Below are 142259 nucleotides of genomic sequence, written 5' to 3'. Positions count from 1 at the left end.
TATTGAAGGAAATAAGACTATTGTACATTGAGGAGCCATGGCGGTGAGGGGCGGGGGGGAGAGGCGGGGGCGGACCAGTAAAACAATGAAAGGACTATGGTTTGAGGATATTGTCGAAGGGTAGATCAGTAGGTGGGTGCAGCTGCATGGTGCTAAAAATCTAGCTGTCTTAGAGAGAGAGAGGTTACCTATGTGTGATGACTCTTACTTTCTGAGTGTACATTGTCTCCAAAGGCACACTATGGGTATATGGCTACTACATACTTTACTTCAGTGTAAATTGCTGTCATCTGTCTGGTTATGGGTCTGAGTAGTAACTGGTGTATAGGGGGTGCATGCAAGTCTCTTGCCATTACATTCAGACCCCCATCTATATCACAAATCCATGTCTGGGAATTGCTGCAAAATCCATCTTTCACACACAATTGTGCCTAGAATACCAACTTCCATTCAATTAAAAAAAAAATTTAAAAGCCTTTATGGCCGTGAGTCTGTAGAACATTGGCTCTGTTCTGCATCAAAATGGGTGAATTGTCTTTAGGTTTCAAACTTAACAAAAATGAATGACCACTTCACCGCTGATCATTTTAGCAGAAACTTCCAGCAGATGGGCTTACTCCACGATATCAAGCTGTTTTCCATTCCTCTGCAGGTATCCGACGCCCCAGTGGCCTCTTCTTAACAGCCAAGATTCCAGCTGTGCCCCAGAGAGCTGGCATTAGGAAATACACAAATCACTAGTATATCAAAACCTAAAAATAGTGATGCTAGCACAAAATCGAACTTGATATAACAATAAATATGCCTCCTGTACTGACTTGTTCAGAGCTCCGTCTGCTGGAGCAAGGTGCTGTAAAATTCACTTATTTAAAGTTAGGCTTCCAAATAAAGAGACCCTGCTTTGCAGGGGCACTGCAAATTTTGGACTAGATTTTTTTTTTTCAACACCCAAGTCTACAAATTTTGGCCATAGTCCTTCTGCCTAGAAAATAATGAATCTGTTTCTCATTGAGAAACAAACATGCTATGAGATTTAATAAATTCAGGGTGATCGTTTTCCTTTTTTATTCAGTACCAAAGGAACATGTTTAGCCCAGTGATGCCCAAACTTTTCCTGTTGTGCCCACCCCTTACCAGTAATGGAATCTGTCTGTGTGCCCCCCTCCCACCCCCAGTTGGCTCAGCAGAGGAGCTTGCGCTGAGGGCTGAGCTGAGGGCAGAACTGGGGATGGTGGAGAGTAGAGGCAGAGCTGGCCTGGGGGCAGAGAGGGAGTGAGGGCAGTGCTGGGCTGGGGGTGGAGTGGAGCTGTGGTTGGGACCAGAGCAGAGCTGGGGGCAGAGTGGGACTGGGTGGTGCTTCTGCCCTGCTGCGTGGCCCCTAGATGTTCCTCTGGGCCCTCACAGTTTGGGGACCACTGATTTAGCCTGATGGAAATGCAAATCACACTGGGGCAAAGGGCCGGCGAATTGCTAGCAGCCCTGCTGACTACAGAAAAATTGGAAAATTTTGCTAGCAGAACTACGGACTAGGACACTTCCCCACGTGGTCCTGAGGGAACAACCAGTGAATTTTGTCAATAGTCAAGTCTTGCACACCTCAGAATATGGGAGTGATCCTAACTGTATGAAAAGTTCTGTGGAGGGGATTAATTTACCCACAGTAACTTAATGGATCTTGAAGATGACGCAGACCTATCTTTGATGTGAAGAGATTAAAGCAACTATTAAAATGCTAAATATAGGTTAAATCCTCTGGGAGGATAGCCTGCGTGCTGTTTCACAAAGCTGCTTCTGATAAGATAGCTTATTCTGCAGTCATTTATGCAGAGAAAGTGCCCATTGACTTCAGTAGAAGTTTGCCTGCATTGTGTACTGCAGGTTGCGCCAGGTAGTATTAGAGGCTGAGGAAAAGAAAACATTAGTTCACTGTTTTGTAGAAAGCAGTTGGCCCTTCCATGGCAGTTTTCATCCAAGGATCTCAAAATATTTTTATTGCCATTTTATTATTTGCCTTTTTTAAAAGGGATTTTGATGTTTAGCTGTTGACAAGGAGTTAACTAGTCAGTTGGTTAGGAATTGCCATACGGGATCAGACTCATGATCCACCTAGTCCAGGGGTTTCCAAACTTGGTTCACAGCTTCTTCAGGGTAAACCCCGGGCGGGCTGTGAGACGCTTTGTTTACCTGAGCATCCACAGATACGGCCACTCGCAGCTCCCAGTGGCCGTGGTTCGCCTTCCCAGCCACTGGGAACTGCGAGCAGACATACCTGTGGACATTCAGGTAAACAAAGTGTCTCGCGGCCCACCCAGGGTTTACCCTGAACAAGCCACAAACCAAGTTTGGGAACCCCTGACCTAGTCCGATAGCCTGTCTCCCACAATGACCAGGATCACCCATCTCAGAGAGAGGCTCAAAGAATCCAGCTGTAGGCAGATGTGGGATAATCTGCTCCCCATGAAGGCCTCATCCTAATTGTTTTAAGGCCTGAAGCATGAGTCTTTATCTCTAGCAAAAGTTTAACAAGACTATCCAGAGTATGTGGCTAACTTATGAAACATCCAATCCCTTTTTGAATCTTGCTAAGTCTTGGCCTAAGTGACATCCTGGGATAGTGAGCTCCAGAGTCTGATTCCATGTTGTGTGAAAAAGTGCTTCCTTTTATAAGTCTCTAGAATTTGCCATCTTTCAACTTCATGGACTGTCTTTGTTCTTGTGTTATGAGACGGGGAGAACAAAAGTTCTCCTACTTTCTCAGTACTATTCAAATTTTTTTAATATATTTTTACCATGTCCCCTCTCATCTCCTCTCTAAGGTAAACAGTCCAAACTTTTGCAGTCTCTCACTACATGATTTTTTTCCATATGCCTAATCATTTTTGTCATCCTTTTCTGAACACCGCTTTAATTCTACAATATCCTTTTTGAGATGGGATGGCCAGTATTCTATATGAGGCTGTGTTATGAACTGAGCGTAATGGTATGTTTTCAATATTAATCCCAACCCTGTGGGTATGTTTGTGGTCTCCAAAAGCTGACCTAGTATTAAATAATCTTTTTTAATAGCGTGTGTCATCAGAAACTGTAAAACACTTTACATACTTAAGCCCCTTAAATTAATAAATTATGACAGATCATTATAAGAAATTATTCCATGTTAGTGTTGAGTGGTTTGTTTGGAAGGCTGATCTAATAAGTTTCATTTATCTTTCCCCATATGCTTACAGGTCAAATAGAATGCAAGTGCGGGCTTGTCGACACCCTAAATTGGTTTGAAATCAGTTACGTTAGTACAATGCCCTCTAATGTGGACACAGTTATATCGGTGTAAAGGTGCCTTGTACTTGTGTAGCTTATTCCTATAAATTTAGGGGAATTCTGTTCCCTTAGCTGTGTGCATTAATACAGTCATTACTTATGTGACCATATATTTTTTTCCCCACATGACCTCTGTCTTGACTAGTGCGTAGGCTGGATGATGATCACTTAAGTAGCTGTTCCATATTTTAGTTTTAAACTCATTGCTCAATGAATGGCCTATGATTTAGTGCACACTGCTCAGTCTACATGTTTCCTCTTCCTGGCCTGCCTCATATCTCCTTTTCATCGCAGTCCGGTGGATTCCTCTTCTGTGCTGCGTGGGTGCAAGCAGGGGGTCATTGAAAGCACATGGGGTGGGGAGGAGAGACTCAGTGCTCTCTGTTCTATTGCCCAATCCCACACTAGCCTGCAACAGCCACTAGTGGGGAAGTCCATGCTCCAGTCCTGGGCTGTAGGGAGCATGCTCATTTGCTCTGGGGGGATGGCACATATATAGTCTGGCCAACACTAGCATCTATCAGAGGCTTGAGTATGCACAGTGACGACAGAATCTTCAGAGATATTAATGGCTAAGCTAAGCGTCTACTGAGCATGTGCCAACTCTGATTTATTTATTTTTTAAGGCTTATATCTTGGCTACATTTGTGCACATTTTCACAAAAATAGCAAAATGCACATCCTTGACCTAAAGTTCATCTCTGCCAAGTTTCAAGTCCCTACTCGGAAACGGGGGGATGCTAGTTTCTCAAAGAAAGGGTTGCTAGCATTTTTTTTTTAAATGGGAAACATATTTTCCCCTGGCCTTAGTCTCAGAAACAGCTGAATCATTTTGGCTAAAAGTTTCCAAAACAAATTTAGCCTGAGCAAGAAAACCAACATAGAAAACATCACCTCAAATGGTTCAAGTTGGTAAAATTATAAGCAACATAAAACAGGGTCTTACAATGGAAAGTGTCAGACAACCTTAATTAGGCCGTGCACCTGTCCAGCCTATAATAAATTAATCATCTAGTTCTATTCACAGTGGCGGTAGGGAGATAGGATAGTAAGATATGGTCCTCAAGCAGTTGGACACTTGAATTGGCAGTGAGTTGTGTGACAGTTACAGTTTTTGAGTGTGTGGGTGTAATCCTTTGCTGTTTAATGGACATTACAGCCCATATCAGTAAAGGGAATTGTGTGTATATATAGTAGATATGAATAAAAGAGGCTGTGTTTATGGTCACTTACTTCTTTCCTAACAACAAGATAACCTCCACTTCGTAGCCAGACCTCTTGCTGGTTTCCAGTCCATTCCTGTTACTACAGGATTATCTCTCTTTCTTCCAGCCCCATTGGTTACACGCAATCCGCTTTCTGCATTTCTACCAGGTGGGAATATTAACTCGAGAAGTAGGATTCATTACAGCTTTATTTCAACTCCTGTGTTTAAACAGAAACCCTGTTGCAGACTATACAAGTGAAACTTCAGGAATATGCCAGCTGAGCAGTGTAAGAGGCTCACAGCTGTGCCAGTGCACTTTCGCAATGTCCTGTTGGAAAGAAAAGGAATTCTGATAGAGTACTAGTGTTCCTCGCAAGGCACTCTAAAATTACATCTCACCAAGCACAACACCGGCTTCCCTAGGCCTACAGCATCCCAAACCATTCTCCTATATCTCATCCTCAATTACTCACAAAATCCCTCCCCAAACCCAGGATGAGTTTCAATGTGAGATCCTCTAAGAACCTTAGAAGCACATTAGTACTAAATTAGCCAAAGCAAGGGACTCAGGTAGGTTAGTCATGCCCCTACAGACTAGGAAACTAAGGCACAGAGTTCGTGGCCCAAGCTTGCTCAGCCTCACATAATTTCCCAGGCTCAGTGCTGTCAGGGCATGGTTCTGAGTCTGCCTAGCTGAGCTGAAGTGCTGGGTACCTGTCTCTTAGAGTTAGGGTGACCAGATGACCCGATTTTATAGGGACAGTCCCGATATTTGGGGCTTTTTCTTATATAGGCTCCTATTACCTCCCACTCTCTATCCCAATTTTTCACACTTGCTGTCTGGTCACCCTACTTAGGGTCTGCCCATTCTTGGCCCTCATGGCCCACTCATATCTCTTTGAGCCAATGTTATGCCATCCTCAGTTCCCCATGGTGGTTACAATACTGTGTGCTTGTGGTGCGGGCCAAGCATGCCTGCTCTTGGTTCCCAGCCTGCACCCTGCCTGCTCTTACTATCCTAAGCGTTTCTGCCATTCACCAAGCCTTCCTGTTCTTAGCTCCTGGCCCCTGTTGTTGCCTGTGTCTACACTGCAAAGAAACGCTTGTGGCAGCCACTCTGAGTCTGGAACTACAGACCTGGTTGCTCTATAGCCATAACAATGCTCCTGCTTGTGCTCTAAAATCCAGCGAGGGGGTTGGGTTTCAGAGCCTGTGCTTCAGCCCAAGTAGGAACGTCTACCCAGCTATTTTCGGTGCCATAGTATGAGACCTGCAGACCTGGGCTCTGAGATTGCTGCTATAGACTATTGCAGTGTAGACATACCTGGTGATGTGTCGATGGCATATTCTGAGCTTGCCTCATCTCGGCCCTTACAATTTGCCTGTATCATGCATGGAGCTGTCCTCAGTCCCTACTGTGTATCAGCCCTGGCATGCCTGGGGCTTGCACTAAGCCTGTCCATTTGCAGCTCCACCCCCCACTAATAGATTTGTGTGAATATGCCTTGCATCAAACCAGTTCATAAGCAGCTGCACACCCAAGTCTAGCACAGTCAGTAGTATAGGCCACACTGTTCTCCATGCCCAGTCTCACTCTGTGGCATGTAGCAAGCATGCCTATTCTTGGGTGCCTGCTCTGGTCCCAGCTCCCTGGTCCTGTGATATGCCCCACACCTGCCTGTTTTCCACTCCCCATCTTATAGCTCTGGGTGACCAGGTCGTGCACCTACCCAGCCCATTCTCAGCTACATGTCTCAGTCTCAGCATGGACCAAACCAAGCTTCTCTTAGCTGACAGCCCCAGTTGAAACTGTGCACCTCTGGCATGCAGCAAATATGCCCATTCCTAGATGCCACATCCAAACCTCATCACTGTGTTTAGGCCATGCATTGAGCCTGCCTGTTCTCACCTCCCTGCCCCAGTCTTAGAGCTCTGTGCCTGCACGTTGTGTCTGCACCTTGTCTGTTCTCTGCTTCCATGCTCGGTACAGTGCTGTGTGCCTGTGACATTCACTGCGCCTGTCCAGTGTCAGTTTCCCTGCCCAGTCTCAACAATGTGGGTCTGTGGCCTACACTGAGCCTGCCTCATCTCAGCCAGGACTGGTTATCAGCACCAGGCACTGAGCTTTCACCTCAGCTTCCCAGTGTATATCAGCATTGAGTGTCTGGGGTGTGCACTGAACCTGCCCATTCTCAGCTACACGGGCCAGTCCCAGCAGGATGTGTCTACAGCGAGGACCAAGTCCATCCATTCTCATTGTGGATGGTTCCCTGAAAACATCTGCTCAGTGTGCAGTGGCAGTCAAAAAAGCTAACAATGTTAGGAACCATTAGGAAAGGGACAGACAAGATCATGCCACCATATAAATCCATGGTAGGCCCACACCTTGAATACTGGGTTCAGTTTTGGTTGCACGCTCTCAGAAACGATATATTAGAGTTGGAAAATGTACAGAGTCACCCAACAAAAATGATTACGGATATGGAACAGTTTCTATTTGAGGAGAGATTAAAAAGATGGGACTTTCATTTTAGAAAAGAGATGACTCAAGGGGGATATGATAGAGGTCTTGAAAATCATGACTGGTGTAGGGGAAGTGTTATTTATCCCTTTATGTAACACAGGAACCAGGGGAGTCACCCGATGAAATTACTAGCAGGTTTAAAACAAACCTAAGGAATCATTTATTCACACAGCACACAGTCAACCTGTGGAACTCATTGCTAGGGGATCTTGTGAAGGCCAAAAGTATAACTGGATTAAAAAAAGAATGAGACAAGTCTGTGGAGAAGAGATCCATCAATGGCTATAAATCAAGATGGTCAGGGACACAGCTGCATGCTCTGAGTGTCCCTAAACTGCTGACTGCCAGAAGCAGGGCCTGGAAGATGGTATGGATCACTCAATCATTGCCTTGTTCTATTCTTTCCCTCTGAAACACCTGACATTGGCCACTGTCGGAAGACAGGTTACTGGGCTAGATGGACCACTGGACTGACTCATTATGGCCATTCTTATGCATCTCACTCATAATTTTGTGCATCTGTAGCATGCAGGAAACCTGCCCAAACCCATGAGCTACCGCTGTATGGCTGTGATACATACCGAGCCTACGCATTCCCATTACTGAGTGTTCGTGCCATGCACTAAGCCAGCCAATTGTCTACTCAGGACTGTATGTCTATAACATATAATGACCACACCAGTTCTCTGCTCCCCATTTTGCTCTCAGCACTTGCTTTCTATGGTATGACCTGAGCCTGTTCTGCCCACCTGTGCTCAGTGCTCTATGCCCATGCACAGAGTATGTCAGTGGCACAGGACAAGCCCATCTGTCCTCAGCAGCCATTCCCAGTTGTAATGTGGTGTGCCCGTGGCATGCCGCACATCTGCACAGTCTCAGTTCCCCAGCCCGTGACTGAGCCAGCCCATTCTCGACTCTGTCCCATCACTACACTGTATCCTGACCACCCCATCTCCCACAACCTTGGTGACTGCCTGAACCACTGGGCTATGGGGACAAGGTTGACGCTACTAGCCTGTTGCAAGAAAGGGCTGACCAGGCTTACGTGCCTAACTTCAGGCATGGGCTTCAAGTGGAGTTAGGGGTTTAACTCCCTGTGCCAGGCAAGGCTGGGGCAGAGGGAGTTAAAAAAAAAAACCATGGCAGCAAGTCTCAGAGGCCAGGGCAATTGACTAGTGCTCTGGGGGGGCTAAAGAGAGCAGTCCAGACTTTTGGGCCTGGGGGGGTCTATGACCACCACCCCCTTGCAGGGATTCAGAGCCCAGGCTCTAGCTCAAACTTGTTGCTGCAGGTCTTTTGTAAACCTCTCCTTTGTGCCGCCAGTCCTGAGCATGCCCATTCTCAGCTCCCCATCACTGCATGTCTGTGCCATGCTCCAAGCCAGGCCATTACCACCAGCCCAGCTCAGAGTTGTGTCTATAGGCATGGTCCCCAAACTGTTCAGGGGTGCACGCCTCCCCCGCCCCCCCCCCCACACACAATCTCTGAACACAACCCTCCCCCAGCTGAGAGAACGGTCACGCGGACGGGGTAAAGGTGCCTAGGCTGGGGCCACAGCTGGGACCAGGAGTGGAGCTGGGTGACCCTCCCTGCTCCCTGTGGGGTTTGTCTGGGCCCCAGCCAGGCGCCCCCCACCCTACCCCAATGGTCCACCACACCTCCCCACCCAGGGTGACCAGACAGCAAGTGTGAAAAATCAGGACGGGGTGGGGGGTAATAGGAGCCTATATAAGAAAAAGACCCAAAAATCAGGACTGTCCCTATAAAATCGGGACATCTGGTCACCCTATCCCCACCCCCGGTCTACAGCACATAGTGACCATACCAGGTCTCTGTGCCCCATTTCAGTCTCAGCACTTGCTGGCTGTATTATGAACTGAGCCTGTCTGTTCTCAGCTACATGACCAAGCCTAAACTGTGTGTGTGTGTGTGTCATGGAGCAAACAAACCTGGGCTCAGCACCCTATTCTGGCCTCACTACAAGGTGCCTGTGATGTACATCACTTCTGCCTTGCTGTGCCAGGCACCAAGTCAGCCCATTCTCAGCTACACAGCCTAGTCGCAGCATGGGCTGTCTGCGGCACAGACCAAACCAACCTGTTTTCAGCTCCCGCCCATTATAGACTCCAGTTGTAAGGTGGGGGGGGGGCGGGGGTTAGTGCTGTGTGCTTATAGCAGGGGGCAGCAACCTTTCAGAAGTGGGGTGCCGAGTCTTCATTTATTCCCTCTAATTTAAGGTTTCGCGTACCTGTAATACATTTTAACGTTTTTAGAAGGTCTCTTTCTATAAGTCTATGATATATAACTAAACTATTGTTGTATGTAAAGTAAATAAGGTTTTTTTAAATGTTTAAGAAGCTTCATTTAAAATTAAATTAAAATGCAGAGTCCCCCGGACTGGTGGCCAGGACTCAGGCAGTGTGAGTGCCACTGAAAATCAGCTCACGTGCCGCCTTTGGCACCCATGCCATAGGTTGCCTACCCCTGGCTTATAGCATACACTGACCACACCTGTTCTCTCAACCCCTTTTTTTTTCAGTCTGAGCACTTGCTTTCTGTGCCAGGCATTGAGATTTTCTGTTCTAATCTCCCCACCCCAAGCTGTTTACGTGCTATGGTATTTGGTGACTAGTATGCGCTGAGCTTGCTGGTTTTCAGGGTCCCGCCATAGGCTCCGGGTTATGTTCCTGTGCCATTCTCTCCCTCAGCGCCTTGCCCCAACCTTAGCGCTTTGTGGCTGTTTGCTGTGTGTTTGCGCAGCGCTCACTCTGCACACAGTGCTGTGTACCTGTGACATGCACATGCTCATCTCCCCACCTCAACAGCCAAACTCTGTGTGCGTGCGTGTGTGCGCGCGCGCGTCATACGCTGAGCCTGCCTTATCTGAGCACTGATCTGCTGCAGTCTCAGCTGGCACTTTAGCCCGTACCAAGCATGCACTGAATTGTCCATTTCATGGCAGAGTAGGACTGGAAGGATCCTCAAGTCATCTAATCCAGGCTCCTGCACTCAAGGCATGACTAACTAGACCATTCTTGACATGTGTTTGTCTAACCTGCACTGGAAAAAAACCTTCAATGACAGAGAGGCCACAACCTCCCTAGGCAATTTCTTGACTCCCTTATGTGTAGCAATAGTATGGCCCTGTGGCATGCACCAAGCCTGGTCTTTATCAGGTCTTCTGCTCCAGATAGTAGTTCTGAATGAGCATGTCGTGCACCTAGCCAGCCTGTTCTCAGTGCCTGCCCCAGCTGTAGCATGGACCAAATAACCCCTGTCTTCGTTCCCAGCCTCAGTCATAGTGCTGTGTGTCTATAACATACAGAGCTATGATTGAAGCTGGGAACAACATCTAACAACACATGCCCATTCTCAGCGCCCCTCTACCCAGGCAGCAGTTCCTGGGTGCTGTGATATGCACCAAGCCTGTCAGTTCTCAGGTCCCCAACCCGATCCCATTACTGAGTACCTGAATCAGTCTGTGCTCAACTCCTCATCCTTTTTCCATACAACTAGGCACTGTGCTGTGTGTGCCCATACCATGCACCAACCATGCCTGTTATCAGCTCCCCATTTCAGTCTCAGCACTTGCTTTCCATGGTATGAACAGAGTCTGTCTGTGCTCAGCTCCTCTGGCCACACTCAGTTTAGTTTACCTGTATCATGCACTCAGATGGCCTGGTTTTAGCGCCTCCTGTGCATCTATCGGCACTAAGTGATTGTGGCATGCACTGAATGTGTCCATTCTGAGCATCCCACCCAGCTAATAGCTCTGTGTGCCAAGGCCAGGCACCAAGCCAGCTCAGTCAGCACTGTGCATCTGTGGTATGGAGCAAAGAAACCTCAGCTCCCAACCCTAGCTGTAACTCTGCATGCTTCTGGAATACAGCAAGACTGCGCATTCTTATCTTCTGTTCACAGCCCTCCTGCTGTGTGCCTGTGATATACCACAAGTCTGCCTGCGCTCAGCTCCTCCGAACCTCTGATCCCATTACTGAGAGCACTGCACAGGGAATGGGACAGGCAGTGTACATATGGCATATGCCTGTTTTTTAAATCTTAATAGTTGCTTTTTGTGCCGTGCATCAAGCTTGCCTGTGCGCATTTCCCCACCCCAGTCTGTTTACTGTGTGTCTGTGCCGTGCACTGAGCCAGCCTGGTCAGAACTCCCTGCCCAAGTCTCACAGCTCTGCCTGCCTGGCCGGCTCTCCTCTCCCAGGCTGTGGGTACTGTTCTGTGTGCCTGTGTTATGTGCCAATCCAGCCTGTTCTGCACTCACAACTCTCGCCTTGCAATGTGTGATTATACCAGGGACTAGCCTGCCCCTTCTCAGCTCCGCACACTGGGCTTAATGCTGTGTGTCTGTGGCATGCATTTCCTGTTTTTAACACTCCACCCTGGATTTAGCTTTGTGTGCCTGCACCATGCCAGTCTCAGTTAATCCACAATCCTGGCACTGTGTGCCTTTGGCACGTAGCATGTTTGCCTGGTCTCAATCCGTCACCCTAGTCTCACAGCTGCATGCCCTTGCCATCCACCAAGCTTGCCAGTTATCTTCCTGCAATGCTACTTGTCCGTGGCAGTCACTGAGCAAGTCTGCTTACAGCTCCATACCCTAGTCTCTATATCTGGGGTCTTTAACATGCACTTGGCTCCTCGTTCTTAACTTTCTCCCTTGTCCCAGCATTGTGTGCCTTAGACGTGCACTGCCTGTGTCAGCTCCCCATTTCTGAGGGGTGTGTTAGTGGCATTCACCAGCCCTGCCCAGTTTCACTTCCCTCCACTGCTCTCTATGCTGTGTGCATGTGGCAAGCACCAAGCATGTTTGTTCTCAGCTCCCCAACCCAGTCATAGTTCTGGGTGCCTGAACTATGTGCTGAATCTGCTGTTCTCAGCTTCTCACCCTATGGCATGCACTAAGTATATCTCCCAACAACCGTCTCAGTGCAGTGAGCGTGTAGCTTACACTGCCCATGCTAGTTCTCAGCTACCAGCTCTCCAGGCCCATCCCAGTGCGGCGTGTCTAAGGCCTGGACCATGCCTGCCCATTATCAGAGCATGTTTAATGGTACTGCAGTCAGGCCCGACCCGCTAACGCCTCTAAATATAAACGGAGCCAACAAAATCATCATTTTAATATAATCCCTTTTTGATGGGGATAAATATTTAAAACATAACAGAAAATTAAATTACTTTAACTTAGTCACTTAAAAAACCCCAACAAGTTTACAGGGTCCCTCTAAAAACTGTTTGAATGATTAGTTGGGTGCATTGATTGATAAGATTCGATGCGCTCTCTTGCTTCCTTTTTGAGTCATCAATCTCTATTTCCCTTTCCTAAACAAAGTTCATCACAGCCTGTTCACTGGAACCACACATGGTTGAAGGTTTTTCCGAAGAACAGTGCAACAAAACAGATTTGTCTCCACTATCATTTCTCTATCCAAGCAGATGTTAAGGAAATGCAGTTCTGGTTGTAAAAACAAAACTCTTATTTGATCAGCTGGGTAGCTAGATACTGCCGGCCCAATTCATGGGGCTTGCTTTATTTGAGTAAACAGTGCTTTGTACTAAGAAGCCATTGGCACAAATGTGATATTTATGTTAGTTTTTAACAAACCCAACTTTGCTTTGCCACTGGATGACGTCTTTCACCATTTACTAATACAGCCTGAATTAGCATTAAGAAAATGTCACAAGCAAATTGTAAATGATCGCGTAGTTTATAGGGCAGTCGCAGTACGAAATGCTCCTAGGTGGCTATGCAAGTTCTGCTTTTAATCTGGGGCTTTGATTGATTAAGTATAAAAAGCATAAATTATATTTTCTGAAAAAAGAGCAGAGAATTGTTTTCGTTTTCTTAATCACCTTTTTTTTTTGGCCTTAGCTCAAAAATTACCAGCTGTTTTTAATTAAAAACAAGACACTTGTTGACTTCACTCATTTTTCATGGAAGCTACATTCACTTATAATTAAAGGTGCTCAACTCAGCACTGTAACGTGAAGGCCTGTGTGTAGCCACATAACAAATCATGCATGGATAGCAGGCTGCCTAAGTTTCACAATGTCTTCCCTCATGTTCCACATAAACAGGGAAGGCAGTTCACTCCCTGCCACCTCTTTTGAAATTACAAAGAGTAGTGTAGCCACCTATCCACTAGGAACTGAGGCTATGTCTACACTACCTGCCGTATCGGCGGTAGCGATCGATTTTTCAGGGATCGATATATCGCGTCTCATCTAGACGCGATATATCGATCCCCGAACGCGCTTATATCGATTCCGGAACTCCACCACCGCGAACGGCGGTGGCGGCGTCGATATGGAGAGCCCCGGAGATCGATCCCGCGCCGTGAGGACGGGTAAGTTATCGATATAAGATACTTCGACTTCAGCTACGTTATTCACGTAGCTGAAGTTGCGTATCTTATATCGATTTTTCCCCTTAGTGTAGACCAGCCCTGAAAGAGCCCCCGTAACTCACTGCCTGCAGGCCAGCACCATTAAAGGGAAGTTGCCTTTATCCACCAGAGCCAGATTTGACTCAGTAATCCAGTAACTGGAAGTTCTGGATTCCACTGACAGTCAAGAAGCTGTCCAGGCTCCTGTTTGTTTGCAAGTCTTCAGGATCCTGAATGTGCACACCTATGTCAAGTTCAGGCTCTCTTTGCAGAGCTAATGGGAGTTTTGGTGACTCAAGGAAAGCAGGCTTAACTTTTAATGAACACATGGGGTTTTTTAGGGTGAATCACCCTTTGCAACAGTCCAGCACCAAGCTTATACGGTATTGCCATGACTGAGAATTCAAAAAAACATGAGTCATGTCCCTCCAAAAACTGAGATTGGCTTAAAAATCATGATTTTTAAAAATAACAATCAACAATGGATTCTTTCTATTACTTGCCTTCTGGTTTTTGAGCTTTTAGGGGTTCATATTTTCAAGCTTTTGTCTGCAACTGCATGAGCTATAAAGATATTAAAAAAAAAAAAAGAACTACTCATATAATCACATAACTCCAGGAGCTTGAGTTTTAAGAAAAACAACAAATATTGCAAGACTCATGATAAAATCTCAAGAGTCAGCAACACTGGCTATGCACCAATTAAATCATACCTATGGCCTCAAAACAAGGCTTAAGTGGGACATAAGCAATGCACGGTCCTTGTGTTGGACCTTTGTACAAGGGCAAATGTCACCTTTAATTATTCTGAAATATTTATTATTTTAGGTCACCTCTGAAAGGGATCCCACTCAGGGTTGGGGGAATAAGGGAAGGCAGGGTTTTATGACATATGCCAATGGAGTGTGTCTACATATGAGTGATACTTATGTGGCCCCCCCATCACCTTAGTATTTGAACACCTCACAATTAACGTATTTATCCTCACAACATCCCTGTGAGGTAGAGAAGTGCTATTACCCCCATTTTACAGATAAAAAACTGAGGCACAGAGAGGCTAAAGCCCAGATCCACAGAGGTATTTAGGCTCCTAACTTCCATGGAAGTTAGATGCCTTTGAGGATCTAGGCCTTAATGACTTGCTCAAGGTCACAGAGGAAAAGAGTAGCGATTTGAACACAGGTCTTCCAACTCCTCGGCTAGAGTGTACAGCAGGATACTACGTTTAGCAGACTGACCAGTTGTCGGGTTGTAGTCATTGCCTTGAAAAAGCACGATGCTCAGGAACAAGTCCTGCTCAGCCATTTGTGGCACATCATCCTTCCCTAGGTGTCACTTAAAACGCGTGAAAGCTCATGACAAAAATAAATAAAAACAATTAAAAAATCTAGAGTACTGTGATTGCATCTATTTATCAAGTTTACCAAGTAATTGTGTAAAGCAACTCAGTTTAAAGCACTGCACAAGTTTTAATTAAAATTCACATCTATATAAAACAAGGAATTCATAAAGTCTTATAATTATACCTTGACAGAAGGATTTTAATGGAAAATGCCAATGTTTAACTTGCATTAATTATGTAATGCAACTCAGTATGATTTTCCCTATGGCTTTACTGATGGAGCGGGAGTGAGAAAAACCTGAGGGAAAAAAATGGCCACAGCAGAAATGTCTCTGCATAGGAGAGGGCATTATTCACAGGGGCTGCAAAAGCTCACTTGGACTGCGGAGAGCAAAGGTGCATAGTGAAACTTAAACATATAAAGCACCATACTAAGCACTGGGAGAGGGAGACAAGTGAGAAGTCACAGTGAAGTCAGAAGAAGCCACAGTGGGTGCTCTGTATAGGGAGTGGGGGCAGTCATGGGCTGGGGGAGAGGGGAGGTTGGAGTGTCACTATCAGGGATAGGAGTTGGGTGGGAAAGGAGGGAAGCTATTGAAATTTGGCAGGGAGGGGCAGCTGGCTCCAGGTTGGGAAGCCAGTGGTGACAGTTCATATCTTTCTCCTGGGCTTGCTATACCCAGCCCTGTTCTGATCACCCTGGTTCCTACCTGGTCTCTGGCCCAATCTCAGGTGCTGTGACAGCCCTCTGAGCCCTGCTCTGGCCTCTACTCCCAGCAGTCACGGAGCCCCAACCGGCCTAACCATGTGAAAAACCTCATTTAAGAATGACTGACAGGGGTGGAATTAATGGAGATCCAGGGCCGGTGCAACCATTTAGGCAACCTAGGCGGTCACCAAGGGCGCTGGGATTTGGGGGGGCGCCATTTTCTTCAGCCGCCCCTGTCACCGCTGGCATTTAGGTGGAGGGAGCTGGGGCAGGGGAGCGCGGGGAGGGCCGCCTGCAGCAAGTAAGGGGGGGCGGCACGCAGGGGAACTCCCCGCCCCAGCTCACCCCGGCCCCTCCTCCTCCCCGAGCACGCCGTAGCTGCTTCACGTCTCCCGCCTCCCAGGCTTGCGGCGCCAATCAGCTTAGGAGGCGGGAGACGTGAAGCAGCCCCGGCGTGCTCGGGGTGCTCGTGCTCATAGCAGGGGTGAGCTGGGGCGGGGGGGTGCTTCAGGGCGGAGGGTGGGGAGATGCCGCAAGGGGGGTGCCTCAGGGCACGGGCATAGGAGAGGTGCAAGGTGGAAGTTTCGCCTTGGGCGCGAAACATCCTTGCACCGGCCCTGTGTAGATCAGCCCCCACAGTATTTCCGGGCGGGAGGGTGCTAGCTCCTACAGTCCCCTGGTTCTGCTGCTCAGTCACTTCAAAACATTTCATTGATTAATAAAATATATTCACTTAATTTTCTGCAGGTGAAAGGTAATATGTTCTCAATGGTAAGAAGCACCTAGGTAATATTAGGGGCTTGCTGTCAGCCCAAAGCTTTCTCCACTTCCACGTTCCAAACATCTAAGACAGTGGTTCTTAACCTGGGGAGCATGCACCCCGCCCCCCGGGGGTGCAAGATGCCCTTTCTGGGGGTGCAAGACATACCAGATTTTTTTAGAAGGTAAATCATTGAAAACACAAATTAAGCACATTAAGCAAATTAAGTTGTTAAACAAACAACTTCTTTGTTTCATCAAACCTGTGTATTTATTACCGTTATACATTTTTTAACGATTACTATAATATATATCTAGGTTTAAGGGGTGAGAGAACATATTTTGAGAACCAAAAGGCTGCAGTAAAGGTTAAGAACCACTGACCTAAGAAGACCTCCCTCCCCTTTGCAACTTTGTCACAGCAAGTTTCTTACCCCATTTCCCACATTTTAACCTTGCCAGCTCCACATGATAGCTGTCCATTTGGATCAGACAGGATGTCCTTTGAAGCTTGGCAGTACCATTCCTTACTCTGCCAAAGGAGTCACTGTTGGATAACGTTAGGCATTTCTTCTCTTCAGCACTCCCTGGTGGTATTACCACCATTCCCTCTGTGACGTTACACTCCATATGCTTTATGGAAATATATTTATGAATATGACATAACTGGAATATGCTTTATGCTAAGTGCCCCTTGTATGGAGCCATTAGAAAGCTTGTAATCTACGAAGTGTGTTCATCCTATTTGTTTGCATTTATTATTTCTATATCTGGAGTTAGGAGAATAAGATATAAACTTGTATTACTGATGTAAACATATTAAGTAAATGGCCTCAGTTACTTGAAAGCCTTCCTGTGTATGTGTGGGCCAGCCCATGGGGAATGGCGACTGGGGGGGGGGGGGAAATCTTACAGTGACATGTGACCATGTCACCTGATAATGAAATCCATCTTAAATCTGGTACTTTTCCATTTAGAAGGAGGGGTGGGGCCCAAGGGAGACAAAAGATTCCCCCCTTGTGCCAAAGCTGTAAAAGGGGGTGGAGCAGGAGAGGGGGGCAGCCAGTCATGAGAAAACTAAAAGTGTATTTTGTTCTACCTTACTTTGAAAAGGGAGCGGATCAAAGTGCATGACAGCAGGCGCCACATGGACACCTAGCCTGCCGCAGCCTGGTAGCAACTGGAGACGCCCCAAACTGAAGTTCAGAAACTGCCGAGCACTCACCCGCGGGGAGGGGGAGACGCCCCCTTTGAAGCAGTTTAAATTGGGCACCCAAAAAAGGGAAGCACCCAACATATTACTAATCGCTTTTGAAAATCGTGGCCTGCACCCAGGGGAGGTCGAGCTCAGCTCTAGTGTAGCCACATTCGTACCCCCACCCCATGGTATCACTAGCACTCCAGGAGTGCGTGGTTTAAAAAAACCCTTACAAGCGTGTCTGAAATAACCCCAACAAAACAACCCAGCCACACCCGGAAATCGGCCAGCTCCGGGCAGGGGGCTCCCCTTGCTTAAAACACCCTCCCCCTCCCCTTCAGCGCAACGGCGGGGCAGCCTGGCAGCCGCAGTCCTGGCCGTGCCCGTGGCCTGCTGCTGCAGCCACGGCCGCCGGCCCGAGGCAAGTCCCAGCCTGCTCCGTCCTTTAGCACCAGCGGCGGCTCCCTGCCTGCGGCGGCTGGCAACGCCGGGCAACGCCTTGGGGGCGCAGCCGGGGCACGGGGCGCGCCCAGCGGCTGCTGCCGGCGTCCCACGGCGGGTTCGCGGAGCCGCCGCGGGCGCCAGGCACCAGCGCGTCTTCTCGCTCCAGGTAGGTGCGGGGATGCGCCGCCGCCTCGGCCTGGCCTGTGTGTGGGGCTGGCGAAGGCGCCACCCCGCGCCCGGCTGCGCGGCAGCCCCCTGGGGCCGGGGCTGCTCGCTCCGGGGCTGGCTGGAGGCGGGGGGGCAGCGCCGGGCTTTGCACAGACTCCCCGGGTCACAGTCACAGACTAGCCGCAAGGTGGCGCCTGGGGCCGCGCGTCGCTCCTTGTTGGGAAAGCGGCCCGGCCGCGGGGGAGGCGCTGGGAGGGGCGGGTGTAATTGTAAAATCTGGTTTGTCTGGACTTCCCCCCCCCCTCTGAGAGTGCGCTGGGGGGGGGAGGGGACGGGACTGGCCTTTATCGCGAAGAGCCGGCCGGCTCCTGCTGCCAGGCCAGGAGTCCCCCACAGGAACAGGGGGCCGGCCCGGCTGGGTCAGAGCAAAGGGCCAGCTAGCCCAGGCTCCTGCGGGCCAACAGTGGCCAGTGCCGGGCGCCCCAGAGGGAATGAACGGAACAGACGAGCAGAGGCTCAGGGACACCCTGACCATCTTGGCTAAACTTAAGATCTTGTCATGGTTACTTTGTTTAATAAACGTCGCAGCCAGGGCCCAGGAACAAACACAAATGGACAGAAGCCCTGACTTGTTACTAACTTTTACTAAAAATAATGGTGACAAAATGGGGTTCAGCCATTGGTTGGTGGGGGGGGGTCCAATACTCGCCACCACTATGGCTGGTAGCTCCAGGGTTGCCCAGCTGCCCATGATGGCTCAGAGCAGCGGGGCCCCGGCTTGGCACTACAGGGCTGGCAGCTGACCCCTACTCTTCCTGGCAGCTCGGAGCTGCAAGTTCCCCCTGTAATGGCTGGGAGCTGCTGGGCCCCGCTGGCTGACAGCTCCTGCCCTGCCACCCTGGGGCTGAAGTGGAAAATGTCACAGAGGCCATGGAAAGGCCAGCCACCTGTGCCATAGTTTTCCCCTTTCCCTTGGACACACCACAGGGCACTCCACAGACTGGGGACCTGTGTGTGTGGGAAGGGAAAAGATTGCCCCCACCTCCCACTCACTATCTCTGTAGAGCTCAGCATTCTAAATTGCAGCATACAGGAGCTGGAGATATTTGCAAAGTGCCAACTAATTTGGGGTGCCTCCATTTTTGTGTGGCCAATTTAAGAAACCAAGAAACCTAGCCCAAAACAGAGGCACCCAGAATGAGTGCATGCTTTTTCAAATAGCGGCCCACAACTTTGTGTGTTCCCATTTCGCCCACCTTGGCCCAAGCTGCTCTGCCACTCCTGGGCCCACATGGTATTTTTCTTTGTGGCCTTATGCAGCAGGTCTACTTTCTTCCAAATCAACCAACCTGTTGCAGAAGTCAGAACAGAGGCTAAGCAATTTATTTTTAAAGGTGACTTGTCCAAGGTTAACCTTACACAGAGAGTTGAGGAAGGTTCCGTCCAGCTAAGGCTCATTTTTCTTATACCACCGGCAGGCCTCTTCTTCTGGCAGTTACTGGAGAGGATGGTGGAAGGAGGCTTCTATCCCCCATTATTACCAGCTGCTTAGTACATACAAAATATGAGCAATCCATGTCCTGAAGATCTTACAATCTAAGGCTCTGGTTCTGCAAATAAAGTTACACACGTGCCTACATGTTTGCAAAATTGGGACATGAGGGAGAAACACAGTGAAGATGGTACACTCTGGGGAAATGCAAAGGGGAAGAGGGTGTTTTGTGCGCTTCATCAGTGATTCCAAATGGTGGACATCTCTCCACTTTCCTAATCACTCTTATCTGGAAGAATTAATCTTCAATTATACGGGCCCACTGTCAGGGTTGCCAATTCTTGTGATTTTAACACAAGTGTCACAATATTTCATGTTCTTAAAGCCCAGCTCCTGGCATCAAATGACTATATGAGAATGTGATTATGTGCTTGCCCTTTTTTTCAAGTGAGTTTGTAGTTCTCATGATTGTGGAGAAAAGCTTGAAAATGTTAATCCGAAAGCCTCAATAACCAGAAGGCAAATAACAAGAATGTCAAGTCTATAATTTTTTCAAATCTCATTATTTGAAAACTAATCTTATGATTTTGGAGGGACTGAAGCATGGTTTTTGAACACTTAGGGTTGGTAATGCTGCATCCTTCTTCTCCCTCACTAGACTTTGGAAAAACTTTTTGCCAGGGAAGTCTGCTGTGTTCTACTGATGTCATCTTTTCTGGAGTAAATGCATATTTTTTTCCCCCTTGATACAAAGTAGCATGAGGACTAAAAATTTGTACTTTAACTTATTTACATTTTCATTACATTCCCTTGTGAAGTGGTACAGGAGCAACTTCTCCCTTCAATTGTAATGTGTTAAACAGATGATCTTTCAGCCTGTTCTCTTCTTCACCCACTTCCTCTCCATATCTATCTTTATTTAAAAGATATTTGCAGCTTTCTGGAATTTGCTTTTTGTCATGATTGATTATATTCTCTCAATTTTGGTCCTTTAATATATTTTGGGCGGGGGGGGGAGGAGGGAGAAGGAGAAAGGATTGTGTGTGTGTTTTTTGAGCATGCAAGAGGTTTGCAAACTCATCTAAAAGCAAAATTTTACTGTGTGGATAAATATATTAATTACTGTAGTCTCCAGACCTGCAGGATTTACTATTTATGGAAAATGAGTGGTAGTTTGTGCATTAACCAGTATGTCCCAACAGCTTCAGACAGATTCTAGCTAGACTTTTTGTTTAATTGCACAGTGATTTAAATTTAAAATCACGTTAGCAGCTCCTGTTGGCCATGGGGTAGCTAATGAGCACTGTTTATGTAAAGTACCCAAAGGCAGCACAAAACACATAAGTAACTGCTGGCAAGGGACAATTTTGATGAGATTATTGCTATTCTAAGCCACGATTAGACATTTAAAATAATCCAGTGGCATTTACTAAGCTCTTCCAGTAAAATGTTCACAAGAGGCTTGATCCAAAGCCACTGAAGTCAATGGGAGTTTTCTTTTTAACTTCTGTGGGCTTTGGATCAGGACCTATTAGCACATTTAACAGGAAATCTACTGTTCCTGGAAAGTAAGGTCTTTGGGAGAGGGAATCACATGCAGGAGCAGGAGATACAGGAGAATGTGGTGTGTCTCAGCATTGTTTAGTTGGAATTGGACTGAATTTAAAGAGATGATTTGCAAAATGTTTGCCAAGAACATGGACTAGGATTAGGGGAAAAGGGATATGAACTGCCCTTGAGTAGAAGGAGCATTTTGCCAGTGACCTACCCCTGGAAGAGAGCTAAAACAATGTAGGTAGAAGATAGGGTGACCAGATGTCCCAGTTTTATAGGGACAGTCCTGAGGCTGTGGCTACACTTAGCACTTCAAAGCTCTCCCAGCGCTGTCCGTACTCCACCTCCCTGTGGGGAATAACGTACAGCGCTGGGAGCCGCGCTCCCAGCGCTGGGGCTTTGACCACACTGGCGCTTTGCAGCGCCGCAATTTGCAGCGCTGGAGAGGGTGTGTTTTCACACCCTGCTGCAGCGCTGCAAATTTGTAAGTGTAGCCAAGCCCTAGGCTCCTATTACCCTCCACCCCCTGTCCCAGTTTTTCACGTTTGCTGTCTGGTCACCCTAGTAGAAGGGGAGAAAATGGTTGAACAGCTTATTTAATGCAGAAAAAGAAAAGACAGTGTAAAGCCCTTGCCCTGGGGACAGCCCCTCTGTTGATCCAGCCCTGGTCAGAAATTCAAAATGGAGAATGTTCTCAGAGAGGTGAACACAGTTCATGCTGGGAGAAGACTTTGGGAGTGCTGCATGAATGCTCAGTTCATTAAGTATGGCTGGTTTATAGCACTTAATTCTGTGCCTCACACTCAGATCTCGGGGCCTTAGTGTGACGAGCTCACAAGTGACCGGGAACAAAGCTGTCAGCATCGAAGATGCTGCGATCCAGAGGAGCTGCTAACTAACTGCTGGGACTGCCTCACTTGCCGCATTTTCTAACATATGTATTGAGACTTCACAACTTCCCTGCAGGCTGTCATAAGGGAAAGGGGAGTGAGCTTTGTTTCCCTACCAAAGAGAAAGGCCTCTACAGGGAATTTCATCAAGGGCTTTTCGCTGGTGAGGAATGAGGTTGAGGATTTGGCAGCTGGCAAGTGGGCTGCTATGAATTTGGTGAATACAAAATTAAGAGTTTTCTCCAAGGTGTTGTTTGGTCAGTCACTCCTCTGCTGGGTTATGAGTTGCTCTTTTTGAGTAAGGTCTACAAACACTGTAATAAGCTCCTCCTGGTTTTCAAAGGTGAATGGCTAATTCACCATATTTCTACTAGGTACAAGCTTAAAATTGCCAGCTCCATATTGGGCAATGGTTCGGGCCATTCAACTGCCCTAGTTAAAGAAAAAAATACACCTTTTTCAATTTAAAATCACGTACATAGCCTGCAGAGGTGTTTATTTCATTGCCTGCTGTTGTACTTGGCTAATGAGATGAGGGAGAATTTAGACACACAAACAGTATTGCTAATGCCTAATTTTACTGTGATAAAAATGGAAAATTATCTTACATTTACTTAGTTAATTAGCCATAGCATCTTTGATTCTGAAAGATACTGAAATGCTTGACAGACAACTTACTTCCTCCTGCATGGAAATGCAGCCACCCTCTAGTGTGGAATAAGACAGCAGTATAACAAAATACAATAACCTTATATGATAGTTTAGAACAGCGGTCGGCAACCTTTGAGAAGTGGTGTGCCAAGTCTTCATTAATTTAAGGTTTCGCATGCCAGTAATACATTTTACATTTACAGGGGCCGGCAGACAGAACCACAGACCGACAGCACGGGTGGCAGATGAAACCTCAGACCAGCAGTGGGGTGAGCTGCTAGGCCCGCTGCCGGTCTGGGGTCCCAGCCACCGGCCCAACTTGGCCCACTGCCAGCCTGGGGGTCCGTTCATCCAGGCAGGCAGCGGGCTGGGCGGGCCGGTGGCCAGGATCCCAGCTGGCAGCAGAGTTCCACTAAAAATCAGCTCACGTGCCACCTTTGGCACGTGTGCCGCAGGTTGCCAACCCCTGGTTTAGAATAAGATGTAAAGTTGAAATTGCATGGGGTATTTAGGATATAATTAAACAAACTGGAACATAACTAGGACACAGTAGTTAATGCTCTTACAAAAAGATCTTTATTATTATAAACCAGGGATTGGCAACCTTAAACAAACTGGCGGGCCACATGCCAACCTGCCATGTCCGCAGGTTCAGCTGATCACGGCTCCCACTGGCTGCAGTTCACTGTCCCAGGCCAATGGGGGCTGCGGGAAGCAGTGCGGGCCGAGGGCTGTGCTGGCTGCCGCTTCCCGCAGCCCCCATTGGCCTGGCGTGGCAAACCACGGCCAATGGGAGCCGCAATCGGCCGAACCTGCGGCAGGTAAACAAACTGGCCTGGCCTGCCAGGGTGCTTACCCTGGGGGGCTGAGTGCCAAAGGTTGCCGATCCATGTTATAAACGTACATAGCCCCACAGATGGACTTATGTACACAAAGATATAGTCCCTGCACCGAGGATTTTACAGTCATTGTTGGAATGATGTTGTACAAATATTTAAAGGATGCAGCACAAGGAATTGGAGCAGACAGTCATAGGAAATCTTTACTAACTGTGAATGGACAGCACCTTGATTTTACATCTTATTTAGAAGAAACTATACAGAGGAGGATAGTTTACTAGCTTACCAGCCTTCTCAGCTTCCATAGAACAGCAACAAAAGGAATAACTACTAAATACTTTTCTTATACTTTAAACATAAATGAATTTATTATCTTGTAATTCACAGATATTTTATCAATCTCTGATGACATCCATTGATCTGGCTACAATGCACCCTACCACTGCTGGTGTTTTTCCTACATGTTAATGCTGACTGTTGATTTTTGTAAGGGACAGACTGTCTTTAGATTCTGGCCAAGTATACATTTCTTCTTTTAGGAACAGAAACACATTTTCATTTTTCTCATGAACTTCTGCAGAGAACAAACAATTTTGGTAATCTGCCAAAAGAACAAGCTGTGAAATGATTTCCCTTAAATGATGTACCTGTTCTGTCAAAGCAACTGGAATTCTTCTGAATTATGCCCATCTTTTCAACACAGATGAATTCAGAAAACTAAGGCTCAGTCCTTTAAGGAACTAGATACTGGCCATGATCCAGGAAATCATCTCTATTCAGGAAAAGCATTTAATCATATGTTTTAACTTTATTGACTTCTGTGGGAGATAAACACATGCTTAAGTACTTTCCTGAATAGAGCCCTATTGGGACTGTTCACTGCTTAAAGTTAATCACATGCTGAAATGTTCTGCAGGATTGGGCCCCAGAATGTCTTGCACTTTGTAGAATGAAGACACCAAATATGCTGATCTAGTTTGGCAATTTATTTTATATTTTAATAGGTCTGTATGTGAATACACTTTGTACTTGAAGACAATTCATGTATCTCTTAAGAATGATCATAATACAATGGCTGAGAGGAATAGTTCAGAATTAACTAAGAAAAATGTTGGTATGTACACCACAGCACAGAAATAACTTATGTCTTGGAATAATAACTTACCTCTATATTAATAAATGTAAAGACTGGAGAAGCATACTATAGAAACAAGTTTGAAAAGTAATAAATATTTCAGAGGTTTAAATGCTAAAAGGAGTCTAATCAATAATGGGAAAGGTACCAGAACAATTCTGTAACACTGTATTGATTTTTAAGTCTTCTGTGAAAGGGAACTGCATGTCATTACTAGGTTAGATGGGAAAGCCCTGAAAAAGATAAAGGCCTTATGTTCTTCCAAATATTCAGTATTAAAGATCAAACTCACCTACTATATTTATTCTTAGGAAACCACAGTGCCACTCGGTATATAAGGAAGAGCTCTTTCAATTGCTAAGCAACAAGTCTCTAATTTCTCTGTTTCGGTCTAACCATTAGACAGGTTACATCTGCAGTGTGTTTCATGGTTTCTGAAAAATATAGGTCCTCTCTGACTTCCAATATACAGACAGATCCAGAATTAAATAAATTCTATTTTAAACTTTTATTCAGCTAATTACTAACCCACTCCCATTCATGTCTTCTAATATAAAACTATAGAAGGGATATGAATATGCCTGGTTACAAGCCTTAACGACTAAAACTGAGACACCATTATCACTTCCATTCAAGATTCTGGTATAAATGTATTGCAGATCCAGCAAAGAACACTCAAGGATTCTGTCCAAATCCAGGTTTCTCTATTCCTTATCAACTAAAAATCTTCTGCAGTTTGTGACTTTTTTTTTCTGAGAATGTTTTAAAATCTGTATAGTAATTGCAGACTGAATAATTTACCCAAACAGCCTGAGGAACTAAGGTAAAATATACCCAGAGTCGCCAGAGTAGTAAATTGCCCTTATGTCAAAGAGATTGATGGATGAGTTAAGGATGATGTCGTCACTGGAAGTCCTGCTTCACCTTGATGTCATAGGAAGTTATATTGTCACAGGACATGATGATATGACTTAAATTATCCTTCCAGAGTCTGGCTTAACCCTTGTCTCACACCCGGTCCTCAACCAGAAGTCCCATCTTACCTAAAGAGGAAAAAGAATAGAATTTAAGATATGGTCCAGAACCCCTATGGCCCCACCTCTCGAAGTGGTAAAGAAATACAGCTAAATGTACAAAAAAAGCTAAAATGTAAATCAAGAGAGATGTTTATGACTATGTGCAAAGAGACCTATAAAGGAAAAGGTGTATCTCTGTAAATAACTAAAATGCTCCAGAATGTTTTCATTGGAGAGGGTTGTGACCCAACCTTCTGTGAGATCCCCAAGGCCCTCTTCACTTCAGGAAGGAAACCAACAGCATTAGGTGTATAGCCCAGAACCAATGGTTGATAAGTAGAAATGATAAAGAAACAGCTAAAAGAATGAAAAGGCTAAAATGTAAAGGGGCAGGGGAGTTAAAAATATGTGCAGAGAGATTGGCTAAAGGAAAAAATGGATATTTGTTTAAAAAAAAAAAGTCTGTTAGAATCTAAGTATTAACCAAAAACATCCCTGTGAGAGAGGGCCCTAGTCCAGACCCTTATGACCTCTCCGAGGCCCTCCTTACCTACAGAGGGAAACCAAAAAGATTTGACATATGGCCCAGAACCCCTAAACCAGTGACTGATAAGTACTACCACCCCTAGAAATGAAAACAAACTGCAACTAAAAGTATGAGAAAAGCGACAATATAAAAAGATAAGTGTTTGAAAAGACTTACAAAGGGACCCGATACAAAAAAAGGGATGTTTGTAAATCCAAATATTTACTACAAATACAGTAACAAGTTTTGCCGCATGCATAATAATAAAAAGTTAAAACAGGACTGTCAATACCTCTTATAAGCATTAAAAGAGAGTGAGCAAATACAAAAGGCGAGGGGATATAGAAGAGCTGCAGCCCAGTAGGTATGCAGATTGGTTTTAGTGTAAAATCGGTTAATGATGTTTAAAACCCAGTTCACCCCATTTGCCCATCTTTGCTCAATTGTTAATCTAATACAGGCAGTAAGTCACTCCATTTATCTTAATTATTTTATTTGGCTCTGTAGGGGGTGTATGTGTTTGTAACCAGAACAAATAGATGATGTTGGTATATAGATGATGATGATATTGGTATATTCACAAAGATCCTAAAAGATTTTATTTAACTTCAGACTCATCAGAATCTGTTCTTGTCGTTGTGGCCACAGGAACTTGGTCCCCTGACTTAAGTGCCGCATCAGTTTTCTTCTTATGCATGACTTTAAAGTAAGAGAGAAAATGCTTGTACTGTCTGTATGTGTGTTGTCACACATATCATATAAATTATATATTCATAATACCCCTTTGTAATAATGACTTGAGAAAACACTTGTGATGTATGTACCATGCTGTCTGGAGTGGTTCACGATGGTGAATGTGAACCTCAGGACAGACTGTCAAGAAGCAGGGCAGAGACCCCAAACTGGTTGTATATTCTATAATTAGATTTCACCAACCCGGTATCAAATGTGACCTCCTAGAACACTATGGAAGTCTTACCATGGAGTCACAGACAGTCCCCTTGAGCATTCCAGTCTATCTTGCCACCCAAGCAAGCTGGACTTAGTGATAGTTGGTTGCTGTACACATAAAATCACAAAATATTCAGGTTGCTCACAGTCCCAAGAGACCAGTCACTTACCACTTACCAATCGGTACCTTAGATTTCACACTAAAGACAATGCTTGCTATAGGATTGGCTACAAACTAACTAAGAATGTATTAACTAGGAAAAAGAAATGAGAGAGTTATTTACAGGTTAAAGCAGGCAAACGTATAAACAAAAATGAGTTACGGTCTATGGTTCCACAAGGTGACAGAGTTGTAGTTAACTGTCTGGATGTCTTTTAGGGCTAACCCAGGTTGACCCTGGGGATCTCTGCTTCTATTTCATAGATCCAGCCCTGTGAGAGTCTAAACAGCAAAGAGATCAAAAATGTTCTTTTCCTCTATCTTTCATAGAATCATAGGGTTGGAAGGGACCTAAGGAGGCCATCTAGTCCAACCCCCTGCTCAAATCAGGACTAATCCCCAGATTTTTACCCCAGTTCCCTAAATGGCCGCCTCAAGGATTGAACTCACAATCCCTGGGTTTAGCAGGCCAATGCTCAAACCACTGAGCTATCCCTCCTTCTTCCAGAATGCAAGCTGATGGGACAAGCCTTTTTGCACATAGCCCTTTCATGGCTGTGCAGGGACAATTAGCAAATTCTTTGTATTGTGATGTCCCACAATGGCCCATTTAGTGTTGATAGCCTTCCCAATGGGCAGGGTAATGTCTTTCATAGGGATTTAGCATTTTGCACTAGTATGTCCCTTGGTCCGTGCCACTTTCCGCAGCTCCCATTGGCCTGGAGCAGCAAACCGCAGCCAGTGGGAGCCGTGATCGGCTGGACCTATGGACGTGGCAGGTAAACGGCCAGGGGCTTTCCCTACACAAGTGGCGTCCCAAGTTTGGGAAACACTGCCTTATAGCATGGGATACAGACATAAGTAGGATTAATTCATGAAGCAGCTTTCAAGCATTTCATAAAGTCTAAACACATGGTTAGAAGTCCAATATCCATCTTAACCATACTAACACACAGATGAGCGGGACTGGTTTCCAGCAATGAATTTGTCAGTGCTTGGCCGGGGCTGAAAGTCTTCTCAAGAGCTGGCACTGGTTTACCAGCATCACAGTGTCTACAACTTAAATTATTAAAACTAAAACCATGCAAGCAGAATAATTTTGTAAAAATATGGATAGAGAAAATATAACTAAGTATATACGAGCTCTCACCCTGTTCTAAAGGCAGGGGATTTTGACACAGTGTTACCATAGTGGTATATCTAACTTATTTTTAAACCCATAAACACACTCACAGGCAACCACCCAGACATATGTTTACATTTGTTTTTAATTTATTTTAGCAAAACATACAAACACACGCACCCAGAACCATTCCTTTTTTTTAAATGGTTTGGGCTAGTTTAAACTGGCACCTTCAATTCTTTTTCCTTTGTTAGTTTGCAGCCACAAGTGATAATTTAATCTTTGTATTTTTAATGTGCGTTAGTGTGCAACTTATTAATAAAATAATACACAGACTGATTTAAAAAATAAATGGATGGTTATCTATACAAAAAGATGCAAATTGACAAGGTCATAGTGTATCTTGTACTGTGCTGATTTCAGTGTCAGTTTCTTTTCTCTCTTCTTCTGCCTCCTTGTATTGCTCACGCTTTCTTTCCCTATAGTGTGTTCTCCATTCTTTTCCATTATATCTTGTATTGTTATCATCAACAGGTGTTTACCTAAATGCTCAATATTTAGAAAGACATGAAGAAGCAAAAACTCCAATAATTAAGCTTTCCCTATGGTATTGCTTTACAACAGCTTTTAGTCAATTCTCTTCAGTATTTTACTTCAATAGGCAGTAGCATTGTTAAACTGTTTGTGATAAATAGCTCCAGATGCTTTTATTTAAAAGAACATTTTAGTTAATGCTCTGTTGGGAGCAATAAAAGGAAGTAGACTTTACTTATTTGTCCAATCAGTTCTGCTTCCAGATGGCCTCGTCAACATCTGTTGAAATTGGGACATTTCTTCTGAGTAAAGATTAAATAGCTTTGTTGAATAAATGGTCAGTTTTGAGTATAAGCCTCCAGCATTTCTGGTAAATCTCATATGAAATGTGACACAACGATAGAGATTATTCAGAACGTGCTAAGAAAGCTCTATGTTGTACTAAGCTAAAACCATAAGAGTGCATGAATGTACCTTACTAGGTATTACAAAACCCTCCCACTCAAGTTGAAGTAAGGCAATTGCTATTCGGGATTTCTGAATTAATTCCTTTTTATCTTGGGAGGTATGAGACTTGACCAAAAGCAAGTCCCTCACAGGCAGTTTCCCACCACTGTTCCCCTATTACTATTAAAAGTACTTTTAAAATATCAGATAACTGAATAACATACCACAAAGACAGTTATAGAAAAGTATATGGGAAAATACAGATGCAAATTTACAGTGAAACACAGGGTGCTCTGGCACGTCCCACCCCCTCAACCCCCCAATGACGGGGCCCTAGGGCTGGGCAGTTGTGGGGGCAGAAGCTTGGTCCTGACGTCTCCTGGGGCTCCTGCTGCAGGCTCTGCCCCCACCGGCAGCCAAGCTCCCCTATCCCCTGCCTCTGCCTCACCTCCTTCCTAGAACACGCCATGTTCCCACCCACCCCCTCCCAGCACTTCCCCTGCTGCCGAACAGCTGTTTGCCGGTGCTCAGGTTGCTCCAGGGCCACAGCGCACTCTGGGGATGAGGAGAAGAGGCAGGGGCGGGGCCTTGGAGAAGGGGGTGGAATTGGGGGAGGGTGGAGAAGAAGTGGGGCTCCCGCACTCCCCCTACACATACCACCCCCCAGCCCCTGCCATGAGTGGCTCATGGCAGGAGGTTGGGAGCACCCCCATGACCTCAGCCCTGACTCCTGCACTCCCCTTACACACACCCAGCCCCCTGGCCTCCCTGACTCCTGGACCCCCCACCCCATGCCCTTATTCCTGCACCACCCCCCACATCCCTACCCCCACCCTGAGCACCAAACGGGAGCTCCTGCACCCTCCCCATTCCCACCTGCACCCCTCGCACCTAATGGGAGCTGCCCCAGGTAAGTGCTCCACACCCCAACCCCCTGACCCAACCCTGAGACCCCTCCCTCATCCTAGCTCCTGGCCCGACCCTGCACCCCCAGCCCTAACTCTGCACCCCCTCGCGCACTCCTAGCCATGACTCCTGCACCCCCTTACACACACCAGCCACCTGCCCTCTCTGACTCCTGCACCCCTCTCTCACACTCCCAGCCCTGACTCCTGCACCCTTCTCACATGCCCCCAGCCTCCTGCCCACCCTGACTCCCGCACACCCCCCCACATCCCCACCTGCACCCCTTGCACCAAATGGGAGCTGCCCCAGGTAAGCACTCCATACCCCTGCCCCAGCCCTGAGCCCCCTCCTGCACCCTAAGTCCTGGATAGACCCTGTGCCCCAACATTTTTTTAATAAAGCGCTCTTATCCAAAGTGCTTTACAATAGTTAGCTAATAGTACAAACAATATTTGGAAAGATCATTAAGTGGTCCACTGAGACCCACAGCAATTTTCAAGTGGCCTGTTAGACTACCAAAAACAGTCCAGGTACCTCACTTTATTTTCATTTACTTCCTATTACTTATAGGAGGAGGATGAAGAAAAAAAAAGAATGAAAAATAAGGGCGGGAGGGGAGATAAGAGAGAATGTTCTTTTTCTTGGCTGGATCCCAAGGAGGGCCCCCAAAAATGAAGCTGAGCACTGGGCCCCACTAACTCTAAATCTGCCACTGGGAAAATGTTTTATTTTGTTGGTTTGTTTTTATAAAGGTCACAGAAGGGTGGTATAGCTACATCATTTTCAGTCATTCAGCAAACACAAGAAGTTAGCTTGAAATAAACACACAGCCATCATAGACAAATAATATAAGAGATCAATACAATGGCAATCATTAAATGTTTCTGAACACAGTAAACATTGACCAATATTTTCAAAAGTGACCAGTGATTTTCAGAAAGTAAAATCCTAGTACTTTCTGAAAATCAGAGCCTGTCAAGGTACCTCAGAAGTTGGGTACCCAAAAATTGACAACCAAAGACACTTGTCATTCTTGAAAATCTTGGCCATATTGCCAACAAATTAACTTTAATAAGGAGAAAACTTCTGCAAAGATAGCTACTTAGCTCAATAGTATTTACAGCATCCAAAATGAAAATGATCTACATATTCAAAAATGTGTTGTATGAATCTCTGATTTAGGCTAGTCATTATTTCCAGGCTCTGCACTATCTGCAAGGAGAGAAATAGGACCACTACAAACCACAGTTTTCTCTCTCCTTAGGGTATGGCTACACTTGCAGCTGTACAGCGCTGCCGCGGGAGCTCTCTGAAGTGCGAGTGTGGTCGCGGTGCCAGCGCTGGGAGAGAGCTCTCCCAGCGCTGCAGGTACTCCACCTCCCCAAGGGGATTAGCTTGCAGCGCTGGGAGCCGCGCTCTCAGCGCTGGGGCACTGTTTACACTGGCGCTTTACAGCGCTGTAACTTGCTGCACTCAGGGGGGTGTTTTTTCACCCCCTTGAGTGAGAAAGTTGCAGCGCTGTAAAGCGCCAGTGTAGCCAAGGCCTTAGAATTTTTCCTATATTAGCAATAGGGTAGAATATCCTGAAGTGTTGGGGAGCCAACCTCAATGTAAACCATCATTAAACGTTCAGATGAAAACAGGTACCAAAAAATTACTACTATTAAAAAACCCCACAAGTCAATAGAAAAACCACCTGATCTAGGCGCTTCATTATAAGAACGTAAATGAATTATACTTGGAAGGTCCTCTCTAGAATAGGATTATCTGATTGTCTTGGTACTTGAGCGCCTTGTCTAAGAATTCTTTACTGTTTTTTAACTAACTGCTTATAGGAATAAAGTAAATTTCAAATTCAGCTACAATATCCTTTAGTCTTCCTGTACTTTAATTTCTCTTATGGAATCAGTTTTTGGGTTATTATTTATCCACTTTTTGTTCTGAAAAGCAAGTCATTTGCCTTTCCCTTTTTTGTTCCAATCAGAGAACTGTTTACTACATTGCATGAGCTTATCATTTTCTCCCACAGAGAGAAGAATGTAATTGTACAATTAATCTCTTATGAATCTTTGAGGATCCACTCTTTATCTACTTTAAAAAAATAATAAAGAGATTCGTTACTGGAAGACCTAACTAGGTAATTATTTTCTGATTTCAAGAAGGGGAGAATAAAGGCACTTTAACTACTGCCTTGACAGCATCCTATTTTGTTCTATATAAAGTGTTATGCTTATTAAATAAAATAATATCCAACTTTCCTTGGCATAAAGTTTTGCTATTAAGATGGGGTTACTGTTATTATTGTTAGGAACTGTTTACACAGCCCCTTTACCAAAGAGTTTACAATCTGAATACACAAGACACAAAAAATGGCGAGGAAGGAGATGCAGGAAGTCTGTAGAAGAGCTGGGAATGAAAACCAGATCTCCTGAGACCTAGCTCAAAGGCTTAATTAACCACTGGTTATAAAATCAGAGTAGGGTGACCATATTTCCCAAAGTGGGGCTAGCGTGAGGGCTTCTCCCCCCAGCACAGAGCTGGCCCAAGCCACCTGCCCAAGGCCTGACACCCTCCCCACCCCAGGCTGGAGCCAGCATCACTGCTCACTCAAGCCTTGTCTGCCCCTCACTTGAGCCCTGGCTCTTGCCCCCTCTCTCCCCCCCGCCGGGCTGGCATGGCCACTAGCTCGCCCTCCTCTGCACTCCACTTTGATTTGATCCGTTGTCAAGAACAAATGGGACAAATCCACTTTTGCCAGTAAAGTCGGCATGGCCAGGACAGGGCTTAAAAAAGGGACTGTCCTGGCCAAAACGAGATGTGGGGTCACCCTAAATCAGAGTCACACAAACCTGGGGCTGAAGGTTGGTTGTTTTATGCTTTTGCACTGCTTACTGAAGGTGTTTTAGCACAATGTGAATGTGCTGGCACTAAGAAGCTGCACTAATGCTGGAGTTACTTTATCCCACAGACTATTGCCATATTAAAATTTAGGTTTTTTGCAAAAAAAACCCCGGTGTTCCAGTCTAATATGTCTTTGTTCTCCATTATATAAGACTCATTAATTGCTTTAATTTACAGTAGGATTCCCAAATCACATTCAAGCCAGGCTGAACAGTTATTGCATGCACATAAAATACGCTCAAAGTTTATGAAGAAGTAATTGCCATAGACTCAGATCAGTAACAGTTAATTCTCAATAAATGTTGTAATAATCATATGGTATGTTAATTTGCACTAATTTATCAAATTTAAATAGACATTTAATCTGACAGCTAATAGGTGTTCAGATATCACCAGATTATGGAGAAGATAAAAAATAAAGAACAAGCTGAACAGCAATTGAACTTCCCTGTTAAAGAGTGCAGTGGCTGCACAGTTTTGCTTCCTTCAATGGACTCTCTTACTTCAGGGGTTCTCAAACTGGGGGTCAGGACGCCTCGGGGGTCACAAGGTTATTACATGGGGGGTCGTGAGCTGTCAGCCTCCACCCCAAACCCCACTTTGCATCCAGCATTTATAATGGTGTTAAATATATAAATGTAACCCTTCTGCCCCTCTGAGTTGGCAGCAACAAGGGCCGGGTTCAGAATCCAGGGGTTCCGTTTCAATAACACAATGCAAAACCGGCTCGAGCCCCCACCCAGTGACCTGGGACAATTACATACCACCTTTAGGAGGCAATACTTCCCCTCTCGCAAGCACAGAGTCCGAGTGTAGCAAAATCCTTTTAATAAAGGAGGGAAACAATGCGGCATCACGTGGGAGAGACACCACAAACAGGACTATACACAAACCATAAAAAAACCCCACCTCCAAGTACATTTGGCAATGTCCTTTCCCTCTTAGGGTCTTAAGTCCATCACCCCAAAGTCCAACAACCCAAAAGTGTCTGTCTCTGGTCAGTGCCACCCCAGAGTTCAAAAGTTTATCTGCAGAGTTTTACCCCCCAAGCCTGGGTGGAAATGGGAGGGGGGGCACACACAGGGTGTTAAGGGCACCTTACGTGGGCCAGGGCCAACTGCTCCGCCTCTCCGTGGAGTTCTGCTGCAGCCTTCACCACGACTGGCTTCACTCCACCAGCTGTGCCGACCCGTGAACCACATCAGCCATCCCCGCAAACCGCTCCACACTGTTCACTGTTCCATGGGCTGCTCCAACGTGCTGCAGACTGCTCTGCTCTGCCAGCTGCTTGGCAATAGATCTTCAGGCTCCCCCACTAGTTAACACAGCACTCCGTGATCTCAGCTCAATAAGCTTAGCTCTTTTAGTGATTTCAGCTCTTAGTGGTTTCAGCTTGTAGTAGGGGAGCCCAGGTGCTGGTGCACCATTGGCCCAATGTGAATTCAGGTCAGCAGCCTCTAGATAGACTCCTAAAGAATTTAAAATTAGCTCTGCTCTTCAACAGTGGAAAGAGGAGGATGTGCAATGGGTGTTCCAGGCCCTCAGAAGGCGCCCATACCATCAGGTACACACACCAGTCCCCAACTTCTTTCAATTCACTGGGTTTTGGAACCCATGTCCCTTGTCTAGCAAGTACTATTTAATGTAGGTTGAGTCATTTCTGTCATAAAGCAGTCTCATAGTTCCTCATTCACATAATTAGGGTGACAGCACTTTTTTCCTTCCTGCCCCAATAACAAAGAAATTGGGGATCCCAGCTGCCAAAATAACCATCCCAGGCTGCCGTGGGCTATTGCAATGCAAATCCTTGCCACTCCTTGTAATTCTTTCCACACTCCCCATAATTCACCACCAGATGTCAGGGTAGAGCTCATCCTGACTCTGCTTACATCAAAAAGGGTTTTTAATGTATAAGGGGAGAGAGGTCACACTCAGAGACTATGTGAAAGGGGTCACCAGTACAAAAGTCTAAGAACTACTGTCTTACTATCAAGGGCCCAATCTTACTAAGTGCTAATGCCCCTCAACACCCATAGAAATTGAAGTTGAGGGGTCTCAGCACCTTCCAGGCTTGGACTCAGAGATAAACAGGAATAGAAAACATTTTTCTTTGAGACATACAATAAAACAGTTGTACTCCATGAGAATCACAAAGGCTTAATTTAAATTCTATTGTTGCTAGGTGATAGGTTTCCAAGGTCCTGATTCAGGAAGGCACGTGAGCAAGAGGTTATCTTTAAACATCCAACTAGTCCCATTGAATTACACACACACACACACACACACACACACACACACACCCTCCTTGTTGAACTGGGGCACAAACATCAGCACTTAATGAGCTTGTGCAGTGGCTGTGCTCTCCTTGCTCTGTGGGCAGCACCATGCCTGCCTATCACATGTCTTTTCTGGAGCCTCCTCATTCTTGGATTGCAAGACTGTGGTATACCCCACAGTATCTCAGGAGCTGATGGTGTTTTGTTTGTTTTTTAGTACAGAACTTATTAAAACCAAATTTTAAAAGTTCAACTATTTGTATGCAAACTATTTTACTGAAGGATTTTGATGATTGTTTTCTGTATAAAGCCATTAGACAGCACTATTTCATAAATATATCAGATCTACTTACATCAGAAGTTTTCAGCTTGTTCATCCTCAGTAGCAATTTTCCAGAAGTCGTTCTGGCTATGTTAATAATGTTTGTGGTCTGTGATTATTTCCTTCTGGAGAGTCGTGTATCGGGGTCATATCACAAAGAGTGTGTCTGTTACAAGCTGTAGTTATTTAGGGCCAGATTCTGACACCCTTGCTACTGATGAATAGTACTTACTCTGTGTATTCTCTTTGAAATCAGTGGGACTATACTGATGAAGTAAGCTGTTCTCTGAGTGAACACTGCTATCAGAATCTGGTCCTTAATATTTATGATGAACCACCTGGATTCGGTTCTCAAGCTTGCCACATACATCCTTGTCAAGCCACTTAATCTTTCCATGCCTCAGTTCTCCCTCTGTAAAATAATAATCCTCCCCTCCCTCTCAAGAATATTGTGTGGATATATTTGTTGTGAGATGCTCAGATACTATTGTGATGAAGGCCATAAAAATACCTATAACAATAACACATTATCTATGAGGGAAGTAAATATCTTCATATCCTGGCTCATGGTTGCTGAAAAGAGTTTTGTGATAAGACTATGAGGACCTGATTCTGAGAGAGAATGATCACCCTCATCCCCCATCTCAGCATCTCCAAGAAGCTCAACACTTTACAGAATGCAGCCCTACATCTGTGTTGATTTCAAAGGCAAATATTTCAAAGGCACATAATGTGCATTTATTCTTTTAGATACATCTCAAGATTTGTCGTCCCTCAAAGTAAACACCAATTTATACTTCACTTTGGATTGGTGAATCTTGATTTTCACCTCAAGACAAGTCAAGGGCTAAATTCACCAATGGCAACTGAGTTGTCTCCTCTCATACAATAGTGGGGATTTCCCATATCTACAGACTACATCCATTTACCACATAAGTGAACTGGAGCACAGAAGTCTTATGAGACTTTCTGAAGGTCAAATAAGAGGTCAGTGGGAAGAGCAGGAACCAAATCTAAGAATTCTGACTCCGTCTCTTTCGCTAGCGGCTCCATCCATTGCCTTTCCCCACATTTGTATTATACTTGTATATTGAAAATATGACATGGCTGAGCTGCACCATGGCACATTCCAGGACTTTAACACACTCATATTTGTTTTTGTCAGCATTCTGAGCAGAAAGCTTTTGCTGATTGGCTACCTTGATATCGCAAGTTCATAATTAACCTCATGGAATTAAACAAGTATGATTAGCATAATGCCCAACACAGCATCGGATGTGACCTCAAGGAATGCTGAAGGAGCTCAGCTTCAGGATGACAACATGGTGGCTTCTCCAGACTGGAACAGAGATGCCCAGAAAGATGATACTGCTCTGAAAGAAAAAGAGCAATCTAGCCTGGCTGCTGGAGCCAGGGAGCTAAGACTGAGGGAGCCACTGGGTCAGATAACTAGCTGGAGTTCGCAGACTTTGCGCAGTAAGGAGGATGAGGATGAATCCTTAAAATATTCCAAATATAGACTAGGGGGGTCAGTTGACAGTGTATTGTCTCTTGCTTCTTCTGAGCCTTTCGACCCACTTGAAAGGAAGACATTGAGATCTAAGCAATCACAGTGTGCTTTGGCACGTTCCTCAAGCATAGCTCAAGAAGGCACATATGGAAGACATAAACCAACAGCAGATATTACTCAGGACATTGTGGATGATATAATAGGTGATGAAGTTGCTTTCAAAATACCTGTTCAGCTGATTAGTAATAATAATAGTCCAGGTGCTACTCACAGCATGACTTCCAGAGACATTTACTCCCAGATACACACTGGACCAGCAAGTCATAGTGAAGCTGCCTACTTAGAACATTCTCCAGATACTGCACCTTGTTTGCTTGCACCCTGCCCAAGGTCAGAGGGGCTTTCAGAAGCTGGGATGCCAGATGGACAAGCAGTCATCTTGGCTAATCCGCAGAATTTGCTTGATTCAGATGAAACGCTGATGTTGTCAGAGACAGAAACAACAGCATCACAATGCTCCTCTATTGGATCCTTTGCAGTAATGAATCAGGAAAGTCCTGGTTTAAACCATGGGATTAAGATGATTGCAGCATTGTCAAAGAGCGCATATGGCAGTGGCACATCATCATCTGCAGACAGGGTTTCTAACATTCATAAGGTAAAAAGCATACGTATGTGAGAGTGCTGAGAAGCAGTGCATTTTCTAGTGAATACAGAAACATATTAAACTCAGGCTTTCATGGTCTGGGGGACTAGAAATGGAATAGAATGCTTCCACCCTAGGTTACTGTTAAAATACAGATCACGTTGCTAGTGGATGGAATTTCCAAAATCATCTGAAGGAGTTAAGTGAAGAGCTCCTACTGGGTTTCGGTGGGAGTTGAGCCCCTAACTCTTTTGGTGACACTTGAAAATCCCACCCAATGACTGAATGTTTTATCACTTGGCTATTCGGTGGCCTCTGTGGTCCCCACTCCTCGTACACAGGGAAGCTCAAGAAGCCACTAACAACTGGCTTTGGTTGGCTGTCACAGCTAAGAGGCCAAGAATTGAACTAACCTCTTGTACCTAGTGGTACGGTGAAAGATGATTTCACCTAAACTGCCTGGAGCAAATAAATTCATGGGGACAGTTGCATATAAAAATAAATGCATATTTATTTTTGCATGGGGACTGTGCTGTTCCCTGTCATGGGAATAGACAAAGAACCTGAGACTCCAGCACTGCCATTTGTCAGCCCTAAATTCACAAACATTTTAAAGTAATGAAACCATATATAAATCTTGTCAGCTCTCCCTGCTGCCTCTGCCTAACTAGCTAAAATGTTTTTTTTTAATCCATACATGTATCCTCTTAAGTTGAGAAAAATCCACTCATTAAAAACAAAAGGGAAGGGGAAAAACAGCTTCTGTTCATCTCCATTTCTAAAGCACACAGCAGGAGGGCTTGAAAGAAAGAATGAGCCTTTACAGAGAGGCTTGCTGTCTCTCACACCAGAAGCAAAGGAGGATGGAAGTAGGGAGTGTGCAGGAAAAGCCAAGGATAGATGTGGGAGCAATATGACACACTTAGAACAAGGGGGAACGGGGAGGGGGAAGCATCTTTACAGTAGCCGCTCATCCGTACTGCAGGGGTCAGGTAAGGCTGCGGAATCTTCTTTGCAGTTAATAGCTGCTACACGGGGTAAAAAGTGCAGATACTCTTGTTAAGGGCTATGTGTGGAGCGGGTTTATTGTGTGTGTGTTGATGGGCATAAGGAAGGAGAAGCTGCTTTACAGAAGCAGTTCAGGGCTGCACTTGGGGTTAAGGAGCACTGCAGCATGTCTTCTTGTTCAGAGATTGAAGTAGGAATCAGGGCTTCTAATTTGCCAAGTCCTACTGCCTGCCTCATCATCCACTGTCTGTGCAAAGCTGGGCTCAGGGAGAAAATTAAACCGACGCTGATTGTACCAAAGCAATGTAAATCTATTTATTACTTGACTATTTTTAGTGATGCTCATGTTAGCAGGTGGTGATTGGTAGATTTTAAAACAATACTGTGGTCAAGGGGTAGAATACCGTTAACAACCAGCTTCATTATAGTTATTAGTACATGAACAAAGAGCGTTACCTTCAGCTTCACTCTAAGAAAGATAGTTTACTAAACAAAAAGAGTCAACACAGGAAAAGAAATGCAGGGCCTGGTTTTCTCATTTACACTAAGATTCCTTTACATTAGTCTGGCAGTGGAAAGGGATCTTCAGATGTGCTTTATTTACATTCAAAGCTACTTCAAGCCTCAGTGTAAGTGAGAATCAGGCCCCTACATTTCAAGTTACTAATAAAGATTTATTGAGAGTAGGGCTGTCAAGTGATTAAAAAAATTAATCATGATTAATTGCACTGTTAATAAATAAATTTAAATATTGTGGATGTTTTATATCTTTTCAAATAAATTGATTTTAATTACAACAAAGTGTACAGTTCTCACTACATTTATTTTTATTACAAATATTTGCACTGTAAAGAAACAAAAGAAATAGTATTTTTCAATTCACCTAATACAAGTACTGTAGTGCAATCTCTTTATCGTGAAAGTTGAACTTACAAATGTAGAAATATATACAAAAAATAACTGCATTAAAAAATAAAACAATGTAAATCTTTAGAGCCTACAAATCCACTCAGTCCTATTTTTGTTCCGACAATTGCTCAGACAAACAAGTTTGTTTACATTTGCAGGAGACAATGCTGCCCCCTTCTTGTTCACAATGTCACCTGAAAATGAGAACAGTTAGATCTGGCAAGTTATTTACATGCCAGCTGTACTAAAGATTCATATGTCCCTTCATGCTTCAACCACCATTCCAGACGACATACGTCCATGCTGATGACGGGTTCTGCTCGATAACAATCCAAAGCAGTGCAGATCAACGCATGTTCATTTTCATCATGAGTCAGATGCCAACAGCAGAAGGTTCATTTTCATTTTTGATGGTTCAGATTCTGTAGTTTCCACATCAGAGTGTTGCTTTTTAAGACTTCTGAAAAAGCATGCTCCACATCTCATCCCTCTCAGATTTTGGACGGCACTTTAGATTCTTAAACCTTGGGTTGAGTGCTGTAGCTATATTTAGAAATCTCACGTTGGTACCTTCTTTGTATTTTGTCAAATCTGCAACATGTGCTGAGTCATCATCCAAGACTAACATGAAATATATGGCAGAATGAGGGTAAAAGAACAGGATACAATTTTCCCCCAAGGAGTTCAGTCACAAATTTAATTAACACTTTTTTTTAACAAGCGTCATCAGCATAGAAGCACATCCTCTGGAATGGTGGCTGAAGCATGAAGGGGCATATGAATGTTTATCATATTTGACACATAAATACTTTGCGATGCTGGCTACAAAAGTCCCACGTGAATGCATGTTTTCACTTTGTTGTGACATTATGACTAAGAAGCAGGCAGCAGTATCTCCCGTAAATATAAACAAGCTTATTTGTCTTAGCGCTTGGCTGAACGAGAAGTAGGACTGAGTGGACTTGTAGGCTCTAAATCTTTGTATTGTTTTGTTTTTGAGTACAATGTAACAAAAAAAATCTATATTTATAATTTGACCTTTCACAATAAAGAGATTGCGCTACAGGTGAATTGAAAAATACTGTTTCTTTTATCATTTTTACAGTGCAAATATTTGTAATAAAAAAAGTAAAGTGAGCAGTGTACACTTTATTGTGTTATAATTGAAATCAATGTTTGAAAATGTAGAAAAACATCCAAAAATATTTAATACATTTCAATTGCTATTCTATTGTTTAACAATGTGATTAAAAGTGTGATTAATTGCAATTTTTTAATCATGATTAATTTTTTAAAGTTAATTGCGTGAGTTAACTGCGATTAATCGACAGCCCTAATCGAGAGTAATGGCAGTAATTGCCTACGTACTATTAACTCAAAAAAAAAACCAGTGACGAGCACACACACTCAAGAGACATATTGTATATTTATGAATAGAGTAAATCGACCAGGCACTAAATGTTGCTGTTGCAGACGATGGTATAAGTCCGAACCTTTCACAATAGGCGGGATTTGGTGGTGCAGAAAATTCTCCTTTGTTGTAGGCTAACAATCACCCTGCACAGTGCCTTTTTAAGTAGCTGGATGGTACACAAGTTATGATTATAAATGTTGGAGATGGCCAAAATTAAAAATGGCTCTCTCAGTTTAATGAGTCCTGCCCCTTCTCTGTACATTGAAGTGATGATCAGATTTTGCTACGAAGCGACTGTTCAGACTCTCTGATCCCCCTGGTATTGACTGACATTTTTAATGGGAGGCCACAACTGCAGCTGCTCCAACAGTCTTGCTGGCTGAAGCCTCATCTCTTGTGCTTTGTGTTGTTTAAAGCCTAACACAAAGGGTGATATGGATGTAAATGGAAGGTAATGGCCTCGCACAAGGAGCTTTGGGGATGCTGAATTTGGGATGCAGGAGCACAGAGTGACTAACTAGGACAATGAAGGTAAAATGAAAGAAACAGCTGTTAAGTTTGGACAGGGATTTAAAACAAAAAACCTGAAATACAGTCTTTGTGCACAAAACAATAAAAGAAAGGGGCCTTCTTGATGGCAGCTTGTCTAAAATAAGCCTTGTGTGTGTAAAACCAGATAAATCATTCCAGTTGCTATTTAGAGTCTGACATGGTATGATGTTTGTGTGATTATATGCTGATGCCTAGAAGATGTTTTGCAGCAAACAGTATTTAAATACCCTGAATACTGATTATCTGCCAGAAAAATACATTTATAATTTGATCTGCTTAACAGTCATTACCTTCAGGGACATTTTTGGTTCAACAAAACTGTTAAACCACTGCAGAAATTTCATTTGACTGGTTTCTTTTCTCATCTTGAATGCACTGTGTTGCTCCAACATCCCACTTCTATCTATTGATTCTTTTATGTTGTATTTATATTTAGTCTTTGAGATCTAATTTTAATGGCTCTCTGCTTGTGTAACTGTTTATTCAACTTTAAAAGTTTACCCTATACAAATGTAGGTGACTTAAAAAGAAAAATATAATCTGTATCATAGGAACATAAACGTTCTGAAACTATACTTCTTGTTTACGTGTTCGTTCAAATATGCCAACCAACCACTAATTATGATATATATTATAGAGGTAACAAGCTAAGAATTGTTTGCCTGACATTTAAAATACCATATTTCACTGGGTCGAATGGTTCTTCTATTTCAGCTACATGGTATATTTTTAATACATAATTTAACATATGAACTCATTCATTGTATCTATGGTCTCAGCTGCTTTAGAGCTCTCACTTTGCTGCCAGCAGCAAACTGTTAATAACTAGAATACCCTTTGTTATACTTTAAAAACTAGGCAACAGAGACAGAAGAATCTCAGGATATATCCGTGCATTTGCTGCAATCCCTGGTTGAGAGAGCAGAGGAAATTAATCAGCTCACAAAGAAAGTGCAGATTGAGAACCAGCAGCAGTTGGAGGAATGGTGCCTACGTTCTGCAGAAAATGAAAGGTTCAAAAGGGAGGTAAAAGGATTTTGCTCTTTTTTTTTCTTTTTTTTTTTAAACACTGAGACTTTTCTGTATCTCAAGTGTGTGATGCCTCGTTCTGGTAAAAATAGCTGTGAAATCCTGAAAAGGGAATGATGTGTTCATGCAAGGTTTGTTTTAGAATCACAGAATTGGAAGAACGTAGGGCTAGAGGGGACCTCAAGAAGTCATTGAGTCCAGCTTCCTGTGCTGAAGCAGGAGAAACTAAATCTAGACTGCCACCAATCTGTTCTTATAAACCTCCAGTTATGGGGTTTCTACCAACTCTCCCCCCCCCCCCCAGAAGCCTATTCCAGAGCTAACTACCCTTAATTTTTCCTAAAGTCTAACCTAAGTCTCCCTTGCTGCAGATTAAGCCTATTATTTCTTTTCCTACCTTCAGTGGACATGGAGAACAACTGATCACAGTCCTTTTTATACCAGCCCTTAACATATTTGAAGACTATCAGGTCCCCCTCAGTCATCTTTTCTCAAGACTAAATGTGCCATTTTTTTTAAACCTTTCCTCATTATGTTTTCTAAAACTGTTTTCATTTTTGTTGCTCTTCTCTAATCTATTTGTCAACATCTTTCCTAAAGTGTGGCACTCAGAGCTGCACACAGTACTCCAACAGAGGCCTCACCAGTGCTGAGTAGAGCAGGACAATTACCTCCCGTGTTTTACATACGACTATCCTGTTAATACAGCTCAGAATGATATCAGCCCTTTTTGCAACTGCATCACATTGTGGACTCTCATTCAATTTGTGATCCACTATTATCCCCAGATCTTTTTCAGCAGTACTACCACCTACCCAGTTATTCTCCATTTTGTAGCTGTACATTGCACTTTATTGAATTTTATCTAGTTGATTTCATGCCAATTCTCTAATTTGTCAAAGTCATTTTGAATTCTAAGCTTATCCTCCAAAGTGCTTGAATTCCTCCCATTTTGTTGTCATCAGCAAATTTTATAAGCATACTTTCCACTGCGTTTTCCAAGTCATTAATGAAAAGATTGAATAGTACCAGGCCCCGGCCTGACCCCAATGAGACCTCACTACGTACATCCTTCCAGTTTGAGTGTGAACCATTGATAACTTTGAGTGTGGTCTTTGAACTAGCTGTGCATCCAACTTTATAGTAATCTAATCTAAACAATTTCCCTAGTTTGCTTATGAGAATATCACGTGGAACTGTGTCAAATGTCTTACTAAAAGTCAATATATATCACCTCTACTGCTTCCACCCCCACCCATCCCATCTACTAGCACAGTAATCCTGTCAAAGAAGAAAATATAGGATGGTATTATATATAACAGCACTTTAAAAAATGAGACACAGCTAGAACAGAGGACATATATCTTTAGTTTGATACCAGTAATACTAGTTGATGTAGTGTCCTGATCTTGCTGCACTTTACATTCCTGCTGCTAAATGTCTGTGAAATTAGTCACCTGCCAATATTGTATAGAAGTGAAACCTCTGAATACATGCAGATAATTATCTGTGGTCAGGCTCTCTTTCAACATGTGAAAGATATGAAATGTATTGATATTGCAAATGCAATTCTTTGTTATCCACATAATCCTTTGCCTCTGTCTTTTGTGACCAGTACAGTTCAACTATATTTAATACAATGTCTGGGCAGAACCTAATCCTAAGAGTTGGAAATAAATCTTTATAAACTACTGATGATTCCAGATTTGTTCCTTTGTTCCTCTTTTGAAGATATCCAAAAAACAGTAATTATATAATTGGAGATTAATTTGTTGTTACTAGTCCTTTTTCTCTACTTTGCCATCCCCAGAATAGTCACATGAATAAACAGAAGGTTGCAAAAATCAAGGATGTGTCCATGTGTGTATGGGTCTTTGTCTCAATAGCAGTGCAGTTCATTTTAGATTTGGTACTGTTGCATTGCATATACTTTGGTGTGATAGCTTTTTACTGAGTGCTACATGTTCAGTGGGCAAATTTGATTAGATTTTTTTCTCCCTAACAAGCAGGGTGTGTTTAACAATTGCATATGCAGATGAAAGATCAGCATGTAAAAGTTCTTAGAATGGGCCCTTTGAACTCTGTTACCTGATTCATTCAGTCACTGCAACTAAATGCAACTTGAGCATGGACTGTCCCATGTAACTCCTTTGAAAATCTAGTCCATCATTCCCATTAATGAGAAGAGCAGCTATGTGCATGTATCGAGAAGAGAACATATACCTTGCGGGCTTAGTGTCAACTAGATTTGAAATAGATATACACACACAATTTAAAACCATTAGTTCAAGGCCTGGTCCTGTGCTCCCTGTGAGTTGTGTCTGTTTGACAAATTTCAGGGGTGCTTCCTTTTTGGTGGTGGTGGTATGGTGTGGGGGGGAGGGGGGCAGTGCTAATTGCTCCCTGCTCCTGGAGTTCAGATGCCTGGTTGCCAGCAGGTTGTGGCCCACTGGTCATGGTCAACTCTGTCATAAAAAAGAAAATCATAAAATTAGTTATTCAATATCCCCAATTTCATTTTTGAGAAATGATGTGGTGAGCTGGAGGAGGCATTTGAATCAGAAACTGCTGCTGGGTAACAGAAGAAAAGAGGGACCCAAAGAGTCCAGAGATCTTCAGAAGAAAAAAATAAGACAAGGGTTATAAAAAAAACTAAGCTAACAAGAATAGAGAGAACCATTCTTTCACCATGAACTGTGTTTTAGCAGGAAGGACACATTGCACACACGTGCTCCACCTCACAAAGAAAAGTCTTTTAGCAAGGATACCAGTGGGCAAATTAGTGACCAATAGTGGCTTCTTTCTACTCCCATTGGCCACTATGATGCAATCAGGGCCAAAGTGCACTTTTGGGGCAGTTGAAGGCTGTTTGTGGTCTCCTGTCTTGCAGTATACTTGGAACTGTGCCATCACCCAATCAATGCACACTCTGTTGCAACTTACTGGCACACACAGTGCCCACTCCTCCCTCCCTCTGTCTAAAGTAGACATGCCATTATACATTAGTGTGATCACAGGCATACCTCCTACAGAGCTTAGGAGACATGTTTAGTTTGGCCCACTTGCTGTTGAAAATGAGAATTTGTCCTCGGTGTATATTACCCATTGATAAAAGGTTTTGATTGAGTGATAGCTGGAAAAACAACTGACATAACCCCCTTAATGACTATTTAATGCACTCTGTAACAGTAATGCTGTGCATAACATCAAGCAGGCAAAGTGAAAAAATGGTATTTGAAGTACATTCAGTTAAGTTGATATAAGGATCAGTCCTTGAATAAAATCAAAATTAATCATTTAGCTGCACTATATTGTGAAGTAACATTTAAAGCAGCAGCAATTACAAAAGCTATTTTTTCATCCCGTTTCCTTGCCTCTCTGTTTTGCTTATGTGAACAAATAACCAACTTCAGCCAAAACACTGGTGTAAATTGGTGGTACTCAGGATCAGAACGTGCAGCTAACACCAGCGAGGAATTTCTTTTAAAAAGGGCTGTAGCAAATCTGGGACACAGGAATGAAATGCTTTAGAAACAGATAATCTGGGCTCTTCACTAGACAGATGGCAATGCCAGGAAAGGAGATAAAAATAGTTTTGAACTGTTGAGCTGCTGCAGATTCATGGTCAGAACAGACGATGCTCTGCAATACTGAAACTCAGAGCAGCTTCGCATTTTTATTTACTAAGGAGCATAAGAATGAAGGAGAACAATAGGGAGACACATGGGGTGAACAGTAAATGTATGCATAATAATAAGAATGAAAAGAAAACTAAACCAATTAATAAAGGGAAGAAAATTCTGGAAAGGTGTTAACATTTCCTTGGTAATAAATGCTAAACAAATGGATTTCATTAGCAGGAGGCAAGGAGTTTTAAGGAAAAGATGGCAACCCCCAGTCACCTCAGCTTGGACCACAGCTCAGCTTTAATACTACAGCAGCAAATTGGTATGAAGCAATGTCATTTATCTGGGTCTGTTGTTCCTTTTCTTTGTTGAACACATTCATAGATTAGCACATTCTTTTTGGCAGGACATCTTTCACCCAGCAATTAGAAGCTACAGTAGAACCTCAGAGTTACAAACCTCAGAGTTATGAACCGACCAGTTAACCACACACTTCATTTGAAACCAGAAGTACGCAATCAGGCAGCAGCAGAGACACCCCCCCCCCCCCCGCCGACACACACAAAAAGCAAATAAAGGACAGTACTGTGGTTAAATGTAAACTACTAAAAAATAAAGAGAAAGCAGCATTTTTATTCTGCATAGTAAAGTTTCAAAGCTCTATTAAGTCAATGTTCAGTTGCAAACTTTTGAAAGAACTATCACTTTTTGTTCAGAGTTACAAACCTCCATTCCCAAAGTGTTCATAACTCTGAGGTTCTGCTGTAGCTTAAAACAAGGAGCTGAGGCAGAATTTGCTAAATGACATATGGGTATGAAGTGTCACTGAAGAGTTTGAGGACCACTGGTCTAGGCACACGATTACAGAAAATACATGTAGTTATATTATCCAGGTACTATCTGAGAACTTACTCAGACCTCATCACCATCCTACCACACAATCATCATGGCATTTTCCCTCACATCTCTCTTCATGATGTAACAAAATATTTCCCCCAGTTTACAGTGCAGATTAACTGATTATGCAAAATCATACAAGGAGCCTGTGACTTGTATGTAAAACCAGGTCTTCTGCATCCCGGTCAGTGCCCTATTCACTAAACCATGTATTTTGCTTTATATTGCCACATTAAATGCTATGAGTGTAGTAACGTGAGTGATGGAATTTAGTTGTAACTCTTACTAACATTAAAGGGAGCCACACATCAAAACTCTTAGCTAATCACATTAAGCATTTATTCCTGGTACTCAACTTTGCCCTCCACTAACACAACTAGCTAATCCAATATTTGTAAAATAACTGTACAGTACAAGAGAAAAAAGACTATTTAGAAACTTAATGGATTTTTTTCCCCTTGAGCTTGCTCTTCATTATTTCTCTCCTCTAATACACAAATAAGGAATCACATGAGCAGAAATAGTGGCTGCTAGGGTAGCATTTGCACCTGGGAATGGGCAAATTTTAATCAGTAGAACTTCCTACTAACTAAGACCCCGATCCCCTAAACACGTACTTACTAAACTCTAGGCACATTAATAGTTCCACTGACCTCAAGGGGACTGCTCATGTACCAGCAGTTAAGCACCTACATAAGTGTATGCAGGATCAGGCCTCAAGAAACCTTCTCTGTATTCAGCTTCATGTTGTCTTTCATTCCATCTATATTGCATTGGAAAGACACTATATATGGTTATTCAGTATTTATTAAGCATAATATTCAGCACTGGCTAAACATTAAGCACTTCTCAAACTTCATTGCACCACAACCCCCTTCTAATGACAAAAATTACTACATGATCCTAAGCCCAAGCCCCACCGCCCCAGGGAGGCGGGGACGAAGCCAAAGCTGAAGCCCCAGATGCAGGGGGCTGTAACCTGAGCCCCACTGCCCAGGGCTGACGTCTTTTGGCTTCAGCCCTGGGCCTGAGCAAGTCTAATGCCAGCCCTGGTGACCCCATTGAAATGGGGTCATGACCCACTTTGGGGGCCCGATCTACAGTATGAGACCCACTAACCTCTAATCCCTTTGCCAGAGATGCAGCTACATTTTATTACCCACCCTCCCCACCCCCATTTAAAGAGTTGCCCCAGGCCACAGATGGATTTGGTCTCATTAAGACTTAGGAGTTCTCATTTCCTAATTGGATGCTCAGAGCACTAGGCCTCCGCTCTTTCTCCCTAGGAGTGCATTGTCAAAGAAAGAATAAGAGGTATGTTTCCCTTTTGACATATCCAAGTCACACATGCTGGTACGTTTGTTTTACAGTGAGTCTTAAGAATCAGGTCGGTGATCTTCTGGAGGCCAATGAGGCTGCTGTTCTGGAGCTGGCAAATGCAGACGAAGAGATTTCACAACTGAAAAATGAAATGGCTCAGTTAAAATCTGAATATCTGCAGAAGATAAAAGAATCCAAAGAAGAAAATAATCTTCTCAAGGAAATGGTAAGGAATCTCCCAGGCCCGAGAAAGCCTAGCTTAGGGGTAGCCCTGAGCCGCATACGACAAACTTCAGAAGTTTGAGAGCCAGGACACGCCTGCCCTGGGGGGAAGGAGGTCTTGGGGCTTCTGCCCTGCGGGGGTCTTCCGCCCCACAAGTAACACCTTCAGGGGGTCAGGGCTTTAGCCCTGCTCCTACTGAAGCCCCAAGACTCCCCACCCTGCTGGGCAAAAGCCAGAGATGACATGGGGTGGGGGCATGTAGGGTCATGTACCACCCCCCATCTTTGCAGAGTTTGCTGGCTCCACTTAGTCACATGCTGCTGCCAGGCCCCCTGCATGCATGGCAGCTGCTGAAGCCAACATGCTGGGAGTGGCAGCTGCGGGGGGCGGCAGCAGCAAACACTTGGGAGCTGCAGGGAGGGGCCCACTGAGATTAGAGAGGGGTGCGCTTGGGTTTGGGGGGCATGAATCAAGCTGTCGGGGGACAAACCTTTAAATTGTGCCCCCGCCCCATCAGCAGGCACCAGTCATCTCTGGCAGAAGCCCTTAGCCCCATCACCCTGCTGCAGGGCAGAAACCCCAAGCTGCCCCCACCCCAGTTTGGTATGTGGAGAATGGGCAGGTGTGGCAAGCTGCACTTCAACTGTAAAAGAGCCGCATGCTGCTCATGAGCTGCGGTTTGGCCACCCCTGGCCTCGCTGCTGGCTGCTTACTCAGAATATGGTGTATTACGGGCAGGGCCGCCCAGAGGATTCAGGGGGCCTGGGGTCTGCAGTGGCGGGGGGGGGGGGCCCACTGCCGAATTGCTACCGAAGACCCGGCACTTCGGCGGCAAGTCCCGGAGCGGAAGTACCCTCCGCCGCCGAAGACCGGGAGCGGAAGAAGCTCTGGGGGTCCCGCAAGAGTTTTCCGGGGCCCCCGGAGCGAGTGAAGGACCCCGCTCCAGGGGCCCCAAAAAACTCTCGTGGGGGCCCCTGCGGGGCCGGGGGCAAATTGCCCCTCTTGCCCCCCCTCCCGTCTGGGTGGCCCTGATTACGGGGAAAGAAGGGTGATGCAAAGTTGGCTAAGGAGAACGTGCACTGGCTGTGCTAGCTCTGTAGTACAGTGGGAACAGAAAGCCGAGGGGCATTTGAATTTGGATGCCTAGAGTTTCTCCAGCTTTCCCTTCTGGCTGATGGACAGTGTGTTACTGGCAAACTCAGGAGAAAGCCACATCCAGCCCCACAGCCATCCCAATATGTGACCTTCTGGAAAGGGGAAGGGGGGAAAAAGGAGCAGAGCTGTAAGGGGACTCGGTCTCACAAGACTGTCCCTTCTCACAAGAGTCCTTTGCATTTTGTTGCTTTTTTTGGCTAACCAAATGGAGACTTCTATGCAATTTAATGCATAAAATATATGTACAGTTATCTTGTATTGTAGCAAAATGAACCAAGGAGAATATCTGGTTTATCAAACAGACTCAGGCCTGTGCATTCTTTCCTCCCACTCCCACCATGCTGGCTTTGTACTGTGTTTTTTATACAGTACCTCGAGTCCTTACAACAGGACATCAGCTCCATCACATTGATAACAGAAGTGTAAAGTAATTAAGCCCTGATCCGTCAAGTCTTTACTCCTGAGAGCAATCCAATTGAAGTCAATTCCTTCATCACATGGGATTGTCCCTGTGCGTATGGGTTGTGGGATTAGGCCCCTAACTGTAAGAAAGGTCCCAATATTGACAAAGTACCTACTTTAGTAAAACAAACTTGTTTTTCGTAGTATTTATGAGCAATCCAGGGCAATATGGTTATATTTCAATTCCAGTTTTAAAGAACAGCACTGAAAGCTACTGGGAAACATCTCCACATCTTTTATGGCTATAATAAAATTTGCTTTCAGTTTTAAAGGTAGGCAACGCAGTATGGGGATTTCATGATACACTTGGTGATTTGTATGGCTCATGAACACATGTACATTTCTCTCCTTGGTTGATAGATTATTAGAGTCACAACCAACCTGCGCTTAAATAGTTTAACCATATTTTGCATAGTACCATGCTATTACTCTATTAGCATCGTTGTTATTATATTTCAACCCTTTTTTTTAATCTTATAGGCTTTCCTATACTACTGCAACTTCCCAAGCAATTATTCTTGCTGTGGAAAGCATGCAGGTAGAATTCAAAGCAATTCTATGAATTATTTTAACTCAGATCTGTATTTAAATGAGCATTACAAGAGCTCAGAGAAGATGTATTTGACTTCAAAAGCACATTTAAGAAGTTAGCTTCCACTCTTATGTCTATACTTTATTCACACACACACACACACACACACACACACACACAGTTTCTCTCTCCAAAATGTAAAATCTCACCACAGTTACCCTCAAGGCATTATCTACATGCTATAGGCAATGAAATAATGCCATGCCATTTTTATTTTAAAGATGAACACAGTGAGCAAGAGGCACACTCCACTAGCAACCTATGATCAGGACCTTCATGAGATTTTTCAACTAAGACGCGAGTCCAGGAGGTTGAGAGAACTCTGTCACCAACTAAATGAGGAAAACCACAGACTGAAAGAAGAGCTATGGGATGTTAAGAGGGAATATGAACGGCTAGCAGAGATGGCAACAGCCAGAAAGAAAGGTAAAGCAGGCAGCCTCAAAAATATGTCATTTCACAGTTTATTTCTCAGGCTCTTTAGAGGTCTAGGAAAAGACAAGCAATGAAATGCATGACACTCATGCATGGCATTTGAAACATTTTAACGAGTCTACTTGAATTGGTTAGAGTTTAAATAAAATGCTTCTTCATGAAAAACATGTAGCTCCCCTGTACAGCATGTGATACCCCATCATTTTGGAAGTAAAATACAGAGCAGGGTGTTCTAAACCCTGTTCTGTATTTTCTGCCACCGTGAACATAGGCGGCAGGTTCATATAATTTTTGGTGGGGCCCAAATTGGTGGTCTCCCCCACCCCCGCTCTCACCCTGTAAGCTGATATAAAATGAAGCTACAATGCGTCAGCACCACAAGATTACAAGGTTCAATTAAAAGTGGAAAGTCAGAAGCAGCACTTGCCTGCTTCAATATACAGTATTAAATTTTGTTGCACCTGTTGTGACAAAGTGGGAATGTTCTTAATGTTTTCTCTGAATACTGTGTGGGTGCCTCAGTTTCCCCTGCAAAGTGCCAACTGACGGTGTTGGGGACAAAGAGATCAGGTGGCCTCCTTGTCTGGAAGAGACACAGAGGCCAGAGGAGGGAGTGTCAGTTTGGAGCTGGCTGGGGAAATCGGGAGAGGCCCAGAACTTGGGTCTGGGCTCCCCACCCCACAAGATGGACCTGACTGAGGGGTCCTGTTTTCTGTACCTACAAGCTCTGTTTTAGACTGTATCCCTGTCATCTAATAAACCTTCTGTTTTACTGTCTGGCTGAGAGTCACATCTGACTGCGGAGTTGGGGTGCAGGGACCTCTGGTTGCCCCAGGACCTGCCTGGGCACACTCGCTGCAGAAAGTGCATGGTGTGGAAGGGCATGCTGAATGCTCCGAGGTCGGACCCAGGAAGGTGTAAGCTTCTTGCCCTGGAGACAGTATGCTCAGAGAGGAGGCTCCCCCAGAGTCCTGACTGGCTTTGTATGGAGTTGTTCCAAAGCATCCCAGCATCCCCTTCCACACCATGCGCTTCTCGGAAGTCTGCACAGGTACTGACACTCCCTCCTCTGGCCTTTGTCTCTTTTCCAGGCATTAGGAGGCCACCTGATCTCTTTGTTCTCCAACACCTTCAGTTGGCACCTTGCAGGGGGGTGGCCCAGGCCATCAGTTGCCTGGAGGCAGGGTTGCAGCCATTATCTGTGCAGACGGCATCACACTGGCCCTCTAGGGCTTTACAACAATCACACCCCCTTATCCCACCATCTAGAGCCTTAAATGCATTGGGGAAACTGAGGCACGCAGACAGTATTCAGAGAAAACACCTGTATATGACCAGTTACATACTTTGAAGGGTGTAAAATAATCAAATATTGTGCTAAATACTATGATACTCCAAACTGACCACCAAATTTAAGTTGCACGTTTTTCCCCTCAGGTGAGGATTCTGGGGTGGGGCTGGGGATGAGGGGTTGACAGTGCAGGAGCGTGCTTGGTGCTGGGGGTGCAGGCTTTGGGATGAGGCAGGGCTGAGGATGAGGAACTTGGGGTGCAGACAGGCTGCCCCAGGGCTAGGGCCAGAGAGAACTCCCCATCACCACCACTGGCAGCAGCAAGCTCCAGGGGAGGGACCCCTCCTCTGCCCCCCTACCCCCCACAGCACACTCACTCTGCACCACAGTCACTGCACATGCTCCTAGGGCCCCTCAGGTCCAGAAAGCTCACTCCCCTCTCCTATGATGAGTACTCTGGGGGGGGGGGGGTTTGCCATCACAGGTGGCCTTCCATGCTGCCCCTCACCATAACTTCAGAAGTGGGGTAGGCAGGGTGGTGGCTGGCTATGGGGTGGGGGAGCAGGGTGTCATAAAATTCATCCAAGCCCCAGCTGCTCAGGTCTAGGAAGCCTCCCTCTCCCATCCCTCCTGTGGCGGGTGGGTTGGTGGGTGCTGGGGGAGGGGGCATTGCCTTCACATGTGGCTTCCTGCCTCCCCTGTGCAGCCTGCTGCGCCTCACTGGGGGTAGGAGTGGGGGCTGGAGCTGGGGGTGGGGGGGAATCATAGGGTCAAACACTCACGGAAGCCCCAGCAGCTGCTAAGGTGATTGATGTCCCTCTCCTGGCCGGAAGTCCCGTTCGCGTCTCCTCCAGGTAGGGGCAGGAGAGGGGAGAAGAGGCCCCCTCCACTCCCCTCCCCCTCTACAGCAGCAGTTAGTTAGCATTGTTCTTATGCTAATGCTGCAGCTGTAGCCTTAGGCTACGGCAGCAAAAGCAAGGGAGAGAGACACTTGCTGTGCGCTCTCTTTACATTCAGGCAGGGAAGCTTCGGGGGGGAAAAAACCTAGCTCCAAATATTGGTGGAGCAGAGCCCCTGATTATGAATATTCCTGGGGCTTTAGCTCCAAGAGCCCATATAAGTTGGCGCCCATGACCGTGAAGTACACTGTTTTACCCCAGGCTCTCATAAGAACAAGAGCTATAAAAGAGTGTCTTGGTGAAATGTAATGCACGCTTGTTTTATTTCTAAGACTTCAGCTTTTACTGGAAAAACAGACTAGTCAATCTGTTTCGATTTCAGTCATTACTCTTCTTCCCTATATTGTATTGTGAATGTGGTGCCTTGCATAAGTACACAATTTACAACTAGGGCTGTATACTTCAGAACAATATTTCTTGTTATGATTGGAACTCTGTGCCATACCGATCACACTTGAGACTGTGCAAATGCGCCTTTACAGGATGGATGTTATTCATTTTGAATTCTATAATGTACCCAACACCCCAGGGGCTCAGGACAGCCAATAGCCTTTCAAGACAGGTTTCGGGCCTATAGAATGGCCCCATAATCTTACTTGGTGAACTTTCTGCTGCTCTCATTTTAAACAGTCCACCTTTTTGAAGCTGCAGTTCCCCTTTAGAAAAGTTCTGAGCCCCAGTTTGAATGGTCTTCAACTAATGAGAGACTGATTGAAACCAATTGGAAAACCTGTGTGTGTACAAAGGACAAAGCAGGACCTACCAATGGTCCAGCTTGAAAAGTCATTGGGATGGGAGAGTGAAGGACACAGCTATGCAAGAATGAATAGACAAAGAAATGGCACCATTCTGTGCATATAGAAGCTGGTTCAAATGCTCATTAGAAAGCACTAAAAAGTTATAAATGAATTAGATATTTAGTTTTTTAGATGGATTGTATCCCTTCTGCCATTTACTGAGGGGACACATTTGCGCCACTGGAAACCTTATTCATAAGAGAACAGCTATTGAGCATGGCAGCATGCACACATCCCAAAGGTTCCACATATTTGCTGCACTGAAGGCCCTGATTCAGCAAAAGCCTTCAACACATAGCTAAGTGCAGGGCTGAAGCCCCATTGGCAAATGAAGGCCAAGGAAAAGGTTGCAAGAGGGAGACGACTATAAAGGGAAAATGAAGGATGGAGAGGAACAGAAAGAGCAAGGCTTATACTGGAGGGATAAAAGGAAGGAACAAGACAAAGCAAACAACCAATCAATTAGCACACTGCACATGGGTGAAAATGGTAGAAATTTAGGTAGATTTTAGCAATTAGAGGTGTTTCAAAACCTCCTTCCTTTACAAAGTTTAAACTTGAATTTTCAGAACTCAGCCCATTTATTTTTTCATTTCATTTTTATTATTCGAAAATGGTCTTGTTAATGTAAAAATCGCCATCTCATGCCAGCGCTTTTCAAAGCTCTAAAACAGGGGTAGGCAACCTATGGCATGCATGCCGAAGGTGGCATGTGAGCTGATTTTCAGTGGCACTCACACTGCCTGGGTCCTGGCCAGCAGTCAAGGGGGCTCTGCATTTTAATTTAATTTTAAATGAAGCTTCTTAAACATTTTTAAAACCTTATTTACTTTACATACAACAACAGTTTCATTATAGACTTATAGAAAGAGACCTTCTAAAAATGTTAAAATGTATGACTGGCACACAAAACCTTAAATTAGAGTGAATAAATGAAAACTCGACACACCACTTCTGAAAGGTTGCCGCCCCCTGCTCTAAAAACTATCCTGAGAAAAACCAAGTAGTGAAAGGCTAGTAATTCAACAATAGACATATTAATAGACAGTATACAAAATAAACTCGGCATTCAACTACTCTTTTTTAGGCCAGACCACAACATTAATTCCTTGGACTGATCTTTGCAAAAAAGACACTCAGACTAGAATTCTATCATCAGTGCAATATGGGTAAGTCTTGGGAGAAATGCATGTAATCTTCTTCTATTACCTTATTATGCTAACCAGGGAATGACACTATAAGCAAGCAGCACACATTGAGAAGAAATGAGTCAAACTGGACATCGTGGAAAAAAGCTGCATGAAGTGTAAAATAATGGTATCACCACAACAAACACTTTACCTCCCCCCTTATCAGTACAGCAAGTTGCACGCCAGCCTTTACAAGCCCCTTTTGTATTTTGTTTTTGTACTGAATGTCCATCTATGCTGAGCAATTCTATAGGCACACAGTTTTTACTACCTAAACAAGTAGTGAAAATACGTAATAGATGTATCTTATTCAGTTTCCCACCCACAGAATGTGATAAATTGTACCTTGTAGTCAAAAATCTGCTTTAACTACCCAGCATGTCAGAATCTGTTCCGGATAGGATGTGCTAAGATTTGAGCATTTCTGATAAGGTGGTATAATTCTCTCCAGGCTGCTATCTGCTTTCAGCAGCTTTGGAAATCTTTGTTTTGATAGGAGCTGTATACAAAAAGAAAAAAAAACCTAATGGTCATGATCCCTCATGTTCTTTAAAGAGCAACAAACAATCAGTGGTAGTGTTTTCCCATATCTTTGCTCTTAGCAGGAAAGAAGGTTTACAAACAGATGAGACGAATGGAATTCCCAGCAGCAGAATGATGTCTATACTCAAAGTTTACAGCCCCCATGCGTGTGATGGTAAGTGATGTTGAGTTTGGAAATTGCCATGCTGGGATTAAAATATAAAACTAAATTTTAAATTGGGCCTTCACTGTCTTGTGCTTCGGTAATAAAGGTGTGATACTGGGATTCTTAGCTGTATTTCCAAAAACTTCCCAATTGAGATCTTACCGGGTTAACATGCATGTGCAATGAGCTCTCTGCGGGCTCCCTATGCACAGCTCATTACAGGGCTATGGTGTGAAACAAGTTAAATGAGGAGCCAACATAAAGGATCCAGATATAGCGGCTATCATTTTGTCTTTCTGATGAAGAACTTTACTATTATAGTGTGTTCCTTACCAGCAGCATAAGCAGTTAGTTTAAAACAAACAAACAAGCAGAAGATTTTTTCCCCTTAGATATTTTATACCCTGTAACTTTTATGGTTAGAATATTTCCCTCATTTTTTAATTTGTTTAACACCAGGTAGCCTAATGCCCACATTTTTAAGCCATCCACACTGCAGTTAAAGTTAAATGATCCATAACCAGTGCTGAGACGCCTTGGTCTACAAGAGGTGATAAGCAAGAACTTCTCTTTTGCTTTCTTACCTTCATCACTTTTATGTGCTGTTCCTGATAGTAGAAATATTGCTTAAGAATGTATAGGATACATGGACCTGTACATCAGTTTAGAAAACACTGATATACAAGTGATTTGTGACGTGAGTTTAAGTATGTTGTTTTCCTATTGTTTCACTGCTTTCTGCATTAGTGTTCAAATTTAAATAAACAAACACATTTATAGGCAAAAATTACATGTGTAAGTCTCAGAGAATGGAAAAAATAGCCTCTTAAAAAAAATTGCTTAGCCTAGTATATTCCGTTATTAATAAATAGAATAGTATTTGTACTAGTAAGCCTGAGGTTCATCATAAGCAGCTTAGCTTTTCTTTTCTTAATGTATCAAATTCCGCTTTCTGTTTAAAACTAAGATCTGCTCCATCATCCATGATGGTGGCTGTTAGGTGCTACACCATTACAAACATAATAATACAAAACTATTAACCCTTAGTGAATTTTTACTGATCAAAATAGTAATTGCATCTTTACAGTAATATCTAGAGCTGGTGAAGTCAATATGAGCAAGCCTTTTTCTTTCTTTCTTTAGAAAGGCAACAAGAATGTTCTAAAAGCAATGCCTCCTCAGTGTCTATGAATAGTGAGTCTACAGAGATTCTGATCACTGGATACCATGATACAGGCTTGAAGAAAGAATCTAAGAGAAACACAAAAGGTACATTTTTTAACTACATACTGATTAGAGTTGCTCATTAAAACTCTCTCCAGGTCAATTGATGCTTTTTCTATTGCATTACATAGAATTTTTATTTCCAATACCTTTTATATCAGTATATATTCTACCTGAACAGAAGAGTTAATTCTGTGGTCAGAACCCTGCTGATGGTTAAATAATCTTGCCATATTTTCACATGCAATCTACTGTTGTCTTAATATTCCAACAAAGCATTGTGACTGTCCTTTATTCATATTTTTGGGAAATATTTGTATCAGAATGATCACTGCTTCTCAGCTGGGATTACAATAGTACCGGTATTTCTTTTTTAAAAAGCTGAATATTCACAATAGCAGTCAAACATGTTCTCTGATATATACAGTAGGCCCTGGGGTTCAGATACTGCACTCATAGGTATCCTGCAAGTACTTTAGATATGGAAGCGTGTTGTACAAATAATATCAAGGAAGTTTTTAGCTTTTAAAGTAAATTCTAATTATTTAACTTTTGTAAGTATTATACTTATTTAGCTCTGTTTTCTCTACGAAAAAAAACCACAAGATGGGCCTCACCTCTGTGAGGATCCTCTTACCTGTACCATCTTTGTCCACCCATAGAAGAGGTCAGAGACCGTACATGGCTTGGGATCTTGTAGATCACAGAGGGTCCTGCAGGAGCCCATATAGTGATGATAGGATATTTAGGGTACGTCTTCACTACCCGCCATATCGGCGGGTAGCAATCGATTTCTCGGAGTTCTATATATCGCGTCTCATCTAGATGCAATATATCGAACTCCGAACGCGCTCCTGTCGACTCTAGAACTTCACCACCGCGAACGGCGGTGGCGGAGTCGACGGGGGAGCCACGGACGTCGATCCCGCGCTGTGAGGACGGGTAAGTAGTTCGAACTAAGGTAGTTCAACTTCAGCTATGCTATTCGCGTAGCTGAAGTTGCGTACCTTAGTTCGACCCCCCCCCGCAGTGTAGACCAGGCCTTAGTTTATTAGACAAATCAAACATATGACCATTAGACATTGAATTGTGTCCGCAGTTAAGTTCACATAGGTCAGCTGACAACCACTTTTGCTCTAAGCTGGCATTGAACGACTTCATCTATCATTATGAGACATTCTGTTGATGCATCAATCTGTTACTTCCAGACAGATGACTAAGTTGCCGTATGTAACCAAGTTTGGTATAAATTTCTGAGGATACCTTTCTAGTCTTCGGTTTAGAAAATCAAACTATATACAACTTCAGTGCACCCTCTGACCATGCTGGTTTTTTTGCTGCTTTCAAGATGGTGCATGTGAGGAGATCCCAGAACCGTGTGATGATGATTTGTCTGCAGTCAGTCAGCAAAATAGGACACATCAGAACTCTCTACAGCATGATGCAGATGTAACAACAGGCAGCCTCTCTGCAATGGATACCTGCAGTAAAAGTGCCATGAGCAGGTAATTTAGAATTAAGCATTAATTACAATTAATTATTGAACTTAAAGCAAGAAAATTTTGCTAGAAATTTTAAGTTTTCTAATCCTATTAAAAATCTATTCTAAAACAAACCCTACCCCAAGCAGAGCTTTCTATTACCTGGAAAGGAAGAAGAGGAAGAGACTCCATGAAGTCTACTACAGACTTGGCTAGTGCTTTCCCAGAAGATGCTCTGAAGCTTTGGTGATGGGCTACAGTATAAAACCTTAACATAGAGATGTTGATGAGCGCATCCAGAAACATTTCAGCTGTTCAGGCACTGGTAGAATTAAGGTCTCCCTCTCAATTTAATTTTCAGTGAAAAGAAATGCATGTTTAAATCTGCTTAGGAACATGTGTTGTGTAACTGGGCTAGCTTCCCTTCTTTGCCCTCACTTCCTGAGGAATTAGGAATGGTGTGTGAGGTTGAGGGACTGCTTGTATGGCCACTTTCTTAAGTCACTATATTGTTAAAAGCACTTAGTCTCCTGACACGCCAGCGGCCTCCCACGTACAACAGCCATTGTTAAAATGTCAGCTAAAATCTTCAAGTCACCATCCACAAGCAAAGACCCAACTGTAATGGTAGTGATATGCCTTCCAGAATTCCCTGATGGGCCACACTTTGTGGCTTTGTCAAACCAATGGGTGAAGTGGATTCAAGGGTTCAGCACATCCTGCTTCTAGTTTCTCAACAGACAAGTTTATTTCAATCACTGTGGAGGAGCATGAAGAGATATAATCAGCCATCACCCAAAACGGCAGGGCTTTAGTAGATCAGAACCAACACTGTGAATTGCTTCTGAAAACTACTTTATAACTAGTACAAGACTACAGAGGACGTGTATAAAACATACTGTGCTAAAAGCACGTTAAGTTAGCAGGCACCCACTTACTAGAATTCTCAACTGGGCAACCTGCATAGGGAGCCACTGGTGTATGGCAGAGCATCAGCTGGTGGCCAAAGCTTGGATAAACGCAGTGAGGTCCACCTCTGACAGGAAAAGTCACAACTTCCAAGCTAACTGTAGGTGAAAAGACCCTTGGCTACTGTGGAACCCAGGGGCAGTGGAAAATCCAAATATGAACCTCAGTTACAAGATAGGCATCCCCTTACAGTAGATGTTTCTTCATGCCCATCAGTACCATCTTGATTCTCATCCACAAGATGTTTCCGTGAATTTGCTCCTCTGCCCTCCTTCTAAGATAGGATCCTCTGAATGTTTATAACTACTAATGTGTTTCATAAAACTTATCTCAAACAAGAAAAAACTAAATTGTATCTCACTTGTTTTTGTACTGTGTCCTTATCATACATCAAAGTGTTCTTGCTTAACTAAAGAGTATTGCAGGTTTCACAGCAGCCAGCATGACTTAGTCTTGTCCAAGGGGAAGAGTATCCAGGGCCATTTAGTCGTTGGACTCAGGACATGGGTTAAAGGGGGTCCTTTTTCTTGTTGTGAGGGGGAGAGCTGTTCATTAGGAACTGAACAGTTATTTCACACAGGCCAGGAATAAGCAATCAGATGATGATAATATTTGGTTACTACCAATCAGGGCTGGAATTGAAGTCATGGCCTCATAGTAGATCAATTGTGTTATCTAACAATTCTTCTTCGAGAGATGTCCCTGTGGGTGCTCCACTTCAGGTCAAGGTGCGTCCCAGTGCCTTTGATCGGAGATTTCTACAGCAGTACCCCTACGGGCCACGCATGCGCTGTGCCTGCCTCTCGAGCAGTCAGTGTTCTAATAACACGTGCACAGCCCGGGCTCCTCAGTTCCCCAAGGGTCAGTCCTAGGACCAATCCTATTCAACTTATTCATAAATTCATAAAATTATCTGGGGAAAGGGGTAAACAGTGAGGTGGCAAAGTTTGCAGATGATCCTAAACTGCTCAATATAGTTAAGACCAAAGCAGACTGTGAAGAACTTCAAAAAGATCTCACAAAATTAAGTGATTGGGCAACAAAATGGCAAATGAAATTTAATGTGGATAAATGTAAAGTAATGCACATTGGAAAAAATAACCCCAACTATACATACAATATGATGGAGGCTAATTTAGCTACAACTAATCAGGAAAGAGATCTTGGAGTCACTGTGGATAGTTCTCTGAAGATGTCCACGCAGTGTGCAGAGGCGGTCAAAAAAGCAAACAGGAATCATTAAAAAAGGAATAGAGAATAAGATGGAGACTATCTTGCAGAACCAAAGAACTTGTGCAGCTGGAGCTCTGATACAAAGCTAGCAGTAGCTCTTAGGAGACAAGAGTTAACTCCTGTTCTGTCCAGGGATCACAGAGCAGCCACACATCCCTGCAAGAGTTCCATAGCTATTTCATTTTGCAATAGCAGAACTGGACTGAATGCCCATTGGGGAGCTAGCTGGGGCCAGCACTTGCTGAGTAAGCAGCCTGGCTAAGGGATGTATAGCCTCACAGTAGTTTCCATTAACGGGGTTCCTATGAAGTCCCTGGTACAATTTAAAACTTCTCTGATACAGCTCCAAGGGAGAAGCCAGTTCGCCTGGGTTGTCGGTATTCATGCATCAGTGAATGTAAATCCTGCCTCTGATGTTTGTACTGAATGATGGCAAAAGAGTGTTGCCAGCCACCATGTAACAAGAATTCCATCTTCCGTCTTGGCTCAGGCTCCTGGCCCTTGTGAACTACTGCTAGAGAAAACATCCCAGGACTTGCCGAGGAAAGCTTTTGTGGGGTCAGTTTTCTTACCTTGTGATATGCAGGTAATTTTAGCCTGGTGTGGTTCGGGTGGGCCATGGAGTAACTGTTCCCTGAGTACAGTATCCAGTTTGCTGGCACTCCTCAGTGTATTATTTATACCCTATGTGGCACTTACAGGTGCATCACGTTTTCACAAGCTGTTCAAACATGCACTATGGGTCCAATCCTTTGTCCACTTAAGTCTATGACAAAGCTCCCATTGACTTAGATGGTGCAGGATCAGGCCCAAGTCTTCATAATGCCCCCTTGATAGGATCACCTCCATTTTAGAGGAGAAAGCAGAAGCTTTCTTGCCCAAGGCCACACAAAGTCAGTGGCAGAACCAGGATTATAACTCCGGAGCTGATGGACTAAACATGGGACTGAGAGCTAGTACCCAGCACTGCCTCTGTGCTCTGGCACGCAGTGAAAGAAGACAGGCATTAATCCAAGCCCAGCCCATAACACAGAGAAGGCATCAGTCATTAAATTTCCTTGAGTGTCATGAGTAATAAAGGAAACTTTCCGTTGGGCTTCATGCAGAGATCCAACTCCTTGAATAGTTCCAGTCACAAAAATAGGAAATTCATCACAAAACTGACACTTCTCCCGGGAGCCACGTCTGTTCTGCTCAGGTCAGCAGCTCCCTTGTTCAGGCTGATAAGATGTACAGCATCGCATACTCTGCTTATTGCTTCTCATCTAGATTGGTGGCTTTTGGTCCCTTCTTGCAGATGTGTAAGACCCTGGCTGTGCTGATGTCACATTACACTATGATCATTTGGTTTTTCAGTGCAAGTACAAGTCACTTCATGGTGTGAACTGCCTGCTTTAAACTCCAATACATTTTTGAAGGACCTAGAAAGAAAATCTATTTGTAGATTTAGCTTTGTGCAAGCCGTCGATTTCTTTGCTCGAGGCTAAGTAAGATCTGTCTGTGTGTAACAAAGTCAAAGCAGTTGATAAATCACAATCTCAACTAATGGCCTCTTCCATTTTTTTACTTAACATATATAAAGGGAATCCAGACCTGCACAGGAATCTGAATCTGTCAGGACTGGAATAGATGCATGCACTTTGAGTTTGAAGAACTGTATTGGTTCTTTATCACTGACCTTATAACCTTTTACACATTCTCTCTTCCCCTCAGTCATGGTTTCTCACTACTCCACTTTTCTCCAGAGATTCTGTATTTGGGAATGAGGCCTCAATCCTAGTTTTAGGGAACTCTTGAACTAAGGACAGATAGTTCAGAATCTTGTCCAATAAAGTGTGCTGAAGGATTTCTTAACCCTCTGCTTTGGTGTAAACCAGACTCCAAAGCTGTTCGCCTGTACTAAAACAGTTTGTTTGCACAATAAGTTTTTATCAGGCACAATGATAAATACTTAGGCTGATGCTTCATTAAGAAATTGAGAGGTCTGGAACTTTGGCCCCTTGGAGATGAGGGAAATGGGAAATATGCTGAAGGGAAGAACATACATGAATATTTCAGGATAGTGACAGGACACGTTAGGCTTCTGATCCACTCATTCAGTACATTTTGGTGAACGCATCCACCATGATATGCTTAGTTCAGGTCCTCTCATCTGGAATGCCTTTCTAGGCTCCTGCTGCCTAAGGAGAAGGCAGGTGAAATCAGAAGCCTTAACTTAGGATGGGAGTGACTGTGCTAGCCTGGAATTTTGCCAGATGGCAAAAATCAATCACCACATCTGCAAAGCCCTCAGAGGAGCTCTCCCTCTCCCCCCATTCCCTAACTTTCACAATGCTTAACTCTCTTTGATCCTTTTATGTGTCATGGTGCCTTCAACAAGCCCAGTTCCATTTGGGTGATCTGTTTTAAGGCTGCATCTTGGCATGGTGCTCCCATGAGTTCAGTGGGCTGGGTTAAGCCACAGTCTCACGAGTAGGGGGAATGCTTGGCACTGCAATTGGTCCAGCAGGCACCAAAAGGAGAAAGGGAGGGGAAGTGAAAGAATTGAGAGGCATAACAATTAGTGACATCAGATTTACTAGGTCACCTATTCCATTCCCTGACAGAATAGGTTTACTCCATACAATACATTTCTAGTGCTTTGTCCGATTCATTGTAAGTAAGTCCCAAGTGATGGGCTTTCACTAACTCAGTTCCAGTGGAGAAGCAAATTATTTTTTTTGCTGTGGTTAGTAACTATGCAGGCAACCAGTGATCAGGAAGTGAAGTGGGACTGCTTATGCATTCCTATCCCTTTATAGTGAACAAATGTAAACAGGAGAAAAATGCAAAACAAATCTACCTGAGCTGCCTCTGTGCTGTGGTGAGGCAGATCCTCCCTCCCCACAGAAATCTTTCTGGATTGGCAATTGAGAATGAAGTTTTAAGAGCTGTAAGAATTCTAACTGAAATTCACAAGGCATTTATCAAAGTGGATCACAAACACAAAGTTATTTGGTACTCTGAAAAGAAGCCAGCAAAGTTTTCTTCAGAATTTAAAATTAGTTTCACTCTTTTAGAAAGGTTTTGCTTTTAATTTTTTTTTTTTTTTTTTTTTACACCAGGACTCCTGTGGGTAAGATGGTGTTACCAGGACGACCATTTGCACCAAGAAATGTTACAGACTTGAAAGTTGGAAACCTGGTGAAATTCTCCCATCCAGCAGGGAAAATCAGTAAAGGAATAATCAAGTACTTGGGGCACCTGCTTGGGAGAGAGGATGTGTATCTTGGGGTAGAACTGGAAGGCAGCGAAGAGGGAAAACATGATGGAACATTTCAGGGAACACGATACTATCTCTGGTAAGATTAACCCTATAATTAGTTTAAACAAAAAAGCCTCTTACTATTCCCCTGAAAAATCTGTAATTTATGGTTCTATAGATATCAGAAATTATTAATATATGTCACAATGTAATGTTCTGCTGATAAATAGATTAGGTTTTATTTAATCAAAATATGTATAAACAAAGCAAATGTATTTTTAAAACCATTGATCTTGTTCTACTATTTCATTTCTATTATACCAAATGAGCAATGCAGATTTTTATTTTGTCTGGCAGAAGTTGGTTAACTGGAGGTGACAGTTCTAGTCTGTACTATTTACCTCTTCTGTGAATGGTCTACAGAGTTATTATGGAGTCAGCAAGTTACTGTCATGTTTCTCAAAACAAGCAATTTTAATAAAAGTATCATAGATTTTTACCAATTAACTAACAGTAGGAGGGTTTCCCCACAGTGAATAGTCACCCATTAAACAAATTGCTTAGCTAGCAATGTTTCCATTTTGCATAATACACTGAACTACAATACAAATATAGTTTAACAAGTATAGTATATGCATATGCTGGATTAACCAGTTACTGCAGTTTTAGAACTAATGACTCAAAAAAGTGGAAAACAGAAAACAAAATATGGATGACTCAATACGTCTGTTTAACAAGATTCCATCTCCAATGATCAGGCACAACTCCCCAGATAAGTTATTGGTTTCCAAGACAAAGGTTCTTTGATAATCAAGAAACACAAGAGATGCCTGTTATAGATTGTTTTTAGATTGTTCTTGAACAGCAACCATTCCTATAACACAGTTAAGCCTCAACATCTCCTGTGATGGAACACACCCAAATGCCCATCAAAATATATAACATTTTAAAAAGTGAAGTTAGCCACTACTTAGAAAGCAAAGCAAATATCTCTTCATCTGTTCTTGAGGCAGCAGTCACTCCTCAAAGTTTTCCCGAGCTTAAATCACTTTATAAACTGAATTGGATCAGCCCTAGGAACCAACAGAGAGTCAGTTTTCATTTGAGGGGACTTCTTCAGGGCCACCAGAATAAGAAGCAGAGAGCAGGACCAGATACAGAGTCACCCCAGGTATCCCAGTTACACAACTAACATTGATAGGAATCATTAATGGTAATCAGGGGCACAAATCAAGACTCCTGGCTGTCCTGGATCAGAGCGAACGGATGGGACCTCTACTCAGAGATTGTTAACATCTCCTTTGGCAAGGAGAAACTGCCCCCAAACCTAAAGCATGCCATTGTCTGGTCAGTATAAACCACTATACAGACTGAAATACATATGGCATCCAAAACACGATATCCATTTTTGTCCTTGTTTCTCTCACTATTGCTGCCCCTTGTTTAGGCTTCAGTCCTTTTGTATTCCTGTTAGTGTGTGAAAATTTTGAAACTTCCAAATTGAGGTTTTTACAAACAGGAACAACAATAATAATAATAAAAAATCACATCTGTGATTTTTCTCCCTACTTTCTCCCTCAAGAACAGAATGATTCTTGAGAGACAATGAGCCCATTTTCACCGCCAGGTCAAATGAATAAACTTTCAAATGTATTTAGGATAAAGATTGCAATGCATGGTATGGCCGCCTATCCCTGCTTGCAAGTTAATAGTTGGGGCACTTACCAAATCATTTAGCATTTCCTAGACCAGACCAGCAAAAAGGGGTGTCAAGTCATAATAGTCTTCCAGGTTCATAACATACACATTAGGCCGAATCAGCAGACTGAGTTCAAATCAAAGGTGAAAAAAATGGTTTTCACTTTGATTTAGGGCAAAGTCCTACTGTTAGTTCTGCAACATTTGGTATCAGTTGAAATTTTGCATATTTAGGAGCAACAAAAGTTTGGAATCCAGATCTTTCAGATCCAAGAGCAGAATTTTATTCCGTTAGCAAAACGAGTTTGCTATTCTGATTTGCAGAAATGAAAAATTTTCACTTTATTTAATTAAAAATCATGAAATACACCCCATACATGTGCTTTATTTGGAGCGAGGGAGGAAAGCCGCATTTTGTTCTTAACTACTGTGGGGGTTTTTACATGAGCCTTAAGACAGACCTTTTGTGACCATTAACTGAATGGGTTGTATGGGTTTTCTTCCCCTAGCAAACCTAACAAAGGAGTATTTGTGAACTTCAGCAAGGTCATTATGGCATGGGAATAATGAATCCAGGACAAACCCCTCATATGAGCCTATGGACTTTTACAGCAAGTTACTGGCATGCTATGCCCTTTGACTATCTGCAAAGAAACTAATTATATTGTTATACACAGTGCATTTGCTAAAAGTCTATTGATGTATTTCCTACACATTTTTATAGAAATGTTTATTTTAAAATATTTTCTGGAACCTTTGTAGACCTTTCTGTAAAATAAACGTGAAGTGTTGTCATTCCTGAAGGGACACTCTTTAATGACTTGATTGGAATTTACTTACCTGACAACATAGCATAATCAGCAATTTAGCAAACCTTCTAAATAAGGAATTACCTGTTAAATAAACACCCATTCCTATAAAACTTCACATAGCAGATCTGTAATATACCAGAAGAAAAAGACTCATGCAACTGAAAATCTGAAGTGTTTCACTTATAGGAATGTTTTATGGAAATAGCTTCCTTTTGCTTCTGTATATAAATTAAGACCTGATCTACATTAGAAAATTTGGGTTAATTAAACTGGCTCAAACCTGTAATTTAGTTAAGTGTAAACCCTCACTTAAAATTGGTTTAAGTTAAACCAATTTAAATAGGGGATAAGCCACTTTAAGTGCATCTAGAGGTTTGCAATGGTTTAACTACACCAATTTAAAAATTAATTTAGTTAATCTACTAAAAAATGTTTAATATAGACAAACCCTAGTTATCTCAAAGTATAGGACACGGATAAAACCAAAATTCAGCCTTTGCAACATTTTAACTGCAGATATTTGCTACTCTAACTTCATTATTATTTTAATGTTCAAATTAAAAAACCCTATTTGTTCACGTTTAGCACCATGAAGCATGCTCTTAAGGTAGCATAACAATGAGCTTTCAGGAAAAGATACTTGTTTAATTTTGAGAAATTAAGGGCTTGTCTACACACAAAAGCAGCATTTGTTTAACTAAAAGTGTGGTTTAAAAAACAATGTACTGAGTGCAAATCCCAGCATGGACAATCATATCAATTTAAACCTTGTTTATATTATTTTAGCATCAAAGCTAAAACCAACGTAAACCAGATTTAAACCAATGTAAATGTCTCACACACAAAGGTCTAGTCTACACCAGGATATTTACCAACCTAGTTAAACCATTATTATTGTGTTTGTGGCTGCAAACCAAAAAAAGTCCAGTTACTCTAAGAGTGTTGACGAGGCATTATATGAGTAATTATGGTGGTATAATATACCAGTATAGTAATTCTGGTACATTTCCCTAGTAACAAGCCCAAGTTGTACCATTTTAAATAAATTAGTTTTAAAACTACACCTTTAGTTAAATTAGTGCAACATTGGGTGTGGCATTGTGAAGTAATTAGAGGAGTTTGTAGTGTGGAACAAATTTATATCTCGTTCCATACTGTATATTCAGTACTTCAATTTCTATTTGGTGCTGATTTTCCAGCTCACATGCTAAGCTGATGCTTCATCCATTCACATTCTGTTGAAAGCAAAGTGTTAAAACGTATCTTGTTTCTTCCACCTTGCCACAACAAACACTGCAGCTGCAGTAGGGATATTACCGGTAATGTTTGATTTGTAGACTACATGGGAGCAAAGTTTACCTGATCAGAGCTGGTTTCCTTTGACAAAAAACTTGATGGACATGGGAAGTTTTGTCAATGCCACATTCTATAGGTCAGGCTCCTTGTAAGAGGTCACCTTTTTAGTGATTGTAGATGGGGGAATAAAGCATGCAAGGAAGAGCCTACAATGGAGTCACGGGGGACTGATGTGTGAGAGGGGGACAGGGGCTCAAGGTATGGAAGATGCCCTGGGGGACCAACGATGATGGTATAGGGCGTAAGCAAAGCTCCTGAGGCAGCATCCAGCAGATGAGTGAAGGAGAAAGCAAGGGAATGTTAGTTTTCTCCAAACTTCTGTATGGGACAGACTGGCAATGGTCCAAGTGCTTCATCAGTTCTTCTCCACACCTAGCTAATCAGCAGCTCCTCACACACTAGACAAGGATGCAGCCCACAAACAAACTTAACTCTGAACTTATAGCTAAGCTTGTACAGCGAGTATGAACTAGAGGAAGTGAACCTGCATGCTGTGTATGTTGAAAGTAAATGTAAGTTTGTCATGAAGGTAAAGAGTCTGCGTGCAGGCGCTGTGTTTGAAAGTGGGGAAGACCTGTACATTGAGGTTATTCTAGATGTTTATGTAGCCTAATTTGATGATTTCCTTGATTTTTATTGATTGCTGTAATACAAACTGCACTTGTGCAACCTTAACTCTAAGTCAACCAAGTTTGTGTGGTAATATTATGTAAGACAATCCCTTCCCTCATAGCAGGTTATCCCCCCCACCCCAGTTATGCTACATTGGCTTTTTAGAAGCTTGAACATTTCTTCATTTGCTACAAAACAAGAACCCAAGAAACTACAAAAACATTCAGGTAGCTCCCACAGTGGAAACCATTGCTCTCTTCACTGGCATTGGCAGCACCAGGAGGACCCATGCTTGCTCAGTTACAACATAATGGTTTAGATTTTAGGCAATAGTCCCAAACTAGAGTTTTGAGCTAGATCAAACTGGGGATCCAGAATTTGCTTGGGATTAGTTAGCTTGACTGTTCCCACTGAAGTCAATGGTTAAACACCCAATGAGTTAAATGGGAGAAGAGTTAGGCCAACTCTTAACACTTCGGAAAATCCTGCTCATGGAGCTTGAATAGTCCTCAGTCAAAGAACGGAAAATCTTTGATGCAGAATTCAATAGACATCAGCAAGCCACTATTTGAGACTGATTTTCATATAAATTAGATGAAGTCAGTTGTCTAGCCACGATACACTTAACCTGAGAAGCCACAATTAAAGCTAGTATTTACCTAGCACCATACTTCAGATAGAACTGTTAAAAGGATCAGCTGAAAAGAATAATTCCTATAAAACCTACCATATCACACGACAAATCAATGTAATAAACCTTATAGTTTGAAGCAAGATACCGTGCTAAGGAAACTACTTTTGCAGTGATTTAACAGTCACACCTGAGTCATTCTTAGGAAAAAATGAAAAAAATTCTACACCATTCATTCAATAGAAGAACCTTTTCCTCAAGCCTCTTGGGGAGGTGTGGGGTGGAAATCTACAATAAATGTTCAACTGCCATTAACAGCAGCATTTTCTGGAATCAGAATGTTCTCTGGCTTACTGCTGAAAGGAAGAGACACCAAAACACTTTGTGAACATCATTTATGCACAGTCCCAATCCTGCAATCTGATCTGCACAAACCACCTTTGACTTTAGTGGGACACCACAAACCTCTAAGGTCTGCCCCTGTAGATCCACTTGCAAGTTTGGGGCCCAAGTCCAACATAGAGCAGTTGTTCAGGGGGAATATATTGATTTACAAGGACACAAACAAAAGTGTGATATAGCTATGGCTTTATGGAGAATGCTACACTTTAACAGAAACATGTTTAGTTGTCAAAGCAAGAAAATTTGGTATTTTGGAAATGTCTTCTACTACACACGAGAACCAATGCAGGAAGTGACGTTTTCTTAATTTATTAATTTATTTTTTGCAGAAATCTGCAACTTTACGAGTATGCACTCTCTGGAGATACCATGCATGCATCGCCTCTTAATGCTTTTGTACAATTTCATCTCTTGGTAATAATCTCATTCACAGCATATACATCTAAAAACTAAAGACATCATATTTACAGGATTTAACAAGATCTTGTCTTGTTGTTTTAATGAAAAAATTTAACAGGGTTTCACACAGCAGGAAATATGGATTAGATACATCGATGCCACCATAAATAAATAAATTTCAAGAACAGAGTTTTAAAAAATTATTTCAGGTCTTGAAAATCCAAAATTATAATATTGCATTAACTCCAATGACCTCTTATTATTCAAACAAGTCGAGAAAAACCTACCTGTATTAATATTTATAGACAAGCAATGAGAATGCCCCAAACTAAAACATACAGCAAGTTTAAATCATGGCCAACTTTAAATAATTATGTTAACATTTGGAAAGGAAATAAAATAGGTGCAGAACACAGAAGCAATATTGACTACAAAACGCATTGTTTGCGTGCATGTCTTCTCTTTATGGGGTGGAGAGTCACAGTAGTATCATAGCACGTACATTTTACAGTCTCGGAGAAGCAGTTAAGTATCTATGAGTCCAACTGTCCACCTTGAACTATGAAAGCCATTTTCACATTCCTGGGTACACCAGTGAATATTAAAAAGGATCAAGATGACAATTTCATTTTTAACTTATTTGATATTCTCAAATTCTTTATTCCCCTCCCCCCCATTTTGTTTTGTCCCAATTTCAATTTCTGAATTCAGTTTCAAGGGATTTTACAATCAATCTTATTGTCCACATGTATTGCCATGGAAAAATTGAAATGAGTATAACTGGGACAGATACAGTAACTGAAAGAAAGCAATATATTTTTTAAGAAAACATGATTTAGTAGCACATGATTAGAAAGTACTAAGACTGAGACCAGCTCTTTAAAAATTATTACACCTTCTCATCACACTTCCCATCTTAAGGGAAAACACACGTACCACAGACACACAAATGCACAACTCAATCTGATCTTGGACTATATTTTACAAATTATTTTCTTCTTAGCCCCCACCCGCCCTACACCCTCCCAAACAAGCAAGGTTGATAATTACATCAAATTCGAAGCATAGCCAAGTTTAGGATTTGTTTTGGTTTGCTATACCCTGAAATATTGTTCAAAAGTCACACTCTGACTAAAACTTTTAAAGAACTATGGTAGTAGGAAGGGATAATTGATACTAATAGATGATAAATATAAAATAAGTTTTTATAAAAGTTAATTTAGATGAATAGTGAAATCCTTTTGAATACCTAAAGTCCAAGTAAGTTACCAACTGAACCATACTAGTCTAATAGCACAGTTGAGGGAAAGCTTGTTGTTAAAAATAAGTAGTGCATTACCACCACAATGGCATCGGCTTCCTGCCATCCACACACAAATACACTCAAAATGTTATACAATACAGTGCATTTTATATGCCAGCTGACATTAGGGTTTTGTGTGCATTAAATAAATATTACACAAAGAAACCTTTTTTGGCATAGTCTACATTTCAGTTGGAGTGTGAAAGGGTGTTGCCTGCTTCCAGAAAGTAAAATGGATGATCTAATATTCAAATACAACTTATGTTCTAACAAACTGAAGATTCAAGTACCATAAATAGTTCTTTTACTGCTACTGTTTGTGCATGGACATTTACAAGTAAATGAGTACAACAGAAAAAATTTTCAATACTTCTTGTACAACCAACAAATGAGAACTGAAAAAAAGCTCAAATAAAAATCAGCTTTGCTCTTAAAATCAACTTGCCCATTTGATGGCACTCTCCCTCACCCTCCCAATAGCATCTCCTCATAGGTTGCCTCTTTGTCTTCTGCTAGCTGGTGAAAGCTGACTAAGCCTAGAATGTCTTCATCCCATCAGAAACCATGCATTTAGGATTATTAGAGCTCACAGAATGAGAGTTGCAAGCATTTTTCTTTTTTAATCAACAGCATCTACACTGTCTTAAAACAAAGTGGCACAACTGTTCTCAAGCATGCTACTGTTACTCTCATCTGATGACTCATGTTAGTCATCATTTTTGCTATTCCAGCAGAAACTTAAGCAGTTAAAAAGTCAACATAAATAGGACTGAAAATTGAAATCATACAAAAAGAAAAGGCATCATCACTGAAGAACTATGACAGAACTGGTATTGTATTGAATACCTGAATAGACAACAGGTAATGGTGTTGCTAATCTCTCAAGGAAGAAAAATGTTTTAGGTAAAATGCGTCAACTCATCTGTTTTCCACACTGTTCCTTCAGTTTTGCCACACTGTCCATTTATACAAACAGAATTACAAAAATGTACTCTTATTTTTAACTTCATCTGGACAGCGGGAATTTTTTTCTTCTTTCACATATGAGCTCCTTCTCTCACAGTGCAAAATCATCATCAACTTAAAAAGAAATCTCAACTCTGATGCCTTTGACTTCATTTTGCTTATTAATGATGCACACTTCAATTGATCTCAAGCAGACTTATTAAATAGATTTTAGATTATGTTTAGGATTTAAGGAGTGAAGGAACATATTTCAATATCATACCAGATAAAAGGCAGTTCCAGATCTGAATCACAAGACAGCAGTTTTTGCTGCTATCTTTTTAAACTGCATGGAGGGAAGACATCAGAAAGGCAATACAGGCAAAACAACAAAAAACCCCTCTCCCTTTCAAATGCTGTGAAAATGTTGGATTTTAAACAACAAAGTTACAGTGTAAAAATTCAAATGCATTGTACCAGCTTCTTAAAAAAATCCTCAGTCACACAATTTCACATCATAATCATTCAGCTGCCCAAATCCAGAAGTTCTGATTTCACAAATAATGACTGCTTTATTATAGCAAACTGAAGCGTTTAAACAAAACTGATCATTTTATATAATACAATATATTATATGCATAAAAGTACCAGTATGGTTTTTAGTTTGCAAGTAAGTGTTTTGTATTCTTCACTGTATTGCAAACATTTCCTGACCAAAATAAAAAAATGCAGTGTGCAACTTTTCCAGATCTGCCATCTGCTATTTATACAGGCTGGTTTATTAACAATGTGCAAATAAACCTTTATTGAAGAGCTAATATTGATTCTTTTTCAGCTAAATCAGGATTGGGGCACAAAGTACCTTCTGTGCTGTAAACATCATGAATTCTTCACAAAATTGGAAGCTGAAAAGGCCTAAGTAACAGGGTGCAAACACTTCTCATACATAACCATGGCTGAGCTCAAAACTTCCAAAACAGAATTTGGAACAGTTCTGGCATTTGGCATACGTTCACTGTACTGCTACAGAGCAGTCTTAGGAGAACGTTATTTATAAAAGCATAATTTACTTTTAGCTTTACCACACAATGGCCTAATAAAAGCATGCAGCAATCTTTTCATCAGTAATATGGTAGAATTGGTTCTTAGTTAACTACCAGTGTTGACACTGCTTGATGAGCACTATACAAGCAAAAGGGATTGTAGAATCACCTCCGATTCTACTTTTTATAAAGGCTCATACAGTACCTCATTTTCGCACCAAAAGTCACAATCTCAAAACAGCAAATTTTTGTGTAGACTTAAATCACCCTGAAAAAAAGCAGCAATTACAAATACCCCTCTCTCTGTTTTTTATCTGTTGTAAAATTTACAGTTGCATTTTCCTGTCTTCTTTTTCAGTAGTTTACAATCCAGAAGCACAGGGAGCCTTTGTTTTCCAGCTAGCTGGGACCAGGTAGGTCAGCTATGGCTTCAGTTTTTCAAGATAACTGTAATATTTCACATCATTACTAAAAATTCTATACTTAAAAATTAAGAGCCACTAAGCAGTAACTGCAGCCACAGGATTAAACGGCAGCAATTATCTGCTTTCCTGTATACATTCTTCAAAGAGTGAATCCTTTCTGCTTTGCTCACTGCAATGGGATAAGAAAATAATATTTCCCTCCCCGCTCCCCAAATTTATTCTTTAGTGCAGTACAAGTGGAAACAGTTTCACATCTTTTCTTCCCCCCTTGTAATCTGAAAATAGTTGACTGGCAAAGGCCTGGCAGATGGACTGAAAGGTTCCCCATGTTTCCTTCTCTTATGGCTGTGGGCTCAAGAACTGGTTTTCAACCTAATGCAGACCCTTTCCAGATTCAGGTGTAATGTGGCATTTCACACTGCTCGCAGCGGTTTAGCGCTGGATGGTTCAGAAAGGTGCAGCTATCACAATTCCATGGAGCCCCTTCAAAGTCTTCATCTCTTGGCTGAGTCTGTGGAGTCTGTTTGGAGCTGGTTTGATGCTCTAAAGAAAAAATAATGTTATTTTTCAAACAAAGCCTTCATAAGAAAGTATACTATGCAATTTTAGCAAATATTTAGAGGAGTAGGTTAAGATACTTATCCACTAGCTAGTAGTTTTCAGGTGTTTTACATGGACATCGAAATGGCACTGTACAACTGGATTAGGATTTGAAATTCAGAATGTACAAAATACATACATTATGTATTTATTACCTACTGAGAAGGCAGTCCAAAGCTGATGATTGTTAGCAGGGAATGAATTCACCCCAAGGCCCAAGTAAATGCTATTCAATGTATGAGTCTGTACATGTATCAAATTAGGGGAATTTTCTACGAGAAAGTGGGTTTGAAGACTCCATGCTAAGTGCCAGGCATTCAGCCCCAAAACTAGTCTCCATTGGCCTGATGGCAGGAATCTTGACATCATGCAGGTCCATTGCAATGTACTCTTGCCCTGGTTGCCAGTAAATCAGTATACTAGACCTGAATGTAAAACAACATATTTTGCTTTGAAATAACTTGCTCTCTCATTAGGAATATGGTTTGTACAAACATGCCACTAATAGTGTCTAAAAAACTGCCATTTAGGAAGAAGAGTTTGATGGTTTTTCCTTCTGTTGTCCTTTTACCCATTTACATCAGGGGTCGGCAACCTTTAAAAAGTGGTGTGCCAAGTCTTCATTTATTTACTGTAATACATTTTACATTTACAGAGGCTGGCGGATGCACCCGGCCAGGACCCTGGCTGGCAGGGGCCGGCAGACAGAACTCCAGACCGGCAGTGGGGGTGGCAGATGGAACCCCCGACTGGCAGCGGGCTGAGCAACTCAGCCCACTGCCAGTCTGGGGTTCTGTCCATCGGCCCCTGCCAGCCAGGGTCCCGGCCGCCGGCCCCGCTCAGCTTGCTACCGGCCCAGGGTTCTGTCCATCCAGGCTGGCAGTGGGCTGAGTGGGACCGGCAGCCGGGACCCCGGCTGGCAGCAGAGTGCCACTAAAAATCAGCATGCGTGCCACAGGTTCCCAACCCCTGACCTACATCTCGAGTGTTTCATAATATTACAAAGAGAGATACTAACTTCAGAAGCTGGATAATTATTTTTAGTTTTTCATTTGATCAAAAACTTTAAAAAAATTCCAAAAGATTTATATTTTTTCTTTGAGACATGACTCCTTTTCCAAGTAGATTATTCTTACCATCAACTAGAATTTATTTATAAAAGCCTATACTTTCACACAGCACCCAATTTACATATTGGTCATTTTACCCTAGTGACTTTTTCCAAGAGTCTTCTTTCCATAGTTGCAAAGAGTCCTGTGGCAACGTATAGACTAACAGACGTATTGGAGCATGAGTTTTCGTGGGTGAATACCGACTTCGTCGTATGCATCCAAAGTGGGTATTCACCCACGAAAGCTCATGCTCCAATACGTCTGTTAGTCTATAAGGTGCCACAGGACTCTTTGCTGCTTTTACAGATCCAGACTAACACGGCTACCCCTCTGATACTTTCCATAGTTGTTATTAAAGACTGTCAGTAATTCATAACAAAAGATTTACCATTAAAAAAAACCCCAACAAATGGTCTAATGCACTATCCTGCATCCAAAAGTCGACACTGTAGGATGCCTCAAAGGAAGATAAATGCCACACACCTTTCCTACCCCTTCCTTTAGTCCAGGGGTGGGCAAACTAAGGCCCGCTTGACCCCTCCGCCTGCCCATCACTCCCCAGTCCCCAACTCACAATTCCCTTGATGAACACCATCTTCCAGCACGCAGAGCCACACTGTGCTGTTTCCGGTATCGGAACCCTGCCCTTATATGGCAACCCCCCCCATGCAGCAGTGCACCAATCCCCTCCTGGTCTTCTATCGCCCCACCTTTGAGAGCCTCGAAACTGCCTAGGGGCCGCACCTGTCCCAGCTAGGGTGCCTCCAACAATAGCAGTGCCTGGTACAGCCACCTTGGTGCCACTGCCAGCATGGCCCCTAAGAGTCCCCCATACCGCCCCTGTAGAGGCCCTCCCTCCCGCACCACACCCCTGAGTCCTCCCTCTCCCCACTTGGGTAACATCCCTTATAGAGCTCCCCCATGCTACATCCCATAGAGTCCCCCGCTCCCACCAGGAATTCATGGCCCGCCATATAATTTCCATACCCAGATGAGGCCCTCAAGCCAAAAAGTTGGCCTACCCCTGCTTTAGTCAGTGGTAAATTCCATGGAACTAGCATCCATGAAGTTATAGGGGAGGGACTGAGGAATCTGAGTTCCTAAACAAGATAAAGAGAGAAGGCAACACCCTGACAAGCAGACAAATGTATACAGTACACTTTGCTTAAAAAATGTTCATATGCTGTTCCTGAAAGCACTGATACTATGATGGTGCTATACTCAAATGTGCAGTATGAAGGAGGAATAAGTGTGTGTGTGTGTGTGTGTGTGTGTGTGTGTGTGTGTGTGTGTGTGTGTGTGTGTGAGTGAGTGAATGAGAGAGAAAGGAGTTTGTTGGAAGATCTGAGGGAGGGTATAATTCTAGGGGTGGCCAACTTGAGCCTGAGAAGGAGCCAGAATTTACCAATGTACATTGCCAAAGAGCCACAGTAATATGTCAGCAGCCCCCCATCAGCTCCCCGCCTCCCGCCCGCAGTGGCTCCCGCCCGCCGGCAGCCCCGCCAATCAGCACCTCCCTCTCCCTCCCCATGCCTCCCGCCTGCCACAATCAGCTGTTTCACAGCATGCAGGAGACTCTTGGGGGGTGGAGATGGGGTAGGGGGAGGAGCGAGGGCATGGCAGGCTCTAGGGAAGGGGCAGGAGCGGAGTGGAGTCAGGACCTGGGGCAGAGCCAGGGGTTGAGCAGTGATCACCACTGGCACATTGGAAAGTCAGCGCCTGTAGCTCCAGCCCCGAGGTCGGCACTTATACAAGGAGCTGCATATTAACTTCTGAAGAGCCGCATTTTCCTAAATAAATTCTCAAGGGATTTGGTGCACGAGCAGTCTGCTCTTCAGAAATGTCTTTTATGAAAGTCAGGGATAAAAGTGATTCAACAGTACCCTGAAAGGGAAAACTTTTAAGGTTGGGCAATCATCCCAAACTTTTTTCAGTTTGGTGATAGAGTTTTGAAGGTATTCCTGAGCTCCCATTCCAGCAGTGCCCTGTCCTCCTGAACTGGGGCATGACCCAACTCTCACTGGCGTCAAGTAGCTGAGTGTCAGCAGTTGCTAATAAATGTTGAGGGTTTTTTTTTTATGAAGTATATAAGTGTATAAAATTGATCTGTGCCCGTCAAATATATTTAGAAATCAAACCTTTATATTTCAAGTTTTTCTGCAAAAATCTAAAACCATGTACGTGTCACATTGCTCCAGTATGTATGTCTTGACAAAGAATTCTCAGGTTTCATTTTTCTTTCTCTCAGACATCATTATCCATTTTTCAGAAAATTAGTGTTTTGCCCCAGGTTACTTGTTAACTGCTTCACTGTTATCTCTTTGAATTTCTTACAAATTACTTAACCTGATTTTTACCCTTATGTTGGCACTTTCTAAAACAGTAGTAAAATAAATACTTAGAAGGATGTAAATACGGCCCAAGCCTATCAAAGTCTGAAAAGTTCAATGAACTACAAATTGATGGTCAGTTTTTAAAATTGCACAGCATTGTCAAAGTGCTACCAACAAACTACTAGTTAACACTTATTGTGTAGACTATTTAATGTACCATTTTTACCATACAGCACAAACTAATTTAGTTTAGATATTGCACACAGACCCCTGCCCAAAGAACTGACTTACGGGCACCACACTCTGCTAACTACCTATTTAAGCTGTACACTTTGTCTGATGATAATGGCCTGACAGTTACAGCCCATTAAGAAATTTTCCCTGTTACAAAAACAGTTTTAACATTACTATACTTTCAGTAGCTTACTCCAGCTTCAGTTTCTATGCACTTGACTTTTCCAGCCAATACATCCTGAAAGAAGGGAGGATAGAAAAGCAAGCACTGATCAATATCCATTGCTCTTATTTCATGTCATTGTCATACACTATCTTTTGGAACACTATACCTTGTGGAATAATTGCCTTGTGCTTTTTCTGGCAAGGCATCAGGGTAAAAACAGCGAAGTTTAGGTGTACCTGTGGTAAACTTATCTAACTCTCTGCCATATCCTGACTCCTGCCCATTCTCTACTTTGTTCTCCCTCATTCCCTTCCCCACTGTTCTACTCCTGTTTAAAGTGATAAGACAATCTGGGGTTTGTCTAGGCCACAGTTCAAATGTGGATGCCTAAACTTAGGCTCCAAAATCTGTATTTAGGCTCTTAAATAAATGTCTTGATTTTTCACCCACCCTAGCATGCTGAGCACTAACTCCCCAGTGTGGATGCTGCAAGCGCCAACTAAAATGTACCTAGTTTGCGTTCATTTTAGTCCTCTTTCAAACAGAACTAAGTTAAAGTTAGGTTCCTAAATCTGTATTTATGCTGTTAAATAAGCACTGAATTGGATTTAGGCTCCTAAATGTCTCAATCACTTTTGAAACTGAGAGTCTCCTAAATCCGTTAGGCATTGAAATGCTGAGCATAGCAACACCAAAATACCTTTGAAAAATCTGGGTCTAAATGACTTGCAGTCACCAGGTATCTGTGACAAAGCCATTAATTGAATCCAAATCTCCCAAGTCCCAATTCTGCACCTCAACCACAAGATCAGCTTTCTTCTGCTAACCACAATAGTATTCTGCAATCATACTATCCACAAGACAAAAGAAATGACGTGTGAACAGCACAGAGCAAATAATACTGGCTATGTTAGCCACTGCAAAGTTTTCAATTTTGGGGGAACAGCCTACAACATATGGTTACAGTGGGACTCCTACTGCTCTGAAATATTATTAATACTATGAAATTTACTCTCTCTAATTCTGGTCAAAATGGTGACCATCGAGCCGACAATGTTAATGGGAAAAACATAAAATATAAATTCAAATTATGAATTTGTATTACTGATTTATGTATGGCTATCACTACAGTTATGTTTATAAAAATCCCAATAATTAACACTACTGGAAGACTGAGACGTCCTAACCTAAATAGGATTTAACCAAAATTATTTATTTTAAAAAAATGTGTTAATTGGAAGTTCAAGTTAATCTGAAATCAACTGTAAAAGCGTATGTACTTTCTATTAGTGAGCAGAATTATGCATAAACATATGATCAGAATATTAATTTTAAACACATTGATAGAAAATAGCTTTTAGTGCCAGTGTTACTGTTGCTGTATCAACATACATCTGTTTAAGTGTCTTAACTGCACAGCTTGTAAAAATTTATAAAACAACAAGTAAAATGTTTCCTGCTACTACTGATTGTATAAAAAGAATTGCATTAACACTTACTGTAACACATGGGAAATCTCCTTCTCAACGTGAGAACTACTAAACAATGAGATATATGAATGGTTTTCCTGGCCCTTATTTAGCGACTCACCTTTTTTACATGGCTTTGGTGGCACAACAGGACCAGGCTCTATATTATCATAAAAGTTGCTCATGGCTTTCGGATCAAAGTTACCTGGTAAGAGGGATAGAAACAATACCAAGAAAGGATATGAGAGAGTATATGTACAAGTAATACCTTTTTATATGATGCATGTTTACAGCTTATTACATCTTCCATATCTTTCTGACTCAGATCATATTATCCCATTGCAGCATTTACTTTGCAGGCACACGACTACACTGAAGAAACTGTAGCAGACTTACCACATCTCTCTGAAATTCTGCCACTCTTCAGAACTACGTTTATCAATAAAAGCTGCAGTATTCCACAGACAGCAGTGATAACTAATAAAGGTTTAAATAAGCCAAATAATGTCTAAGAGAAAAAGGAGAATGTTTCACCCCATCGATCTTATTTCCTATGAGGATGCCAATCGTTTAAGGAACTATACACCTAAACTGAGATCCCCTTGAGCATATGGAAATAGAATCAAAATAATTGGGCCTAAAAATGGTACTGTTTTGTTAGGGGTGCCATACTAAAGTTCTAATTAACTTTTTTAAAAAACAAATTAATAATAGCTGCTCCAAACTGCTTCTAAAAACCATGTTCTCTAGAAGTTCAACTTTCAGTGCTGTATAAAGAAGCTCTCTCCTCTGTAGTGTTTTAATTTTTCCTCTGATATTTTCAGCTAGTCTCCTAAATTTTCAGTTTACTTGCTCAAGATTAGTTACACTGTCTCTCTTCCTCTGCTTTGTCTCATTTCAAAAGGTGAAGCTCTTAATAAATTGGTAGAGGAATGTAGCGCAAACCTACTGTAGCTGCAGATGCAGCAGAGAAAGGGTTATAAATAGGAGCTGCTTCTAGATCGTTGGTTAGAAAAGCAGATGAAAATCAGTTTGGATTTAAATGAAGATTAGCACTCATTTCTGAGCAGTTCTCTCGGTTCATACCCTTCTGGGTATGAATCCCATGGTGTTTCTGTTCATTTTCATGTATCCTGTGCAGTTTCACTGGTCTTTCACATTTCCTATATTCTCAGTTGGACCTGGCACACAGGTTTAATTTTGTGGTTAGCAGTGATTGTGTATATGCCTAATAATGAATTTGACACCCGTCAATCCCATTTCAGTGTCAGTGTTCTAATATGTAATTTATTTTAAATATGCTCTTTTATAAAATGGGATCACAGTCCCCACAGAGAATGAGTTGTCTGTATACCATGGAAATCTGTTTTTCAGTTTGCTCTGAATGTTTTGCAAGTTGTGTCCTTTGCTAGAGGACATTCTCATTCCATATTTTTCTAGTCTCTCTTTTGGGGGGGGGGGGGTGGCAAGTTCCTATGGATCAGGTTTGAAACATCTAGATAATTTTTTTTTTTTAAAGGGGGGGCGGAAGAAGATAAGATTCTGTTTGCTCTGCATGGACATTCAGGATCTCATGGCATTTTCTGTAAGAATTACCACTGGATCTCCTAATATCCTTCCTAAAATTTCATCTCTGGCAGATGGGCTGGATGAATTTCAGTAGTACTGGGTAAAACCTCCTGCTATGAATTGACCACCTTCAGCTCCCTAAGAAGGAACTCATCAATCCAGAAACTACTCAGCAACTTGCAGGATCAAGCATATCTGAGTCATGTTTTATTTCTTTTAAATGGACTGATGCGAAGTCATTTGGGTATTCTTACCAGTGCTTACATTTGAGAGGTAGTTTATTTGCTCAGGACACAAGCGTTTTGTTTTAGTCATCTGACTGTTTTAGTCAGCTTTCCTCTCTGTGTTTATTTCATGTTATGTTCTATTTCAACCTTGTACTGGATCAGAGGTTTTCCCTGCATGTCTCCGGTTTTGCTTAGTTTTCATAGGGCAGCTTCTATTTGGACAGCAAAGTCTATTTCTGTGTTTTGGATTGCTTCATAGATAACTGAAAATGCAATTTCTTTTTCAGGACAGAGTTTCTAGGGTGAAGGCCCCAGAGATTTACAATTTAACTGTTTTTGTAATACATTTACCACAAATTTCCTTAGGAGTTTTTGAAAGTATCTTTTAATTAGAATTATTTGTATTTGCTGGATTCTTGGTTTTAAACCATGTTGAGCTGCATCACTTTCAGGGTCCTTGGTGCTAGTTCTTCTAATTCTTATAGACCTCATTTTCCATTTTTTTTCCTCTAACTTCAATAGTTTGCCAAGCAAAGGAACATGTTGTTAAGATACATTGTTTAGTTGATATTACTTTCTTCTTTCTTGTCCTAGCATAGAAATGAGAAGATTTATACCAGACTTTTTAGACTATAATCACTATGGTCTTTTTATCTTGTATGGCTGGTCCATATGTCTTCAAAATACAGATATGGCAAGTGTGTTCTCAGTTTGAAAGTGGCAGATGTGACACAGCAAGAGCACATGTAGCAATTTATTTACTACACTTTATTTAGTGTCACAATAAGTCACAGCAAAGAGATATGTTTGCAGCAACAACAAATATATCAAACTCAAGAACTTGAGTATGGAACCATTATCAAGGTATGCCCATTTTTAGATTCAACTATCTTGACAAAGTCCTTTCAAATTGCTATTTATAAGTAATTACTTAATTTAATTTGGGCCCACTTTTATTGAGAACGTTAACAACAAAAACCACCCCATCCAACCAGCTTAAAACTGACAAAGAAAAAAAGACAGGTTGTGTCTTTCATTCTGAAGTAATGACTTGATATCAGTAAAACCCAGTTTTGATAAAAAAGGAAAAGAAAAAGCCAAAGATCTACTCATATTTAAACACACACCACATTAAAACTTATGTTTTACAAAAACAATCAAGTCTATACCTCTAGACTGAAGGAGGTCAACTTCTTTCAGAGTACAGTCAACATTTATCTGGAGCTGTCTATTCAGGCTTCTCAATCTGGTCATTTCCTCAGGCTAGTAAGAAAGGACCCAAAATAGCAATTGTAGGAAAGTCAGCATCAACTCTAATGTAGATATAACAATGTTATTTGTCTCATATGTTAACAGTTCCTATTAATAATGTTACCGGGGGCAGGGTTGCCAATGATGGGTAAGTGCAGCTGAAAAAAAATATCCATAGCGAATGTCAACATGATTTCAAGGGAAATGTTTAAAGATATTTTTAAAATGAGTTCTTCGTTAGGCATTTTGGTGATAAATAAATGTATACACAGTTTTAATACTTACCAGGAAGAAAATTGTGCTCGGCTTTTAAAATTATCAAGTTACAAAACCTATGATGGCAGTTACAGTACTCCTATACCCTTAGACCAGATGCATATTGCCTTGAGAATCTTTGAAAGGTCAATGACCAAATTTTGTCGTCATTTGAACTGGTCTAACTCCTGAAAAATCAGTGCAGTTGTTACCCAAAATTTGACATTCCTGTATGTACCCTAGAATTTGACAGTACTGCAGTCAGCAATTTTGTATGTTCAATCACTGCCAGCTGAAAATCTAACATCACATAATTAGGAAAATCTTAGGCCCTAAGAAGCAAGGCCAAATAATTGCATGTTTTCAGTTTTGCTATCAAAATAATAAGTATAAAATAAATAATTTTATTTGGACAGCCATCCTTGGTCTTAAGTGCCTCTAACATCTTTGACATGTACATTTTATTGTTATAACTAAAAATGTTTTTTTAATAAAAAAATAAGTAGGTTTTCTAAAATTAGGGGTTGTTATGGTGACCCACTGAAAGTCACTATAAATTTGTGTTTTGTTTAAAGTTGGCTACAAAAAATTAGGTGAAAAAATTTGCTTTGGAGCAGTCCAAAGAAGTTTTCTTTGGGCAAGAATCTGGCTGTCAAACAAAAGAGGGTACCCCCTAAAGCTAATCCTTCAATACCATTTCTTAACTTCAGGTAAATATAAATGTTTTTAAATGCTCTAGACTACTGCAACAGCATATGTATGTATCTGAACTTAAAATCTAATAAAAATAGTTTTAAATAAAAGCACTCTTGCTTGCATCAATCATTTATCCAACATATAAAGATAAACTCCCATTAATTTATTCCTAATACCACCTAAAAGAAAAATACAGTAAAGTTACCACTCCTTTAGGTTCCAAAAACCCTGAGCAATAGTTACTCCAGATTTTTATCCTTATACACTGAAAGCAGCATCTGACCTCTAGTTTATGTTAATATTAGCAGCTGCAAATCAGGAATTACATTTCCCTCCCACCTCAAGATGACATGCGTTACACCAAAACTTTTAGCCCAACATTTCTCAACTGTTCAATGCTGCATAGAACGGATAGTGGGAAGTAAGGGATCAAACGGTCCATTCCTGACATTTGCACATATTAATGAAAGTAGGTGTCATGATACATATGGGCCTGTCTATACCAGAAAAACTACTCATTACTAACAGCAGGGATTAACAATGATTACAGCTAAACTGAGGAGCCTAACTCCCATTTAACACACTTGAGAATACCCGGGTGTGACCAGCCAAGTGAAGCCCTAAGTGCTCTCAGAGCTACCACACCAGAGGTTAAGAAGTGGGAGGTCTAAGAGGTACAGATGTATTCCAAGCAGTGACAGTAGCCTGGCATACTGAAGCTCCTTTTCAAAAATCTGTCCTACATGCATAACCAAACTGTCCATGCCAAATCTTCGGTATAAAATCTAGACTCCCTCATTAATCTTCTCCTGGGCACTCACAGCATATTTGAAAGCAGTCATCATTCTAGGGTACAGAAAAGCAAACACATATAGGCTTCACTGTGTGCACAACAAAGTTTCTGAAAGTGTAGCCCATATGTGTTTCTTAAAATACCAAATAGCTGTTTATTTCAAAGGAAGAACTGATCTTGCAGACAAACCACAAAGCGAAGAGCAAAAATCACTTGCCAATTCAAAGTGTTTAATCTCCAAAACATCTCATTACATACTGTACTTTGTAAGCTGCTTGCATGAACAATAATTGAACAAGGGAGCTTCAAAAAAACTGATGTTTACAAATACAAGTTTCTTACTGTTGGGATTGAGGTTGTACAGCTTACTCTTCTAAGTCGCCTCTGCATAAGATTGTGCTCCATGCTATTAACTTCAGTTTTCAGCCGCTCAAGTTCCTCTTTCTCAAGCTTCAGTTCTTTTGCTAACCTCTCCATCCTTGCTCGCTGATGTAATAGCAAGGCTAGAGTAGTATGGAGAATAAACAGTCAATATAAAGCACTTAATTAAAAAACGGAACTCTTAATTTGTGTGTAATATACACAAGTGACCTTTCCAAAATAATAGGTGAGCATAAACATGCAGCCACATATCAGTGTAAAGATGCTTCATGCCAACTGAATTATAGTTTAGGACAGTAAATTCTTCCAGAATAAAAATAATGTTTTACACAGTAATTTGAAGTTCATATTACCATTATGGTCACTGCTTCTTTTTTTGTATTTGGTCTTTCTCCACTCAAAAATACAAAGGCACCTGTACAAGGAGAGAGCTTCTCAGGATGAAATAGCAACCTAATTATACTACTACTGCACTGTCAAGAATAAATACCAGAGGCAAGAATTAGAGTCTGAAAGACTGCATCAGAACATGACTTCACAGCTGCTGTTTAATAGCGTCATCTGATTTCTCAGAAAGCCTCAGGTATTAGTCAAGAGCCAACCCTGTATTGATTTTTGCAGTTCTATTAGAGACTATACAACAAAGTTTTTAAAAATTGCTGTTGCTCTTTGGAACGGTAGCAGGTTTAATATCCAGTATTATAAATTCACCAATGCTCACAGGCAAAACTAACGAGCAAGGAGAATCCCTTATTAAAGGAAGATAGACATAAATTAGTTAAAAGAATCCTCACTTAAAGACCTTCAGGACTTTTAATTCTATAGTTAAAGTTGAGCCATTCCTTCTAAATCTCTTTCAGCCATTAATAACGTCCTCAAAAACTTATGCCTTCGGGATGAAATTTGTCATGTTCAGTCTCAAGCTAACAAGACCTTTGCTGTTATGGGTTCCTGAGGCAGTTGGTGAGCAGGTAAAGATAATCCGACTAGCTAGGAATAAATATTCAATCTTCTCTGACAGAGACTAGACAGGATCTTCCTCAATATTTTACTTTTATGTCAAACAGGAGTAGTTAATACAGGTCACTGGTCTGAGGTTTCGCACTTTATGATCTACCAATGTTCAAAGAAGAGGAAAGATCCTTCTTGACAAGGGCAATTGAGCAGGGAGGGAAAAGATTTACGGCTGGTATTCAGATGGCTAGACTGTCTAAGTAATGGGTTTGCCAGCAGGTTATTCCTGTTTCACTGTGAAATAAACAGAAAAAAGGAATGCACAAGGACATACCACGGAAGCCTGTAAAGTGCTATTACATGCGAAGCACCTGCAGTCTCTCCCCTTCCTGACCTCCATTCAATGCAAACAGAAATTAAAAATGTTCAACAAAATACTGTATGAAAAATACAACTATATACTAATTGAAAGAAAGGAAAAAACTCCACAGATGGAGCTAAAAGCAGTCATGACAGATCCTACAGAGGCAGGAGAGAAAACAGAGAGGAAAAGCCAGGAGCATGAAAATATGGTATTTTTGTTGGCTGCCACTTTTCTACCTGAAGCAGAAATGCTAAACTTGGATTTTGTATGGACCCTTGCATTTCAGAAGCTAGTAGCAATACAGGGATTGAAAACAGGATCTCTTATTAAATAATATTAAAGCAACAAAACCAGCAACAACCTTTCATAAAAACAACGTGTCTCAGTCAACAGAAGAGTTTGAAAGATCATAATTACAGTATTAATTTAAAAAAATTCACAATGGTAATGATACATGGCTCACCAATTCCTGGCTTTATATGCTCATTCATCATCCAGTTTATACCTGACATATACAATGCCCTCCCATATGTGCTGCATCTTATTAGGCTATATCATCATGCAATATAATATATCACACTAAAGAAAAAAAATCAGTGTTTTATATATTTCTGTAACTTTTTCACCACGGTAGAGACATAAAAAAAACATACAAATTAATTTCCTAAATTAGCAAAAATCTGACGATTTTAAGTATATTCCTCTTTAAATCTCAGTTGTGCTACATAAGTGTGTAATGTAAGTTTGCAGAGGCTAAATATTATTGCTGTTGATATTTATATTGCAGTAGCACACAAAGCCACTATTGAAGCTCCAACATATAGGAAGATACAGTTCTCTGCCCCAACGAGCACGCAAACCTAAGAAACTCAACTGTCCAAATGAAGGAAACTGAGGCCTGGTCTACACTGTGGGGGGCGGGGAATGGGGGGAGAGAGATCGATCTAAGATATGCAACTTCAGCTACGAGAATAGTGTAGCTGAAGTATACATATCTTAGACCAAATTAAAATTACTTACTGCGCGTGCTTGTGGCGCTGGATAGACAGCCACGGACTTTGCTTCTGCCTCTCGCACTGCTGGAGTTCAGCAGTCGACGTGAGAGCGATCAGAGATCAATTTATCGCGTCTACGCTACACGCGATAAATTGATCCCTGATAGATCGATCACTACTCACCGGTCCGGCGGGTAGTGTAGACGTACCCTAACTACCAAAGAAAAAATAAAATAGTATCTCGGGGAAAAAACAGCGTGAAAAAAAAAAACTGAGCATCAAATAAAACCTTACTTAGCAATCTGACATGTGTCTGACGAAGTGGGTATTCACCCACGAAAACTCATGCTCCAATACGTCTGTTAGTCTATAAGGTGCCACAGGACTCTTTGCTGCTTTTACAGATCCAGACTAACATGGCTATCCCTCTGATATTTAGCAAGTAATTCTGCAACCCAGAACCCATTTTTTGTCTTACTCACATGAAATCAGTTATATTTTTCCTATACAATTCAGTTTATCTGTGGAACAGTGGTTACTCTGACAGTTATTAAAGGTTGTTTGGAACCGCTAAAGGGCAAACCCTGAGAGAGTGTATGGCCCCGGCAGGTAGGGCCAGGTCGGCAACGCTGCCTAGGGTAAATACTAACTGGCTCCACCTCACTCCTACTGTTCTCTACCATTCACAAAGTTTATTCCTGCCTGCTTTCAGTCCAGGAATCAGCAGGGGATGCTGTGTGCACAGAATGGAAACAATCTGGTACAGAGCAATTCCATGTTAAGAGGTTAAAGATAGCTCTGAGGCGACAGGGGAAATGAGGGCCCAAATACCGCAGGGCAAAGTTAGAGAGGTGAAATAACGTGAAATAGGAATAAAATGAAGTGAAAAGACAGGATAGGAGGAGAAGAAAGGCAGATTTCTAATGAGATGAGATTATCTAAGTATGAAGTAGACGCTTTGAATAATTGCTGCTAATTAGCATTATGACAACTACAGCTGACTGGCTTGAGTGTTTGTAGACTAAATTTCCTCTGTGCAAGTGAGCTCAAGTATATCAACCAGGTTGCAAAAGCTGGAACTCTGAAGAAAGCACTTTTCTGCTCAAATGTTTGGGTAGTTTTCACCCAATTCTCTTTTACTTAAGTTGTAATTACTTAGTACGCCTCTACCTCGATAGAACGCTGTCCTCGGGAGCCAAAAAATCTTACTGCATTATAGGTGAAGCCGCATTATATCGAACTTGCTTTGATCTGCTGGAGTGTGCAGCCCCCCACCCCCCGAGCGCTGCTTTACTGCGTTATATCCGAATTCGTGTTACATCGGGTCACGTTCTATCGGGGTAGAGGTGTATTTGATATTAGGGCTCTCTCAAAGTATTGCCTGCCCCTATCATAAAAACACAAACCGCCAAACACCCTTCCTCTTTGCAGCCAAATCCTGCTGAAAAAACATTTCTGCCATGTCAGTTTTGATAAAATAACATTTTTTTAAAAGCTTAAAATAACTGAATTATTCTACATTTAATCAAGATGTGGATTCGCCTTACTGTGCAACCTTAATATTTTATCCCCTGACCGCTCTCTTTCCTTTCCTCATTTTTGTTTATTACCCTGTCTGGCTTGTTTGGTTTTGTCTTTGTACAATGTTTTTGGTTTTGTGTAGCAACTAAAATAATTTTGTTTATTAAACAAATAAATATTTGTTATAATTTATTCAAATGTATTTTATTCAAAAGGACAAGTAGTAATGGGCTTAATCTGCAGCAAGGGAGATTTGGGTTAGATACGAAGAAAAACTTCTAACTATAAGGGTATTTAAACTCTGGCTTCCAAGGGAGGTTGTGGAATCCCCGTCACCGGAGATTTTTAAGAATAGGTTGACAAACACCTGTCAGTGATAATCTACGTTTCTTGGTCCTGCCTCAGTGCAAGGTGCTGGACTTGATGGCCTCTTGAGGTCCCTTCCAGCTCCACATTTCTATGAGTCTATGAAAATTATCTGATCTGTATTTAAATATTTGTGTCAAACTTCAACACAACTTTGTAAATGAATTATACAGAAAAGCATTTGCCTTTGTTAGTTTTAAAATACACAACCTTTCAGTTTCTTCAAATGTCATCTTGTTCTCTTATGGGACAAGATGATTTGTAGGGCTATTTATAATAAATCATTAGAATTTGCCACTCTCTCATCAATTCATATTTTCCATGTTATATTTTAAAAACTTCTAGTACATCAAAATCTCTCGGATCACACAGGCCAAAAGTCATCTATGTTTTTCTGAATAGGTTCAATTTAATTTAATTTAATTTTTTAAAATAACAGTTGACAGTTCAAGAAGTTTACCTTGAGTATAAGCGTAGTCATCTGATCCAGAACTGGAACTCCTCTGGTATTTATGGATTCCTTTTTCTCCTCCAGATCCTGGTATTACTGAAATGGGCTGAATAGGTTCTGGTGCTGCAGAACGCTCCTCTTGGTCCACTAAATTTAAAAGATTCTCAGTCTGTGCTCGACCTACTGTGATTTTAAATACTGTTGAGTTTGGCTGAGATACCATTACCCGGGGAGACTGTGTTAGTGCACCAGTTGGTTGTGTGTAGGTAATATATAATGGATTAAATGGTGGTTTTGGTTGACCTGACATACCTCTTGAAGGAGAGCCTGAAGATGGAGTAGTGGCTGCATACAGCGGGTGCTGGTTTCGTTGAGATGGTTGATTATTTATTGGTGAAGGACTTCTATTCATTGCCGTCCCAGGTCTTTGTGGTGGCTCAACTGTAATTTCTATCTTGTTCATAGAACCTTTGGATAAGCTAGGTCCATAAGGGACATAAGATACTGAGTGACCACCCTGTTTTTGATAACTTTGGGGCGCTTGTTGATATGGATGGGATGGAAGAGTTGAAGGACTAGGAGACATAAACACATGTGAACTCTGATGACCTAATTGGGTAGGCTGTACCTGATGCTGAGGAGAGCCAAAAGGAGAAGGACACTGAGATGCAGGTGGTGATTGATAAGCTGGCTGAGGGATCTGGGGCTGTTTAGGAGAATACTGTGAAGGTTGGTAGTTCTGTTGATGTGGATAAACAGGTAGCGGGCGTGGAGTATAATGTGGAACTGGGCCTTGTGGAGAAGAATGCCACTGTGCATTCTGAGGAGTCTGTCGTCCTGAAGAACTCTGAGACGTCTGCCTAATATATATAGAACCAGGAGTCCCATAAAGATTGCTTGACATCTGTGGAAGAATTTGTAAAGCTCTGGGTACTGTTTGTCCAGAGGGGAGGTTTTGCGATAATGTAACAGTAATAGGATTTGTATTGTACCGAGGTATGTGCATATATGAAGGAGGATGAGGGCCTTGCATAGCAGATGTGTTCATTCCTGGTGGTATGGAAGATGGTTGCGGAGGAGGAGTAGCTGCATTTCTATTCTGATCATTCATGAAAAATGGATTGTAATTAGAAGAAGCTGCCACAACAGCTGGAGCAGAGTGTGGTTCTTGAACTAAGCATATCAGCTGTTTACCTGCTGTGCACTGTGGCTCAATATGTCCGTCGCTTGAGCTATGTACCAGTGTACGACCACCATTAAGTTGAGCTCCTTCCCCTGCATGGTAGCTGGTATGGGGATGAATACCCAGGTTAATGTGCAAAAGGCGATTCCTGTTCATTCTGCTGTCATCGGGGCTATGGTACTCCATATATAAGTATTTGCTGCTCTCCTGCGCAAGGACTCGACAACATGCTTCAAGGTTGTTGTTGTTCTAGAAGTAAGAATTGACACCAATTATCTTCAAATTACATTAGTAACGCCAATCAGTATATTCAACTGAAGCTCCAGTTAAGCCTAGCTTGAACACATTTTAGGGATAACACTTCACAGTAGCCGGCATACCTGACTCCTGAAATAAATTAAAGATAATCCCTGTTAGACCATGCTATATAAGAAGTATGTGGCTCATGTTACTTACAGTGAAATCTTATGATAACATTAGCTACTGAGTGACCCACATAAAATGTAGCAAGTCCAAGTTAGGGGAAATAGAATTTGGTAATGGTTATAGCTTTGGCATTCATTCCTGACAAGTTTCTGTTTCTTTAGAAAAGGATGTATGTATATTTAACACTATTTCAAATGAGATAATACTACACAATAGAACTATTTCACAGTTTGAAATATTGTTTTGAACACTTCAGAGTTTCAAAGTGGTTTAGCATATTACAGCCATCCAATCTCCATGGTTACTGAATTTGCAATCCAAATACTCATCTTGTTTAACTTTGGTTTGCTCTTCCCATTAGCTGCAATTTAAAATAAACCTCAGCGTTAAAAATTTTATTGTAAAAGTGTGTTCATAGTTCAAATGTATTCTGTCTAACCTTCCTTGCAAAAGGCCTCCCCTGATTTCTGTCCTTTACCCCTTAGCCTAATCCACTTCAATTTACTCTTTTGATCACCTTCCTCTTTCTAGAAAATAGCTTCAATGTAGTAAACAGCCACAAATACTCACCAGGACTGAGATGTTAAATACAATATACAGAGACTTGGAAGTATTTTCTAAACAGAGTTTAAAAACTACTTACAAATAGTCTGAAAATGGTGCATATTAATATTTTACTATCAGTAATGCAGATTGAAATCTGTCTTTTGTGAAGAGTGTTTTTTAAAAGAAACTACCAATATTCTCTGTCAAATTTAAAAAATGAAATCTGAGACATTTTGCCCAAATTATTAACTCTTACTGGTCTGGCTATCAAGTAAACTAGAAAATACAATAAATCCTACACTGGTCAACTGATAAATATATAATTTAGAATCTTTAAAATGTTTGGAAATTAATAGCCATTTTCCAGGACTCCTTATATTCTGACATTGCATCTTCAACTATTATATTTTCTTTAAAATAAATAAAAAAGCATGCTGAAAAAGTTTGTGCAGCCCTCAGAGGAATGAAGAATCCAAACCCCTTCAAATTTCAGGAGGGGTACAGTTTGGACTGCACATCTTGGACCTGAATCTATGCAAAGTTTTGGTTCTGAGTCAAAAACAAAAGGGGCTTTCCCCCCCCCCCCCCCCACTTTAGTTATGGCCAAAGTGTTATGACAACAGCTATTCTAATGATATTTTGGCCCAAGATAATAGGAAACACATTAGAAAGTCACTCAAGATTGTAATGGATTGTGGAAATATTGTGATTGCTACTATTTTTCACAGAAATCTTTTTTTCCACATTTTTAGAACAAAATCCAAACAAAAACTGTGATTCAGCCTCAAATCCAAACCCTAATCTAATCGGTACCTTTAGTCACATTTGACTATTTCTGACCATATACATTTTACAAAATTGATCCCAAGATGGGTATTTTCTACAGCATACCATAGATCTCAATAGGTCAAAAATAAATTAGTTATCAGGCACAAGTAAATGTATAGATTCATCAAGATCTCCTCTGCCACTGATGCTACTTTTTTGAACGACTCTCCAGCACTGAGGAATCAATGCTAATTAGTAAGGTGTTTCACTTGTTTGCTTAAGAGCAATCAATGTAGTCTCGTTATAATGCTTACTGTCATATATATATTGTATGACAGTAAGCATCATAACGAGACTACATTGATATATATATCAATAGACTTATGAGTTACAATTAGCTCTCCTACTTAGGTGATCTGCGAATGGTCTAGACAAAGTCATCTTTATTTTAGCACTATATTTCGGATGATCTCAATAACCAGAATAAGAAGGATGTACACATATTCTCAGCTAAAGATCTACTTCTCTCTCATCTTTGGCCCTGTGAAGTCCAGCCCAGTTCACATCTTTGGCTCTGACACATCCCACCATGCACCATTCTCCTAACACCAATTTCTGCGTCTGTATTTTGCTGGATAACAGAGCTGTCCTAAGTGGCAGGTAGTACAGAATTAAAGCAGGGTCCCCGTGTTCCAGCCCCATAATTAGAGAGGGCACCAATGCAATCGAGAGCAGTATCAGACACCAGGGAGCACAGGCAATTGCTGCCAGCCAGCCACCCACCTACTATCTAAGCAGAATGCAGTGAAGAGTCCATGGCGTCCTCAGGTCACATAACGTGACAGACACGAGGGGTAAAGATGGTAGCTAGGAGATGTCCCATGGAACACACTATCACCTGAGACTTATATACACCTCTACCCCAATATAACGTGACCAGATATAACACGAATTTGGCTATAATGCGGTAAAGCAGCGCTCCGGGGGGGTGGGGGGGGACTGCACGCTCCGGCGTATCAAAGCAAGTTCGATATAACACGGTTTCACCTATAACACGGTAAGATTTTTTGGCTCCCAAGGACAGTGTTATATCAGGGTAGAAGTGTAGTTTTAAATATTTGGAATATGTGGTGTGATGACAGGTCAGCCAATGACTATTGGTTCGTTTGCCTTTTTAATTCACATATTGCATAGCCTTGGGCCAGGTCTACATTACAGCCTTATGCTGGCACAACTGTTACTATGCTATTGTATTCTGCTGCAGCATACCTGGAGCATGCACTGAGACACCACCCCTTCTGGAATCTCAGGGAAACGTTGCCGGAGGTCATGGAGTACCTGCACATCAAGCTGCTGACTGCCCTGCGCCATGCCAGACTGATGATGTTGTGGGATTCTCAAGAATGGAAGTCAAGAAGTCTTCCAGTGGATATGATCCTCTGATGCTTCAGGCATTTTCTATTAAGAAGAACAGACAATGATGATCATTTATTAAATACATCCTAATTCATCCAAAGTAAAAGTGAAACTAACTTCCTTCATTCGGTCGAGGGAGAAGTTTGTGCATAGATGACCTGAACTGTTTTCTAGATTCACAGACTGAAAGGGGCGTGGAATAAACCCAGGAGTTGAGTCATGAATTTCTAATCCCAGATGTGCAGTAGACTCCCCCTCTGATTTCAGTATGCCTCAGTTCCCCAGTTGATAAAAATGGGATTAATATTAATTTACTTCTCAAAGACATTTTGAATAGTTAAAAGTTTGTGGTATTTGAGGATATGATGTACTATACAAGGGTTCGTTCATTATTTTAGTAATAGAGCTATGTTCTAACAGTGACAGAGTAAAAGTCCAGGTGGTGCAATTACCAGTAGTATTTTAAATTATGTATTTTAGCTAATAATTACATCTCCCCAACTCCCACAGTGCACAAACACCACCTTTAAATATATACAACTAACTAAAATTAGACAGCAGCTGCGGACATCAGGTAACAGATTTTACAGCTCAGGTTGACAACTTTCTAACACAGTATCTGTTTAGACACTTCAGTAGTTCAGGCATAATATGTACCCTACCTTAAAATTGCTCAAAATACAGAGCAATGTTCTCTGTATTTAATCTCTTTCCTTCTCATATCATCCACTAATTAGAAAATTAGAAAGAACAAAAAAATACAGCCACCATTTTTGTGACATATACAGGAAAATAATTCTTGCTGACTCAAGCAATTAGCCAACATCCAATCTTGCACACCAGGAAACAAAGCCATGTCTGTTTCTATTCCATTATATTAAAATAATAAAAAAAAATTCAAAATAGGTACAGTCAGCCCGAAAAGAATATTTTCAAGCCTTCAAGAGGTGAGCATCCATTCAAGATACCATTGGGGAAAGAAGAGTGACCAAGTGACTTTAGGATTACAGTAAATATGTATCTTGGGTATTCATAAAACATTTATCACCTTCATATTTAAATACAGAGAGAAAAGTGTCTACTTTTGTGTAAGGATGCTTTTATCTAGTAATATTATAACAAATAGCATTTGAACCAGAATAAGAGTTTACATAGGGGACACATACATTTTGAGTAAACATGGTTTGCCCATTAAGACTCATCGACAAAATACTAGCCTGAAGTATTGTAGCTGAAGTCAAAATACCAAGCCAAGGATGCCTTCTACAATTCTGGCCAGAAAGTAACTCTAGTAATATTAAGTATTTGCAATAGCTAAACTTCAACATACTTTACAAACATTAACTAATCCTCAAAACCTTCTTGTGAGGAAGTTAATATTATCCTCATCTGACAGGTGTGGAAAGGAGACAAGGGTGTTCTATAGCCTGGGTTACTGACTTCATTCTTTGTTCAGAGTAAGATTATGCACTTTCCAGCACAACAAAATAATTCTGTATGTTTCCAGATTTCATTATGAAACTATCATACTTTAGGGTGGACAGAATCTTGCATGTACTTTACAAGCCAGATTTGTAGACAATTTTTCCCACACTTTTAGCCTTGACACTGTAAGCATGGCATTAAGAATGTTAAAAACCCATCTAGATGGGAATCTTAATTGAAAGTAAATTGCATGAGCATTTGCTACCCACCTTACCAAAGGATTCTCAAGACTGAATTAAGCTTCTCCCCATGCCCCTCAAAATTTCAATACTTCAATATAGCCACTTAAGCAAGAGACTATAAATTGAATCTTACACTTTATATTGCACATCACATTTTGGCAATTATAAAGTGTTTATAAAATAATTACTTCAGTGGTAGCATTATTCACTCAAACTGTTTGATGCTGATTGTATTGGTATATCTGATTTTGAAGCATGTACTTTTCAACAGAAAATGAGCACTTCAAAACACATTCCGCGAAACACTGCCACACAAATGCCAGTGTCATTCCACAGTGAAAAGCTTAGTTGAACTGTGCAGAAATAAACAGACTAAATATTCTATTTTATTACTTATATTTGTACTGCATAAAAAATACTTAAATGCATTTCAGCAACGCTGTACCGCTGAGATAATAGATTCTTCCCAAGCATTCTGAATGGTCTCAACAATTAGTTTCTTGTACTATGCAATGGTCTTCCTGGTTGCATTATATGGCTGTAACATTTGGTATGATTTAATTAACGTGTCTGATCGAAGGTGTGGAGAAAGTGCAGAAGGAAGTATTATTTATCCCTTCACATAACACAAGAACCAGGGGGTCACCCAATGAAATTAATAGGCAGTAGGTTTAAAACAAACATAAGGAAGTACTTCACACAGCACAGCCTGTGGAACTAATTGCCAGGTGATGTTGAGAAGCCCAAAAATGCAGCTGGGTTCAAAAAAGAAATAGAAAACCTCATGGAGGATAGGTCCATCAATGGCTATTAGCCAAGATGGTCAGGGACACAATCCCATGCTCTGGGTGTCCCTAAATCTCTGACTGCCAGAAGCTGGGACTGGATGACGAGGAGATGGATCATTCAATAAGTCAGCCTGTTCTGTTCATTCCCTCTGAGGCATCTGGTGACAGCCACTGCTGGAAAACAGGATACTGGGCTAGATGGACCACTGGTCTGACCCACTATGGCCATTCTTATATTCTTATGACTACTTTATGTGGAAACTGCCACTTTTGGCAACATACCCAGACCTGAATAAAAAAAAATTATGAAAAGGCATAAACATCTTTTCATGAACGGATGAGCCCTTCATAGTTAGACTACAGAGACTAACACATTAAATCAACTACAGAGAAAGGAACTGTGACAGCTGAAATGCTTTAACATATAGTTTTAAATTAAAATTGCATCAGGTTAACTTGGTATAAAATGTTTGAGTGACAATGTCAAACTGTTTAAACTGAGATTTAACATATATTCTGGCCTATCCACATTTTGTTTAGACAAGGTTTGTCCTGGTCCATATGGAATGGCCAACGGCCCTGTCTGTGAAGAGTTATCCTCAATATAGAACCATATTTCCTAGGCAGGGTTTAAACCTAGCTGTGTTCAAACTGGGTTATAAAAACACTGTTCATTGGGCTCTGAATAGATAACTAAACTATGTTTAAAAACAGGTTTAAAACTATGTTCTAGTTCAGTTAGAAACTTATGCTAGAAATTTTTAACCCAGTTCAGCTAACGCTGAAGACATCCAGTGATCACTAGAGTTGACCTGACAAGAGAAATTTTTTCCACCATCTCATCTAGGCAAACAGTAGACAAAATGGTAAAAACAGCTGTGACTGATTGCACTAGCACTTCCATCAGTCCTAGTGCAACAGTGGGACAATTTTCTGACACTCTCAGGGCAGAAACAGACTAGCAGCCAAATGGTGATATAACCCAATTTAACTGTTTTTAAGCCACACTTAAATTCAGTTATTAAACATGGTTAAACTTTGCACAGACTTGGTCAAGTGCGTTAAAACTGAATTAAACTGAACTGCTTAAAAAAAGCCATGTTTACACTAGTTCAAAAAACTAAGTTTGAGACCAAGTGCAAATAAGTCCTTAGTTTAAGGACACTGTGACGGGTTGGATCACAGAAACCCTCTTGGGAGCTGCAACCAGATGTACCAAGACTACCTCTGCTCCTGCTTTCCCTGTCAGCTCGGGAATCCAGCACCCTGTCTTGCTAAGCCAGACACTCCCATCTGCTTCAACAAAGACCCAGGGTCTGAATTACCTGCCCCAAAGCTGCAGGTTTACCTGAAGGCAGCTAGCAGAAGTGTTCCCGTCTTTAACACTCAGATGCCCAACTCCCAATGGGGTCTAAACCCAAATAAAAAACTTATACAGGGTAAACTCAAATTGTTCGCCCTCTATAACACTGATAGCGAGATATGCACAGTTGTTTGCTCCCCCAGGTATTAATACACACTCTGAGTAATTAATAAGTAAAAAGCGATTTTATTAAATACAGAAAGTAGGATTTAAGTAGTTCCAAGTAGTAACAGACAGCACAAAGTAAGTCACCAAGCAAAATAAAATAAAATGCACAAATCTATGTCTAATCAAACTGAACACAGATAATCTCACCCTCAGAGATGTTTCAGTAAGTTTTTTCCTCCGACTGAACACCTTCCAGGCCTGGGCACAATTCTTTCCCTTAGTACAGCTCTTGTTCCAGCTCAGATGGTAGCTAGGAGATTCTTCATGATGGCTACTCTCCTCTGTTCTGTTGCACCCATTTATATATCTTTTACATAAGGCGGGAATCCTTTGTCCCTCTGGGTTTCTACCCCCCCACTGGAAAAGCACCAGGTTAAAGATGGATTCCAGTTCATGTGACATGATCACCTCACTGTAAGACCCCAGGCCTTCATTCCTCCCAGTCTGACTCACAGAAAGGCTTGCTTGCAAACAGAGCCACCCAGTTAATTGTCCTGGTCGATGGGAGTTAAGATTCCAAACCACCATTAATGGCCCACACTTTGCATAATTACAATAGGCCCTCAGAGTTATATTTCATATTTCTAGTTTCAGACAAAAGAGTGATACCTTTATACAAATAGGATGACCACACTCAGTAGACAATAAGCCTTGTAATGATACCTTACAAGAGACCTTTTGCATGAAGCATATTCCAGTTACATTATATTCATCCATTAGCATATTTTTATAAAATCATATAGACTGCAACGTCACAGACACTAATATGCAAGTTCTTCTATAGGAACATACAGAATCAGAGGAGGGATCCATTAAGTCCACTATCCTGTATGCGACACTACCCACAACCGGCCCCCCCAAAAAAGCTGCTTCTTAACCTCCCATAGGTAAAGAGGTTGGTTTGTGCCCCTGAAGCTTAACTGCTTAGACTCTTTCCAAAATCTTGGTGTCTATTATATTTATTTTTTAATATTTAATTCTGGATAGTCTTCTCATCCATTTAAATGGATAATTCTTTTTTGTATGATGCAAAGCTCTGGCCTCTCACTCCTCACCTCGCCCCAAGTACTCTGTTCTGTCAGGCCTTTTCTACACTATGTTTTTTCCCTTTCTTTTAGTCTCTAACCACTGTTAGGATGCTTCATTATTTGGAGAGTTCCATCACTGAAATTAATATCCATTAAAGCAGAAACATCATCAAGTCAAAGGTTTGTTCTTCTGCCACATTTGATGTATACTATTAGTGAAAGCCACCTCTCACATTCCACACTACTTGTTTGGATCAATAAGACAAGCTTAAGAGGTGAAATGTCTTTAAAATCATCATATGATATGATGTGTAAGCAATATAGTCTGCCATAAAGGCAATGTACAGAGCTCAGTTGCTGGATACGGAGTTCAATTCTTTAGTAATGCCACAGTAACTCTATACCCTTTTGACTTCAAAAGAGTAGAGAGAACGTTGTCTGAACCACTTTCTTCAAAGGTCAAGAGAAAGTGCTCATTGATGGGCAGTAGCTAGTTGGGAAGGGATCCTCTAAAAGTCTCCAAATCTGATCTCCAATTATCTCTATATGACAACCACCACTTACCATGCTTCAGGAAAAAGAGTAGCATAACTCCCAGAAAAGAGGAACTGACTACAATCAAGCTTTGTTTCCATTAAATTCCTCCTTCCTCACAGATTAATACAGTGGTAGGGTTCCACTGTCATAAAAGAGTGAAATTAAAACCCCTCTGTAAGATAGAGGGACGTTATCTGAAATCTACAAAGATGATTTAAGCATATTTATTAACAAAAGTTTATGCATCTTTTCTGGCTTTGTTTTCATTTTCTTTATTCTCTCCCCCTTTCCTGCTTTAGTTCTCCTGAGCTACATTTACTTTTGTTTCCTCTTTTTCTGTCTTCATTCTTTTTCTTTAAAAACAAAACAAAAAAAAACAAAAAAAAACCAGTCTCAGTTGAAGCAGGTTCTTCCTTTATCTCCGTTTATTTAGTATTTCTGCCCTACTTTCCTCCTTTTGGTTATCTTTTCTAAAAATTTTTGCTCCCCTATATTGTTCACTTCTTACTCCTCATTCCTCTGTTTTATAATGGTCTTCTCTGCCTGCTCCCTTCCCCTCCAGTTCTGCATCTCTCTCCATCTTCATTCCTTGGACCCTTTCATTTCCTTCCTCAGGATCCTAGATTCCATTTCCTTCCTCCGAGTCCTCCTTTCTCTCATTCCACTCGCAGCAGTATCATGGCACCATCCACTCATTCATTTCCAATTGTCAAAGATCTCTTACATTTTATTACGATTAATGGGATCCCTGGCTCTATCCACATATGGAAACAACAGTAGGTCACTGTGTTACCACAAAATTGGGGACCAAAAAAAAAGTAGTGGCTTGAGACTCATTTGGATCCTCCGATGCAACAGGCAATAATGGAAGTCTGGCTTACCCTGCTGGTAAAGTTGGGAGGAAAGGGGCATAGTAATCATGCAAAGCAGTATCTCTACATTGAGGCAAAGGTACCACAAGCCAGCCTTTTCATCTCTTCAGATATAAATTAGGAGAAGAAAAAGGTGGAAGGGAGAAGAGTGGAGATCAACAACCAAACACATCAGATATGTTCTGTAAAGTTTCTGTAATCAACTGATTCCAAATATGTTTCCTGAAGGTGCCACAAGGTATGCTAAATTTACTCTGTTAGCACAGACATCAAAAAGTTATGGTACTCAGCAATAAAAATGATGATTTGTTAGTTCGAAATTGTTTAATCAAATTTGAAATTAATTTAAGCATTCCTTCAGAATACAGGAAGCTCGAAAGTTACTGAGTTTAATTTAAAATGGCAACAACTGCTGCAAGGATGAATTATGTTTAGTGCATTTTTTTATTATTCAAATATGAATTCAGTAAAATTGTCACTGTAAGAGACATTCCTGTGGAATTCTTGTGTTACTGTTCAGCAATGTCAGTTTGGTCATATTGCCGAGTGCTACTTGTGATTTAAAATGTGTTAATTTTACCATATACTGTATATCTGCAGGATGTTTTGTTTAAATTGTAGGATTTTGGGGGGGGAGGGGCTAAATCAGTTTTTCCCCATTGCAGTCCAATTCTGAACGTTTTTATGTATTTATAGGTAAGGATACTTAGCTGTTGTCAATGTATCAAACAATTTCGATAAAAAAAACAAAAACAGATTTCACAGGGCCCTATATACAAGAAATTATGGATAGTCACTGATATTATGCTTTACAGTCTGTGACCAAACAGGGAAAAGCAGGTTCTCTCCTAGACAGGAGAAAAAGTAGCTATAGCAGGGTGGTTACCCCACTCCTGCCCTGAAGGCCTTAAAACAGCCCTGGCAGAGGGCTGTGGCAGGGGAAAAGCTGGGCTGATTGGGAAGCGGCCACAGCTGGGCCACGTGCCAATCAGGCCCCAGCTGGCCTGTATAAAAAGGCTGGAAGCCAGGAGCTCAGAAGTCTCTCTCTAGCTGTAGAGGGAGATGGACCTGGCTGCAGGGACCTGAGCAGACTACCTGAGTGGAGCAAGGCTGAGGAAAGGCAGAGGAGCTGGGGAGGCTCCAGCCTGGAAAGCCCTAGGCTGCAGGCCTGGTAAGGCCAATTAGGTACTGGGTTGCAGGGTGCAGCCCACGGGTAGCCAGAGGCAGCAGGTCCAAACCCCTTTGCCTGTGATGAGTGGCTTATACTGCAGTCTGCCCCAGTGAACAGGGGCTAGATAGAGACTGGGCAGTAGCCAAGACTGAGGCAAAGTGGGGATAGTGGGTGGGGGTTCCCCTGGGAGGGGGAGACCCAGACTGTGGGGGTACTGCCAGAGGGCAGCACCCCAGACAACAGGGCACCGGGTCCGGGAGGGACTCGGGGGCCAAGTGTCCCTCCCGGACCCGGTGCCCTGTTGTCTGGTAGCGGGACACCGGCCTGAAGAGGGCGCTCCAATGGCTGGTGAGCTAATTCCCGGAGACGACCAGCAGGAGGCGCCACAGGGGTGAGTCTGCACACGCTTACAGCAGCTCTCTACCTGTCTTCAATGTAAATTAAGCAGCAGGGAATCAAAACAGTAGAAGCCCCCTTTCCATATGAATCAGCAGGGGGGTGGGAAGTCAACAGGAAGGGAGGACAGCAGGGTTAATGAACTTTTGGGAGAGATAAGCAGAAACGAAAAGCCTTGTGGGAGTCAAAAGGCCAGGGCTCTTGGAATCACAGAACATTGCATCCTTCATCCAAGGAGGCTGAAGTCTCTGGGCACTGAATAAAAGTGAGAAATCTTCTTAGACAAAGATTGTAACTTGCTGAAATTAAGTTTTAATCTCAGAAATGTATTTTTACTTTTGTTTGTTTGTAACCATCTCTCTCTTTACTCAATGTACTTGGTATCATTTAAACCTATGACTTCAATAAACTTGTTTTATTTTTACTATAAACCAATTCAATGCTGTGAATGAAATAGAGTGTTCTTCACAATCTAAATTAATGAGCTGCAGCATATTGTCTCTTTAAAGGAGCAATGAATGTAAGGGTCTGTAAATTTTCAGGGAGAGGGTTAAACACTGCAAGGCAGACAATTCTGGGGAAATTCAGGTGTGTGTGTGCGTGTGTGTGTGTGTGTGTTGGAGTTACACTGCAAAAAAACAAAAACAAAAACAAACAAAAAAAACTAAGTAATAGAAGCCAGAGTGTGACCTGTATGCTTGTAGGTTGGATGTTGGTGTCAGGGTTGTCCGCCACAGCAGTACAGCACTGAAGGCACTCAGAATTGCAGGATAGGCAGTGACAACCCCTTTTTGGCCTGGGTTGAACCCCAAGGCATCAAAAACTCCTTTGAAGCCCCAACCAAATTCTGATGATGTACAAAAAGTAAAAGAATTCCACTCAACCTCTCTTAGCTGCATTGGCTCTGCAGGACTAAAAAAAGAAATGGTAAATGTGCATTTTTACCAGTAAGTAAACAGAAATAACTCAATACATACAGGGAGAAATTCTGATGTCTAAGATGTTGCTATTTTTATACCGTATCTTTACAGATCAAAAGTGACTGATTTTAGTTGCACTTTAAGACTTATTTGGAAGTGAATTAAGCTACCCCCTTCCATAATTGTTTCTGCTCTCTACTGTATTAAATGCAGGATGTAGACACATTCAAGATGTACCATATGTAAATTTGCAAAATGCTGATGAAAACGAACAATCAAGGATTACTGCTATAAATCATGTTACGACAGAATAGATAATATTTATTGCATACGGAAATAGCTAACTACTCCAACAGTCTTTTATACACAACACACTGCTGCAATGTTAGTCCTTAACTGTTTGTATGTTTCCATATCTCAGTCTGCCAACTCACAACTCAGTTAACCCTGTGTAGAGATCAATGACTGGCAGCAGCATGTGATGGATATGCAAATTTTGGGTGATATTTATTCCACTGTTCCAAGTTCTTTATTCTTCCTGAAAAAACATAGAAATCTATCTGAATCATACAGAAAAGTACCAAGTACTAATCCCTTACCTGAAAAACAAAGAAAATGCACAAAGGAAAGCCTAAATGCCTGTTGTTGAGGAATGGGAAATATTTTAATAATGAATGAGAAGATTGAGATCAATGGAGCAGAAATGAAAATGTATGTTTAAGCAGGTAAAATTGTTTTACATCTGATTCTATTAATCCAGAGCTATATAGCAGTCCTTCTGCCAAAAAATGATACCTTGTCGAAAGAGGAGATATTGTCCAAAAAGAAGCAGCAATTCTGTAAGTAAAACAAGATCACAATCAAGTCACCAAGCTATTAGCCATTAAGACCTCTCTCTCCTTTGTATCTGATCTACAATACTGATTCATTTTTATCAATTCATTTGTTTTTTCATTACCTAACCTATTATGAAGTTGCAACCATATCAATCTGAATGGTGTTCAAAATCAAGCTCATTGATGCTGAGCTGGCTGGACAGCCAATTTTTCACCATTTTGAAACAATGAATTGTGAGAACTTAATCTACAAACAAATGTAGGGTGGAAATCTGGACCTTCAATTTTAAATCCTAAAAGGTATACAATTAGGATTATGTTCCATGAGCAATATTTCAGCCTTCTCGTGATATGGGTTCAACCTGTGTCTCTGGATCAGTCATGATGCCTAGTAAAGATCCCATACCTTCTCAAATAATTTTCCAATTTGTCCTTACGTCAGGGGTTCTCAAACTGGGGGTCAGGACCCCTGAGGGGGTCACAAGGTTATTACATGGGGGGTCGTGAGCGGTCAGCCTCCACCCCAAACCCCGCTTTGCCTCCAGGATTTATAATGGTGTTAAATATATAGACAAGTGTTTTTAATTTATAAGGGGGTTGCACTCAGAGGCTTGCTATGTGAAAGGGGTCACCCATACAATAGTTTGAGAACCAGTGCCTTACGTGTTTCCATTAATTTATTTTGTGTGTGGAAATCAGGTTTGGAGACTGAGTCAGCAATGTCAGTCTCTAGCTAGTAAATCCCTCCAAAGCCTCCTTTAACTGCTTTTGTAAATTTATAGCCTTTCTGTGGAGCAGTTATGTAAAAATGCGCTATATTTTTGAGTGCTCACATATCAGAAGCTTAGAATGACTGAACTTCAGATGTTTTCCTCTACTTCCACTTTAGTTTCATCACATGAAAAAATGGAATAGACCTCCTTCCTGTGCTTTCCTCAGCATTCCTAGAAGTTGTCTTTTGCAATACGGCTAGTGTTCTGCTTTCTTTTCAAATGTAAAATTAATAGCATTAAGTAGGATTTTATTCTTCCCTTTACAGATACTTGTAACCAGTATCTGGTCATTTCTCATGTTCAACCAATCTTCTTGCCCTAGTATCTAATACAATTATTTTTGTTCTTCCTTTGATTTTCTCCATTTCTTCTAATAGTGTACCTGAAAAAAATGCATCAAGAGTGAAGTGCTTTGGTCATTTTAAAAAACTGTTCATTTTGTGCTATATCAAAGACAATATTAGCATAAAAGAAAGCTGCAACTCTTTCTCTCAAGTTCATGTCTTTGTTCTCTAGCAGTTTAAAAGCTGCTCAGAGGCCTGGAACAGACTTAAATGATCACTGCAGCTACATTTTAATGATGGATCAAACTTGTCACCAGTCTGTCTTCCCTTCAATAAGTTTTATTCAGTGGCACATTAGACCATGAAGAATTCAAAGAAATTATTTTCTGTACTCTTCAGAGGAGTATTTTTTTTTTAACCCTGACCATATTTACTTTGCACTTCAGTTCATCCAATTGCTTTTTTCCTACCCCTTTAGACTTGTGGAGTCAGAAAAAAAATCATATATTGTCTTAGGCAATTACCTTAGGTAATTACATATATTTATATTAATTAGCAGCTTTCAAATTTCCTACATTAGAATGGAATAGCAAATTCTAGTGACTTCTCATGTTTTCAAATGCCCCGGTTACCTCTAGAATTGTCTAGGTTCCAATAAACCAAGGCCTCTGCCCTCAATCAAAAAGATATCACTTCACTCAGTACTCACACTGCTCTGCCTAATTAGTGGTCTCCAAGTTCCCCTTTCCCTCTATGTTTCTAGATAATTCTATAACTTGTTTCCTAATAAGCACCAGAACCTTGATGCGCTCATCAAATCTCCCTTCAACTTTTTAGAATAGCATAAGTTTTTATTTATAGAAAAATTAGTTCTAAACTTCTCAAATAAAAAAGCTTTTCCAATATATCTTAATTTCATGTACATACTTCAGAATGATATAAAAAGAAAGCTATTTGTTTTAATTTAACAACTATGTGTGGGGGCTTTTTTCTGGAAATCGAACAAAAAATTATAGGCTTTTTCTTTTTTAAATGGACCTTGTAACTACTGAAATCATATCCAATTCTCTAAAGCTTAAAGGAGGCTCAGACAGACTGCTAGATCACATTCTCTTCATTAAAGCAGCAGCTAGGACAGTGCTTAGCATTTAGTAAAGAGTGTCACTCCATAATTATAGTGTAGAAAATGCAGATAATAGTCTCAAATATAGATTGAAAATAATCTGGAATCTATTTTAAATATCAAAGTAAGTAACAATTTGAGATCCTATAAAATGTATGTTACAGTAACAATATTTAAAATAAACATCCATTAATCAAATCCACCGTTAAAAGACAAGAAGACTTCTGAATGAAACCTATATTTAAGGATGAGTTCTTAACTGAAACCAAGTTTCTAAGCTGGACTTCACTCCTAAACTGAAACAAACTCCCAATACTGGAGCAAGCTCCTGAGCTAAATTTAACTACCAGGCTGGAGACCAGTTTTTTAGTCCCTTAGCTCTACCCTATTGGTTTTTGCCAATCAGCCCTTTCCATACAATTTCAATGGGAAGCTGCAGCACTGCCACCTAACGGATGGTACTGTAAAAATTGTATAAATAGCAGCATTTACAAGCCCATTCCCATGACTCAAAACAGAATTCAACAACCAGCAACAAATACATTAAAGTTAATTCTTTCACTGATCTACTGTACCCTGGGTTTCCACATTCTGCAATTCAATTCTTCACTGGGAGATTTCCCCTTGATTTTGTAAGAGCTAGTCTACACTAGAAGTGCTACACTTGTGCAGCTGTAGCACACCTGGTGAAGATGCTCTATGAAGACGGGAGAGAGCTCTCCTGTCAGCATAATAAATCCATCCCCATGAGAGGCAGTAGCTATGTTGGCAGAAGAAGCTCCTCCACCAACATAGCGCTGTCCACACCGGTGCTTTCATCAGTGTTACTTGTGTGTCTCAGAGTTTTTTTTCACATCCCTAAGCAACGCAAGTTATACTGACAGAAGTGCTACTGTAGACATCACCTTATTCATACTCCTGAGCAATGTAAGTTATACTAAAGTAAGTGGTAGTGTAGACCTGGCCTTAACCCAATGGTGGGCAACCTGCAGCCCGCAGGCTGCACACAGCCCGCCAGGGTAATCCGCTGGTGGGCCGCGAGATGGTTTGTTTACATCAACTGTCTGCAGGCACGTCCGCCCACAGCTTTTGGTGGCCATGGTTCGCCGTTCCCAGACAATGGGAGCTGCGGGAAGTGGCGGACACTGAACTGAAAAATACTATTTCTTTTATCATTTTTACAGTGCAAATGTTTGTAATAAATAATATAAAGTGAGCACTGTACACTTTGTATTCTGTGTTGTAATAGAAATGAATATATTTGAAAATGTAGAAAAACATCAACAAATAAATAAATCCATTTAATAAATTTCAACTAGTATTCTACTGTTTAACAGTGCAATTAATCACAATTAATTGTTGAGTTAATCGCGAGTTAACTGTGATTAATCGACAGTCCTAAAAAAAGCAATCATTTCATCTTGATAACGAATTCTGACTGACTTATATGACAATGACCACCTTGCAATCTGTAATGCCCATTAAGCTTGCAGATCCTTACCTTAAATTAGTAATAAAGAAATTAACGTTATAATATTTCTTTGCTTTATGAGAAAACTGTAACCCTGAAGGATTTAGGAATCACCTAAGAATGCAGGTACAGTCCTAAAATAATGTACTCTCAACCAAGAAGTCACCCAGTAGAACACTACATTCTTTTCTCAGAAACACCAAACGTAATCAGTTCTCTGATATTCCAGTGAAGCTGACGGGGAAAAACAATATACTTTTAGTGATCTTAAAGATGAAGCATAGACATTTAATCTTAGCACACATAATCTAAGCATATTTCTTGTAGTCTATGGAGCATAGGAAGTCTTCAGAAAAGGGTACTTTAAGTGTAAGTTTTTTCCAAGCAATATCTAAATTACTTTTACAGATCAGTTAAGAGGTCAGATTCAACAACTAATCTGAAACAATACTATTATCTAGGCAGTACAAAACACAGTATTCCCAGAAACTGCCTACTGGCAAAGAAGTGGGTTGTTCAGAGGTTTGATTTACTAGAGTAAATAAATGGAAAAATATTCCATTGCACTAGGAAGGTTTGCTTATTATAGTGTAAACCAGTGGTTCTCAACTGGGGATCCACGAGCCCTTTCAGGGGGGCCACAGAGCCCCACAACTGAAACCCAGTGCCTCGAGCCCCAGCGCTGAAGCTGGGAGTGATGCGGGGCTGAAGCCAGTGGCCCCCCTCTGCCCGGAAGCCAGGAGCAGCACGTGGTTGAAGCTGGTGGCCCCCACCCCTCAGCCGGGAGCGGATGCTAGCACCCCCTCAAGCCCCTGAAGCACTGTGGGGCTGAAGCCAGCAAACCTCCCCACCCAAGCCAGGAGCGGGGGGGGGGGGACTGAAGCCAGGATCCCCAGCGCTCCCACCCCACCCCCGAAGCTGGGAGCCACAGTACCTAGCTACTCCCCTCCCTGCACCCTTAGTTACTCCCTTGCCTGCACCCTCCCTGCACTCTGAGCAGTTTTCAAACTTTTGGAACTGAGTCCCCTTTTTTAGTTACTTTTTTTGGTTACAGCCCCCCACAACCCAGATAGGCTGAGTGGCCTCCTGAGTGAGTCAGGGGGTGGAGGTGGGGCTCCCTCCCTGGACCCCGCTGTGAGGAGCTGGCTCAAGCCCCGCCAGCTCTTGCCTCCCACCCCCAAATAGAAGTAAAATGATGCCTATGCTTAAGGGTCCCTCTTCTCCCCTGCTGGGCCCTGGCGTTTTTATAGGATGTTGAGGGGGCCTCAGCAAGAAAAAGGTTGAGAACCCCTGGTGTAAACCACACACACACCAGATATGCCTTGAGTGCTCAAACAGAGGTAGCTGATGATTTAACTTAGTTTTAGAGCAGAGGTTGTCAAACATTCAGGACCCTCAGACCAGTATCCAGTTTATGGCCCCATTTCTATTATCATTTGTGGTCACAATCCAAGGTAGCACAGAAGTGGGGTCAGGGCAAGAAACTGGCTGTTTTTACATGAAGGCTGGTGAATGGGGAGGCAAGCTTCTGCTGGCTGGGATCTGTTTTGAAGCCAGGTGTTAGGGGTGAGGAGATGAGGGAATACTGCCTAGCAGCTGAGCCAGATGTGTGGCTGCTGGAAAGAGATGGGAGTTAAGGGGAAAGAAGCTGTTCAACTCCTTCCCTAAGCTTTGCCAATGCCCAAATCATGCTCTGCTCCAGGAAAGTTCTGCTTAAAAAGATTAGGCACTGGCTGATCACTGTAGGCAGTGGGGGCAGCTGATTCCAAATATGTGATATTATACCCATAAAACTATCTCAGCTCCCTTGCTGCTTTGGTTACATACGTCTGAAAAACGGACTACCCTCCATAAACTGTATGCCAACAACAGAACATGAGAAGACAAGAAGGAAACTAGCTCAGAAGACAGAATTAGAAAGCACCGAATTTAAATACAAGAATATTACTATTTTTGGTTTGTTGCCTAACAAAGCAGAGCCCCAAAATGAGTAAGTTCTTTGTCAAATGTCTGGGCTATAATCCTAGGCGAAGATGTATAATTTCTTCTCACATCCCTCAATACTGCAGCAACTTTGTAAAGACAGTTTGTTACTGCTACGCATTTTACAGGGATTGTAGAAACAAGTGACCAGGAAGGAAAGATTGCCAAGATATTAAACTTTTTATAAATAAGTACGACACTGAAGTGGCAACCTCATTCCACTCCATGAAATCTGAACATAGCCCAAGTTAAATTCTCTTTCATCAAGGATTAAGTAGGCCAAAAAAAGGGTCTTTAACATTTCATCACAGTCATGTCTACTATCTATTCAGTAGTCATCTGCACCCAATTATAGCCTTGTAAACATGACTGGCATGTGACCTGGCTGCAGATGTAATCATGTAATCTCACCTCTAATCCTTTGAACAGGCTCTGCAACCAAGACTGGCTCAACTTCAAACCTGCCTGCAGTGCAACTATTAATTAGGTAGACTGTTTAAGTGATCTGGCTCCATTGGCAATGGGAAAAAATATAAAGAAGTTTTATATGTGACATTTTCATTTATTTAACCACTCTAATGATTACATTGGTGTAACCCTAACAAAAACTTGCTTTCTCCAAGACTTATGCCAGATAAGTCTCTTTACTCTCCCTACCAAAAGGTGAAGTCAACCACAAACTTATGGAACTGTGGTATCTATAAAAGTGTTTGCTGACTGAAATATCTTGAGACTCCAGCAACTGGATACAAACAATATGGTTTCATGTGTACACATGTAGCAGCTTTTCTGTCATACCTACCACCCCACCTAGTACCAGCAAGTAAGCGTATTCTGGGAAACAATGCCATATGACTGAGTATTTCTTTTCTCAGGGCTTGGCTACACTTGAGAGTTGCAGCGCTGGTGGAGGCTTTCCAGCGCTGCAACTTAGTAACTGTCCACACCTGCAAGGCACATCCAGCGCTGCAACTCCCTGGCTGCAGCGCTGGCTGTACACCTGGTCTGCTTGGGTATAATGAGTGCAGCGCTGGTGCTACAGCGCTGCTCGTAAAATGTGGCCACACATCAGCGCTGTTATTGGCCTCCAGATATTCCAGAATGCTTTTAACTAAATTACTCTCGTTTTGTTATGATGCCTCTCTTTATTTTGTTGTGAACTCGGGGCTCCCGGAGCTGCTTATCTAAAAACAAACACAGCTCCTGTTTGCTGTGATCAATCTGTAACTGACTGTGAACAATCAATTGAGATAACCCACTACCTTGCTGTGAATGAGGCAGGCAGGGGGATGAGTGTTTGCTTGAGGAGAGAAACTGGGGGGGGGGGGGGAGAGAAAGGGAGTCCGTTGGAGAAGCTGCTTATCTGGTCTGCAGGCTGTTTGCAGTTAAGAGAAAATGAAGGGGCAGGGAGCTGATACACAGTGTCAGCTCCAAAAATCCACTCTCTCTCTCTCTCCCCCGCTCCCTGTCACACTCCACCCCACCCCCTCTTTGAAAAGCACGTTGCTGCCACTTGAACACTGGGATATCTGCCCATAATGCATCACTCCCAACAGCGCTGCAAATGCTGCAAATGTGGCCACACTGCAGCGCTCGTAGCTGTGAGTGTGGTCACACACCAGCGCTTTCCCTACACAGCTGTACGAAGACAGCTGTAACTCCCAGCGCTGCACACCTGCAAGTGTAGCCAAGCCCTAAGAGTCCCCAACCTGCCCTAAATTATCCATCTAGGATTACAGGGTGGCTTACACAAAACTCCATCTCCTGCCTCAATGATCACAGTGACCAGTTGTTGTGGAGACATTCCTAGCACTGCAGGTTGCTACATCCTCCAGATTCTGGAGTTTGCTGCTTAACAGCTTGGAAGCAGACTGGGCAGAGACAGTTACACTATAAAGAACAGTAAGTTGTAATCTGAAAACAAGGTAGGGGAACACAGAATTGTGTCCATTTAAAATGCCAAACTGAACCACAAAGAAAGCGGACTTTTGGCAAAACAGAGCTCAGCCCACTGCTGGGACAACACTATAATGATCTAAACCAAGTGCAACTGGCCAAGACACCAAAGTACAACCAGTCACTTTAGACTGTATGCGTGGCATTAGCAACTACCTTACAACTGAAATTCACTCAGATGAGAAAGACTGTCCTTCTGGACATGAGTTGTCATAGCACTTTGGAGACTAGCCAAGAATGCAGACCATCACTTGAAAGCTTTGGCATGGGAAAGACAATGAGAGAAATAGTACTGCAACAAAGTAAATGTTATTGATTCATCGTTAAAGTGAGCAATGCCAATCAAGTAATTGAGGGCCGTGAATGATGTTAAGACTTCTTAAAGTATGCTGGGGCTACTGACAGAATTCACGTCCCAATTCTTTGTTCATTTCCCCTCTCAATCTGCAGAGCTCTACAGCCATAAAATAAAGATGTGGTGGATCACAAAGGTGCTTCACTTGCTCGCCTGTCATGATTCAGGATACCAGAATATTAAATAATTAGATAATGTGCAGAAAAGAGTAGATAAGGGTGCCACTGCTGCAGTAAAACGAAGAAATGTGGTACTTCTATGCTAAATGCCTTGGGGACCTTAGCTTACATTCTGTTGCCTTGCAATATTAAGATTATGAGATAACAACAATTGGCAATTTAACTACAACCTCTCTAGTGCCAGAAAGGTGTTTGAGTGCATCCTGAGGGTCGATGTAGATGCCTATCGAAGCAAAATCACATTGACCTGACATATGTTTCTACAGTCTTAGCTAAATCCTCCATAACATTTGTGAGAAGAGGGGAAAGCACAACCAAGAACACAAATTGGGATTTTCCCTTTTATCCTAGGCAAATTACTACAATTGTTGGACACACTGTGCAGGTATGCATGATGAGGGATGCCACGTGCCAGTATTTTGTTCATACTGACACTGCAGTAGTAGAGTGCAAAGAGGACACAGATCTCCATGTTCCTGTGCTTATGCTGCATGATCTTTTATTCTTTTGTAGTTTTAAAAAATAGATTCAGTTGCTGTTATTTAATGACTACTGTATGTAATAAAAAGACTATGACTGAAAAGTGTTTTCATGGATTCTACGCAGACAAACCATACTATAAAATAAGGTTGTTTTTCTTCATTCAACAATGATAAACAAGTTTTTCAAAAACAGAGCAGATGTTGGAAATGGAAAAGAAAACTTAAAGCAAACATGTTGCTTACTTACAGCTGAGATCACATTCAGGGATAATTCTTGTTGTCCTCACAATACTCATAGAAAGCAGGACTGCACTTCTGAGACAGGCTCCTTTGTTTTAGAAGAAGGAAATGAATCACTGCCACTGACCATATTCTGACACTGATGGGACTGGATCACTGTTGGGTCCCCATCTGTGGTCTGGGAGCAAGTGTGTTAGTGTGTTTATTGCACCACAAGAGACATTGCCTTAACCTATTGATTCCACATCTTCTAAGAGGCATCCATCTTTTCCTGCATCTTCCTTTTTTCAATCTCTTCCCAGACCTCTCTGTTCCTTTCATTTATGGCCTCCAGACCAGGAGAGCTGACGATGTCATTCTCATGATCCATCAAGATCTAAATGGGATCCACAATTATCTTCTTTTTATTCTTCTTCCTCTTCTGACACAGAACATTAAAATTCTCTGAAGCTGTCAAAGCGAATTTGCTACACACAGATTGTGCCTGGACAAGCATAACTTAAGAAGTGCTAGGAACAGATGCATACTCAGGTTGCCCAATACACTGGGATGCTGTTAAGGGAAAAAAGTTGGGAGCATTTCACTAACAATATAATATCAGATTCAAAACTGATACTCCTTTCTATGGGCCTTTTATCCCCTAATAAGAATCATGACCGTGGCATATGTCTGTCCCCTCAAAGACAGCCATTTTACTTAGACTTAACTGTATTTTTTTATTTCATTGTTTTGAAGTAACAGAAGGAGGTTTAAAATCACCAATACTAGCCTTGCATCAAGCAAGGCCTTTAGATAATGGCATTTTAAATTTAATCATTTCAAATCTTCTAAATAAGTAAGATACTAACAAAATTTCCCCTGTGTTATTAATGTTTCTGAGTACTTATGATCTCCCACCAGGCAATGAGGGATCCCCACCTCTACACTGTGGGACCAAAATTATGATAAAAAGATAAGCTTCATTGCAATTTGACAGCCCAGATAACCCATTTGGGTTCAGAAAGAACATGCATTGCCCATAACTCAGGTGCATAAACTTGAAGAGTGGTTGTCAGAAGATTTCTGCAAGGCCTCAAAAAGATGCAAGCTAGGACAAATATCTACATCAACCGGATAGCGAAGGAATTAAGGACTCCTCAGCAACAATATACTACCATAAAAACCAAATGTCAGAAGCCAGAAAGTTGTATGGCAATCGGCATGAACTGGCTTACTTGCTGGTACACACAACCTATAGCTATTGATTAAGCAATTCATGAAATACATGATGTGGCTGGAAAAAAAAGAACCCCAAAGTTAACCAGCTTTGCCAGCTTTCACGAACACCACAATTTTGGCCCATTATATGCAATTGCACAGTGATACAGCATTTCACCTGTCACATTTTTGGAGAACAGAACAGGAGAGAACTCGCACATATAATGCTATGCAGTTTAGCAGAAGGTGTACTGAACTGCAAACCCACAGAACATGAGTTCTAGTCTGAGCTCTTCCCAGGCTACTGTTAATGTTTTTGTTCTTAACCACCCTTAAAATGAGCCGTGGTTTCATCCCTTAGGGGTGGGGAAGGGGACTATGTACTAATTTTATAGTAAGGTAAAGGACCTTGCACAATGGCACTTCAGATGGTGGTGGGAGTAGAGAATACAGAACCCAAGTCTGTAATATAATGAAGACAACTCTTCCATTTTGCCAACAGTCTTTCAGAAGAAATGTTTCAAATTGGGTACTTTTGTAATCCACATTAACACAGTATAGTTCTTACAGCTATAAGGTTCATGACTCTGCTATTACTTCAATGCTAAGACATCTGGTGGTTTAGGTCAAGTGGTGGAGGTGCCTACTTTCACTTCTGGGGATCCCAGCTTCAGTGCCCCAAATTACACAAGCAGGGATGATGTATTACTCCTGAGGGAATTGTGCACACAGAGAATTCATGTGTCCCACAGATATTTTTATTTTCCACAGAAAATATATTCTGCCAGAGATGCTCTACAGTTACATCTTTCGCCCACCAGTGGCTGCTGTGATGCCAGAACAGAGGCAGCTGACTCATGGGCTGCATCAGTCAGCAGCCGATATGGAGAGAGCAGAGGCTGCATTCCTCACAGTACCCAGTCTGCAGGGCCAGGTGAGGCAGCACCAGATATGTGGGATGGAGGGAAAAGAGAGTGACTGCTGTGGGTGGTCACAGACTGGGGTTTAGAAGGGCTAGTGAGGGTAGATTGGAGTGGCAGCTGAATGAGTCGGGGTGCAGAGACACATGGGGACGAGGAGGGGTGGCTGAATGGGGGTGCTGGGACACGTGGGCAGGGGCAGATGTGTCTGACTGATTGGGAGCTGCTAGGGGTCTGCCAAGGTCTTCATGGGTAGGCTTTCCTACTCCCTAACAATCCCTCCCCTCCCCAAAAACGTTCCATACTTCTCCCACCTATACCCAACCCACCTATACCCCAGGTTCACTCCCAGGCTCCTTCCCAGCAATGACTTCCTTCTCCCTCAGCTCCTCCATTACCTTGACTCCCCGCAAGCCTTTGCATTGTTTCTGAGGGGTTCAGGAAATGCATTTCTGTATTGTAGTTTGAATGAATTATTACTCAAAGTTCTGTATTATTATGCCTAATAAGGAATCTACTTGTCAAAAAACATTTCCTGAATCTTTTTTGTTGTCTGTATTATTACAGACATACTTGTTGACAGGTATTTTGAAATAAATTACCCAAATAAATTAAAACTGGCATGATTATATTGTGTTATTTTGACAAATAATATATGCAGTCAATACTATCTCTATTAGCAGAACTGCTTACTATCTTAAGATGCTCAGATACTATGGTGATGGAGAACTTGTAAAAACCTATTTATAGGTTTATTATAATGGTTTTTATTTAAAACCTATATAGATATAGATAGAAAGTTTCATTTTTTCCCCACTACTTGAAGTTTAACCTAAATTAATATGTTGGCTTTGCCTGCCCTCTTCTAGAGGTAGAAGACACTACTTGTTCCATGGCACCAGCAAAGCATAGCATTTCGGGGCCCAGAGACCAACTTACTTCCTCTGGAATTATTTGTGTAGCTCATCACAAAGAAAACACTAAAAACAACAGCAGTAAGTGAACAGATTAAGAGTCTTCTACTTCTGAAATGGACACCATGAAAATCCTTTCACTGAGATAATGGCAATTTTTCTGTATTTTATAAACAAATGTTACTTACCATCCTTAGAAGTCTTATTATAGCAGATGACCCATCAAGCCTTTCCATTTTAATGTATCAAAAGTTTATATATAATCTCTGCCATATAACAACAATTCTGGATTTAAACTTGGCAATATTTCTGTCCAGAAACAATTAAAAAAACAAATCCAAAAAACAAGAGTAGAATTAGCAGGTCAATTCTCTGACTGCACTGAGTATTACTATATAGCTAAATGTATTTCTATTTAATTAAAATTGCAGGTACAGATGACAATCATTAAATATGAAGGGATCTCAACACTACTGAGTAAAACACCAATCAGCACATTTTTATTAAGGAGGCAATCAACTCCTTGAAGATATCAACAGATCTGTGCTAGAGGAGCTGTTAATTCATACACATTTCAGTTTAGAATATCAATACAAGTGGGAGAATGGACATATCCCTAAGGAAATTTATAATACACAGGCAGGCAACATCCTCAATAGTAAGGCTGTCCCAACACTTTCTATTGTAAGACCCTATTTTCAGATGCTTATCCTTTTGCCAAATTATTATGCTGAAATTTTCCATGCTGGGTGTCTGCCTCAGTCAACCTCACTTTTTTTTGGTACGTTTCAGCTTAAAAAAAAAAATCAGTCATATACAAGAACAAGATCAGGGAAAAAATAAGTTTTGCTCATGTTAAAAAAAATCGTAGTTGTTTCACAGAGAAACTCTATTGCCTCCAGGCTTTGGAGCAAGGGTTTGAAATTTGGTTGGGGTGGGGAGAGTGTGTCACCCTGGTCTTAGAGCTGCACCTTTTGTAGTCCCCATGAACGTCCAGCCAAATTTCACCAAGTTATGAGCCTCTTATAAATAAATAAAATAAAATAAAATTCACAGCTTGCACATGCTCATTAGAGACTTGCCAGAGTTTGGAAGCTAAATTCTCTGAAGATCCCAGTTGCACTCCTCATGCTCCATCCCCTTAGAGCTGCCTTGTGCCAACTGGACTGCACATATGCCATTCCCACAGAGTGACTGAGCATGCTCCATACTAGCAACGCAAATGCTGAGCAGGTGTTTCTCTGCAATTGCTCTTCCTGGTTTCTGTAGTACTGGGCACAGGAATTAAGAGCTAAGACGGTCTCCTCTCCTTTCAATGCCTCTGCTTGCTGGCACAGAAGAAAAGGAAAAAGCAACCACACTGGAATATGGAGTGCTGATGACAGTGGGAAGGGCTCAGGAGCTGGTGGGAATGGTAGGGGTAAATAAGACCAAAAGGTGGTATAAGCAAGCATATGGGGGATTAGGGCCTAAACTGTGGAGAAGAAGGGAACTAGAGAGGAGCACAAGGAACAGAAGAATCTAACCACTAGAGCACATTCCTTTTCAGAACCTAGAACTGAATCAGAGTCTCTACATTCATCTGCTATGACAAAAAGCTGTGTAACCCAAAATGTGCCCACATCTAGAACAATAGCCTATCAATGCTACCAGTTATTCAATTAGCTCAAAGTGGTGAAGTCTATGCTGGGAATGTAAAGGCCCAAACCCTGAAGACGACCTAAATTGGGGTCAATGTAGTTCCACACCACAGAATTTCTGGGGGGTTTTAAAGTTTTTTTTAAATTCAGAAATTATGTAAAAACATGTTAAAAGAATATTTAAAATTGTAAAGTAAGCACTTAAAAGTTAGCAAATGCTAGAATTAAGGCTATGCAATTTTGATTTGACTCCCTTGTCCAAGCATTATGATATAGCCGATTACCTGATCACATACTTCTTCCCCACAGGACCCTTGTGTCATTCAATGAATTGGCCATGTGATCTTTAGGTGGCACTCAGCCTTGAGTACTGGCCACCCCTGGCAGTATTGCTTCGGGGCACTCAGGGTGTCAGATGACAGTTTAGATTTGTTTATTTTTGTTGGCATGATTCATGAGTTTTCATGCCCAAACGAAGGCGCTGAGATGCTGCCTGTCTAGACTGTTAGGCCACTGTTTCAGGTAAAATCTCCACCTGCCCCTCCCCCCCCCCCCAATTAAAACACCCAGTCCCTGACCACTTGACAAACAGTCACGTTTATCTTCAGCAGTGATATCATGTTAAAACAATGATTTTAAAATCTTCTTGGCTGCCCTAACTACTCCCCCCTTTGGCTACCTACTCTTACTTTGGCCAACACTGGTGTAGATATGCATAACATGACTCTCTTATTCTTACATGTTTTGATGAGCAGGGAAATATTTACTAATGTTGGCATTTAAAGTATCATCACTGGCTAGTGAGTTAGCACCCAGCTATATAAGAGGGTGAGTTCATTGCTTCAGACTCTCCACAAACTCAGACATCACTGTAATTTGTGTCACAATTTTAAGATTTTATGTGCCATCATAACAGCTACAGACTCATTAAAACAGCAGAAAGAAAACACTGAAAACCCATGAAAGGATTGTCCTTTCATCCCTTGCTAGTACTTTGTTTCCCCACACAAGAGGGCAGGTATCACTGTGGGCAATACTACTTTAATAGGTCTTCAATATTAGCAGTATGTTAAGAAGCTACTGAATTCAGCTAAATATTTTCTGTTCCTTATAGACTGCTGGAGAAACGTGAAAATATTGTTTGAGAGTTCCATAATCCAAAAGTCACTTGCAGAATTTAACCAAATGTAAACATTGTTAGTCCTCCCCAACATTAACCAGAAAAGTGAAAAGGCTTTCCTAACTCAAAGTAGGGAGGTAGGTGAGGAGAGTGTTAAATTAATGAGGCTCATAACACCCACATGAAACTTTGTAGTTAAAGTCACAACCAAATCATCTGTAAATTTTCCACATTTACACATTTTGATTCTGACTCTATAAGCCCACCTGCATCAAATGGCGCCTCAATTAAATCAGCTAGTATGTGCAGGCGCTTGCACCATCAGGTGAGCTCTTCATTACTGTGAAAATATCCTACTTTTTCAATGTGATATATGCAAAAGTTAATCTCATTAAAAATATTTTAAAGATTCAACTCAGAAAAATTAATGTAAAAACTAGGGCTGTCAATTAATTACAGTTAACACATGGGATTAACAAATAATAATCGCAATTAGAGAAATTAGTCGTGATTAATCAGTGTTAATTGCACTGTTAAACAATAAAATACCAATTGAAATTTACTAAAATATGTTTGGATGTTTTTCTACATTTTCAAATATACTGATTTCAATTACAACACAATACAAAGTGTACAGTGCTCACTTTATATTATTTTTGATCATTTTACAGTGCAAATATTTGTAAACAAAGAAATACTGCAGTATTTTTCAATTCACCTCATACAAGTACTATAGTGCAATCTATCATGAAAATGCAACTTACAAATGTAGATTTTTGTTGTTGTTACATAACTGCACTCAAAAACTTTAGTGCATCTGGCACAGAAATATCTTGCGATGCTGGCTACAACAGTGCCTTGTGAATGCCTGTTCTCACTTTCAGATGACATCATAAACAAGAAGCAGGCAGCTTTATCTCCTGCAAATGTAAACAAACTTGTCTTAGCGATTGGCTGAACAAGAAGTAGGACTGAGTAGACTTGTAGGCTCTAAAGTTTCACATTGTTTTATTTTTGAATGCAGTTATTTTTTTGTTCCCAAATCTACATTTGTAAGTTCAACTTTCATGATAAAGAGATTACACTACAGTACTTGTATTAAGTGAATTGAAAAATACTGCCGTATATATTTGTTCATTAGCCCATTTGTTTATAAGCTGACCCCACCCCGCCAAGATGGTTAGGTAAAAAGAGCAAAAAATGTATGACCCTTTCATAAGCCAACCCTATATTTCAGGGGTTGGCAAACTTGGCTCCCTGCCAGTCAGGGTAAGCCACTGGTAGGATGTTGTTTACTTGGAGCATCTGAAGGCATGGAGGCCCTCAGCTTCCTGTGGCCGCGATTCGCTGTTCCTAGCCAAATGTGGAAAGTCCCCACTTCCCACAGCTCCCATTGGCTGGGAACGGCGAACCGCGACCACAGGGAGCTGAGGGCCTCCATGCCTGCAGAAGCTCCAGGTAAACAAAATGACAATGTATTAGATATTCAATTCAATGATTCCATAGAGTTTAAAATCATCAAATTTGTGTAGACCTGTTTATAAGCCGACCCCCACTCTTTGATGCATGACTTTTTTACCAAAAATATTCGGCTTATGAATGAGTATATACGGTATTTTTATTTTTTATAGTGCAAATATTTGTAATCAAAAATAAATATAAAGTGAGCACTGTACACTTTGTATTCTGTGTTATTATGGAAATCAATATATTTGAAAATGCAGAAATCTCAAAATATTTAAATGTACTCTATTATTGTTTAATCGCGCAATTAAACGGGATTCATTATTTTAATCGCTTGACAGCCCTAGTAAAAACATATTTTTCACATGGATGCTCTGAAAAGAAAAAAAATTCAGTGAGGCCTTGATCCTTCAATCAAGATCCATGTGTGCAGATGCTTGCTCACTCAACCCACATTGACATTAGTAGTGCTCAGCGTGGATGCCAGGATCTGCCCAGAAGAATAAGATTGCAGGAGCAGGGCCTTCATTTCTTTTCTGGTTCTAAAGCATTTATTCTGATTAGAAGAGCAATTTGCTACACAGTTTTCAAAACAAACAAAACATAATCAATAAATATATTCCAAGTGCTGTCATTGCCCAAAAGACTGCAGTTTTCCAAATAGGCATTAAAGTTTTTCCTTCTGATGTTTACATTAACAACTTCTAAGAATAACTGAGCATGAGAACCAAAAGAGTCCACAATTAAATAAAGTGGTCATTTAGCTTAGGTCACAGTTTCATATTCTGAACTACAGTGTTGACAAAAGCCATGTTTCTTATTTGTATCTTTTGTTAAGCACTATACTGCGCACGTCAAATCTGGCAATAATTAGCACACTCCATTGTGAAAGACAATTACCGCAAATATCTAAACTTAAATTGTATGCAACATGCTGTAAATTTTAATAAAACTTCTCACAAAATTTAGGGAATCCATCATCATGGCAAATCCCAAAGGGACACAGTCTCACAAACTGAGCTCCATCTGGATCACTCTCTGGCAAGGTGCTTGAGGTGGTCTGATTGTATATTTAGTTTATGTCCATCACAGGCAATCTTGCATTGCCACTAAAGCTTTTGACACCCATGCAATTATTGGTGTCACAGAAGCATTTACTGGTGTACACACTTCTGAATTTGTTGATCCTCTGTTCTATTAATGTATCCATATCAAGAAAACCATTGAAACTAAACAAGAGCTGATGGAGGCGGTTGCTAGATTTGACTTCAGCTATCTCATTTCTGATCTTGTTCTTGATATGGAACAGCTGACGAAGATGACAATCAGAAAAATCAAGTGTTATTCGGCCTTCCACGTTTCACTTCCATACAATGGAGTTGGTATAACAGTGGCTCTTTAGATTGACAATTTTGTAGCAAACTTGATGTCACAACATCCCCACAGTGGACCCTGAAGGGTCCGAAACATGGCACAGCTGCAGCTATACACACATCCGTATCTTTTGAGTAATCTGACTGATGATGAAAAAAATACCACCAGAAGGTTATCCACTGCAGATGGTTAGGATTCCATCAACACTACTGCCTAAAACAAGGAATGCCACATCCAATTCAGCTTCATGGAAGTAAATTATTTCATAAAATGGAGAAGCAAATGTGTGCAGCCAACATATGCTTAATGTTTTCCTAATTTTTCCACAATTCTAATGTTTAGTAAGATGTAGACAATTAAACATTTCCCTATTATGCTTTTCATAACTCCGCCAACTTCCCGTTTGTTAATAAATTTAAAATTACATATCTAGAAACCTTGGATAAATACCAGTAAGGAATTGCAGTAACATCTCTCAATAATATACTCCAGGGATCGGCCCCCGCTCCAGGCCAATGGGGGCTGCGGGAAGCGGCGTGAACCCAGGGCTGTGCTGGCCGCCGCTTCCGGCCGCCCCCCTTGGCCTGGGACGGCGAACTGTGGCCAGTGGGAGCCGCGATCAGCCAAACCTGCTGACGTGGCAGGTAAACAAACCAGCCCAGCCCACCAGGGGCTTACCCTGGCAGGCCGCGGGCCAAAGGTTGCCGATCCCTGATATGCTCTATAAAACTATCTTCAGAACGCTTACTGAAAATAATATAAAGCATCAAATATTTTGTACAGTACATGTTTACTGTTAATACTGGAAACACCACTAGGTTATCAGACAATTAAGATATGCAGACTAACAAATCTGAAGTCACAAATTCCCATAGACAAGTGATCAGTAAAATACACTTTCCAGACTAACTTCCACCTTCAAGTATTTTAGAAATATTTCAGTATAACTGAAATTATTAATTAACTATGCCATATAATTCAGTACATCTCCCATGCACACAGAGAAATGTTGCCATACAAGTTGGGTATCAGTGTTCATTTTCTGAAGAGACCAAGATGGATAAAAATCAATTATTTAAAAAAAATCGGATTTTTTTTATTTAAATCAGATTTTTTTGATAAAATGCTCTCTCAGGGAAAAACCTATCTAAAGATAGTTTTAGATAAGATACATAATAGCTCAGAGATATCTCATCATGGAATAGGTATTATAAATTCTAATTCTATAGTATTAGAATATATTCATGTAATGTTTAAGAAAAGTTGAGAGTTCCAATAGTTCATGGATTAGGGACCCAACTTTATGGGGTTCCAGGGGCTTCTGTATAGATTAACCAAAGTAATCTTTCTATCTACCCAATGGGACTCAGTGCTCAGTCTAGAAGATACCATCAGAGATGCTTAGTTTTGCAGTTCTCATACTGTGGATTTGTGTCTCCAGAGATAACATGCTTGTTAACAACAAAAATGTTTTTAAAATAAATAAATAAATAAATATACAGAGGTGAGAAACAACAGACCTCAACCCTATTGTCCCTCTGCAAATTTGTGTACACAGAGTCAATCCCTTAACTCTCTAAAACTGCAAAGTTTCAAAAAGTTCAATGAATAGTAGATTGTTGGGGGGGTAGAATAGAACTGGACAAGCATGTGTGCAAAATGCAAACAGTGCAACAAAGAAATGCAAGACCTAGTTGCCTGAATGAAACAACATCATGAGAAGTGTTCCTTCTCAGGAGGAAGCTGTGTTGAAGATGATGAAAGGAACATGTCTGAACACGCAGGATCTTCAGGTTGCTAAACCTTTTTATTTCATACTTCTTTCATAAGGACTGCTCGTCTTCCTTCTGGACTATTCTTGAATTCTCATGTTTGAGCAAAAAATATAGTTGTTACTCTATGGTACACCTCTACCTCGATATAATGCTGTCCTTGGGAGCGAAAAAAATCTTACCACGTTATATCGAACTTGCTTTGATCCACTGGAGTGTGCACTCCTGCCCCCCTGAAGCACTGCTTTACCACGTTATATCCAAATTTGTGTTATATCGGGTCGCATTATATTGAGGTAGAGGTGTACTAGCATTTTAGATGCAGCTGTGATAAAAAATACATAACTGAAATAGGCAGATCTTCCTTTTACAAATTCAGTACTTTAAAGTAGTACTGAGTGTCAGTGAATACAATGAGTAATACCAAATGAGCAGTATGGTAATAATAATTAAATAACTGCACTGACTTATTTTGTTTAGGAGAATCCATCCTCTACAGGATTCTGAAGGCTATCCACCTTCAAGATCAGCATCATTTTCTATAGTTTCAGAGTTATCTGCCAATTATAGTGTTTCAGTATCATTTATGTCACATAGCCACAGTATATCACCTGTAGCAAAAAGAGAAAAAAAAATCTCCATCATCCAGAAACAACGATAGATACGTTTGTGATAAGAACCAGCAAGATTACAAAAAGAGGTCATTCATGAAAAAATTGCCCAGTTTGTTTATGCAACAAACTCTCCTTTCCATATGATTGAGAACCCACACTTCATTAACATGGTTCAGTCATTAAGACCAAGATACAGTCCACCCAACAGAGCAGATGTCACAGCCAAATTGCTGGATAAAGTGTATGAAAGAGAAATTGAGCAGTGTGCAAAAGGTCTAGAGGGTAAAATTGTTAACTTGAGTCCTGATGGGTGGAGCAATGTCCACAATGATCCTGTTGTATGTGCTTGCGTAACAACAGGAGAAGGGAATGTCTTTCTTACAGAAACAACTGATACATCAGGAAATGCACACACAGCAGAATACTTACAAGTGGCAGCAGTAAAAGCTATAACAAACTGTTAAAAATTCAAATGTCTAGTATGCTGCTTGGTCACAGACAACGCTGTAAATGTATCCAAGATGAGAAGAAATTATTTAGAAGAGAGTCCCAAGCTAATTACAGTTGCACTGTTCATTTGATGCACCTCCTAGCCAAAGACTTCAGTGTTCCAGAAATAAAGGCTAATAATGTTGAAATTGTAAAGTGATTGTTACGGAAGTATTTTGCAACAGCTGCTCTGAAAAAAAGTGGGACGAACCAAGTTAACTCTCCCACAAGACATGTGATGGAACTCAGTAGTGGACTGTTTTGAGCACTATATGAGGAACTGGCCTAATCTGACGACAGTTTGTGAACAAAATCATGAAAAAAATGTATGGAACTGTCACAGCCAAAGTTCTGAACATTGGGCTTAAGAGAAATGTTGAACACATGCTGAGTACCCTGAAGCCTATTTCTGTAGCCTTGAACAAAATGCAGGGAAATAGCTGTTTTATTGATTACGCTGTTGAAAACTGGAAAGAACTCAGGGAGATCTTAAAAAGAGAAATATGCAATGACAGAGTTAAATTACAAGCATTAAAAAAAAACAAATGGGACAAGCACTATCTCTATCTCATTTTCTTGCAAATATTCTCAATACTCGGTACTAGTGTCAAACCTTAACTGCTGAAGAAGAGGAGTTGGCTACGACATGGACATCCAGCAATCATCCCTCCATAATGCCAACTATAATACACTTCAGAGCTAACGGTGAACCATTCAAGAAATATATGTTTGCTGATGATGTTTTAAAGAAAGTCACACCAGTGAACTGGTGGAAGTCACTTAAGCACTTGAATTCAGAGACTGTTGAAGTGATAATCTCACTTAACAGCAGTAGCTTCTTCTGCCGGTGTAGAAAGAATATTTTCTTCCTTTGGACTAATTCATTCCAAATTGAGAAATTGTTTGGGACCTGAAAAAGCAGGAAAGCTTGTTTTTCTTTTCCAGATTATGAACAAACAGAAAAATGAAGGTGAAGACAACTGAGTTCGCAGCAGAAGCCAATATTTTAAGTTTCTCATGTTGACCTGGCTGATGCAGTTTTTTTTTTTAATATTTCATTTAACTATTTTAATTAAAAACAATCTTAACAAAAACAAACCTGATTTTAAAAACTTGAATGTTTAAATAAATTCAAAAATTCATATGCTTGTTTTATATTATATGTTTGCTGTGAAGAAAAAAAATCCAGAATACATAATATTATTGTTTTAGTTAAATAAAACAATTTAAATGTCTGTCTGGTGATGGTCTCCTCCTAATACACCATGGCAAGAAAATCCTCCAAATATTAATGATTAACCTGTTGAATTGTAGATAGTTCACCTCCCAATGACTTCACAAATATCTGCTTCAATTACCTTTGGTAAATGAAATAACCAAACAATCATTCATTTTCTGACATAGCTGTAAAACTAATCTGAAAAGTTTCCAAAATAAATCACTTAAAAATATATATAGTGGGTACCCTTAAAAATGAAACCTACATCTATCTGAGTTGTGAAGAGTATGTATTAAGGTTGTAACAGGGGTTGGCAAACTACGGCACGCATGCCAAAGGTGGCACGCGAGCCGATTTTTGATGGCACTCAGTAGCAGGCTGAGCGGTTCAGCCCACCGCTGCTCTGGGATTCCGGCTGCTGCCTCGTTGCCAGCCGGGGTCCTGGCCACTGGCCCCACTCAGCGCCCACTGCCGGCCTGGGGACCCCCAGGCTGGCAGCGGGCTGAGCAGACCGGCAGCTGAGACCCCGGCTGGCAGGAACCGGCGGCTGGAACCCCAGAGTGGCAGTGGGCTGAGCCACTCAGCCTGCTGCCGGCCTGGGGTTCCATTCACTCAGCCGGCGGCGGGCTGAGCAGCTCAGTCCGCTGCCACTCTGGGATGCTGGCAGCTCTCAGCAGGGTGCCAGCAGCACTCAACCTGCTGCTGGTCTAGGGTTCCAGCTGCTGGCTCCGCTCAGCCTCCTGCCGGCCTGGGTGAGCAGAACCTCAGGCTGGTAGCGGGCTGAGCAGGGCCGGTGGCCGGGATCCCAGCTGGCAGGAGCTGGTGGCCGGAACCCCAGACCGGTAGTGGGCTGAGCAGGGCCTGGGATCCTTGTCTGGGGTCCAGCTGCTGGCCCTGCTCAGCCCGCTGCCAGTCTGGGGTTCTGTCCACCAGCTCCTGCCAGCCGGGATCCCGGCCGCCGGCCCTGCTCAGCCCGCTACCAGCCTCGGGTTCTGCTCATCCAGGCCAGCAGGAGGCTGAGCGGGGCCGGCGGCTGGGACCCTGACTGGCAAGGGGCCGGCAGCCAGAACCCCAGACCGGCAGCAGGCTGAGTGCTGCCCCCACCACAGACTGGCAGCGGACTGAGTGGGGCTGGTGGCTGGAACCCCAGACAAGGATCCCAGGCAAGGATCACACTACATTGATAAGATCTGCATTTTAATTTTATTTTAAATGGACCTTCTTAAATATTTTAAAAACCTTATTTACTTTTAATACAACAATAGTTTATTTACATAATATAGACATAGAGAGAGACCTTCTACAACCGTTAAAATGTATTACTAGCAAGCAAAACCTTAAATTACAGTGAACTTGGCACACCACTTCTGAAAGGCTGCCGACCCCTGGGTTAGAACAACCAACAAGAATGCACTTTTATGTAGGAATCTATTATTAAATCAAGTCTTCCTGACTAGTGTTTTAAATCAAATCCACCCTGCTGGGAGCCCAGCTCTGAAGGCAGAGTCACCATCAGCACTAGTGGAGAAGTAAGGATGGCATAGTATGGTACTGCCATCCCTACTTCTGCGCTGCTGCCTGCAGAGCTAGGCCCTCAGTCAGCAGCCGCCATTCTCCAGTTGCCCAGCTCCAAGGGCAGCAGCGCAGAAGTAAAGGGTGGCATGATATGGTATTGCCACCCTTACTTCTGTGTTGCTGCTGGCGGAGCGCAGAAGTAAGGGTGGCAATACTGCAACCCCTCTAAAATAATCTTGTGACCCCACCCCCGCAATTCCCTTTTGGGTCAGGAACCCCAATTTGAGAAACACTGGTCCCCATGAAAACTGTATAGTATAGGATGAAAGAGACCAGATTTCATGGTTTGTGATGTAGTTTTCATGGTCATAAATTTGGTAGGGCCCTAGTTATGATAATGACAATTAGAAATATCACCGGCCCTATTACATTTCAGTGATACCTGTACAAACTTATATTTTGTTTTACCACACAGTTGTTCTGATGCTTTGAGGCCACAAAGAAATCCAATTTTATGTCTTGAATGCAAATATTCCAAAGTGGTCATTTTAACGTGTCGATGGTATCATTGGTTATCCCTATTTCTATGATAACGGCACCATTTGACTGCTCCACATCACACCTTATCCTGAAGAAGACACAATAAGCCTTCAAATGATGTACGATGTGCATGTGTGTAGAGAGGATACATTAAGTCGATCAAATCAGTGGTGTCTGCCACTCACCTAACACATTTATCACAACCACTGTACAAAAAACGGAAATGACCAGAAGTTTCTTTTTAATACATGTTCATACTATTGGGGGTTTATATTGCTTAGCATAATGAAAACATAAATCCACATATTTTAGTTTTCATGTTTTTTCCTGGATCACATATTATAAAAAAGTAAATAAAGAATAAAACAAATGGAGTGTGAGCCATATTTTTCCACAGCATTTTATCAGGACTGATAAAAACTCTGTCTTTAGGACATGTCTCTAAACACATGTAATGGGTGGGAAACAAGGTATTCAAAGCAAAGGAAGAATAAAAACTTAACAGAGTGGATTAGAGACAAAGATAGGCAGATTGAAGCATTCGTGTTTATTTTAACAGGAGGGGAAGTGCAAAAAATATAGAAAGCATATAAAAATTGCTGCAGGAGTTTTTTTTTCCTGGACTGCATTCATAAAAAGAAAAGTCTGATTTCTTTTGCCACTTCCCAGGCATCTAATCCCTACAGCAACTGAGAATATGGATAGCAATCTCTAGGGTGGACTTCAGAAAGTCCACAACAATCACAATTCAGGTTTTTAATAAAGTGCTCTAAGAATCTTCTCATTGTCACACAACCAATCTTCCATTTTTATATGATACTGTCAAACTACTGAACTATGATTACAGTGTTATGTTGGTCATTGTAAGACAGTACATAAGGGTAAAAAAAAAATCCCAGCTTGTTGGATCAACTTATTTGGTAAAACTTGACACATGATTTTATATAGTCTACTTACTATGCAAATTATATTTGCAAGCAATTGAACTTTACTGCACTAATTCTATCATTTTTAAAAACTTGTTTTAAATTTTGGAAAAGGGCTGCTCACCTGTTGGATCTGGGTCAATTAAAACATTCAGTAAACTGAAGAGCAGACACAGGTAGTGGGATCTATCAGGTCTAACATATGTACAAGAGGGGACAGGATCAAGGGAAAAAGATTAGTGTATTACCTTTCTTTTTCCCTTAAAGACCCAGTGTTACAAAAATTTTGGATTATAATACCTATACGAGCATCATACATTTCTTCTTTATCCAGAATATCTATGCACTCTTCAACTTAAGCACATTTCTTTCAGTCTTTCAAGTGGCAAACTTCTGAAATCAAAGTGCCTGGTAGACATTAAAACAGTGGTTCTCAACCAGAAGTACATGTACACTCGGGGGTACTCAGATGTCTTCCGCGGGGTACATCAACTCATCTACACATATGCTTAGTTTTACCACAGGCAACATAAAGAGAACTAGCAAATCCAGTACAAACTAAAATTTCATGCCATCACTTGCTTATAATGCTCTATATACTATACACTGAAATGCAAGTACAATATTTATATTCCAATTGATTTATTTTATAATTCTGTTGCAAAAATTAGAAAGTAAGCAGTTTTTCAGTAACAGTATGCTGTGACACTTGTATTTTTATGTCTGATTTTGCAAGCAAGTAGTTTTTAAGGGTATGTCTACACTACCCGCCAGATCGGATCGTCTAGACACGATACATCAATCCCCGAACGCGCTCCCCATCGACTCCGGAACTCCACCAAGGCGAGAGGCAGAAGCGGAGTCAACAGGGGGAGTGGCAGCTGTCAATCCCGCGCCGCGAGGACGCAAAGTAAGTCAATCTAAGTCAATCTAACATACATCAACTTCAGCTACACTATTCTCGTAGCTCAAGTTGCATATCTTAGATCGATCCCCCTCCTCCTCCAGTGTAGAGCAGGCCTAAGTGAGATGTAACTTGGGGGTACGCAAGGCAAATAAGATGCCTGAATGGGGTATGGTAGTCTAGAAAGATTGAGAGCCACTGCATTAAAATGTTAACATCAGAACCCCATCTTCTAAGTATTGATTGATACTAGAATGAGGCTACAGCCAAGATGTCTGCTTATTCTTCATGAAGTAGACAGAACAGGATATTCAATACCACAGAGGTTTCTGCATGTATGTCAGGCTATAATTTGTTCAATTTAGGACAGGTATGTGACAAATTTGCAGACAGTTGCTGGCATCTTCAGCATTTGCTCTCCTTTGCAAGACCTGCTTTAAATAAATTATCTGAGGTTCAGTAGAATCTATTGAGGATCTTGTTCTGAAAATAATTTTGAGAAAGCACTTCTGACAGTCAAATAAATTTCTGCCCCAGCCTCCAAGAGAGATTTTTATTTTGTCTAACTCTCTCCTCATTTAGCTGTAATCCCTCATACATATGAATTGGCATTTGACATCTATTTGTATGTAATCTCAGCAAAACCGTTATCATCAGTCTTTCACAAGAAAGCCTCATTTCCCATATTCTTGATGCAGACAGATAGCACAAAATATATATTGTTTTTAAAATGTGGAGCATGCAGAAGATATGTATTACACAGCCATTAAAAGGGCACCTTCAACTGAAAAAAAGTAACTAACCTCTGATTTTTTGCTACTATTTGTTGCTGAAAATAAACATCTAATATTAGTTTGGTTACACTGATCTAGGCAACTTTACTGCTTCCGCTGTATAATTGCCCACTTGGTTTTTGTGAGCCTTCCACACACCAAAGGGCGGGGGGGGGGGGGGGGGGGAGGAGAGAAAATATAACTGCAAACCCACAAACATTGGCAGACATTTTTGTTTTATACATTTGGGTCATTACCCCCAATGAAAAGTTCAAAAGGTGCCCAAAAAAAAAAAAATATGGAGGCTCTGATACACAAAAAGGAAACCTCTCCATAGGGTTTATTCTGCATTATGTATGTTTTATTGGATTATTTGACAAAAATTAATGTCTTTCTTGATATATTAAAGTTGGACACACTACCTGGTTCAACTACAACAAGAAATTCTTCCAGATTCTTAATATTAATTAAAGCTCATCTTACATTTTTGGAAAGATGAGTCTAGTGACCTTTTTACTTTTAGAAACAACTACAGTAAAGCATGAGAAAGTGTACACAACCCATTTAACATACCCAAATTTTATTAAGTTTGGAACTATATTATACTCATTAGTTTTGGACATTCACTAAAACTTACCAGCTTTAGATTTCAAAAAAATGTACTAAGTATAGCAAACATTGAGTTAGTAGTTTGATTGTTGGCTGTTATGAACCTGTTGCTGTAATGTTACCCAACTTAGAGATGTACTGGTTACAAGTACAAGTTTTATTCTCAACTTTTTCTCAGTAAAAATGGTATTAGGAGGTTCATGTTTATTATTTATTGTGTTTCCATATCAAAGGGAGCATAAGATGACACTGACAAGTCCTAACAACACACTATAGGACTCAAAAACCTGACTGGTTTTTGTATCTGGATGGTGTCTCGCCACCAGAAATATAGTTTCAGCAGGCCAGACTATAAGGAGGCTACTCAACCTACTTCAAGTTAAGTACAAGTGTAAATCTCTGCAGAATTGGGGAAGTTGTCCTGAACTCATGGATCTCAGTTACATCCTAAACAAGTCCACTTAAAACTACAGGGTTAGCAGAGGCAATATTGAAGATATCATTTGGTCTGCAGAATCTTTATTATCTATGATAATGCAAAAGCAAGAAAGGAATCTTGCCAGATTCCAAGACAAGTTGCTGCTTAGGGGAAAAAACTGTTATTTGTAAATTGAGAAAAATATAATATAGAATCACAGACAAACAAAACACTACTTGCTATGTTTACGGAATTGTTTTCAGATTAGAACTGTGTTTTAGGCTTGAAAAAAACAACTGAGGCATAAAAAGACTTTCTATGCATACTTCAACTTAATACTGATAGATTTTTAGGTCAAGAGACCATTACGATTACCTATATATGACCTCCTGCATAACACAGGCTACAGAACTTCACCTATTAAGTCCTGCATCATATTCAGTAAATTAACAGCCTGAACTAGAAACATATCAGAACCTGTCTTGATTAATAATTTCTCCAATACCTTCTACCATTATAATACGCTACTTTTCTTAGATACTGAAAATTCTTTGCCAAGACCACCTGTGATAAAATACCCCAATATGAAGTTTTGTTACAGTTCAACTAAACTAAGAAATCTGCTTTTTAGGAGACTTTCTAGATCAATAAGCATGGACAAGTTTAACAACACCTAAGACAAAGTGCCAGTTTGACAAAATCACTTTTAGCTATACAATTTAGGCTATCAAGACTTTTCAATGTCTCCTACTTCAAGAGCTCCTTCAGCATCTTTTTTATCTTATTTGGAAACCAATAGCCTCAGGGCTTGTTTTCACTGCAGAGTTTACTTGAGTTGTAAATTGAGTGTTGTCCCTAACTCAAGTCCCAACAACACAAAAAAACACTAACTCAAGCTGACTGGCTTGATAGGGGCATAGGCTCCAATTAACAGAACTCTCAGCTGTTAATACAATAAGGCTACATTTACACTACATCCAGGATCAACACTCTGAGATCGATCCACCGGTGGTGGTCAATTTAGCGGGTCTAGTGAAGACCTGCCAAATCAACAGCAGATCGCTCTCCAGTTGACCCCTGTACTCTACCCACAACGAGAAGAGTAAGGTAAGCCGACCGGACAGTGCAGACCCCACGGTAACTCGACCTAAGTTGACTCCAGCTACGTTATTCACATAGCTGAAGTTGTGAAATGTAGGTCAACTTACCACGGTAGTGTAGACACAGCCTAACACCTGAGTTAGGCAGTGTGACATTTCACAGTGGCCATTCTCATTCTGCCGTAACGACACAGCTTCAATCAAGTCAATAGTTATTTTTTCTTATAAGCCACCCCACTATTATACAAGGCAGCAAGGATCCCTTGGTAATGCACAGCAGACAGAATAGTAGTGCACCATGCGTGCAACCTCACTATCACAAGTTCAATTCACAACTTAACCTGCAGAGTATAAAATGACATGAACAGGAGAGAGGGAGAATTTTTATTTTACAAGTAAAAGCTATAGTTTCACTTTATAATATAGATACTTAAAACATGAAATACAAACACCATTTTTCTACTACATTTATAACTCATTTTATAAAACGATCAGAAGCTTTGCAAACAGAAAGTTCAGGAGTTTTACTTAGGAAAAGAAAGCTTGTTATGTTATTCTACTGTAAGTGGAAAAAAATCAGTAGTTTAACTATCAAAATAAACTTTTTAAAAAAGGCATGTTTTCCCTTGTAAGAGGGTTTAATTTAAAAAATACTCAAAATGTAAACTGCTCATATATACCAGTTACAGGCTACCAGTCTATCAATTGACAATTTGTACTTTTTTGTTTGGTAGTAGTGTATGCCAGAGCTAAAAACAAAGATTCTCCACTGATAGTTGATAAATCAGCAGTGAGATTTGTCCTATTAATGTTTATATAAAATGAAAAATGAAAGTCATTGTAGAAAATCATGCTGACATAGCTTCAGCAACAAATATTCACAGCATAGCCTACTGTAATAATTAGAAAAGCAACTACCATTTTTAAATGATTCCTCAGCTTAAAATAGGATATAAGACAATTAGCAAACGATGTTAACTGACAATATCATTTAACAATCTTCATAGCCACTTTTACATAGATTTATAGAAAGATTAGTACAGTGTCTTGCTTTACGTTATTAAGGACCACCTTTTAACCTGGCACATATAGGCCATGCCACTTTTCCAAAGATAAAGGAACCGCACAGTATGTTTCTGCAACTTTAAAATACAGTCATTCTTGGGCAAATTTAACAGGAGCAAAAAAGGGGAAAAAAAATCTTAGCTAGGGGAAAAAGCTGATATGGGATTACAAGTCATGTCCGAAGGAAGTGTAAACACACCCTCAAATAGCTATTTCAAAACAGCAGCAAAGCATCTATATTAGGCGTAATTAGGGTCCGTCTGCCCCTCTGATACGTTTGACTGATTACAGAACACAACACAGAGGAGCTCAAGTCTAGCTCTGAGAGGGGCGTCCGGACAGGGCACAACCAAGCCATTGTTACCCCCTTCTACGGCCAGAGCCAAACCCGCAGCAGCAGCAGCAGCAGGAGGCTGCCGAGCCAGCATGCCGAAGAGTGGAAAGAGGCGGTGGCAACTCTCCCACCTGCAATGACTTACACCAGAAACAGCCAGACAATAGTTGTGGCCCGCGCAAGAAGCCACCTCCCGGTCACAGACCCGCGCGGCATCACCAGGCAACCCCCACGCCGCCGCCAAACACACCGAGCCCAAGTTTTGCTGTCCAGAGAGATGGGGGGGGGGGGGGAGGAAGAAGGGGGGCACCACGCACCCACCGCCCCCTCCCCAGCCCGTCAGAGGAGCGGCGGGCTCCGGCGGGCTCCCGCCCCCGCGGCTCGGAGCCTACAAGGAACAGTTACCGCAGCCCCCGGTCCCCCAGCCCCGGGGCACCGATGCCCTCGCGCCCCTTCGCACCCGGGACCCCCCCGCCCGGCACAGCCCCGCCCGCCCGCCCGCTTACCGTGCGCTGGGGGGCGGCGGCGGCAGCATGCCCGGCTCCCCCCTCGCTCTACACGGGGGAGGGGCGGGGGCTGCCCGGGACGCCCCCCCTCCTCCTGGGTCCGGCGGGGGCGGGTCCCCCCTGTCCGCTCGCGGAGGGGGGAACTGGTCTCCAGGCAGCGCGAGCTGAGAGGAGGGGGCGGGGTGGGGGGGACTGTGGAACACTGGGCGCGGCCGCAAAGCGCTTCCGGGATCCGGGCGGGCGGCCTGGCGTCAAGGGGAGGGGCCCAGCCCGCTCTACCCAGGCGCCAACATGGCGCTGCCCAGGCCGGCTGGCCGCCGGTCCACATATCGCGAGACTTGACGAGAAAAAGGCCCTGGGCGGCGCAGCGAGCGTTGGGCTGAGCACCCTGGCGCGGGCCCTGCGCCCGGCACGCGCCCTGCCCGCGCGGCGGGACAGCGGCTGCCGGGGCCGGGCAGCGCCGCCCGGGGGGTGTTAGCTGCAGCCCGGCCAGAAAAAAAAATATCACCTGAGATGTCAGGCCTGGCTCGGGGGAATCGCGGCTCCCGCGCTGGGCCCTGCAGAGCCGGGGGGTCTCGCCGGGTTTTGTTCTTGTTGTTTTTCATGTTATGCGGTGGAAGGGTCGGGAGCTTCTTCCCTTGGGTGTGATACACGCCGCGGCCCCCACCCCCAGCTGCAGGCCCACATGGGCAGAGCTGTCCGGGTGGGGATGGGGTTTGGGGACCCCTGGAACGGGAGGGGTCTAGTTTGCATTCGGGCCAGGACTACGATGCTGGTATAACTACCTGGCTCAGGGGTGTGACCCCCGCCCACCCCCGGGGGGACACAGTTACACCAACCACACACACACACACACACCATGTAGACAGCGCTAGGTCCATGGGAGAGCTGCTTCTGCTGATACAGCTACCACCTCGGGAAGCGGTGGATTAACTACGCTGCCGGAGAAGATCTCACGTCCACATAGTAGAGTCTTCGTTAAAGCATTTCAGTGGGGCAGCTGCGCTGCTGTATCATTGAAGATGAAGACAAGCCCACTGATTATAAGCTGCACTCACGTACATTGGCCAGGACCATCACTTGCTGCTGCACTCAGCACCTTCTGGCCTTGGTGTGTGATCTGGAAATGAAATCTTTGCAGGCTAACTGAAGTTTATGCAAATTTTGAGTTTGCTTTTAATTAAATCTATCCTGTCTCTGTTCCATTTATTGGACCATTTATACCTCATTAAAGGAAGAAATCTTCTCTACAACTGGGTTTTAGCCTGGTATGCTAAGTACAAATGGCACATTTTTAGAACAAGTTTTTCAGATGTTTTTTTCCACACTTTCAGTTTTCACTGGTAGGTTTGGAAATATCATTTTTTGATGTTTCAATTGCATCTTGATTGTTCCAGAATTCCTTACAGAGCTGATCCAAGTTAATAATTTCCTTCATTCTGAGTTCTTCTTTTACAACTCAAGGTTTGGCAAACAAAGCTTCTTATGGAGGCCAATTTCTAACATCATAATGATGTCAGACGAGGCCCTGAACCAATTATTAATGTACAAATGCAAAGTCATAAAACTTAATGAAGTCTTGCTTTACCTTCACTTTTTGGTGTGGTGGTAGTTTTTCCGTAAGTTGTTTGGCTCTGAATAGAGAAAACAGTCCTCTTTAGGTTCAACATCTTCATCTTAACATGGGACATCTATATACACATCAATAATACATAGTTTTGATTCCTCCAACTTAGTTGAAGACACAAGCCACATTGTGAAAAAACATGTAAATGTCCATAATGCAGGAATACTCACCATCTTAGGTGAACATTTTCTTTTAAGCTACTGGGCAAGACTCCCCTAGTGACTTGAAGTTGGCTGCAATTGCTGGCCAGTTTCTCAAAAGTCAGTTGACTGCTGGGTTGAGGGATAGCCAACTTGTATTCACATGTCACCATACTTCTTTCCATTCAATTTAAAACAAAAAAAAAAACCCTGAATTCTCTGAGCTTTGCAGGGACAGAAAAATGGTTGTAAATTTTCAATAAAATCATTTTTGTGTCAACTGATAGCCAATCACTCACATTTGCAAGTATTGTGGGCTGTGTGTATAGGGAAGTTCATCTCGAATGCAATCATTTTCAGCACATCATAACTGATACACCAAGTTGTGTTTACCATAGTTCATATTTGCATTATCATCAGAGTATGCAGTAATACAATTCATGTTAAGCTGGTGTTTATCTAGGCTGGTCTTTATAACACAATGAATGCCTCTTGCAGATTCATCATAGTCTTCATAAAAATTGAGCAACTTGACTGAACACCACATGATATGGTAAAGTATTGCAAGCACATCAGAAACATCTTTCTGTTCTCTTTACTTGAGGTGTCAGTTGCTATGGCAAAATACATAGGCTGTTTTGGTAGTGAGGGCAATAAATCCCATAAACAATTCCTCACAGACTCTGGGACCAAAACATTAGTCACTAATAGCTCTGCCTTGGTTCTTCCACAAGACAATTTGTTAACGTAGGAATCCCAAAAATATTTCGCAAGCAAGCTTATTGCCATAGTCCATGCTCTTCCAACTAAGGCTGTGTTTAACTGTGGTAAACAGCTGCAATTTCACACTCTGCAATTCTGTCTCTTTCAGTGTTTGAAGAGACAAAGAATTTTCTAATATTTGTCAGACCTTTAATTTGTTTGTTTTTCTCCTATAAGTTTTGCTTCTATGCCTGATGAATTCATTTGGAATTCATCAGTGAATGTATGGCAGCACAAAGTACAAAAGGTTTTACCAGTATTGCTACTGACAGGTTTTACCTAGCTGTATTTTTCTTCCCATTGACGTTTTTATATAGTCTCTTTCTTCTGTTTAGGCCCAGGACTGTCTGAAGTTCCCACTAATATTGCAAGGCAGCCAGGCTGCTGCATCCGGTCCCACTGGAGCTTTCTCTATGTGGGTGGCTCCGCCCATAGATACAGAGTTGCAGGAACTGAGCCTGGACGTGACAAGTTGGAGCGTTCATCCCACTGTCCTGGCCAAATTCCAATATGGAAAATTACATTCGAGATCCCTAAATCTTCTTCCTCCCCTCTGCTGCAGTTGCTATTGCATAATTAGCTCTCCATTCACATCCCATCCTAAATCACTATATGGTATTGTAGCTGAATGGCTGACATGTTCCACTCTAGAGCAGATGCAGTTTGGAGGTGAACAAAGTCCCTCCTGAGACAAACCCCAATACCCCTTTTTGAAGAGAAACTTCCACAGAGGCCAGTGAGAGTTTTGAGTGAGTGGCGGTTATAGAAATGGTACTGAAACTAAGGTTGGAAAAGACCTTGGGATCATCCTGAATGGCAGGCACAGGGCATATGTGGAGCTTAGGAAAGGGTCCCTCCTCTACCCTTCCCAGCTGAAGAGCTGCTGGTGCCACTCAAATTTGGCTGTTCACTCTCGGTCCATCTATGAATGGTGGTATGACTTAGTGCACGGGTTGAAATATGGGATAAAAGGAGTCCTGTGCTGATTTAGTATTGGGCAGCCAATTTTTCATTAAAATTACATATGGCCCTTACAACACAGGTCTGTTGGCATCCCAACCGTGGGAGAGGCAGGGTAGCAGATGCTGCCCCCAAGGGTGGGAGGCAATGGGGCAGGGTTGTTGCAGAGCAAGCATAACTGAGAAGTGGTTGGGCCACACCTGAGCAGCCCTGCGACCCCATGCGCCAAGTCACAATTCCTGGAATGGGAAGCCAAGCCCAGCCCCACAAGACAGGAGCTGCAGAAACTATTTTATACAATCTCTTATTTAGTGTTATTTTGCATTTGTGGAAAACATGGGGCTCAAGCTGTAGTCATAATATTTGTCCACCTACTTATGTTGTGTGCTGTAATGGGGCCAGAGTGTTTGCATAGGCAAAGAGTCATCATGAGGTTTCTGCTATTGCAGGGTGCATGGTGGCCACCTGGGCCCAAAGACATAAAGAACAATTGTGCGAGAAACACAGGATATGGCTTAATTTCTAAAGGGCATCAGCCCACGCTGTCTTGTTCTTGATATAGATCCCTACATAGCACTTGTTTGTCCTTAGACTGTGAGCCCTTCAGGGTGGGACTGATCCTTCTGGCTTCTCTGGCATGTGCCTCACACTTTCTGCCACTGGGGTTTAGGTTCCTGTTAAAACCGAGGCAAGTTAATTAGTCCCACAATGAATCAGCAACAAAACCAGGATTAGCAAAGAATCCTGTGGCACCTTATAGACTAACAGACGTTTTGCAGCATGAGCTTTCGTGGGTGAATACCCACTTCTTCGGATGCAAGGATTCTTTGCTGCTTCTACAGAACCAGACTAACACGGCTACCCCTCTGATACTTAAAACCAGGATTAAGTATTAGGAGTTCATGCCTTGCTCAGGCACTTAGCCAAAGGGTTCTGACATGTTCAAACTGTGTGGACCACATCTTAAAAGGAAAGGTTGTCTTGTTGATCCACTTCCTCTCCCCTTCAAGAGTGCACAGACCACTTCCTCTCCTATTCATGTGGCAACTACAGCAATTGATTACATGGAAAACTAATATTAGGAAAACACTGAATATATATTTTAGCTTCTTTTAACGTGATTTAGCAGCTGGAAACAAGGAAAGCTAGTATTGTGTCACCAGCCAGTTCTTCTCAAACAGCTGTTTAAAAGCTAGTGCATTAAACAATGGTCTGAAATATGTTAGTGTGTGTGTTTAAAAAAGTAAAATATATTATACTTTGAAAAAGTAGGCATCAATACTTCATATTAGAACAGGTAACTGAAAGGAGAATGGAATTCACTGTTAAATCTAGTTATAGTAAACCATACTTTCTAGATGAAAATACCCTTGAGTTTATTATTTATGGCAGTAATTATCACCAGCCTTATAAAGGCCTCAGGTTGGGATTTAAATTCCATATTCTCTTCATTTTTAAGCAGAACAAAAATGTAGTTAGTTCTGCTTCCATTTCCTTTTACTGAATAGCAGTCTGAAAGACCCATTTTCCTATTTTGAAAGAAAGCAATTTCATGCATGTTCGTGTCTTAGAATTACAGTCAGAAAAGTTACTTGATAAAAATGACATTATACCATTCCATTTTTATTTTTTCTCAATGATTTCCGTATTTACTCCTGGCGAAATTCTGTGCCATTGCACATGCGCAGAACTTATGTCCCCTGCAGATTGCTTTGCTCTCTTGCAGAAAAATGACTTTCTGATGAGGAAGCAAAGGGAAGCCTCAAGAACGGTCACGCAACTCTTCCCAGCAGTATGCTTTGGGTGCCCAGGGCAGCCAGCAGAGAGGTAAAGCACTGTGGGGCAGGGGTGGAACTGTGGATGACATGGCTGGTGTGTCCTACCCTGCGCCATGTTCAACTGATAGTCCCAGCTGGGCTGGAGAGGACGGGACTTCCTCTTCCCCTACAAAGCATCTGGGGCCAGGTCAGACCGACTCCCAGATTTCTCCCTCAGCTGCAGGAAGTTCTGCAAACTCTGCACCCCCGCTTCCTGCATCCATTGGTCTTCAGCTACAGGGGGAGGGATCCCTGTACAGGGAGCTGCTCCCCCATGCACCGAACCACCATGCATCCAGACGCCATCATACCCAGACTCTCCTGCTGAGCCTCACCCTTCTGCACTCAGAACCCCCCTCCCGATGAGCCCCACTCCCCCTGCACCTGGCCCAATCCAACAAGCCACCCGCACCTGGATCCCCACCCCACTGAGCCCCAACCAGCTGCACCTGGATCCCCACCCCACTGAGCCCCACTCTCCTAGCATCTGGACTGCCCCACTGAGCCCCCCCACACCCAGACACCATACTGCTGAGCCCCAATTATCTTCACCTGGACTCCCCTGTAGAGTCCCATTACTGTTGCACTCAGAAGCCCCCAACAAGCCCCTGTGCATCCAAATCCCCCCATACCCAGTCCCACAATGAGCTGCCCACACCCAGATTGCCCCACACAGAACCCTCTCAACCGACATCTGGATCCTCCCACTCTAACCCCTCCACACTTGAATCCTGCCTTGCTGAGGCAGCAGGTTTGAAACAAATAAAAGGAAGTTCTTCACACAGCGCACAGTCAACTTGTGGAACTCCTTACCTGAGGAGGTTGTGAAGGCTAGGACTATAACACCGTTTAAAAGAGAACTGGATAAATTCATGGAGGTTAAGTCCATTAATGGCTATTAGCCAGGATGGGTAAGGAATGGTGTCCCTAGCCTCTGTTTGTCAGAGGGTGGAGATGGATGGCAGGAGAGAGATCACTTGATCATTGCCTGTTAGGTTCACTCCCTCTGGGGCACCTGGCATTGGCCACTGTCGGAAGACAGGATACTGGGCTAGATGGACCTTTGGTCTGACCCAGTATGGCTGTTCTTATGTTCTTATGCCCCTACCTGGTGCACCTGGCACAGAGGGGCAGGGCCCTGGGGTGTTTCTGGGGCAGGCCCGGTCCTTGCGCTATGTCAGGGTTGCGTGCAGCCTCACCGCTGCGTCCGTGTTCTGGGGGGAGCTGCACAGTGATCTCCCACCTCTGTGCAGCCAGTGGCCTGTGCTCCCCAATGCCATCCTGGAGCCTCCACATTTATTTGACAAACAAAATTTGCAGAATTTTAAAATATTGTGCACAGAATGTTCTCAGGAGTACATATTGAATTAGCTCAGTTTACAAATCAAAAGATTAATTTTCTAATTGAGCACTGCAAACTGAAACTGGAATCAGAAAAATCAAGGTGAGTTGTTTCTGCCCATTACATCATGACTAGTAATAAAGATTCTGTCACTGGAATTTAGCTCACAGATTTATTTGATGATGCAAAAAGCAGAACAGAATATACCTTACTTTTCCATCGTTATTTTGACTTTATTGAATGAAAAGAAGTAAAACCTTTTTTTCCCCCTCTGTAAATTAAGCAGGCCTCATTCAAAAAGACATGGAGAAGATTTCTAGAGTCAGAAGGTACCATTTCATATCTGCATGAAAAAAAATGAATCGGGATGAAACCTACAAAAAGTAAGACCCAGTCCTGCAACATTCTGCATACAGGTGGATCCTTGTGCCCACATGAAGCCCCATTGACTTAAAATAGGGTGTACTCACACACAAGATTTTGCAGAACTGGGGCCTAAATAGGGTCCTTTAGTTACAACTCTATAGTACTAGAGTTTTCAATTAAGAATATCCTTTCTATAGAATTTTTAAACCAACCTACATATTATATCTCTACTATAAGTTTCTTTTTAAATTCTCAGACCATTCTATCATTCTATATTAAATCTTATTGGACTGCTCCAAAAAAGCATTCATTTCTATTACTATAATTCCATTTTAAATATATCGTTGATGTTTTCTGGTTATTAATATCTGACAGTGTTTGGTACCCTTCAGACAAGAAGTTTGAGTGAAATCCCCAAAAGACTTAGTCAAGTCTTAACTTTTGTTTATATCCCTCTTTCCCTTTTGAAGTAAGAGCATTACAACCAAGACAGATGCCTTAATTATTTTTCCATTTCAACTTATGTGACTTTGAGGGAACTGAAGAAAAAAGCTTCTCTCTTGTTTAGGAGTGATCATGGGTTAAAGAGCTTCTGTTTTTAAAATGCAGATCACAGGGGTTCTATCATGGAAGAATAAATGCAGCAAACAGAAAAGTAGAGAGGTCCAAGAAAACCTGCGAGAAAGTGAGAGAGATTCTTAAGATTGCCCTGGCCCTAATTTTTTTGTTTTGTTCCTGTACAGGATTCTTCTCCACCCATCATACTGAAAGTCGAAAGCAACTGGCATTTGATATGCCCTGCGGATGGATACACAATATAATACACAATATCATTTCATAGTAAATGAGTGGGATTATTCACCACTGTTAATGATCTTTGCCATATCTCTG

At 41.9% G+C, this 142259-nt stretch overlaps 2 protein-coding genes across 11 annotated transcripts; one reads left to right on the top strand and one right to left on the bottom strand.

Moving 5' to 3' along the window:
* Positions 1-37096: 37096 nt before the first annotated feature.
* LOC123362613 lies at positions 37097-94326 on the top strand. 7 transcript variants are annotated; one of them, XM_045003113.1, is made up of 13 exons: positions 37097-37961; positions 42691-42858; positions 46722-46809; positions 48755-48930; positions 51358-51562; positions 55706-55787; positions 56411-56505; positions 57640-57765; positions 59069-59225; positions 64508-64744; positions 74207-74261; positions 86220-86330; positions 94198-94326. In XM_045003113.1, exons 1-13 carry the CDS (start codon positions 37116-37118, stop codon positions 94216-94218), a joined length of 2367 nt encoding a protein of 788 aa, XP_044859048.1. In that variant the 5' UTR covers positions 37097-37115; the 3' UTR covers positions 94219-94326. The 7 variants fall into 7 exon arrangements, with proteins under 7 accessions (XP_044859048.1, XP_044859116.1, XP_044858980.1 ...); XM_045003181.1 differs by having other exon boundaries at positions 46719-46809; positions 56414-56505; XM_045003045.1 differs by having other exon boundaries at positions 46719-46809.
* Positions 70452-134519, bottom strand: TAB3 (TGF-beta activated kinase 1 (MAP3K7) binding protein 3). 4 transcript variants are annotated; one of them, XM_045003633.1, is made up of 7 exons: positions 134355-134519; positions 94272-94391; positions 90020-91442; positions 85321-85481; positions 83153-83246; positions 80309-80392; positions 70452-74816 (listed from the first exon to the last, which is right to left on the bottom strand). In XM_045003633.1, exons 2-7 carry the CDS (start codon positions 94302-94304, stop codon positions 74668-74670), a joined length of 1944 nt encoding a protein of 647 aa, XP_044859568.1. In that variant the 5' UTR covers positions 94305-94391; positions 134355-134519; the 3' UTR covers positions 70452-74667. The 4 variants fall into 4 exon arrangements, with proteins under 4 accessions (XP_044859568.1, XP_044859644.1, XP_044859731.1 ...); XM_045003709.1 differs by lacking the exon at positions 134355-134519 and having other exon boundaries at positions 90020-90157; positions 90323-91442; positions 94203-94334; XM_045003796.1 differs by lacking the exon at positions 134355-134519 and having other exon boundaries at positions 90020-90157; positions 91205-91442; positions 94203-94334.
* Positions 134520-142259: the final 7740 nt, after the last annotated feature.

This window comes from Mauremys mutica, chromosome 1 (assembly GCF_020497125.1).
Source record: "Mauremys mutica isolate MM-2020 ecotype Southern chromosome 1, ASM2049712v1, whole genome shotgun sequence".
Classification (NCBI taxonomy): Eukaryota; Metazoa; Chordata; order Testudines; family Geoemydidae; genus Mauremys; species Mauremys mutica.
This window is presented reverse-complemented; position numbering and strand designations above follow the sequence as displayed.

Excerpts from the sequence above, each read along its gene's own strand:
- LOC123362613 (XM_045003045.1), top strand. The coding sequence starts at position 37,116 with ATGGTGGCTTCTCCAGACTGGAACAGAGATGCCCAGAAAGATGATACT. Across the intron at positions 51,563-55,705 it reads GGCAACAGCCAGAAAGAAAG|GCCAGACCACAACATTAATT; the intron begins GTAAAGCAGGCA and ends ACTCTTTTTTAG. Across the intron at positions 64,745-74,206 it reads GGAACACGATACTATCTCTG|TAGTTTACAATCCAGAAGCA; the intron begins GTAAGATTAACC and ends CTTCTTTTTCAG.
- TAB3 (XM_045003558.1), bottom strand. The coding sequence starts at position 94,304 with ATGGCGCAGGGCAGTCAGCAGCTTGATGTGCAGGTACTCCATGACCTC. Across the intron at positions 91,443-94,202 it reads TGTCTCAGTGCATGCTCCAG|AACAACAACAACCTTGAAGC; the intron begins GTATGCTGCAGC and ends TCTTACTTCTAG. Across the intron at positions 85,482-90,019 it reads TGACTACGCTTATACTCAAG|CCTTGCTATTACATCAGCGA; the intron begins GTAAACTTCTTG and ends ATACTACTCTAG.